The 140,763-nt window shown below is 47.1% G+C and overlaps 1 protein-coding gene and 2 long non-coding RNA genes across 26 annotated transcripts; 2 read left to right on the forward strand and 1 right to left on the reverse strand.

The window, feature by feature from the left end:
- The first annotated feature begins 4,292 nt into the window (after window positions 1-4,292).
- Vrk1 (vaccinia related kinase 1) lies at window positions 4,293-72,472 on the forward strand. Of its 23 annotated transcripts, none has more exons than XM_017315045.2 (15): window positions 4,331-4,512; window positions 30,694-30,858; window positions 36,991-37,046; window positions 45,089-45,158; window positions 45,914-46,001; window positions 49,956-50,064; window positions 50,175-50,267; window positions 51,997-52,129; window positions 52,730-52,850; window positions 53,772-53,830; window positions 56,784-56,962; window positions 64,682-64,769; window positions 65,724-65,795; window positions 67,773-67,832; window positions 69,161-72,472. In XM_017315045.2, exons 2-15 carry the CDS (start codon window positions 30,699-30,701, stop codon window positions 69,190-69,192), a joined length of 1,320 nt encoding a protein of 439 aa, XP_017170534.1. In that variant the 5' UTR covers window positions 4,331-4,512; window positions 30,694-30,698; the 3' UTR covers window positions 69,193-72,472. The 23 variants fall into 23 exon arrangements, with proteins under 23 accessions (XP_030102549.1, XP_017170534.1, XP_030102553.1 ...); XM_006515810.4 differs by having other exon boundaries at window positions 4,335-4,442; window positions 64,679-64,769; NM_011705.4 differs by having other exon boundaries at window positions 4,417-4,512; window positions 64,679-64,769; window positions 69,161-71,580.
- Window positions 72,473-88,659: 16,187 nt separating this feature from the next.
- Gm32723 lies at window positions 88,660-90,795 on the forward strand. Of its 2 annotated transcripts, XR_381895.2 has the most exons (4): window positions 88,660-88,918; window positions 89,011-89,090; window positions 89,632-89,727; window positions 90,135-90,795. It is a non-coding gene; the product is annotated as a predicted gene, 32723 (long non-coding RNA). The 2 variants fall into 2 exon arrangements; XR_872967.2 differs by lacking the exon at window positions 88,660-88,918 and having other exon boundaries at window positions 89,003-89,090.
- On the reverse strand, window positions 88,970-93,174 carry Gm32635 (predicted gene, 32635). The gene is made up of 3 exons (NR_168018.1): window positions 92,916-93,174; window positions 91,365-91,459; window positions 88,970-89,833 (listed from the first exon to the last, which is right to left on the reverse strand). It is a non-coding gene; the product is annotated as a predicted gene, 32635 (long non-coding RNA).
- Window positions 93,175-140,763: the final 47,589 nt, after the last annotated feature.

Consider the following 140,763-nt stretch of genomic DNA (forward strand, 5'->3'; position numbering starts at 1 on the left):
GTGAAGCAAGTTTTATTAAATGCTTGCTAGGATGATAGACACTGGCTAAGTCCTTCCTCTGGGGTCCTGGAGGATGGCACTGAAGTGTGATAGTCAGAGGCTTATAAAGGCTATTACTTCCTGCCTTTGGCTGATGGCTGATGGGGGGCAAGCACACATCTGGCGGTACCTCCAGCCTGCATGTGATCAGCACATCTTGTTCAGCGGGAGCAACTAAGCTTGTTTGCATGTGTTTTGTTTTCATCGTAAATGAACAAAAGAACCCAGCACTCCAGGAAATTATCTGTCCTTGGGCAAGTGGGGAGACAGGGTTAGAGACAGTTTCATTTTATAGATCTCTTAATCAAAGTAAGTTAAACTTAAAACATTAGCCCTCACAGAGGCCTTGTCTTGCAAGTATCTTAATTACTTCTGTTGCCGTGATAAAACACTCTGTCAGGAGAAAAGGTCTTCTAGCTCATGGTTCACAGTAAAGTCCCTCATGGCGGGTGGGGGAGGACACATTGAAGCTCGGAGCAGCTGCTCACATCAGATAAATAATCAGGAAGCAAGGAGCAATGAACACCTGCTGCTGCTCAGCCCCTTTCCACACACAGTCCAGGATCCCAGCCAGGGAATGGTGCCGCCCACAGTGGGTGGGTCTTCCCACACCAGTTAAGATAACCAAGGCAGTCCCTTACAGCCACGCCCCAAGGCCCCTCGCCCAGGCCATTCTAGATCTTATAGAGTAGACAATTGAGACTAATATGTGGTGGCTTTGAAGCTTGGTCTATTTATCTAGACACGGGGGTCCTATATCTGCCTTGCAAGAGTATATGAAATCATTTTCTCTGAAAGTAATAGATTTTTCATAAAATCTATTTATTGGAATTTGTGCATGTACTAGCTTTCCCATCAGATCTTCTTTTTTTTTTTTTTTTTGGTTTTTCGAGACAGGGTTTCTCTGTATAGCCCTGGCTGTCCTGGACCTCACTTTGTAGACCAGGCTGGCCTCGAACTCAGAAATCCACCTGCCTCTGCCTCCCGAGTGCTGGGATTAAAGGTGTGCGCCACCATGCCCGGTCTCCCATCAGGTCTTAAATGTATTGGGGCACTATGCCTGACAAATAGACGTTCAAAAGTCAAGGGGCTGGGTGGGTCCAAACCAGGGCTACATACTCCTACATATTCTGCTCCTTGCTCCCCTCTCATTTCCCTCCTACCAGGGATAGTGTTTTCTTTCGTTACTGTAATTAATAAGGATGCCTAGTGGCTTCGGTCGACATAGATCAAAGCTCTTCTTATGCTTTAGCTCATTTTCTCCCCTTGGTCTGGGAGAGGCAAATTGCTAGCTAGCGTAGGATGACTATTCCCACCCCACAGCTGAGAACAAGGGCAAGGTCTCAAGAACTGACTCGTGGGTGGGTGGAGGGCGCACCTGGTGGCAGCCTGCCAGGGAAGCCTGGCTCCCTAATGACTAGGTTGGTTGCTTGGATTTCCCAGACGGGGTGTCCACCATGAGCGAAGATGGTGCCAACCTTCACTCTTCCCCCTAAAGTGACTCTCACTGTTGACTTCTTCACATCTCTGTGTAGGGTTGCCAGTGTTTTATAAAAAGAAGCCAGGGATATGTTTGGTGGAGGATATAGGATATCCATGAGCACGTGGAGAGAAGGGAGAGGGGAATGAGGAGAGAAGGGGAAGAGGGTAAGGGAGCAAGAGCAAGAGAAGAAAACAGAGTGAGGAAGGGGCAAGCAGCCCCTTTTATAGTGAGTTGGCACACCTGGCTGCTGCCAGGTAACTGTGGGGCAGAGCCTAGATGAAATGCCAACAGGCAGGACTATAGGGGCTCTCAGAACTGAAAAAGGGCAGCCTGGGTCCTGGCTATGTGGCAAGCCAATGCAGATTCTACACACCAAATTGTAGTTAGTCTTCCTTGCTGAAAACTTGTGGTTGACACTTCCTAGCCTTAACGTGAGTCAGCTGCTTGGTCCCCGGTGGCCCCTGAACTAGGAATCTCATGACCTATGACCCTGCTCTGTCCACACCTCTGTCACCGAGCTGAAAGGGCTTGCCTCTATGTTTTGAGGCTGTGCATAAAGTATCCTCTGAGTATCATCTGAAAGCAGACTCAGGGAGCATGAATCCCCTAAGTCAAAATGTATGGAAAAACATAATTCCCGTCTGCCAGTAGAGCTTTCTTAAATATTAATTAAATGGGAATCTTAGGTGAACACTCTAACTCCTGGTTCACAGTAAATATTCAAAAATATTTGTTAGGACTATAGAGGTTAGTTTTTTGTTTTGTTTTAATTTTTTTTGAGACAGGCTCTATGTGGCTCTGGCTGTCCTAGAACTCACTACGTAGACCAGAGATCTATCTGTCTCTGTCTCAACAATGCTGGGATTAAAGGCAAGGGCCACCAAGCCTGGCCAGAGAGGTGTATTATACAGAAAGCCTTTCCACCCAGAGCTCAGTTCCTAATTTCAAAAGTTCAGCAGGACTGATCAACTGACCTGTCTATTCCTGTCCCAGCACAACCTATCAACTCCTAGACGGCGCCGAAGGTCTCCTATGTCCCAGGAGTTGCATCGTAACCGGTGATATTTCAGACATGCTGTCACCATGACGGCAGCTTGGACTGCTCTCCTGCCACTCTCTGCGCTGCTAGGGCTTCTCCGCACGTGTGGGTGGTGTCGGTGGTGTTGGCAACAGCCTTGGAACATAGCCTCAGCAGAGTAGCACTTGACTGAGAGCCATCCAACTGATAATGCCGGAGCCGTGGGTTCTGGAATACATTCTATTCCCACCTTGGAACAGACCAGGCTGTGTTGCTGACTTAACTGTGCTTGAAGGTCAGCCAATTGTCGAGCCAGTGTGGGAGCGGGGACCTTTCTTCCGCACTGGGGGAATGTGGTCACAATGTAACAAGTAATGTGTGTACTTGTTTGTGGGTGCAGAATGGCTTTCACTCAAAGCATTCTGACCACAGAGTCTTGCTGTGTGTGGGACTTCACACTCACGAGATGTGTGAATCTTGAGGCTTCTCTGCTGACAAATAGTCATCGAGAGCTCACCTTGTGCCTGCGTTTCCATCGGCGTGTGTACAGAAAGCAGATGCCGTGAGAGGATTTGTTGAGGAGGGTTTATGTTCCAGGAGGCTGTTTAGAGAGGTGTGGGGTCTGAGCCACACAGGATGAAACAGTAACCTGTGACTCGGGGGCAGCCAGTGTGTTACTAGCTCTAGTCCTAACAACACAATCATCATGGCATGTTCTCATTGCAGACTTGTGGAAAGCCCAGCTGAAGTGACCCTTAGCTAAGGGACTTAGCTGTTCGTGTATGTGTGTGTGATCGTCGTTAGGTGACTTTCCTTTTTTTCTTCCATTCTCAGGCTCCATCATGGATCAAACTCAGCAGAAGTCTGGGAGCAGTGGGCATGCAGTACAGCTGTTTTGTGGATCTGCTCTATGGGGCAGACGGCAAAATAGGAAAGAAATTGGAGCAGGTGTGGGTACCTGGGACGGTGAATTCAAGATATGAAGATCAATGCTGAACTGCACACTGGGCAACAACTCAGATTTCGTAGGGACTAAAGCTCATACAGTGTTTTAAGATCCACCTTAAGAAACAACACAGGCAAGCCGAGTGTGGTGGCGCACGCCTTTAATCCCTGAACTTTGGAGGCAGAGGCAGGCGCATTTCTGAGTTCAAGGCTAGTCTGGTCTACAAAGTGAGTTCCAGAACAGCCAGGGCTACACAGAGAAACCCTGTCTCGAAACTGCCCCCCCTCCAAAAAAAAAAAAAAAAAAGAAAGAAAAGAAACAACACAGGCTAGGAGTGTTGGCTCACATTTTTAACTCAGCTGTTGTTAGTAAACCAAAAATTAAAAAAAAAAAATCAAATTGGTAAAACAATAGCAATAACAAGAACAGCACCGAACCCAAGGCCTTTTCTAGGGCTTCAGAAGCTGCAGATCCAAAGTGCAGCTTGAAGCTCATTCTTCCAACCTCTAGGAAGGAGATGGTGAAACAAAGAAAACTGATGTTTGACAAAAGTAGCTCAAATACTGCGGTGGGTTAAGTAAACACCGAGACGCGCTTCGGATATTTGAAATGAGTCTCTTTGTCTAACCGTTTAATAAATCAAGCAACAGTGAGTACTGGTTATATTTATTTCGGTTCTTAAGGCTTTGAGAGCCACAGTAACATGTAAAACAGCAAGCGGGCTGCAAACCACACTTCCCAGAAGCCCTTGTGCTCAGAGGAACACGCCCCCATCTCGCCTCTTGGAGGTTCAAAGACTACAATTCCCAGCATGGAGCAAGCGTAAGGACCACAATTCCCGGCATGTCCGGAGAGGTGACAGGGAAGCGCGGTCTTCCTCTTTCCCCGCCTCCCCCGCCGTTCGCAGCCAACGGGAAGGCTCTGTACTACGGGGTGTGGAGGGGACGGCGCCGTGGGTAGGTCGCGAGTCTAGGGAAGCGGCGGGAAGTTCGTACTACGCTGTGGACCGCGAGTTGGCCGCTCTGGGTAGGGAGCCGTGGGGTGGTGGCGGGACTATAGGTCCGGTGTTGCTTCAGGGCGGCGCCGCGGCTGGGTCCGGCCTGCCCGGGAATCCTCGCTTCTCTGCCCGATCGCGGAGCTGCCGGAAGCCCGGTTCTAGAAGGCCGCCCGAAGCCTAGCCGGGACCAGGGTGGCGGGGACGGGGACGGGGACGGGGACCTGGACCGGCCGAGCCTGCCACTTCCTTAGCACTGGTGAGGTGAGGCCTCGGGGCACAGCCGCGGCCGGCAGCTTCTCGTTTCCTTCCAAGCTTGCTCCTCAGGTCTCCACCGCCGGTGACCGGGCTCCCGGTGCAGTGTCTTCAGAGGCAGCAAACAGGTCTGCAGCCCAGCGCCAAAGTTTGTTTCCGACCGTTTCCAGGCTAGGTCGCCTTAGATGTAGAACTGCGCCAGAGTCCTTGAGAGATGGGGACACACGCCAGTCCTGGTCGGGTTACCCGTTTATTCTTTTGTCGTTGACGTTAACCATTCTTTACGTCTGCGTGTGTTCTTCCTTTCCGTCCCTCATCGCTTTTGGAGCAATTTGGAAACGCGATTTTGCCTTTGGGAAGGTGGTGGTTAAACTTAGCGGGTCGTTGAAGAGCTTCGTTGCTTTCCTTTTTTAAAAAAAGAAACAAAAAAACAAAACGAAACTAGAATTGACCATCTATTGAGTCTGGAATTCAAAACAGTGAAAAAAGATGTAGATCAGCATTTTATCATCATTATTATTTTGGATTTTCAAGACAGCTTGCTTGCTTGCTTCCTTCCTTCCTTCCTCCTTCCTTCCTTTTCTCTTTCTTTCTTTCTTTTTTTTTTTTTTTTCTGTGTAGCCTTGGCTGTTCTGGAACTTGCTCTGTAGACCAGGCTGGCCTTGAACTCAACAAGAGATCCTCCTGCCTCTGCCTACTGAGTGCTGGGACTAGACTTGCGCCACCCCCACCCCGGCTTAAGAGTTCAGGGGAAAGGCATGTCACTTTTTTTGTGACATGTCGATTATACTGTTTGGGGAAATTTAATTTACAGTTCTGACTGGAATTAAGCATCTGGGCAATTAAGATAATGTTCATCTACCTGGAAAAAGGAATGTAAGTGGACATCACTAAAAATGGCTTTCCCCGTTGTGCTACCACAGATGGCAGACACTGCAGCGCTGCCTTGCTGATGGAGACCGAGCTAACAGGAGCATGGATTGAGGTGGATAACAAGTGTGTTAGGCGTTAGGGATTCCGTACAGCACTAGTATCCAGTACAGATATCACTTTGATAACTGTAATGGCTGCTGCTTATGCCTGGCGTAGCAGAGATGATGAGTGTTTATTTGTTAAACAAATGAGATGGTGGAGTTGATGTGTTTAAGCAGGGAGCCTGGCATCTAATAATAAGTTTGAGTGCCCAGGGAATGGTTATATGGAAAGCTTAGGCTGAGTCTTATTCAAGTATGCATGCATATATTTAAAAATAACAGCAGTGCATTTAAAGTGTTGACAGACCCTAAAATTAAATTTCTTACAGGAAATAGGCCAGCTTTTTCCTCTTAATTTTGAGAACTAACGTAAAATAATAATGAGTGAATGCCCCAGATGTCTAAGACAAAGATATAATTTCCCCCCCCCCAGACAGGGTTTCTCTGTATAGCTCTGGCTGTCCTGGAACTCACTTTGTAGACCAGGCTGACCTCGAACTCAGAAATCCGCCTGCCTCTGCCTCCGAGTGCTGGGATTAAAGGCGTGTGCCACCACGCCCCGCTAAAGATATAAATTTTGACTTTTTTTCCCCCTTAAAGGCCCCTGTAATAGACATGCTATGAATAGGGCTTGATTCGAAAAATAAAATCTTAAGTTATTTTTTATTTAAAAACCAAACATATTTGGAAGTGGGACTTACCTTGCAATCAAATGCAGATGTGTGACTCCAGGGTTTATGCAAATGAGCAAAGGCTCCTGTCTTTAGTCTTCCCGCAGTGGGCCTGCTGGGAATCAAAGTGCTGTGACCTGTCTGAGTGAGATGAGGCTGTGGGGGAAGATGATCTGGATGGGTCCTCAATGGATTGGTTACAGGATGACCTTGGAGTACCTGTGTGTGTGTGTGTGTGTGTGTGTGTGTGTGTTTGCATAGGACATTTTGCATGCTTGTCAAGGGTTTTTGTTGGTTTTGTTTTTTAAGATTTATTTATTTTTGTTTATGAGTACACTGCAGCTGTCCTCAGACACACACCAGAAGAGGGCATTGGGTCCTGTTGCAGATGGTTGTGAGCCACCATGTGGTTGCTGGGATTTAATCTCAGGACCTCTGGAAGAGCAGTCAGTGCTCTTAACCTCTGAGCCATCATCTCTCCAGCCCTGGTTTGGTTTTTTGAGACAGGGTTTCATCATTAGCCCTACCTGTCCTAGTTCTTGCTCTGTAGACCAGGCTGGCCTGGAACTCATAAGAGATCCTCCTGCCTCTGCCTCCCAAGTGCTGGGATTAAGGTGTATACCACCACTGCTCTGTTGTCCAGGTTCTTTTTAAAATGGGAGGGCACAGACTGATAGTGAGAGCCACATGGTAACTGCTAAGTGCAAAATCTATTCTTTCTGTCTTACTGTTTGGGTTGAAGAAGTAAGGATATGAGAGGATTTAGAAGGGTTCAGCAGCCAAGCCATTAGCTCAGTGGCGAAACTTTCTGCCCATATTTCTTTGATTGTATTTGCAGTTGTCACTGTAAAGCCATAAGGTCAGCCAGTGTCATTTACTGTTCCCTCTGAGAAAGGAGTCCAAGCCCTGTGTCCAGAGGTTGCTGCGTTGAAGTAACTTGCTGTATTTCTAAATGTTGCTTGCAACCTTTGTTCTCCCAAGCACGTCAGTCCTTTGGGTGGCATGCATGCGTGATCTTTATTAACTGTAGTGTCTTGAGACAGGATCTTGATGTGTAGTTTGGGGCTGCCCTAGAACTCACTATATCTTCTAGGTTGACTGGAGCTTCCTGCAATCTCCTGGTTTACAAGTGCCAGTGGGGTGTGTGTGTGTGTGTGTGTGTGTGTGTGTGTGTGTGTGTGGTGGAGGTGGTGGCAGTGATATGTGTACCTCACCTGGCTAGGCTTACGATTTAAAAGAAGCTCTTCAGAGCCTGGGGAGGTATGAGGTGTGTCCTGACCTCAGAGGGGGTAATACGTTGATCAGCAAGTACTAACTAATGACAAGGACATTTTACTGCCATTCTTGAATAAGCTTAAGAATTTCTTTAGGTGCAGTATGTTTGTGAGCTTGGGAAAACTGATGTTGTGAGTCATATTTACTCTTTAAGTAAGGTAGTCTTGTGTTACTAAATAGCAGCTGTTTAGACATCTCAGATATCGGATGGACTATGTGGCTATGTGGAATTGTGACAGTATGCTTATAAGTCCTTAATTACAGCACTGGAGAGGCAGAGGTAGGCAGATACCTGTGAGTTCAACTCAACCTGATCTACATAGTTTCAGAAAACCCAGAACTACATAGTGGAGACTGTCTTGAAAACAAAGAAACAAAGAACCAACAATAACCACTACCACACAGAAAGGTATGCTTATACAAGCTGACTGCACACCTCAACAGTCACTAAGGAGGTTGACTACCACGGTGTCACTGGGTGACTCCTCTGTACTCAGTGGCTGGTGGCTGGTGACTGCCTCTTGATGAGTCTGTTGCATCAGCTCCTGTTTCTATGGGTGTCTGGTCCAAGGGATAGGAACCTGTGTTGTAGGATTTATAAACTGAGATGGACATGTGTTTCGAGTAGTACTAAACATGTACATGAAAATCAATATGTCAGTAAGCCACGTGGATTACACAGGTGGTATGCTAAATGGAAGTCATGTAATTAAATGGCAGAGTAATTGGTTTGAAATTCTCGAAAGTTCTGCCAGGTACTTTTAAAGCATCGATCACACTGATTTGGAAGGAACACTTTCCAGAGCTCAGTATCAGGAACAGAATGGTTGCATGGGAGCTAAACAAACGAGGCCTTATAATTGCTGTGTCTGCATCAGATTTCTCTGTGAATTGGCGGGCTGGCTGCTGTTGGTGGCTGAGCAGAGACATCTCTAGATAATAGCTATAGCTTTTTGCTATAAGAACCTCAGAAAGACCACATTATATAACTAGGGATTTTACATAAGATTAAAAAAATATGGAGCTTGAAATCTTATACCCAAGGTAAGCCCACTTGTGCTCTGTGTGTGTGCGCACGTGTGTGTGTGTGCATATATATATATATAAAATGACTGCTTTATTTGAGGTTGCATTTCTCAAGTTATTTTACTACATATGTATTGAACAAGTACCGTCATTTGGTAATCCTCTGTCTCCCTGCATTGTGGGCTTTCTCAAGGTACTGAGTATTTAGAGTCTGCTAATCATTTAGTCCTTGTGGACTGTAGACAACCAGTACCCCTTCCCTTCCTCCCCCTTCTCCCCCCCCCCCCCCCGTTTATTGTTGACATGGTATTGCCCATTCATGTACAGATTTTTTTTGTCAGAAGTTCTCTTTTAGAGGTAATGAGAAAGTCTTTTTAGACATCAAAAAAGTTAAAAAATTTTTTTTTTTTTTTTGGTAAGAACTGTATTTGGGTTTTAATGCTTAAGAGATTTAGCCTTGTTTTTTCAGGCTTAAATAATATATTTAAGCCGGGTAATGGTGGCACACGCCTTTAATCCCAGCACTTGGGAGGCAGAGGCAGGCAGATTTCTGAGTTTGAGGCCAGCCTGGTCTACACAGTGAGCTCCAGGACAGTCAGGGCTACTCAGAGAAACCCTGTCTGGGGGGAAAAATTATGTGTGTATATATATACATATATATATATATATATATATATATATATATATATATATATATATATGTATATACACACATACATACACACATACATATACATACATACATATTTAAAAAGTCATGACTTGGAAATTCATCTTAGAGTCTGCTGGCTGGTCTGTAAAATAGATATAGACACTATGAAATTAATTTGGCAGTTTCTCAAAAATTTAAACATAGCCTTAACATATGATCCCACAGTTATACTCCCAGACATTTATTCTAGATAAATAAAAACTTGCATTTGTACAACAAGTTGTTCATTAATACCCATAGACACTTTATAATGGCACCAAACCAGGAAGAACTCCCCAACCTCAGGGTGACAGAAGAAAACCGCTGCCCGGCTGTAGAGCACCAGGCTCCTCCAGAGAAGGTGTTGGTTCCCAGAGCGGTTTGAATGGAGCCCTCAGACTTGTGCATGAGGAGTGTGCCACAGTTGGCTTACAGAGCCCGATTCTCTCCGAAGAAAGCTAGGGGGCTTTTGTTTGTTTTTACTTTTATTGAGACGGTTTCTGTGTGTATCCCTGGCTGTCCTGGAACATGCATTATAAACCAGGCTGGCTTTGAACTCAGATCTGGCTGCTGGTATTAAAGTGCTGTGGGCCACCACCATCACCTGGCTAGCGAGGGGCATGCGAAGGTAAGCTTATACATCATCCCATAGGGAAACTGCGGTATCATGTATGGAGGCCGTACATTCATGAACATGCTCAGTTTGAGGTCATAATCACGTTTAACAGTGCAGCCATGAGCTGCTCTCAGCAGACATTTTAGGGCGATAATGAAGACAATTTAAATTTACCCTGGTTCATCTAAAAAAGAGAATGTGATTTTGGTTGCTTGGAAGTTTTTCTTAAGAACCTTAGGTGAAACAAAAGGAAAACACCCTTGCGGTTTTATACTGATTTATTTCTGTGTGAGTGTGGGTCTGCAGGTGGAGGTCAGGGGCAGCCAGCGGGAGCCCGTTCTCTCCCTATGCCATGTTGGTCCTGGGGCTTGAGCTCACCTACCAGCCAAGCTGGCTCCTGCCTCCACTCTCACAGTCTTTTCAAAGGCGCAGTGTAGTAGTGCAGAAGCAGTCTGAAAGCTGAAATTTGAATAAGGAGTTAGTTACTAGTGCTGAACTGTCAGTTTGCTTGTTTTGGTAATTGCTTATCCGTTGAATGGCTGTCTGTCATTTTATGTAGCCATCGAAGGGTGTGGTAATTCTCAGTGAGGCTGCGGTGGCTGCGGTGACTGCTCATTTTCAGGTTTCTGTATGAGTGTAAAGCTTCCTTCTATTTCCCCCTAGAATAAATGCCCAGGAGTAACTGTCGGGTTGTGTGGTGTGTGTGCTCAGCTTAGGAACTGCCAAATTTAGCCGGGCAGTGGTACGCACGCCTTTAATCATAGCACTTGGGAGGCAGAGGCAGGTGGATTTCTGAGTTCAAGGCCAGCCTGGTCTACAGAGTGAGTTCCAAGACAGCCAGGACTGCACAGAGAAACTCTATCTTGAAAAGCAAAAACAAACAAACAAAAAGCCCAAAACCCAAAAACAAAAAAACAAAAAAAGAATTGCCAGACTTTGCTCGCACAGCCGCCTCCCTAGGCCCAGCTCAGTCCCGCCTCCCTAGGCCCAGGTTTTTTTTCCTCTTTCACTTCCCCAAGAGCTAATCTCTACTTACTTGCCTCTCACTTCTTTGATGACAGGACCCTTTCACGTCTTTTGCCCACTTTGTAATTGGATTGTTTGTTTTCTCCAGAGCTTTAAAAAAATGCTCTAGATCCCTCTTTGCCAAATGCATGGCTTGTGAGTATATTCTTTCAGTCCCTGGGCTTGTCTTTGCGTTCTCCTGCAGTGTCTTTCCAAGCTCTGTACTTTTGGAGACGTATAGTTCATTATTTAGGGATTGTGTCCACAGTGTTAGAATTCTGTGCTTAGCTCTTAGTCAGGAGAACATTCTTATATTTTCTTTTAGATGTTTCACAGTTTTATATTTTATGTTTCTATCTCTCTGTCATTGCTTTCAGGTTAATGTTTTGGACATGATGTGAGGTTTACATCTTTGTTCTTTTGCTTTCCTCTGTGGATGTCCACTCATTCTTAAAACATCAGTTGAAAAGATTTCTCTTTCTCCATAGAACATAGACTGAGCATCAAAATGAAGATGGCAGGAAATAAATGGGCAGTTACGTGTGAACACAGGTGTAGGAAATATGAACACAGGTGTAGGAAGTGTGAACACAGGTGTAGGAAGTGTGAACACAGGTATAGGAAATACGAACACAGATGTAGGAAGTGTGAACACAGGTGTAGGAAATATGAACACAGGTGTAGGGAGTGTGAACACAGGTGTAGGGAGTGTGAACACAGGTGTAGGGAGTGTGAACACGGTGTAGGAAGTGTGAACACAATGCAGGAAGTATGAACACGGGTGTAAAGAGTGTGAACATAGGTGTAGGGAGTGTGAACATAGGTGTAGAAAGTATGAACACAGGTGTAGGGAGTGTGAACACAGGTGTAGGGAGTGTGAACACAGGTGTAGAAAGTATGAACACAGGTGTAGGAAGTGTGAACACAGGTGTAGGGAGTGTGAACACAGGTGTAGGGAGTGTGAACACAGGTGTAGGGAGTGTGAACACAGGTGTAGGGAGTGTGAACACAATGCAGGAAGTATGAACACAGGTGTAGGCAGTGTGAACACAGGTGTAGGGAGTGTGAACACAATGCAGGAAGTATGAACACAGGTGTAGGGAGTGTGAACACAGGTGTAGGAAGTGTGAACACAGGTGTAGGAAGTGTGAACACAGGTGTAAGAAGGGAAGGAATCCTGAGTCCTAACAAAAATGGAAGTATGTTTAGAACAAAGGTGTCACGGATAGCCCAGGGCTAATTGTATTTGACGTTAATTTTCTCCTGTGAGGGGTTTTGAACTAGGAATGAGTCAGCACTCAGGTGATTTCCTGTAAACCTGCTTCCCACCTTAATGTATAAGATAAAGGCTAGAGCTGGTGATTGGGCAGAGAAAGAGGGGAAGGTGGAGCTGAGGGTTTTGGGAGAGAGAGAGAGAGAGAGAGAGAGAGAGAGAGAGAGAAAGACGAAGAAGGAGGAGGAGGGAGAGGAGGAGGAGGAGAGTGGAGCAGAAGCAGCTGGCCTGAAGAAACCACAAGTTGTAAGGGGTCTCTTCTATGGGGAAGATGGTAGTGTAATGGTAGATCTGCCCAATCTAGGTGCACAGCATGCATTCATATTAACTTGAGTTGTGTTCTCATTGCCTAGACTTATTTGGGTTGGAGATTTACCACAAAGTCATGTCACAGGTAGGAACTGGGTAATTCGGAGCTGCAGTTTAAGGAAGGGCTTTGTGAGTAGAAACAGGTGACTTTGTGGCAGTTTGAGCAGGAAAATGACATTAAAAGAAGATTTTAGGGCCATAGAAGGAGGAACAGGGATAACCATGACTCTTGACCTACCACTTTGTGTGACAAAGGTCCACTCAGAAGCTAAGAGAGTAATATATCATAATGTTGTTAATCTCTAGTACATCTTAGAAGTATGTGCTAGCTTTTCACTGGGACAAATGCTTATGATAATTAACTTTCAAGGAGGAAAGGTTACTTTGGCTTAAAGAGGTTTTAGTTCATCATTGGTTAGCCCTTTCTTTTTGGGGTCAAGGCAGGGAAGACCATTGTGTGGAGACTGTGGTGGAGGAAGGTGCTCACCCCCTGGTGTCCAGGGAGCAGGGACAAAAAGGAAGAGCCTTGTTTGCTGCCAGTCTCTGTTACAAGGGTGCCACTTTCTTTGGATCTCACCACCTTCTAATGGTCCCAGCAGCTCTCAGCACTGCTGGTGCTGGTGCTCAAGCTGGCCCCTCAGGGACGTCTGAGTAGAGCTTATCCAGAGTGTGACAAAGCTGATGGTGTGCTTAGGCTTGCTGCTGTCCTCAGGGATAGATGTGGACAAATCTGTACTTTGAGGGTCCCCGGTGCTGCACTGCTGCTGGTTGGTTCTTCCCAGCAAGTTGCCCATGGGAAGAATCGATTCTATTGGCTTGTTGTTGTAGATGGCTTTTGGACTAAGGCTCAAACGGTTCTAAGAGTTGGGACCGAGGTGATAAAAAAGAGATGATAAATTGATCCATCGAGGAAAAGTTGTGGAACCAGATTTATTTGTGATGACAGAGCAGGGCTCAGGTGTGTTCTCTCAGTGCGTCCTGACCCGTGCAGAGGGGCGCAGCTGCTCTTCCACATCCTGAGGATCACATCAAATGAGGAATACTCCATCCTCATGTTGGAATGTGGTTTAGTTTCAGGAAGGTCTATGAAGCTCCTGCTGTCATCAGAAAGGTCTCTAGCAGTAGGTTGGTAACTGGGTTGGGGCATTTTGCCCTAGTTGGGTGTGATATGGACCTGCTATGTGTCTATGCTCTGTCCAAAGCTTCTAATTCCTGACTTAAACTACTTGGTCTCTGTTTATCACCCACTAAAGTTGTTGCTTTCTTTTCTCATACAGATTATACCTTGTCCCCTCCTGCTCATCAGTGGGAATCTCATTTGTTTCCTACATTTTAAAGGTCATGTTGAATATATACATTAGACTCTGTCACTTTAAAAGTAGCCAGCTAACAAATAGAACTTACATAATGTTAGGCAGACTATTTGAAAGCAGTGCGGGTTTTGCTTTATTTAAAATGGAAAACCTAGCATTCCATTGTTTTAAAAGTGATGACTTGTTAAGTAAAGGCTTTTGCTTCCTAAGAGACTGGATGGTGTGCACGGATGCTGGGTGTGCACGGATGCAGGGTGGGCAGGGCAGAGCTCTGCAGCCGTTCACCTGTGCTCATGGCTCCTTTCTGCTGACTTCTGAGAAGATTCCCTTCTGTGGTCCAGATCTGTCTACTTACATCCCGAGACCGCTCAGTGTTAACTCCTGATTACCATTCTTCAGTAGTACTGTCACAGAATTTTCCCCCTGCTGAAGAGCAGGCTCTCACAGTGCTGTGCAAGCTGCCCATTTAAAACTATCATTGCTTGGCACCTATGCCCTAGTGACAGTTTGACCAACATGTGAGCAGGCATACTGCCATCCTGACAGATGGGTGTGAGTACAGGCAGCCAAGAAACCATGTATCTGCATCTAGTGTATTTGTTAAGGGCAGGATTCCCAGTTGGGATGTTCAAACGTCTGTCCATCCTGAGCTTTCACGCCTGTGGATAAAGGGTTGTCATCATTAATCCCAGCTCTGACTGTGACTGCATGGGTCTGTAAGGGCTCCTTGGCTTTTACAGAATTAGGTGGTTAGGGAAAATCAGGATAGCTGTTGTCTCCTTCACAGGAGTACTTCAAATAATCCTTTCCTCTTTCTTCTAGCCAGAGAGGTTTGTAACAAAGGTAAACCCATTTAGAAATTGCTCTGATATTTCTGGAATGAAAGTGGCTTTGTTTTTCAGACCATGAAAGGTTCCAGAGTAATTTGTTCATGCTCTATGCAGTGATATATGTGTGTGTGTATGTGCACACGAGTATGTACATACCAACATCTATGTAACTGGAGTCAGATCTGAGATCAAGTATACGTCAACTGTGATATTAGGACAACCTAATTCAACGTCATATCAAGGTAAATAGTTCCTAGCTTACAACTGGGTGTGAGAATTATCTGTGAAATCAACAGGCTATCATTTCAGGGCACTAGAAGCCAGTGGTAGTTTTTTATTTATTTTTATTTTTTCAAAGTTATCAAAAAAACAGTATCTTTTTTTTCAACTCAGTTCTTTCCATCCTTGGACTTTACCTAGACATTTTCTGTTGTATATGATGGGGGAACTTCAGTGACAGTGAACTTATTGCATCCAGTGTAGCAGTTCTCAGTTCTGGGTTATGGGCCATTTGTTTTTTGTTTGGGGGCTCTCTGCATTGTAAGATGTGTGGCAGCCAGAGGAGCAAAGTCACCTTCATTTGAGAACCCCCACTCTAGAGACAGCCTACACTACTTTAAAGAAAATTCTTATCTGTGGAGACCTACCCTGTTGGTCCTTTGGAGCCATGTAGAACTAGCAGAACCCCTCTTTACATAGCATCCTTTTAGACAGGGTCAGGCATTCTCAGTCAGTCAGATTGGAAACACCTCTAGACTGTAAGCTCTTTGTTTATGATCTGGCTCCAAGTCTGTTCACCAGTGGCTTTCCTTTTTCTAAATTCTGTGTTTGAGTTGTCGTGTATGAGATAGAGTCATTGCTTCAGACATGGCTTGGTGCAGAGGACTTGGAGTTCATGTCTGGTAATGTAGTCCCTTTCTCGTGTCAGGAGTGGGTGTTGGCTTTCCCTGCATACCACATTGTGTTAATAATATTTGCTGGCTTCTTACCACAGTGTGCACACAGCCTAGAGCGGAGTAAGTCTCCTTTGTACCCAACTGGCTCTTTGCTGTGGCTCTGAATTAGTTTTGGGCTGCTAAGTGTTGAGCGCTTATGTTTTATCCTGCTAAATTTACTTTTATTGAACTATCTAACTTCAACATTTTTAGATATTTTAGAATTCCGATTCTTGGTCAGATTGGACGTTTCATGCTTAAGTATGTGAGAATGCTGTCAGCCGAGTCTGGAAACACAAGGAATGTGCACACACATGCCTGCAATTGGGAGGACTGAATGAGAAGCCTAGGGAGTCCTAAGATTCATTCATAGGTAGCTGGGCAGAAAGGCCGCTCAGGAGACCAGGAGGAAAGCGGCGGGAAGAGGGTCAGGTGTGAATACCTCATAAGCTGCCAGACTGCTCAGTACTGTGCTGGGTCCTGGATGTGGGACAGGGCATGGGTGCTGGGTTCTGCTCCTGTTTCTGTCTGCCTTTTTGCTTTATCTATAAACATTGGGATATAGACTGCATGATTGTAGCAAAGTAGTTTTGTAATAGGTTTTTTTAACCAATACAGACGACCATTGAGGCCTACTGAGCAAGAGAAGTGCAGACAGCTCCAGATTGTATGTTCTGGAGATAGATGAAGGTACCTAGTTAAAAGGGAGAGCCCTGCTGTGTCAGGTAGGTGAGGCATAGTGGAAGTTGCGGTTGTAGGAGAGTGGTACCTGGCTTTTTCAGACTCTGCCATGATTGCCCTTCCGACCTGGCACCAGCTGTTAACAGTCAGGGTTCAATGACAGTCTGCTACAGTATCGGTCTTTTCCTCCTGTGGTGGTGCTGGGGATCTGGCATAGGACCTTGTGCATGGTGGGCAAATCTTCTGCCGCTAGTCTGCAGTCCCAGCCCAGTATGTTAATCTTACATGGACTTTTTGGATCAGAAAGATTTCTTCAGAACCAAAGGAGGAATTTAAGAAAACAACCCATTAGTTCTAAGATTTTCCACACTTGGAAAACAAGTGTGAGCAAGAAGTCTCACTCTGCACAGCTTTACTTTATAGAGTACTTCTTCCATAATGATAACCTTCTTGTCTCACAGAACAAAGCTTAATTAAACCCACAATCCAGACCAGCTGAGCTTCCCAACAAGAGAGGTGAAGCCAGTAGCGCTATCCATAGTTCTTAGCTCACTGATCGACTCTTACACTATAACAACAAGTACATGTGTGGGGACACATGTTTATTTTATATATCTAGAGCAGCTGATTATAATGTGTGATACCTTTAGTAAATTCTAGCAGACTGCCAGTTTTCAATAGTGGTTGTACTAGTTCACATTTCTACTTGCACGTGAGAGTTCCACTCGCCAGCCATTCCTGCCTCCACATATTGCAGTTGGTTAAATACTTTGTTGATTGCTTGAGACAAGGCTTCACCTTGAGGTGGAAGCTGACTTGAAACTTACAGCTACCCTCCTGCCTCAGCCACGGTGCCCAAGCAGCTAAACAATAAACAACTAAGTGAACGATTGGGTCTTTCTCCTACTGTTACTGAAGAGTTGTGTCTCCCACATCTCACTGGAATGCTGGCATTTTGTACGTTCTCTGAGTCTTGCCGCCGTTCTGGGTGAACTGAAGCTGATCTTCCTGTCTTCCAGGCAGTGCTCTGCTGTGTCCTTCCTCGTTGCTTTTATGCTACCTTGTGGTCCTGAAGGTACTCTGCAAGCAGCTGTCCTGTGGCCTACACTGGAGACTTCTGACTCCTCTCACACTTAGACTGGGTGCCTCAGAAGTATTTTTGCTTGTTGAGCAGCAGCTTCTGTGCTGAGCATAGCTCAGTTCGGCAGGGTCAGTCGGAGGCTCACGGTGTCTCTGGCGGGCTGTAGTGAGGGAAACAGGCTGTACCTTTGCTTTCACCCCCTGATAACTGTTACTTACAGTCCTTTTTGTAATTGTTAGGTCACCTGCATGTCTATTCAAATCCTTTGCCCACTTTCAGTTTTTTTTTTATTGAATTCATTAATGTTGCAGTGTTTACATTGATTTATTTTTAATCTAAAACTTTTTTTCTCTTTGTTTTCTTCCATTCTGTTGGGGGAGTATTTATTTTGTAGTATCAGGCGGTTAAGAAAGTTCTTAGGCTGTGCGCACTTACCCCTGGATCCCTCAGGTTAGATCTGCAGTCCTGGGACCATCCCTGGGTATCTCAGATTAGAAATATGCGTCTGCTAGTCTTTCCAGTAGCCACTCAGTGGGTCACACTGCTTCCAGAAAAACTGCTGCTCCTCCCCTTCAGACAGGACGGAGAGCTCCTGGCTTAGCGCTTATCTCAAGTTTGTCATTTTGTAGGAGAGAAGAGCGAATAGGAGAAGTAGGCTGATGACTGAACTTGTGGGGGTGGGGTGGGGTAGAGGACCAGGATGCACTCAGCACATCCTTAGGAAGGATCTCTTGGTTTCTTGACAAGATTCATTAAATTCTGGGGTTTGCAGCGCCGAGTGCTCGTATGCTCCTATATGTTCTTGCTCTTTCTCTCTTTGTCTTTTGAGATGGTCTCACAGTATATTTAGCTCTGGGTGGGCTGGAACTTGCTATGTAGACTGAGGTGGCCTTGAACCCACAGAGACCAACTTTCTTCTGTCTCTGGAGTGCTGAGTGCAAAGTGTATGTCACGCCTGACAGCACGGCTTTCTTCAGTAGGTAAGCTGATGTGACTCAAATAGGTTGGTTTTTTTCCTTTTTAGGGATTTTTAGGTGTTAAAACATAAAAATGTCATTTCTGTGGTGGGTTGCTGAAGATTTCTGTTGCTGATAGCCCTGGGGCTAATTATATTTGATGTTAATTCCATTTTTCTGTGAGGGGCTTCGAACAAGGAATGAGTCAGCACTCAGGTGATTTCCTGTAAACCTGCTTCCCACCTTAATGTATAAAATAAAGGCTAGAGCTGGTGATTGGGCAGAGAAAGAGGGGAAGGTGGAGCTGAAGGTTTGGGGGGAAAGAGAGAGAGAACAATGGAGGAAGAGGAGGAGGAAGAAGAGGAGGAAGAGGAAGAAAGTGGAGCAGAAGCAGCTGGCCTGGAGAAACCGCGAGTTGTAAGGGGTCTCTTCTATGGGGAAGATGGTAGTGTAGCGGTAGGTCTGCCCACTCTACCATCATGTAGATACATGCGCACAGCATGCATTCATATTAGTTGACTTGTGTTTTCATTGCCTGGGGTTATTTGGGTTGGAGATTTGCCACCACACATATATAATATAGTCTGAGGAGTTGGGAAAAAGAAATGCCAGTGTGAATGTGGCATGTGCTTTTCTTTTAAGACCCATTTGTAGCTCCCGCTCAAAAGACCTGGAAGTGACCATCTTCTACAGTGTTATGGCAGTAGCACGGCATTATTGTGATGATGTTATGCCCAACACCCAGGCCTGTGACAGTCTTGGCCCCGGTTCAGGCTCCAAACAGTCATTTTTCAGCTAAAAGGAAACAAAGTGCCCTGTAGGAGTGGGCTGAGGTTTGGAACAACAGTGTGTAAGGGGACCTCGAACATCTTTCTCCAAGGCTTCTAGGGCTTCTCTAAAAGGTGGTCAACTTGAAGGTTGTTCAATAGTTCAATAGTTTTTGAATAGTTTAGCAGCTGTGTCATAGTTTGTATTGAGACATGGTGTCGTTATCCCCAGAGTTCAGCTTGGAGAACTACTCAGTTGAGTTCAAAAGAAGTTTCAAAGAGTCTTGTGTTTTTAGGGAGTCTCTGATTTCATTTTGGGCCACAATCATTGTCACCCTGGGTGCATGTGAGTCGCAGGCCACAGGTTGAAGTTGTCAAGAGGAAAGAGCATCCCTGGACTTGAGCAGCAGTCTGCACTCACAGGGAGGCCACAGGAAGCGAGTGGAAGCAGAAACAAAACCAAGGTTGCTACTGCCTACTGAATTTGCAGCCAAGGGCATGGCTGCTGGTTTGCACAACTGGATACAGAGTGGTGGAGCCGATCCATGTGACAGGAGCACTCCAGACAATCTTCTGTTCCTAGGTTACCAAACCAGTGCCAAGTCCAGAGAGTCCCGTAACTTCTGTCCTGCCCGGTAGTGTGTGCCTGGCCCCTGCAAGGAGCAGTGATTGTACTCTGCCTGCAGTGTTCATGGCAGCCTCTTGCAGTGAGTGGCGCACCAGAGCAAGCACAGTGTAAGCACCAATCCAAAACGAGCAAAGCCCTACAGGATTGTAGGGCCACCTTGAGTGTATTGCAAGTCCTGACTTTATAGGAAGATAGCAGAGGGTGAGGGGAGACACAGGGAGGCGGTACTAAGCTCAGGTCAACTTTTGGGTCCCAGGTAGCAGAGTCACCATGTGAAGAGATGCCTTGGAGACAGTGGAGAGAGTGGACTGCTTACCAGATGGTATTGAGAGGTGATTAATTTTGTCAGGCAGTTTGCATATGAGGAGCTATGATGTCTGGGGTTTGCTATAAGATGAAGATGGTTTTAGGAGGACTGGTGGACGGCCGTTGAGGTGGTGAGTACTGTGGGGCTGTGCACTGTGTCCCTTTCCGCTCGCTCCTCAGTTCTGTAATCCTTGTAGGAAGCTGCTGTGAAAGCCAGGTGTGCTGCTTCTGCAAGCCGCCCGTCCTTGTCACTTTTCTTTTTTAGCTGGCTTTTGTCTAGTTTTCCTCACAATTTAAAGGGCTCTTTCAATAATGTGAAACAAGCCTTTTGTCATGTTTTGCAGATAATTTTCATTTGTCTTTTGAGTTCATGGTGCTTTTCTTTTTGTTTTTTTATAACCTGTGGTTGAATTTCCATTTTTATTTTGTCAATTTACCACTTTTCCTTATGGCTTAAGTGTTTTTGTGTGTTTCTTATAAAAAGCCTTTTTTTCAGAGACTCTGAAAAGTTCTTTCATGTTTTCATGAATTTTTAAAACTATAGTACACGACTGATGCATTTTCATTATATGGTCGTTATCATTTTCCTAGCATATTTGGGACTATCCTCCTTAGAGCTGTGCATCAAGAATATATCGGGGTGAATTCTCCGCGGCTGTCCTGGGGAGATATTGATAGGTTTAACGAGGATTCCCAGAAGAATAACTGTGGACAGTTACTGGAGGGTTCAAGAAGTGTGTAATATGTAACTAACTTCTTTTATTAAAAACTAAATACTGTGTAAAACGTTGGTAATATACTTGAGTGGCTAACTGGCCACGTTTTTGGTATTCACTTTGCCCAGACATTTCTTCTAGCGCTTTTCCTTGAGTTAGGGTCGGGAGCTGGCCCCTCCCTGGAGGCAGCGTTTCAGGCTTGCACCCTCGCAGCTCTGACTCTGTGAAGAACAGCATGCCAGACACCCATGTTTCTGCACTGCCTTTCTCACTGGGTGTGGGGATCTTGGGGTAGATTATCTTCTGTATACATCAGGTTAGAAGGAGGCCTGTGGAGGCCTCTCATGCCACCGAGGGGAAGTAGTAGCAGGGAGGTGGCTTGAATTGGGGTTTGGAATGAACGCACTCAGTTTTCAGTTAAATGTGAGTTCTACTGTTAGTGCTTCCCCTTTAGACACGAGTTAAGGAAATACGAGGTGAAGAAGTGCATGTATTTAAAGTATTTTACCCTATAAAAATTTTATCCTCCTCTTCTCTTCTCTTCTCTTCTCTTCTCTTCTCTTCTCTTCTCTTCTCTTCTTTTCTCTTCGGTTTTTCAAGACAGAATTTCTTTGTGTAGCCCTGGCTATCCTGTAACACACTATGTAGACCAGGCTGGCCTCGAACTCAGAGATCCTGCTCTGCTTCCTGAGCACTGGGATTAAAGGCGTGCGCCACCACTGCCTGGGGTGCTAATTTTCTAATGCAAGTGAAAAATGGGACCAGAAAACATTTTTCTTCTGCAGTGCCCATTTCTCTTTCCCAGAATTTGCAGTGTGAGTCATCACCTAGCTCTTTCCAGCTTAGGTGTGAAGCATCGTAGGTGTGAGAGACGTTGAAGACCCATCACAGTTTGCTCAGCTTAATGCCTTCAGGAACAGTCTGTGACGTTTCCAGAGTTTGCATCTGTATTATCAGTTTGATACTCACTCGGTTTATGTAACAAAAGTACCATGTAGCCATGGATACTGCTGTGCTTTGGTTGATAGGAATAGACTAGAACACTGGCTGCCCCTAAAAGGAGTCCAGGGTTCCTGTATGATAGGTTTTAATGCCGGATTGTGTGTGTGTGTGTGTGTGTGTGTGTGTGTGTGTGTGTGTGTATGTATGTGTGTGTGTATTTACTTACAGTTTCTTTTTTGTGGGGAGGGATGGGGTTTCGAGACAGGGTCTCTCTCTCTCTCTCTCTCTCTCTCTCTCTCTCTCTCTCTCTCTCTCTCTCTCTCTCTGTATTTTTTTCTCCTTACAGATAATTCTTTTTTGTGGCGAAGGTTGAGATTTTGAGACAGGGTTTCTCTATGTACCCTTGCTGTCTTGGAACTTGCTCTGTGGACTAGGCTGGCCTCAAACTCATAGATTCATCTGTCTCTCACATACTGGGGTTAAAGGCGTGCACTTATGCCCAACTTTACTGATACTCTCTCTTTTTTTTTTTTAAGATTTATTTATTGCATGTAAGTACACTGTAGCTGTCTTCAGACACACCATTAGAGGGCATCAGATCTCATTACAGATGGTTGTGAGCCATCGTGTGGTTGCTGGAAATTGAACTCAGGACCTTTGGAAGAGCAGTCAGAAAGAAGGCAGTGTAAAACACAGGACACACACAGATGCAGATACATACATTTACTGTACACACTGAAGTCCTATAGAAATATAACATCAAAAACCGTAATATATAAGCAAAAGACCTGTGAGGGGAATAAATGCCTAGACAAAGCGCTGAGACAGAAACCCTTCCAAGATAACCTGAGTTTGTTTTGTGTTGGCCATCTGCTGCTGGGTGTGAGGCTGTGAGGCCTGCCCTGGAGTGTGGTTTGTACACCCAGTGAGTCTATTGAAGAAAATGGACTTTTCCTTTGAGAGTGGCTGTCAGTTGGACATAGCTTCTGGCTTAGGGATAGGGGCTTGTGTATACTCCCTCTGTCAGCACTGGGATCCTGTTTGATGTACACCTGTGCTGCCCTAGTCTGTGTTCAGCCATGAGCCAGTTGTGTTGTATCTGGAAGTTTTTGTTTCCTTGGTGTCTTCCATCCCTGTTCTTTACAATCTGTTTTTCTTGTTTTCCACAAGGTAGTTTGAACCCTGAGTGAGGGGTTTGATGGAGGCGTTTAGGACGGAGTCTTCCGAGGTCTCTCGCTCTCTGCACATTGTCTAGTTGTGGGTCTCTATTTGTTCCTCTCTGCCGTAGGAGGGAGCGTCTCTGATGGCTGAGCAGGCCTTGATTTCTGAGTACAGAAGAATGGCATTAGTAACTTTATTGCTGTGTTCCTTTAGCACAGCAGTAGTAGTTGGTTTTCTTCTAGGTCCACAACTAATTAGCAAGTGGGTGGTTGCTCCCACAGCTCTGTGCCACTGTCACAGCAGTGTATTATGCCCCATTGTAGACTGCAGGTTTGTAGCTGGGTTGCTAAAAAGCTACACCTTTCTCCTCTAGTATCTTGCACGGTACCTTCCTGTAAGCGTGGAGGCTCTAGGTAGGCACCAGCTTGACTTCTCCATGTTCAGTGAGTTATGGAGGTGTTGTCTTCAACCATAGGGTCTTACTGTCAGTTTGTGGAGAGCACTGATTGCCTTGGCAATAGGTTGGGCTGTTTGGGAGTTTCCATGGGGCCACTTTGGCCAACAACTCAATTAGCTGTAACTGATTCCTGGCGCTGACAGTTTCCCTTGGTGGTGAGGTAGGTCTGGTTGGGGCCTGGTGTCCCTGTTCTTTGGTCCCATTTAGATTTCTTTCATATATGCACATACTTTAAAGCTTTTACTGGGGCAGGTTTTCCCGCGCCCCACCCCTCGCACGGTCCTTAGTTTTAGGTGTTCCGCTTACCTTCCGTCTTGCCGCCCCCTTTTGGTTTAATTCTCCTCTCCCCGTCTCCTCTCCCCCATCCACCCACCCACAACTGCATATTCTATTTCTCCTTGTTTGGGAGACCCTCACAGGCACCTCCACACGTCCTCCATATCTAACTTCTGTGGTTGTCTGCTTATCAAAGACTTAAAGAGCTGACATTTACATATACGCTAATACATACCATATCTGTGGGGCTGGGCCACCTCACAGGATGACTTTTTTACCTGGGTTTTTTTTTTTTAAACAGCTGAGTAAGATTCTATTGTGTAAATGTACCAGCTTTTCTTTATCCATTCATCTGCTGACACATCTAGGCTGTTTCCAGTTTCTGCTTCTATGAATAGAGCAGCAGTGAACATAGATGAGCAAGCCCAGCACTTAATTTTTTAAAATTATGGTGTGCTTCCCAGCACAGTGTGCTGTCAGTGCTGCAGCAAGGACAGTGGTGACCTCAGACCACACAGACACCAGGGCAGACAGCAGCAGCAGCCTCCACGTGAGCTTCAGGTGGTCAGAAGCTCACCATGGTAGGAGTGCTGCCCAGTTACAACCAGAGACGCTGTTAGAGACAGGCTTGGTCCTATCCTCTGCTTTTTATCAGTGGAATTGGATTCTAAGCTCATTCCCATCTTAGTGTAACTTGTGACAGTGACTGCAGAGCGCTTATAACTTTGGGTTGAAGATTGTTAATATTCACTTTATACATGGAAAGTATGTTGAAAGGGAATTTATACATATTAGCAAAAGAACAACAAAACATTGAAACCTGTGGTAAGAACTAGACTGGTGAGAAGGCGCTCTCTGACTCGGGTGTTCAGAGAGCTGTTCCATTCTTGCTAAGTTGTCATTCATGTTCACATCCCAAGATGCAACTGTGCCTTTCCATCATGTCACAGCTCTGCTGCCTGCAGAGCCCTCTGAGCACAGCCAGCCTTCTCCCCGCTGCCCCTCCCTGGCTCTGCTCATCTCACAGGGTGGAAGGTGAGCTGAAGGAACGGAAGGGCTTCGTCCATGTGACAGGAGAGGAGGCAGATCTGGATACTGAGTTGGATGTGAAGTGAGTTTAAGTGGTTTGTACACTTGTGAAACCTGTAAACGAGGTTATTGCATCATTTGCTGAGAATTGCAGATCAGAAAGGGGAACTGGGCATTCTGAGGAAAGCCAGAAGGGTTTGACATTGTCAGTTTAGAAAGCAGTTGCTGAGCCTTTGAAAGGATTCCAGGATCTACTGCTGTCTGCTGTGTACAGTAAGCATAAAGCTGGAATCAGGTAATTGCTTGTGAAGAGCAACTGGAACGCTATGCTGTCTAAAGAAGTTCCTTTAGTTCCTGCAGTATACAGTCTATTATAGAGAACACAATTCCTGCATCCAAGGAGCTCATAAACAGAAGGGACGATGTGCCTGTGAGAGGCTGTTTCTACTTTACAAGTCCCATGTTCCTGAGGTGGCCTTGAGGACTGGGAACAGTCTCTGAGTGTACAGGAAGTGTGTAGGAGAGTGGCTGGTGCAGAGCTGTTGACACCATGCTAACGGAGAGGTTTACGTTCTCCTGGGTCGGATGTGTTTTGTACAGTATGAAACATCAGAGAAGTTTATGGCTTTAGAGAAAATTCCGTGAACATATATAACCCCCTCAAGGAGTTTATGCATATGTATTTTAGGGAACGTTCACGAGTGGCCACCCAGAGCATAGAGAGCATCATACTGCGCTGTGGTGCCCAGTGTGGTTGTGAATTTGTAGAGCTCAGTGAGTGTGTTATTGTTGAGTCCATTCAAGCTTTTTACCCTCTCTCCAGCCTTTTTAAAAAATCCTTCGCCAAATTTGAATCCAGGACTTGAGAAAGTGCCCGTTATCTAAATACAGTATCGTATTGTGATAAATATAGCCATTGAGATTTTCGAGCTATTCACAAAACTTTATTTTAATATTCATAGGGAACTTTTTTGGACGGTTATCTGAAAAACTGAAGACCATTTTATCATCAGAACTGACTATTAATTAGGGTATTGTTTCAGAAATAAAAGTTGATCTGCTGCTAAAACTCTATTTGAATATGTATGGTTCCAAGCTTGCTTTGTGTATTTAATAACTTTAGTACTATAATCACTCTGTTTACAATTAAATTTTGGTGAATATGCTAATGTAGACTGTAACAGCGGGTGGTTTCAGCACCGGGCAGTGTGGATCTGCGTCCTGATGCGCTTTTCAGTTACATCTGCATTCCATCTAGAATCCAAGGGAGAAAACATGGTCAGATTATGTAACCATCATGTGATGAGGAACCATGTTCTTGTCTGTTGCATGGCTGTTACTACAGGCGGCTTGAGCTGAGTGTTCTGAAATGACAGAGACTGCACTGTCCTACGGGTTAGCTTCTCTGTGCATTCCTTACTAGAATTCTGCCTCAGGGCTGGGACTGGTGTCGCTATTAGAAGATCCCTCCAATGCACTGCAGCAGTTGTTTAACTGAAATCCGCGTCTGCGGCTCTTATGAACACTCACTCACCTAATAAGGCAAGCGCTTGTGCTAAGGTTTAAGAAAGTGTCATTCTCAGATATGGCCTGCAAAGCGACAGTAGCTCGAGACAGCCAGCCTTCCTGTTCTCAGACACTAGACTTCCTGTTGCTCTATACTCAAAAATAAAAGGGGTTTCTAGTGCAGTGGGTGGGGAAGGGTCTAGATCTCAGAAAAAGTTGTCAAGGTTAGTTCTACCACCTGAAACACACACCAGGAAAAGCCTGTTTAGGGCCGGGATGAACGGACAGAAAAGGCTTTAGGGATGCTTATGATGGTAGGAAGAGGCTGTGGGCTCATTTGTGAGGTCAGAGGACCATCTCGGGTGTTACTCCTCAGAAGCCATGTACTTTGCGAAGGGTCTCATAGTGCGTTTAGGCTGGCTGCCTAGTGAGACCCAGAGCCCACCTGTCTCTGGCTCCTCAGTCTTGGGATTGCCAGTGCATACCACTGGGCAGCTTCTCACCTGTGCTGGGGGGAAAGGCAGGCCACCGTGTGCTCCTCGCACGTTTGCTACTGGCTGAGTCAGCTTGACACGGCGAGGTTTCTGTTAGTGGAAATAGTGTTTCAGCGGTACAGTTCATATGCCAGGGGATGCGTGCATTAAGTTACTGGCTTGGTTATTGTTTCTACGCGGTTTTGTGAGTGGGGTTGCTAATATGAAGGCTTGTGTATGTATATGTAGGTTTTTCATAAGAGGCAATTTCAAGTATAGTTATGGCTTTTTTAGACAGTCTCTGTGTAGCCTAGGAAGGTTCTGAACTCTGGATCCTTTTGCGTTTGACTTCCTAGTGCTAGGCTTGTTATACACCTGTGTCTACTTCAGGTACAGCATTTTAAGCTGGACCTCTCATTTTTTACTTCACATTTATGATTTTTAAGGAACAAAGGAATAATAGATTGAGGATGTCACCTAATTACAACAGTCCTCTGTTATCCCGGGTGAGACATTCCAAGATCACAATGGAACCCAGAAACCATGGCTGGTAGTGGAGCCTAGATACTGCAACCAATGTGTATAATAGGGATCCTAATTTAGTTTGTAAGGTGAGAGTATGATAGTAACCAAGACCGAAACCATCAGAAGAGGGTCTGATGTATGAAGTGCCTGTGGTTTCCACATCTCAGACATCTGTGTCCCTCTGAGGTAGTGGTGAGCTGATGGCGTGCCACACGAGTGCTGTGATAGAATCACCATTGCTTTGGAAACTAAGATGGCCCCTGTGACTGAAGGGAGGGCAGCATGCGCAGTGTGGATGAATCAGAAGGAGGCGAGCGGCTTCTACGGCTGGATCGATGCATCCATACTCAGAATGGCACACAATGTTGCATTTTATGACTTGTTTATGTCTGGAATCTTGCATTTAGAGTTTTGACCTTGCTTGACTGGATAGCTGGAAGGATCAGTGAGCAGTTGCTGTCCTCCTGTGTGCTGTTCCACTTTTATTTATACAGTGTTCTTGTTAACAACCACCAAACCTACCTGGCGTTTTTATTTTGTTTTGAAATAGCCATAGCTGTCTTTTTTTGGGCGGGGGGGTGGGGTGGGGAATCTTTCTGAAGCGATGTACCTCCCCAGTGGTCATGTGTGGGGCACGGCTTCACAACTGCACATTGTTGCTTGCTGTTCTCCTGTGTTCAAAGCCCAGAAGTCAACTTAGCTGTGACGGACGTCCTTGTGAAGCTCACTCTGGCTGCAGCCCAGCATCTTCTCTTGAGCTGGGGGTGGGAAGGTGGGGAATTTCTGCTTTGAAGTTTTGGGAATGGGCCAGCCTTATCTTCATCTACTTACGTGGTATTGTGGACACAGGAAGCATTTCCCAGTTTTCCTGTGGATGTTTCCTAAGGTTCTGAGCTTCACCCTAGCCTTCTCCTGAGTGGTTTGGGGTCTGTAGGGAAGGGATTCATGGAGGCCTTCTCATACCCAGTGTCTCTTCAGAGTTCACTGGGCACGTTATGCTGTTCTGTTGAAGTAGTTTTAGGAGCGGTATTCCTGATCTTAATTATCCCAGTAAGCTCCAAATAGCTGGCTTCAAGAGTAAAACTAAAAATAAAAGCCAATAGTTTTATTTGGAATGGAGAAAAAAAAAACCCACTTTATTTACAAGAAATCTATATGAAGTAAATGCTGAGGCAGAGTTTTCACTTATAATATGGTATTTTTATTGCATGGGAAAATAATTCTAGAAAAAAAAACTGTTCAGACACTTCAGTTACAGAAAGAAGGTTTTAAAAGTCATTTAAAACTGTTTTGACAACTATAAGGAAATAATCAAATAGGAAATTGCTGTGATCTGATAAAGCTGGATGAAGTTTAGAAGGAATCATGTTAGTGCCAGGACTGCTGTGTGTTCAGCTTCGTTCTTCTAGTTGAGTTGTCACCGAGGTGCGAGGTGCAGAAGTTAATCTTTCTTCCTGTTTTAAGTCTTGGTTGCCATGGCTGTCACCAAAATACTGTTGGGCAAGATTTCAGCACAGATTAAAAAAGTACCTTGAGAGAGCCCATCTGAGGAAGCGCTAGCCCGAGCAAAGCGCCTTTGCTGTGAAGGTGCTCTCACCCCAGACAAGTTTGAAATCGGAAATGCATAAAGCTTTTTTTCTTTTTAGAGAAAAGTTAGATTTAAAGATTTCCCTATCAGTTAATAAAGTGTTTGCATTAGTGTTGGGACTGATGGAATGAACGTATCTACTGAAGGGAGATGTATTAGCATGGCTCTTGGCTGTGGTGTGAGTGGCTCGTCGGTGGCTGTCTCCTGATGGAGAGAGAAGACTGGGTGTCTCAACAGTCCTACACTAGAGCTGGAGTTTCAGGGAAGTCCTGAAGAAGTGGGTTCTAATCCCAGTGAAGGAATGTCTCAGCAACAGGACGGATGAGCTTGACAGGGAGAGTGACGGCAAGCAGGCAGAGAGCAAAAGCTTCCTTCCTTCACGGCTGATTTAGAGTACATCTCCCCGACTCAAATAATCTAACCACGAGAAGCCTTTCATCCTGTGTTGTGCTGCTTGGGTTTCAGTTGATTCCAGATGTAGTCAGGTTGACGACCAAGATTAGCTATCACAGTATATACGATATAAATTGCATATATGGAATTCATGCATTTGTAGTGATAATTGGTGGGTGTTTGCTGAAGTTTCCAATCTAATACTGTGTAGGCAGGCAGAGGTGGTGATAAAATTAGATAGATAATCTAGCAGTTAAGAGTATTTACTATTCTTGCAGAGGACCTGAGTTCAGTTCTCAGCACCCGCAACTAAAACCCTATAACGCCAGCTCCAGGTAATCTCATACCCTTGGCCTCCTCATGCACCCACACAGACAGATACTCATACACATTCTTTAAAAAACAAGAAAATAAATCATGGGTATGTGCACACCACATGCATGACTGGTACTTAAGGAGGCCAGAAGGCTCATGGGATCTCTTGGTGCTGGAGTTACAGATGGTTGTGAGCCACTGGGAATTGGACCTCACCTCTGAAGAGGAGTCAGTACTCTTTGACCGGTGAGCCACCTCTCCAAGTTCCAAGAAAATAAATCTTTTAATATAGTCTGTATATTTAGTATATCTGAGTTCAGATGTCACATCTTAGCAGACTCCCATTTGAAATAGCATTCTAAGTGTTGCAGACCAGTCTGTTTCAATCACTCCCCTCTCTGGTTTGTTCCTCTGCAGTTTTTAGAGAATTGTAGAATCTTAAGGAAATCTTGTTTAAGGAGTCAGTGTGGATAGAAAGAAGAATTTGGACTCAGAGCACACGTTTATGTGCACACACAGCTGTACAGGGTGCAGTGAGTTGTGCAGAGGCACTTGAAGCTTAGATAGATGTGCTTGAATCACGATTTCCCAACCAGCCAGTTACACACTTGGAGCCAAGGCTTTTGATTCCAGCCGTGTCTTCCCAGAATACTGACTTGTGCTGCTGAGAAAATCGAATGAGCTACTTCTCCAGAATGCCCAGGGGGAAGGGACATATCGGATGGCCAGGACTTTGTGGAACTAGCTGGTGGCGTGTGTCACTTCTGCTGAGTCTGTGTCCTCCTTTGTGAGTGGGGCTGCTGCAGCCTTCCTACTCTTGTGCCCCAGAAGCCCTTGTCCTCTGCCTTGTACACACCTGGTTGAGATTGTAGTCTCTGTGCTGGTGCTAGCACATCCGTACTAAGGACCTTGTGGCTGCGTTATTAGATGGGGTGCATTCTAACTGCATGCTTTCCCTCAGTTGCATCAACATTCTTGTTCTGTTGTTACTAAATAGTATTGTAGTCGTAGATGATATGCCACTGGGACGGACTCAACGTGCTTCCCATAATTGCATCACTTTATTTATGGTCTCCTCTCCAAGCTTAGTGACAACCAAATAGGATCCTAGCTGTTACAGAACTAGCCATCCTTCTATAGTCTCCAACAGCCCCTATTGAATGGAAGCCTTCTGTGGGGGATGTTTTGAACAATTCTAAGGTTAGAACTGTGAACAGAGTTGCCTTGTTTTGTGTTACAGTGAAGATGCCCCGTGTAAAAGCAGCTCAGGCTGGAAGACCCGGACCTGCGAAGAGGCGCCTCGCAGAGCAGTTTGCCGCTGGAGAGGTCCTAACCGACATGTCTAGGAAGGAGTGGAAACTAGGATTGCCCATTGGCCAAGGTGGCTTTGGCTGCATCTATCTGGGTGAGTGCTTGCGATTTCAGGTCATCAGTGGGAAGATTCAAATGCTTCTTTTTTTTTTTTTTTTTTTTTTAAAAAGATTTATTTATTTATTTATTTATTTATTTATTTATTATATGTAAGTACACTGTAGCTGTCTTCAGATGCACCAGAAGAGGGCATTAGATCTCATTACAGATGGTTGTGAGCCACCATGTGGTTGCTGGGATTTGAACTTCGGACCTTCGGAAGAGCAGTCGGGTGCTCTTACCCACTGAGCCATCTCACCAGCCCCCTAAATGCTTCTTATGGGATAGATTGTCTTTCAATTGAGCTACTGCAAGGTGCTGTTGATATTCGAGGTGTCTTAGCTAGGGTTTTACTGCTGTGAACAGACACCATGTCTTTATAAGACACGGCAAGTCTTATAAAAAACCCATTTAATTGGGGCTGGCTTACAGGTTCAGAGGTTCAGTCCATTATTATCAAGGTGGGAGCATGGCAGCATCCAGGCTGTCATGGTGCAGGCAGAGCTGAGAGTTCTACGTCTTCATCCAAAGGCTGCTAGTGGAAGACTGACTTCCAGGCAACTGGGGTGAGAGTCTTAAGCCCACACCCACAGTGACACACCTACTCCAACCAGGTCACACCTATTCCAACAAGGCCACACCTCCAAATGGTGCCACTCCCTGGTCCAAGAATACACAAAGCATCACGAGAGGTGATTGAGGAGTGTGTGGTCATACGCAAGTTCACTTTTGACGTATTAGTAGAAGATGGCTCATCTTATTATACAAAAAGAACAAAATGCTGAAATACTGTCACTCGTAAACACAGTTATATCCTTCGACTCTTCAGACTGCTACACAGACTTGTCAAGCTCTCTGGAGACTGAAAGAGAGCTCTATCCATCCTTTTCCCTCTACCTCAGTCAGGTACAGTTGTTTCCAACTCGGTGTGTTTTACACATTTTACAGATCTTTACAGCTATGGGCTTTTAAAAATGTCTGTACTTCCTTTTGGGTTTGACCTATGTTAGTTGTATTCGTTAGCATGCTTAACTTGGGATAGTTGGAAATCAAGTTAAAATCCTGATCTTCTGAGTTTACTGAAGTCTCAACATTAAAAATGGATTACCTGCTGGGTGGTAGTGGTGACACACACCTTTAATCCTAGCATTTGGGAGGCAGTGTTGTAGTAGGTATTTAGTCTCATTTCAGGGGTTTCTACCCCACCTTAGGTCATTCAGTTCCCAGAAAAAAGATACACAGCTTTCATTTTTATAATAAGCCTTTATGTACCAGAACTGGGCCAGACCTCATGGCCATGTTTTCATGACTCACCTCCTCTCTCTTCCCCAGCCTCTCCTAGTGGTCTCTGCCTCAGACCGGAAGCACAGGAACCCATACTCCACCTATTTCTCTTCTGCCGAGCTATAGGCGGGAGGCTTCTTTATTCACCATTCAGGGATAACTTGGTGGGGTGGGGTGGGTAAGGTTACATAGTGTCACTTGTATGTGTGCAGATTTTCTTGTCCCTGGCAGCAACCAGGCCTTGGGAGCCAGTATTCAATATAACACATAGCAAAAGACCAAACATCAACAAATGATCTCTTTAAGTTTGAGGCCAGCCTGGTCTATAGAGCCAGGACTACACAAAGAAACCCTCGTCAAACAGCAAGACCAAGACCAAGACCAAAGGAACAAGAACAGCAGCAGCAGGTTTACTTAGCTGGGGGGTAGGGGTGCAGTCTTTTCATCCCAGCAGTGGGTGAGGCAGGCAGATCTGTGATTTCCAGGCCAATAAGGGCTACATAGTGAGACCCTGTGCCAAAACACAACAGCAAAAACCTTGATTGCAGGCACAACTGTCTCCTTCCCTGCGAATCCTAGTGGGAGTGTGCTTACACAGGTCCTGTTTGCATGGGTTCTTCTTTCCGTCTTTGCATTCTGTTGTTTTACCTCACTCTCAGCTTTGTTATTGATGTAAATTTTGAGTTTTAAGGCATCATATAGCTGAGGTAGGCCTCAAATGCACTTTTATCTCTAATCTTGATTTAGTTAGTTAACAAGTTATTTAATTTCTTTTTAAGGATGGCTGTGAACCACCACGTGGTTTCTGGGATTTGAACTCATGACCTCTGGAAGAGCAGTCAGTGTCCTTAACCACTGAGCCATCTCTCCAGCTTATGTAATTTCTTAATGATTACCTTCCTCTCTTTTGAGAGACATGGTCTCACTGTGAGATTCTGATTAGCTTTGGACTCAGAGATTCTCTTACCTCTGTGTTCCAAGTGTTGAATAAGAGTATATGCCATTCTGCCTGGCACAACTTTTAAAAAATTATATATTTTTGGTACTGGTTAGAAGAAGGAGTTGGATCCCCTGAGACTGGAGTTAGAGATGGTTGTGAGTCACCATGTGGATGGTAGGGATCCAGTCCTGGTCCCGGAAAAGCAGCCAGTGCTTGCAGCCATTTAGCCATAGCTCTAACCCTGAAAGTTTCAAATGTTATATTTAATAGTAGTTTACATAGAATGAAATGTTGTAGATATTTTTTAAAAAACCCCACAGATGTAAACATCTATAATATGAAACTACTTGACTTTTTTCCCTTTCAAGTAGTTACTACAAAATGAAAACTTTCTAGCGACATCTGACTTGGAATGCTACTATTATAGTGAAGGTTCCCATCGTCTGGAAACTGGTCAGAATGGCTGTTCTCGTGTTCCACCCTCCTCCTCACTCAGAGCTGTCTGAACAGGCTCTCCATGTGGTCCAGGGCATCCTGGGATTTGAGAACCATGATAGGAGACAGCTGCTTTCACTCACTCGCTTGCTTCATGCCCCTGAGTGGACTCCTCGCTCTGTACTTGTGTTCATGAAACATGGCTGACAGCGCTTCTCACCATGTCTTGCACACAAGCCTCCTGATGGAGACTGTACTGGCCTTTGGAGCGGTACATGCTGCTTCTCTGGTTTTGTTTGGACATAGAGCCGTCCTAGTGAAGTACGCTGTATTTATGTACGGTGAAAGTCTTCATAAACCATGGAAAGTGGCTGCTCATGAAATGTTCACATTGTTACGAGAAAGCCCAGGGGGATTTGGTGATTGAGCCACACGGTCACTGTGGTTCCTGATTTCAGAGGGGTCAGTCCATGCTGTTTGGCTCCACACCCCATGTGTTTAGGCAGAGGGCATGAGACTGGAGAGTTTCACCTCTGGTGCAGAGGAAGGCTCCAGGGCAAGATGCCTCTGCTGGCTTTCACTGCCCAGTGACCTTCTCCAGCTATGTCCAGCCTTCTCAAGTTTCTAGAACTTACCCCATTGGCTGTGTCTTCTGCCACTGTATGTGGGGGCGCTTTGTCTCCATCCACACTATTATGTTAGTTATATCAGCCAAGTGCATATTCAGGCGTGTAATTTAGAGGGGGCGGTGTAGTTGCTGCAGGAGTTTGTTAACAGGAACTTGTAGTTAAGTAGGTTGTCCCTTTTAGTCTCCTAAAATCTGTACCTCAGCCACCGTGCTCCCGCGTGGGCTTTTTTCAGGGCCACTGTGCTCCCGAGTGCTTTTCTTGCTTTTGTGGCCCTTTGCAGATCTGGAACTTGCTTTGTGTGCATGTTGAGTATTTTATTTCTGTCATTGGCAGGTGCTGTTGACACATTTTTAGTACCCAGTGGGCAGTCTGAGTTAGGCCTCGGCTTTAACTGTGTGTGTGTGGAGAGGAGGATTGGCTTGAGGCCTGTGCCTTCCTTGCTGTGGGCACCGATGCACTGATGCCGCCCTGTGTGAGTGTGACCACGGAAGTGAGGCTCTCACCATTTTGATTTTGCACAATGCTGCTTCCCCAAAGCTGAGGTTAGGGCAGGGCGTGCACATACGTATTCCCTGGCCTTCCCTAACATTGCATGATGTTTTCCACACCTGAATACTTCTCTCAGTTCTAGGACACGCAGGTACTTGTTGTCAAGGCTCAATTCTTGTCTTCTTTGTGCCTGGCGTAGTGCGTGCATGTGTTATGGATAAATCACTTCGTTTCTTTACTCTCTTCTCATTTGAGTGTGCAGTATTAATGGGATGCTATCTTCATTTTCATGTTTTGTTAAAGATTCTGGACCTGCCTTACTTATTAATTCACCATCTAAATACTGCTCCCCGGGGCTGTCCTAGGGAGCTGGTGAGCGTATCTGGAAGCTGGTGCGCGTATCTGGAAGCTGGTGCTTCTCCTGTGTCTGAGGTACTTTGGCTGCAACTCTTGCATGGTTTTCTTCCTTGGTTTCTGTGGCTGTTGTCGCAGTCTGCCTATCCTCTGTTCTAAGGTGACAGTGCCTTTGGCATCAGTCCTAGCACTTTTCTCTCTTTGTTCATTCCCAAGGAGCTTTCTTTCAGTGTGAGGCTCTAAATAAATGGCCTTTCCATTTAAACTGCTGGAGACTGAACCGAGACCTCATCTACACGGCGCATGCATGTGCTATCATCCCTTTGAACTAGAGCCTCTCCCTGATAGCTGGCGTTTCTTTGCTAATCACTTACGAGCTCAAGACTTGTATCTCTAATAGACTAAGATCTGCACCAGCGCCTCGTGTTGCTATGGCAGAAGCACCCTAATGGGGAGGATTTCTTTGGCTCACAGTTAGACATTGAGTCTACAGTTGCACTCATATACGTGGGGGAACATGGTGGTGGCAGGAATGCATGGGTGGCTATCCACAGTGCACAGACCAGGATGCAGAGAGTGTAGGTCAGAACTGGGTATGGGCTGTAACTAGCTGTCAGAGGCCCTCAGCCAATATCTTACTTCCTTGAGTTAGGCTTCAGCTGTTCAAGGTCCACAGCCTCCCAACATAGTAACCAGATGAGAGTAAGTGTTCAGGTCACAAATCGGGGGGACATTTTAGATTAAAATTGTAATAACATCTGAACGTGGATGTTTCTAGCAAGCATCTCAAACAAAAAACCCCAAAGCATCTCTCCTGCATTTCTCCATTTGTAACTTTTATTCAGTTTTCAGCTCAAACCCTAGAAGTGGCTTACAGTCTGCCTCCAGCCCATCAAGTCCCTGTTAGCTGCCCTTTGTTTTGAGTCTGTGACCACAGTGTGCTAGTACCACCTTGGGCCTATGCAGCTGTCAGGCCACACTCTGCCCACTGCTCTACCTGCTTCTGCTCTTGGCTGGTACACAGCCCTCCTAAGCAGCCCAGTCGGAGTTAGACCATGCTAGTCCTTTTGGAAAACCTTGGAGGCTCCGTGTTTCAGTTCCAGCAGCAGCCCCAGCCTTCTTCCTGTCTGTTAAGCCTTTCTTGTTTACTCTCTGTTCCTTTTCTAAGGGGTCTCTGCACTGTCTGTATCCCATTTTCTCTGTGTGCGTCGGTCTCCTGGCTTTGCAGTTCACGTAAAGCTCCCATATTGGGGGCTGTGGTGCTGGTCTATGTGGAATGTTGTTCCTGTGAACACCCGTGACCGAAACTGCTCCATAGTTTCAGTGACACCCAGGCTCCTTTAGCACACTACAACACCACCTACCTCCCTCACTGTTTAAATATTCCCTCCATTTCTTCTATCATATCATAGTGATGCTTCTGTCATTGTATACGTCTGCATTTTATTGCTCAAATGATAGATAGCCAGAAGTGAAAGGATTTTTTTTTCCTCTGTCCACTTGCAAATTCTCATTTCTTAGAAAAATGACACGAAGATACTTGATGATGAGCTTGGAGAGACTTCCTGTAGTGCATGGCAATGGCACACGTGTTGCTGTGTACTAACCAGTGATGGGGTCAGCTCCTCGGCCTTCAGATGTTCTTCCTCATGAGTTTTACAGCTGACTAGACCTAGGGATTCCACCAGTCCCATTCTTAGGAATTCCCAGTGCGTCCGCATACTAAACACCAGAGGACTTGTGAATGAAAGCAATAGTAGCAACTTTGTGTAACAACTTCCTGAAACATCTGATTAAATTGAAGAAACCTAAAATTGCTAGATACATCCTACATATGAAAACAGTCGTAGACTAGGTACAGTGTTATAATGATGATCTGAAATGCCATTTGGAATCTGGGATTCACACCTTAGAGGGTTCAAGGGCCTAAGTGTGTGTCATATTCTGTCTATGGCAACACTCCTTGTTCTGATGTAAATGTCTTCTCTTTAAACAGCGGACACAAATTCTTCCAAACCGGTTGGCAGTGACGCGCCCTGTGTTGTGAAAGTGGTAAGAAAATATTGCTCATTTTTTTCTTTCTCAATGTAATTGGTATTTATCTTGTAGAGCATCTTTTTTGATGACTAGACTTACTACATTGTTATTAATCTTTCTAAATATTTAATGAGACACATAGTAGCTGTATAGTTTTAAGTAACTTGAATTCAGAGTCTTCAGCTCCCCCATGCTAGAGTGGCACTTGAGGGTGTCTGAGAGGCCACAGAGCTCTGCGGGGTGGGACTGTTTGTTTCAGCTGCTCACCTTAGGCAGGTGTGGTTTATATTCATACCCTGTAACATCACGCTTAGCCGACGTGTGTGTGTGTGTGCGTGTGTGTGTGTGTGTGTGTGCGTGTGTGTGCACGCTTACTTTGCCTGCTGTCAGTTTTACTCCCTTCCCTGTTCATTTTAAGAAGTGTGACTTCCCTGCATTGCTCACGCTGCAGTTATGGATGCACAGGATTGGCAGCAAGCAGCTGTGTCGGATACTGAGTCGCTGGTCCAGTTACAGATCAGAGAAGGCATGTTTCCGTATCACTCACTCATTGTTTTGACCAACGTTGTTTATAGCTCTGCCCGCCCTATTTTTGATCCCTGAGGACCCTTGTTAAACAGAAGAGCCAGCAGAGCAGTCATTGGAGAGCTTAGTGCCCTGTGCCTTTTCTTCTGCTTAAAGGTTATACAAGACTCCGCATTCGTTCGTTCGTTCACTTTATTATATTCAAATAGAAGTATATTCTATTCTTTAGGAACCAAGTATCTTAGACCAGCTTTTTTTCTTTCTAAGTTGTTTATTTTGTGGGTTTTGCCTGCATCCTTGTCTGTGCATCATGTGCATGCAAAGTGCAATTGAGGAGGCAGAAGAGGACATTGGGTCCCCTGAAGCTGGAGTTACAGATGGTTGTGAGCTGCCATGTGGGTGCTGGGAAGCCATCCAGGTCCTCCGCAAGAGCAGCCAGTGCTCGAACCACTGAGCCACCACTAGCCTTCGTTTTAGTGAACATTTTAAAGGTATTGACTTAGTGTAATTTTTCAGTAAACTTTATAGCTAATAAACCAGCATTTGAACACTGTGACAGGCATGTGTAAGTGTGAACACTGTGACAGACAGGCATGTGTAAGTGCTTTACTCATGCCCTCTGTGGGACATTCTGCAGGCTCTAGAGAGCTCTGTGGCCTGTGTTTGAGCCCTGCCCTCACCCTTCTCAGGATTTCCCCTGTTAGAGTGTTATCCATGGGTACTATCAGATATATGCTGTGTTTTTAGTATGGTATTTTAAAAGAGTCACCTGTATTTTTAGGATATCAGTCATTTACTGTCCCCCCCTTGTCTTAGGACTGCAATTCGAGTAGGTCAGGAAGCAGGAGATGATGCAGAGGCCATGGAGGGATGTTTCTTACTGGCTTGCTTCTCCTGGCTTGTTCAGCTTGCTTTCTTACAAAACCCAAGACTATAGACCCAGGGATGGCACCACCTACAAGGGTCCCTCCCACCTTGATCACCAACTGAGAAAATGCCCCACAGCTGGATCTCATGGATGCATTTCCCCAACTGAAGTTCCTTTCTCTGTGATAACTCCAGCCTGTGTCAAGTTGACACACAAAACCAGCCAGCACCTCCCCTACTCCCCTTTGAGGCAGGAATAGCCCTGTATAGCCCTGGCTGTCCTGGAATTCATTATGTAGACCAGGCTGGCCTTAAACTCATAGGGATCCTCCTGCCTCTGCCTCCTGAGTGCTGGTATTGAAGGCGTGTGCCATCACTGCCTTTTGATGTGTGGATAGGAATTTGGGCTGTTTCCAGTTTGGGCGACTTGGAGCAAACCTTCCACATAGACTTTTGGAGTGACGTTCTGATGGGATGGCTTTCTGTGTCTCTTGGAAGCTAAATTACTTGTCAATAGGGAGAATACACATTCAAAATTTTAGAGCCGGGCGTGGTGGCGCATGGTTATTTCCTAGAACACAGGATTTTGCTCCATTTCACTTCCTGGTATGCCTTTAATACTCGAACCATATATTTTATATTTTGCCTTTCTAAGCTTGCCATGCTTGTTCAATCTTCTCTTTGTGAGACTTAACCAGAGAACAAAAACTCTCTGCTGGGCTTTTTTGAAACTTCCTTTGTCAATGCAATTAATGCAATTAATCCAAGTCTCTTCACCTTAGCCTCAGGCAGACTTTTCAGACAAGGGTAAAAAGTAGCCACGTTCTTCACCAAAATACCACAAAAACAGTCTTTATGCCACATTCTGAAATTCTTCTCCTTTGAAATCTCTTGGGCCAGGTCAACACAGTTCAAATTATTTCCAGCACGCCTTTAATCACAGCACTTGGGAGGCAGAGGCAGGCAAATTTCTGAGTTCAAGGCCAGCCTGGTCTACAGAGTGAGTTCCAGGACAGCCAGGGCTACACAGAGAAACCCTGTCTCAAAAACCCAAAAAAAAAAAAACCCAAAAACCAAACAAACAAAAAAAACCAACAAAATTTTTTTAAAGGTTCTAGACATATTTCCAAAGTGGATATGCTGGGTTTTGCATTGCCAGTGGTTGACTGACTGCTCTGCCAGACCCAGTGCTTGTTCCAAGTGGGTATGCCAGCTTTGTGAGCATGCTCACTTCCCAGGCCTTCCAGGAGGTAGCTGTGGTGTCTGGCTGCTGTTAGGTTTGCAGTTACTGCATGAGAACGCTGAGCCCTTTGTCGTTGTGTGTGTCTGCCATTTGTGTGGTTTTGTGTGATAAGTGCTTCTTCAGTCTCTTGATTCTTTTCTACTTAAGAAGGCTAGTTTTAATAACTGGATTGTGTAGCTTTTTATAATTGACTAGGAAGAGTTCTAGATAGATCTTATTTTCAAATATGTGTTGTAAATATTTCCTTCTAGATTATAGTTTACCTGTTCATTTTTAAATGGTTTACAATGTCTTATAGGCTGACTCATAAGCCTTTTCTCCTTTAATCAGTTAATATGGCTCCCGATACTGAACTGAGTGAGCCTGTAGTCCTACTTAGGCAAGCTGACGTAGGCTTCTTGCACCGTTCTGGAACTGCTTTGCTCATAGTTTGCAGGGACGTTTGTGTCTTTATTCATAAAGCATCTTGGTCTTTCATTTTTCTAGAAGTATTTCTGTATTAGCCTCTTGCAGTCTGACTTGCTTTGGTGTCAGCTGCACTAGCCGTTTGGTCCCTGTAGGGTTACTGGACCCAAGGACTTCTGGGTGAGCCCTTCCCCTCTCAGCTCCCAGAGCACAGCAGGCAGGGTTTGAGCCCTTGTAGCATTTGTGAGGCTTGAGCTTCTTCAGCCTGTGTCTGCAGTGGGAAACCTTAGTCAGCCTCTGCTCTTTCTTGTCAATAATAGTGCCCGTGGCTGTCTCCTGTCAGGGCTCTGCCAGGGCCCTGTTTCCTGTCCTCTGGTCTGCAGCTTTCTTTCTCTTTGTGTTCTGACATTCCTTCTGAACCACGGGATGGGCTGCTGCCGGGTCAGAGGAAGTAGAGTTCCCTGTGATGTTAGTCGTGTGCCTGGGGTTGGGGGAGATTGCTGTGCCTTCTTCTGTGCACATGAGCACATGGTACCTGGGGGTGGGGGTGGGAGATCAGTTCCTCAGAATCTTCAAAGGACTCCATTGAGAAGAAGGCAAGGCTCCCCTCACTCATGACCGTGTCCAGGCTTTCAGGCCCCTCTGCCCTGCCCTGCCCTGCCCTGCCCTGCCCTGCCCTGCATAATTGCCATACTCGTTGCCCTGCTTTAGAGGGAAAGTGCTAAGTGACCGTGTGTGCTCTGTTCTGTGTCACTGATGCTTTATCTTAGGATTGTGAGCCTCGCTTCCTGCCCTTTTCACTTACCTAGCTGAGGGAAAAGCCTCGGATAGGTATTTCCAGTTACATTATCAGAACACTGAATTTCTAGGTTTTAAGGATGTCTGTTTTCAGACTTAGTCCAGTATTCTGTGTCTTATGTTGTCCTTTGTCCTTCTCTTTGTGAAGGGCGGTGATGCTCGCTCCCCCCCACCCGCTTTTCAACCGCTCTTCTGTGTTTGTGGTCCTGGAAGAAGAGCTGCCCAGCCCTCAGAGGGACCCCAGCTAGAGCTGGCTGCTGCTCCCTGGGTGACCGAAGTCTTTGGGCCCTTTAAATTCCTGTGTCAATCACTGGGTTGTCATTTATCATAGAGTTTTACTTCTAATACCCTTCTCATAATGTCAGTTAAAGTGTTTGTGTTTATTTTTCTCTAAGTAGATTTTAAGTTACTCAATGGTGACTTTGTTTTAAATGTCCTTTACATACACCGTTCTTACACGCTTGTTTTGCTTGTTGTTTAAAATACTTTTTAGGTATACTTTTTCCTCCCTCTTCCTGCGTTTCTGTCCATTCGCCTTTATCCTTTGGACGCCGTTGACTCTCCTCTGCTGGGAACAGGCCAGGCTGTCATTCCCCTCTGACAGCTTCGTGGTCTTTAAAGGTGGAAGTATCAGATACAAACACGTAGAATGGGTATCACACCTTTTCTGATTTAAAATCAGAACAGTTGCCATTCAGACAAACACATGAAATTGTTAAATGCGTGCGTGCGTGCGTGCGTGCGTGCGTGCGTGCGTGCGTGCGGTGCTGGAGATGGGTGCAGAGCCGCCTGGCTGCTGGTCAGGTTTCTGTGACTGCTGCAACTCCAGCCAAGGTTCGTGTTTTCAGAGACCATGAGCTACTGACCGGGAATGAGCAACACAGAGTCACATGTGAAGCTTAGTGTGTGAAAGTTCTGTATAAGTTGGCTCTGTGAACAAGTGTACCATGACACTCACGCACTGTAAACACGAGCATGCCTTTTATTTTAGAGCAAAAATGGGCAAGGTATTTAAGAAACACAGCTAAGTGTTTGCTGTTGTAAAGTTCCATAATGACATGCCAAGCCATGCTTCCCAGCCCTTGTATGTTGTCATGGGACTGCACAAGGCCTGGCCATTGGTGTCTTTGGTAAGTCTGCCAGGTACTCCTTTGCAGCCACGTTGAGAACCAGAGTAGAGCCTGGAGCATTGTGCACCTTAGCTGTGACAGGTGAGGTCACGGCTCTGCAGACCTGTAGCTTCATTCTGAGGTCCTTTCCAGTAGTTGTACTCTGAGAGTCTACCCCAGAAGCTCAGTTACTTCTTACATGCCAGCTTTATGAATGAGCTCTACATGGTTACACACCACTCCTGCATTTGGCATTGGCATGAACATACCATACACATACAAATGAAATGTCTCAGCAGTTCCTGCACACTTCTTCCCACCCAGGAGTGGTCTCTGTTTCTGTCTGGGGCCTTCATCCCTGACTGATGCAAGCAGCTGTGGGACAGCACTGCTGTGTCTTGGGACGTTAGTTTGTGCTTGCTTTCAGAGACTGTGTGTGAGAGCACACGCACACAGACAAGCTCAAGAGAGACATGCAGGCACACGCACAGACACATACAGGTGCACACACCGATACACTCATACACAGAGAGACACAAGGGCACACACAGAGACATAGACAGACACACATGCATGCGTGCGTGAGCATACACACACGCACATACTCACACACACACACACACACACACACACACACACACACACACACACACACAGAGGCCAAGAAGAAAGAGTAAATAAATAAGTAACTTGGACAATACGTACGGGTAGAAAATTTTCTGACTCCCCCTCCCCCACCAAATCTAAACGTCAGTAAGAAATTAGTTCTCTGAGTCCTTCTCACCTTCACGGGAGCAGAGTTGGACGCCTGAAGATGGACTTCCAGTTGATGGCACTTAAGAGCTGGTGTGTGGTGGTCCTTTTCTTGGGAACAACTGATGGGGTCTGTGTTTCACAGCCTCCCTCCCGGGAAGAACTCTGCCTGATGTTGTGATGAGTGTTTCTCATTTTCAATGCAGATATCTTAATTTTTTTTTGGTAAGAAGGAGAAACTTTGTACAGCTTCGTTTTTAAATGGCAGCCAGTTGCTTTTGGATGGTGCCATTGAAATATATCACATTTTAATTTTTTTCCTGTTGTCATCGTCATTTTGACACTTAGAAGTCTTAAGGAAACGTTTAGTGATATTCTAGTTAAAATGTCAGTCCCAATTTCTTTTCTAAATCTTGGCTATTATAGAGTTGGCAAAGTATTTCAAATTTGAAATATGTTAATACAATTTTAGTTCTGAGTTAAGGTATTTTCTCCATAGATGGCTCGCTTCAGCTGGAGCGCAGCGCCAAGAAGTAACTCCGTCACCTTGTCATAATGGACGCCTACTGGACAGGAAAATGTCTGAAGGTGCTCAGGAGCCTTCATTAGAGTGTCCTGATTTATATGGTTGATTCGCATTATAAGTTTAATAAATTATTCCTTGAAGGGAACTTGAAAATTAAAGTTGATATGATGTAGGCTGAAACTGAATAAATCAAAAATCTTATACTGTTGGTAATAAGCCAGGAGTGGTCTTGGGAGAGCGTCTTTTAAGTTAGAGTTTTATTAATGAGTCATTCTGAAAGCTAACCAAGATTCCTTTTCTTTAATTTCACTTTCTTCATTTTTCACACTGATTCTGTGACTTACTTGGTCATAGACTGGAAACATTTGCTTCCATGTCTGGCTTCTGTTGCTGCTAGGAAGGGAGCCACAGGTGTGGGAGAGTTTCCTGCATAGCACATAGCTCGGCATTCACATCTGTGTACAGATATGATCCTGTGGGGCTTGGTGACATGCTGAGCCCTTGAACACCACTCTCTGAGGCTGAGCTGTACACATATGGCGAACTGCCCACGTTCTTTCTGATCCGAGTGTTGGCCATTTTTGGCTTAAGTGTTCCCTGTGGCTAAGTACTGTGTGATTGCAGATGAGCAGAGTCCTGTAAAAGCATGTTACCTGGAGATACCCGTCATTTGAATTCCTGTACATCTGAGCTGATAGAATTATGTGTGACAAAGGGTTTAATTGACACTTCAAGGACCAAAATTAACTTCTGTAGTTGTTGAGGTTTCCTCAATGAAGAAGAAGTGGGTGGATGTTATTTTCATCATTTGGAGCAGATACCTCTGAAGTGGAGAACACACACTGTCATGCCATAGCTCAGGTCTGCTGGTTCCGATGAGCTCTGAGTCCTTAACTCCAGCCGTGTGGGTCTTCTGTCCCAAGTATTTTGCTCAGATTAGTTTAGAAATCTTTGCTTTCATGTTTGAGGTTATTACTGTTTTTAAACCAGTATAAAATATCAAACATTAAGTAAATACTATTTTATATCAATCAGTCACACAAAATTAACTATTTAAAGAGACAACAAAATTATAAGTGACTTCTTCCCAATATTTGTTAAACAATATGAAAGTCCTGAAGAGCTCTTATCTCTTGTTGTGTGAAATACCTCTTTTGTAAATGTCTCTCTCTTTCTCTTTTTTCTTTTTTTTTGGTAGATGTCTTTACAAATAATTCAAATGGTCCCTTGAAATGGGAAATAGGGGTTGTCTGGTCAAGTTGGGGAAAACAGTTATTTAGCACCAGTTTCTTTTTGATTTAAAAAAAAAAAGACATAAAATTGTTGGTCTGAGAAAGAGGATTCAGTACTAGAAAGAAGGCGCACTGCGGTCTCGCTCTGCAATGCAGATGATCCTCCACTTGCATGAAGTAGCGAGAGTCACTGTAGGGCAAGGCAAGGGAAGGGATGGGATTCTACCATTAATTGGCTAAGTCAGGTGTTGGAATTCTATTAAATCTTTGAACTGCCTTGTAGCCTCTTAGTGGTGATACACTTAGCATGATTGGTGGCCTTTGCTTAATAAAGATGAAAATTAGCTTAAACATTTGTCTTAAACTTCTGCAAAGACTGAACTGTGTTTCTGATTTTGTATAATGTATCAATTATGAAAGTTGAGCTTACGAGAAAGAAAAATTATTGTGAGAACATATAAAGCATTTGTAAGGAGTTTTAATAGTTTGTAAATTTAAGTATCAAAGTTATATTGTGTTTGTAGGAAAATTAGATTTACTCTATTTTGAAAGCTCAATGTAAATAGTTCAATAATTTTAATTGACTCTTGTATTCTAAGGAACCCAGTGACAATGGACCTCTTTTCACGGAATTAAAGTTCTACCAGAGGGCTGCTAAACCAGAGCAAAGTAAGAAGCAATAAGCACGCTTGAAATTGTTTTGTTAAAGGTTTAAACGTTTTAAAATAAGTAGTTTACCTGGCTTTATTTCACAGTGCTGAGGTAAAGTGCCATGTCCTATGTCTCTGTTTTCATTTGCTTTATACATGAACACCAATCAGATGATATTTGAGTGAGTCCTTCTGATGTACGGATGTATTTGCCCTAGGGTCTGTGGGCATGTGAAATAATCAAGGCTTTGCAGCTCAAAATACATGAACGAACCTAGTCCCCAGGTGTGTGTAAGGCCTCTGACTTTTGAGCATCGATAGCTCCTGAGGCGGGAGCTGGCCTGGCCCTGGGCTGCTGCTCTCAACTGTGTTCATCTGAGGCCCCAGTGAGGGAGCAGGAGCCACTCCCGAGTCTTGCAAGGGGAGAAGAGATGTAGACACTGAAGGAGACAACCCTACACTTCTAGAGTTTGGGGTGACAGTCATTCTTCTTGTGGAAGCAAGCACACTCCGTGACTAGGAGGTGACCCGAGGGACAGTGCTATTGTGTACTTTAAAAATGGTCTCATAGATGGGCAGTTTCAAGATAGGTAACAGCAGGGTGCTGTTTCTGTAGATTGGTAAATTTTCTAGTTGGACTTTGTGTGGGTTATCCTGTTTTATGACTCGAGGTGGTTTTGTTGCCCATATAAGTATGCTCTGTTCTTAGATATTTGTTCTGAAATGACCATTTACATAGCAGTTGAAATCATAGGCCTCTCTTTTAACTTCTAGTTCAGAAATGGATTCGTACACATAAATTGAAGTACCTTGGTGTTCCTAAGTATTGGGGATCTGGTCTACATGATAAAAATGGAAAAAGGTAAAAATCTCCATTTTGAGCATTTCCTGTTGAGTTGGGTTAGTGAGGAGTTACTTGCGGAGCACCCAGAATGTCTGTGCTTCTGGACTGCAGGGCAGTGGAGCGGAGGAGTAAGATCTTCTCTCTGTTGTTCTCAGTACACCACAGTGTCAGGGGCCTGTTAAATGGGGTGCTAGTCTAACCTGTGGACTCTGTGGACAGGAACAGAGTACACCCTCCCTCTCCCGCTCTTTATGCCAAAGAGCCCTCAGGATCCCGTTTATATCTCATGTTGAATGCCTAATCTTTCAAGGAAAGTAGGGTCTTGTTCTTTCTGAGGGCTTTAGTCTAGTAGTTAGAGGTGAGAATCATGGAGAGAGAGCATTTCTGAACCATGCTTGCTCACTAACCGTTCTCTTAGATGTCTTAGGAGTCAGAGTTAAGAAGTCCTTAACACTTTTGTGCAGCCTGCTCTTGTGAAGTATCTGAGTCGATGAGTTAAGCTTCATGGAGCAAAGCGTGTAGGAGACTGAAGGCCAGGCTGAGTTAGAAACTGGAGGCTGGCCTGCAGTTAGAAAGGCGTTCCCAGTGAGTAAAGGAAGGCTGTGATTCAGCTGGCTTAAGCAGTCATCAAAGGCCGGATTCCATGCCTTGCAGTTTTGAGCTAGAGTCTTGATTTCCAAACTTAGCTTCAAGTTACTGTAGAGCCTTGGCTGGCACAGACTTCAGTCCTCTGGCCTCGTGAGTATGTGTGGGTGCATCTCTGCCTGTCTGCACAGTTTACCGTCATGGTGCCGTTACTCTCAGTTTCTTTTTGATGTTATTGGAAGACTGCTCTGTTTCTGGACAGACACAATGCCTAGTGTCAAAAATGGGTGCCATTGTCTTGTGAGTTTCCCTTTCCTATGAAGGAAACTTTTGTGGCGTCCTATGCAACTTTCTCATACATTTTCATGGTCACAGTTTTATAATTCTTATGCTTAAACCTGCCGCTGGCAAGATCCAAGTAGTCACACAAGTGTCTTGGTGAAAGACAGTATTGAATGGAAGAAGTTGGAATGCCCACGCCAGATTAGTGCTGTGTTAGCAAAGACTTGAGAATAGCAGGGTTTTCATAGCTGTGAAGAGACATCATGACCAAGGCAACTCTTACAAGGACAACATTTAATTAGGGCTGGCTTACAGGTTCCGAGGTTCAGTCCATTATCATGGGGGGAAGCATGGCAGCATCCAGGCAGGCATGGTGCTGGAGGAGCTGAGAGTTCTACATCTTGTTCTGAAGACAAACAGGAGAAGATTGAAGACTCAGGCAGCTAGAAGGAGGGTTTCAAAGCCTGTCCCCACAGTGATACACTTCCTCCAACAAGGCCACACTGTCTATTAGTGCCATTTCCTGGGCCAAGCATATTCAAACCATGACAGGTAGCCATTGTAGGCCTGCCAGGTTTATTTACTAGAGAACCATTCATGTTTCAGGGAGTCTGGGCTCCCTGAAATCTTACATTTTTTGTTACAGGTGGTTTTACTGGAACAGTGTACTGTGGGGTGATAAGAGCCAGAGAGAGGCGATGGGCAGAAGGACAGCTGTATTCAGAGGGTGCTGCTGGCAGGAGCTTTAGTGTAGTAAGAACGGGTGACTGCAGCTGAGCAGGTGTGCAGCAGGGTCTCGGTGATTGTCAGTGATGGTCAGTCCTTCTCAGTCGAAGTGGACATTTGCTAGACCTTCCTCAGTGGAGCTTGAGACTCAGACTAGTCATGGGTGAAGTGTTGACTGTTAGGTTGAAGCACTAAAACCAATCACGCACGCATGTACGTCTTTCCGAAGGAAAGCAATAGAAAGAGTCCTTCTCCTGGCCTAGCCTCCTCCCCTGCCAGCGGCCTTAGTTTTCCTTAATTTGTATTTGAGTGACGGGAGGGATAGGTAGCTTAGAGCAGTGTGAGGATCGTAGAAAGACTCACTGTTTTCATTTGGAACTGATTGATATTTTCCTATTAACTGAAGCATTTAACTAAGTCCCTCAAAAAAGAAAGCATCAGAGACCTTACCTGATAGACATTCTCAGAAGTAGCTTCACTCTGTCCCAGAGCTCTCTGAGGGAATGTGCTAACAGTGTGTGTGTGATGATGAGGGAATTTTAGGGGCCATTTAGAGTTAGTGGCAGGGTGATCTGTGCATAAAAAACAAAGACCAGATGCCGGGCGTGGTGGTGCACACCTTTAATCCCAGCACTTGGGAGGCAGAGGCAGGCGAATTTCTGAGTTCGAGGCCAGCTTGGTCTACGAAGTGAGTTCCAGGACAGCCAGGGCTACACAGAGAAACCCTGTCTCGAAAAAACTAAAAAACAAACAAAGAAACAAACAACAAAAACAAAGACCAGTGAAATCTACATTAGTGGTTCCTGTGTTGAAGCAAACAATATGTTTATCCTCTTCCAGACTGTGCTCGCTAGTTTTTTGTCAATGTGACACATGCCAGAGTTACCTGAAATGAGGGAACCTTAATTGAGAAAATATGTCTAAAAGACCTGGCCGTAGGGCATTTTCTTAATTCGTGATTAATGAGGGAATGCCCAGCCCTTTGTGGGTGGTGCCACCTCTGGGCTGCTGGTCCTGAGTTCTATAAGCAGCAGTCTGAGCAAGAAGCCATGAGAGCAGGCCAGTAAGCAGCAGCCCTCCATGGCCTCAGCATCAGCTGCTGCCCCAAGTTCCTGCCCTGTGTGAGTTGCTGTCCTGACTTTTCTTTGATGATGAAGAGTGGAAGTGTAGGTTTTTGGTCATGGTGTTTGGTTGCAGCAGTAGTAATAACCCTAAGACACAGACTGTTGGCAAAGGTTATTTGTTATTCAGAGTATTGTACTGATTACACAGGTTAACAAAAGTGTGCACCCTACTCTTCTCTCAGCTTTGCCCAACTTGCCATACTCAGGATATTGGGAGGACACATGGCTGCACAGGTCAGGGTAGCAGGAATCTTAACACACATGAATATATTTTGCTTCTACTTGATAGTGTGACTGTGACATAGACTTTATGTGCTAAGACATTAAAAGATACATAGACAGACTCTCTAATGAACAGGGCCCTAGGCTTTCCATTACCACACTGTCTTTTCATTTAGCTGGCTGCTCCTTCCTTGGAAGCTCCTGTAGTTTACCATCATGAGCCTGACTGCTGTGTCATGAGCATTCCATGGCAGGGTTTGTCCTGTGTCTATGTCAGCGATTTACATAGACGGATTAGGATTTGGACAGCTGTTGAAGGTGACGGTGATGCTCAGAGGAGCTGGGCAGTGTCCTCGCAGGACTCCAGCGCATCTCTGCCCTCCTAGAGTTTGAGACCCTGGGAAGGATGAGACCTGCCTCCTCTATCCATTTCTCCAAAAATTACGGCCCCAGGAAGTAATGTCACCTGGTCCAGCTGACATGGGAGGGGGCTGGCAAAACAAACAAACAAAAATCTTCATTTTTGTAGGGTATTCCTTTTGCAGATCTGACCATTGAATGTTTTACACGTAATTGCTTAATACCATTTGGTCAGTTTTACTGAATGTAGTTTGTAAGCCATCTCTTGACAGCCTAGATTTAACAGAATATTGTTGAAATGTACCTTAAAAATGGAGGTGCAGTCAGGAGAAAGAAGCAATTGTCTAAAAACAGCAGTTAGCTGTGAGAAGCCAGGTGGCTGTGTTCCATTGTAGATGAGTGTTGGATTCTGGCTGGGCACTGTCGTAATTCGAATGCTGTCTCCTATAAACGAGCTCAGTCCAGGGCAGGATGACGAAACGTTCTGAATTCTCGAGATTTCTATGTAGTTGAGAGAGATTCTTCATGGTATGGGTTTGCGCCCCTTTCCTCCTCGTTTATAATCTATAGTACTGCCTTAGTTAGCATTAACTTGACCTAACTGAAGGGGAATAGTCATTGCAAGGACATGTTCCCAGTTATTCCCTCACTGACATTCCTTGTTTGTCTTCAGTTACAGGTTTATGATAATGGACCGCTTTGGGAGTGACCTTCAGAAAATATATGAAGCAAATGCCAAAAGGTTTTCTCGGAAAACTGTATTGCAGCTAAGCTTAAGAATTGTATGTGAGCTATGCTCCTTGTGAATACAGTAAGGGCTGGTTTCCGCTGAAGCTCAGCCCTCTGCTGGCCATGTTAGGTACTGCACTAACTCACTGTGTGTTCTCTGTAGCTGGATATCCTGGAGTACATCCATGAGCATGAGTACGTGCACGGGGACATCAAGGCCTCCAACCTGCTCCTGAGTCACAAGAACCCTGACCAGGTCCTTAGAACTGCAGCTTTTACTGTTGTAACTTGTGCTGCTTGGGAGCAAGTGGGGCACTCTGGGCTGAACCCCACAAGCTCCGAAGTAGATAAGCTAACAATGCCCTTTCTCCAGACACTTGTATCCAGTTGCCATTCTGTATTTTTGTTGCAGTTTGCTGGCACTTTATCAAGTTGGCTGTTTTGCTCTACATAATATTTGGAAGTGCTTGCTACAACATGCATTTCAAATAGCTGTTTGGGGTGAAGCTTAAACTATAAAGTACACCAGCGAGTTAGATCTGCTGGTCCACTTTGTCACCTTCATTACTTCTTGTGTTCAAAAACTCCATCTGACATAAGTGTCTGTTATTTGGAGAACTTGGTCTTTAATGTGGGGTCAGTTCAGTTGTCAGTGACAATAAAGGCTGCTTAGTGTCGCCTCTTGATCTTGTGTAAGAAGGAGGTTTTGAGTGCTTGGCTCAGGGAAGTGATCTGTCAACATTCTCTGCTTTTTGGCTTTGCATACGGTTTCCTTCTTTTGATTCCTTCCTTTTCTGCACAGGGTGTTTGCTTTTGCTCTATAGGCTCTGGTGAGCCTCAGGAATCAGTGTAGGGCACCGGGAGCAAGCTGCTGTGCTAGGACGCTCTGTGAGGTGGGCATCCTCAACCATCTCATTCAAGCTGTTTCCCTGAGCACAGCCAAGAGCCTGAGCGAGCGGTAAAGCTCCCTTTACTTTAGCTGGAGTAGGAAGGGCTTGCAGAGCACTATTAGAAACCAACTGCTGTTGGTTTACACGTGACTGATGGGAGCAGCTTCTGTCCACACGGCAGCCGTGTGCGGCTCTCCTGCCTTTCTGACCTGCTCTGTGGATGGGGTTACTCTCTCAGGCTGTGTCCATCTTTGTGTTCACATGCACATGCGTTCATGCGTTGTGACAGAACCAGGTGCATGCGTGGCCGTCAGACGGAAGCCACTTGTCCCAGTGTTGTATGCTAGTCACAACAACCAGCTATGCCCATAGCATTACTCTGTTTTTTTGTTTGTTTGTTTATTTGTTTTTTAAGTTAGCTTTAATCTGGAAGACCAGAATGTAATATGTAGTATTTAAGATGCAGGTAGAGGCCTGATCTAAGAGTTTTGAAAGTTATTATAGCCCTTGAATCATTTTATGAAGTACATAGGCATTTGACTATTTTACGAGAATCAAGAGTAGAAGAGAGCTGTTGTATTGTGTGCTAACAGTATTCATATCCCTTTTCTTTGTGGAAAGGGTCTTGAACATTTCTATTTTGTTGTAGTTTGGTTCTAGACTCTGTAAGAGAAACTGACCATCTGTAAGCCTTGCCCATGGAGACAGGATTAACTACTTTAGCACACACTTTCCTAAGAAAGCATGCAGAGGGAGCTAACACTGGAGCACTGTGGCCTTCTGGGCATTTAACACTTATTAAAAGTCAAACCTTCCTGGGTGGGAGGCTGGGAATAGCTTAGTGGTAGCTCAGCAGCAGCAGAGCTCCTGCCTAGCTTGTGTGAAGCTTTAGGTGCGACCCCCAGCATTGCAGAGTAGGTGGGGGGAGACTCAGGACTTGCTGGAGTGCTCAGTTTAGATTTGACTTGCTTCGAGAGCTGCTGTTTGCCCTTGTAGGTGAATCGACCTCCAAGGGATTGTATTTTATTTCAGTACTTTTCTGGTAATTCATGTGCATTGATTTTTGTCTCTAATTTGGTTCTTGAAAATTTATAGGTATATTTGGTAGACTATGGCCTTGCTTATCGGTACTGCCCAGATGGAGTTCATAAAGAGTACAAGGAAGATCCCAAAAGGTGCCATGACGGCACCCTGGAGTTCACCAGCATCGACGCTCACAAAGGCGTGGGTATGTCCACAGTGGCCTGTGGTGTGCCTCCACAGTACTCATGTTTCTGTCTGAATGCTAAGTAAACACAGACTGATAGAGAGTACGGGAAGAGTGATGTGGAGAAGGAGGCCTGAGGTTTGGCTCCTGTACTTGAGTGAGGGCCCTTGGGAGTGAGGGCCTCTGGTCTTCAGGGGTACCAGACTGTACTTAGGACTCACACAGCTTAGCTCTGCACTGCTTTGTTTTCTAGTGTCTGGGTTCTCTGTGGCTTATGTTTTGTATAAGCTAGCTTAGCCCCTTCTCTGCCCTTTGCTGTGGAGGACATATGGAGAGTGTCCAGTATGTGAGTGTCTCCCAAAGACAGCTGGGTGTGAGGTGGCTTCAGACTTTACTTTCTAGACCAGGGGTAGCAGTTTCAAACCCTAAGGCTCATCAGTTTGGGTTCTAAGTAAGTCATTACTTGGAGAATAAAGGTTTGTTTTACACAGCCCACTGTTCAGTGATTTTATTATACGCAGGCAAATGTTTCTGCTGCAGGTTAGACCTGAGTGGACTGCTCCGTCTTGCTGTTTTTCTGGAATGCTGTCTCACCATGTTAATCTCCTGTTCTGTTTGTAGCCCCATCAAGACGTGGTGATTTGGAAATACTTGGTTATTGCATGATCCAGTGGCTCAGCGGCTGTCTTCCTTGGGAAGATAACTTGAAAGATCCTAACTACGTTAGGGATTCCAAAATTAGGTAAGGGCCAACTTACATTGTTTTGGGTTGCATGGTGATGTGGCAAAAGAAATACCCCTTTTAAAAACATTTTTGGGGCTGGTGAGATGACTCAGTGGGTAAGAGCACCCGACTGCTCTTCCGAAGGTCCAGAGTTCAAATCCCAGCAACCACATGGTGGCTCACAACCATCTGTAACAAGATCTGACTCCCTCTTCTGGAGTGTCTGAAGACAGCTACAGTGTACTTACATAATAATAAATAAATCTTAAAAAAAAAATTTGGTTTTTTGTGAATTTTATATGATGCACCCCAATCCTACTTATCTCCCCCTCTCCTTGTACCCACTGTCCACCCTTGCAAACCACCCCCCCTACCCCCACTTCTTAATTCTGGTTTCTTGCTGGAGTCCTTTTGATATCCTGTCGCTGCCCTGTGTCATGGAGATCCCATAGTTTTGGATTTGTAGGACCCGCCCCTTCTGGACTCCAGCAGGTCATTGATGGGGTAGATTTGGGGTGGGGCAATTCAAAGCCCTGCATTTGGGCTCTTACCAGGGCCACCTCCACTCTGCTGCCCAGAGGATGTGCAGGGCCCGATCTCCTGAGTGTTGCAGCTGGTGTGGGACAGGGCCAGCTCTCCTGCCTGCCACAGATGGTGAGGGAGGCACAGATTCTGTCAGAGTTTCTTGACAGTTTCTTTGGAGTTTTAAATTCTCTAGATTATATTTTATTTTATTTATTTTATAGGCAGTGCGTTGTTGAGCAGCCCTCCTGCCCGAGTCAGCACACCTGGCAGTGATTTAAGTAGAAGGTGCAGGTTAGATAGCAGGACTATTGACTTTGCTGTTCCCCTCAGACACACTGCCTGCTGAGATGTGTCCTGTTATTGAAGGCTCTTGGGGACACACTTGTAACTAAGGACTCCTTCCTTCCTCCACAGATACAGAGACAACGTCGCAGCTTTGATGGAGAAATGCTTTCCTGAGAAAAATAAGCCAGGTAGGGGAGGCTCCCATAGACCTTCGTACAGCTTTTGTTTTCTGGGAGGAAAAGCCCTCGGCCTGTGTGTGAATTGGGCATTTCAGTTGCTGCTGTTGGAGGTGCATGGCGAGCTGGGCAGTGAGGCTGGAGCCTCATACAGCTGCCCTTAGCTTTCAGGAATGGAAGTGTGTTGTGTTCACTGCGGCAGTGGCTATGGAGTTGTTTTGTGTACTGGAGTGCTGTCAGTGCAGGCTGTACCAGACCCGTCCCTGAGCATGGCTAAGGATGTAACAGGGATTTCTGTTAGCGCATTATACTGTTAGTGCTGTGGAGAATAGGAAAACAGGGAATGGAACTGGGAATGTGGAGAAGGCACAGAGAGTAGGGAGGGGGATGTAAGTGTTGGTCAGAGAGGCCAGGGACAGCCTTGCAGCAGCTGAAGGAGGTGCTGTGTGGAGGCTGGGAAGACGGTGTGAGGCCTGCGTTCTTGGTCATCATGGGGTCATTGGCTTTTACTTTGATTGAGAGTCTACAGCTTGAAATAGGAGAAGGTGCCAGTGGCCTCGCCTTCTAGAGACATGAAATGTGTCTGGTTCCTGGCTGAGGGAAAACTGCTGAGGCCCGGGAAGCTCTTCTTCACCATCCATCCTGTTCCCAGTCACCCAGTGCCCCCACACTCTGCTGTGTGTCTGTTTACCTGCCCTGCCTTCCTGCGTTCCAGTCCTCACATACTCTGCGCTTGTCTGGATCTTGTCTTCCGCACAGCAGCAGCTTCCATGGACTGTGTGAGAAGGGCTGAGTCAGCTGGCCTAGCATCACCTCCTCTAGACTTCTCCTTTGTCCTCTCATGTTGCCTTTGTTAAGACGCACGCGTGGACTCTGTTCTTTTTCTCTGTTCCTGGTTGTACTGCCTCAGACACTCAAGTCTGCCTTCTTTCTTGATGACTGACAGCGTCTGGAGCCTTGAGTGTTGCTGGTTTTAAACCTGACTTCATTCTTTTTCCTTTTTTTAACTAAAGAATTTACTAAAGTTTTTAAAACTTAAAACTTAGGTGTAGGGGTGTTTCCTGCATGTGTGTCTATACACATGCGTGCCTAGTTCCTGCAGAAGCCAGTAAAGGTGTCCAGTCTCCTGGAACAGGACTTTGAGATGGTTGTGAGTTACCATGTGGGTGTTGTGGATGGAACCCACATCCTTGGGGGAGCAGCCAGTGCTCCCCCCGCCCCCGGTTCTTAACTGCGTTCTGTCGAAGCCTTAGTGTCATCACGTCAGCTTCACACTAACACTCCTCTGTTTGCTGGGCTTTGAGCTTGCAGTGGTTTGTGCTTGAGTTTTGAGAGCCACTGCCTTTGTAATACTGAATCTTCCAGCGCACTGTGGCAATTCTTCCATTTTATCCCTCCTTAAATTCTGCTTATATTTCGGTCTCTGCAGAAATCTTGCAGTCACATTAGGTAACTGGTACTTTTTTATGGTAAGTGTTCTGGTTTAACCATTTCTAGTTTTTAACAGTATGTAAAGATGGGGCAGATTTGTATGTATTTTGCCTTGCATCCTGTTGCTCTGTAGCTATTATCTATTAGTTTTAGCAGCTTTGTAGATTCTGTAGGAAGTTTGCTTTGTTGTTTCCTTTCCCTTCCCCTCTCTTCCTCCCTCCCTTACTCCCACCCTCCCCCACCCTCTCCCTGCCAGTACTTGCTTTCTCTGTGTATCCCTAGCTGGCCTTGAACCTGTACTCCTCTGACCTCAGTTTACTGAAAGCTAGGATTCCATGTCTGTCTACCAAGACCATTTTGTCATAGACCTTGAGGCAAGTAAAAACAGTTGAGCTGTTTGCTCCTGAAGACGCTTTGGCGCCCTTGACTTGCTTGCCATCCTGTAGCTTTTGTCAGACACACAGGTATTTGTTCTAGATGTTTTTTTTTTTCCTTTCTTTTTTTTTTTGTTTTTTTTTTTTGTTTTTTTGAGACAGGGTTTCTCTGTGTAGCCCTGGGTGTCCTGGAACTCACTCTGTAGACCAGGTTGGCCTTGAACTCAGAAATCTGCCTGCCTCTGCCTCCCAAGTGCTGGGATTAAAGGTGTGTGCCACCACTCCCGGCTAGATGTTTTTAAAAATATAAAATTCTCACTCATTCCTGGATGCTTCATACCTTTATGTAGTGTGTTTTGATCATATTATGTTGGGTGTTTTAGATTCCATTTATCTGGTTAAGATAGTGGGTGCTTGCTAACCCTCCCCCTTGACCCCTCAGCTGTTGAGAATAGTGCCTGGCCACACTGTGGCACTTGAGTAGTTAAGCTACTGGTTGTGTATGTGTGTGGATGGGTCCTGCTCTGGCGAGAGAGTGAACATCCATCCTGTGTTGCATGTGGAATAGAAGGAAGGCTTGGGCTAGAGGAGGGCAGCCTTCTCAGTAACAGACCAGGGAGACCGAGGGGCAGGAGCTGGGGTCTGAGGCGATGACCGCATGTCAGCGAATTAACTGATGGTGAAGGAGCAGTGGGCGCTGTGTCAAGGGAGATGCCAGTGAGTGGGGCTGGTCCTGTCAGTGAAGTTTCTTCTCATGCCTGAGGCGCCTTGCCTCTGGATTTGCCTCACTGTGCTTGAATCTGTTCTTGGAGTTCTGTTTCTCACTTCATAGCACGCTCTCATAGAAGACTGCTAACTTCTAGGGTCACTGAAGCGTGGGCATACTATGTTCTGAATTCCTTTTATATCTCCATTTGCTGTGTGTTAGAAGTATAACTTATGTCCTCTCATTGTCTCTAGGGTTGCAGAAATATAACTCAGTCTGTCGTTTTATTTTACCTACCCGAGCCTTCCTAGACTTAGCTCTGACTGAGCACGGTTCTGTTGTAACGTGTTGCACACTTGTAGTTTTGCACTGGCGGTGACTATTTTCTTAGAAATGAGCTGGACATACTGGGTTTGTTACTAAACGTGGTAAAATGATTGTGTTGTTATTTTAGGTGAGATCGCTAAGTACATGGAGTCTGTGAAACTACTGGAATACACCGAAAAACCTCTCTATCAAAACCTACGTGATATCCTTTTACAAGGACTAAAAGCTATAGGAAGTAAAGACGACGGCAAACTGGATTTTAGTGCTGTGGAGAACGGAAGTGTGAAGACAAGACCAGCCTCAAAGGTGGGTCTGGTTATTGAATGGTGCTTCGGGTTTCCTTTGATCCACCATCAGGCAGTTCACGGAGCGAGGCCTTAGCTCAGCAAGGAAGCTAGGTGGGTTGATGGGTAAGGGGGTATTTATATAAAGGAGGGCAGACTGATGGCAGAGAGTGTATAGGGGACTAGGGACAGCGAGTATTTCCAGGAGCAGGTTGTTCAGTATTTGAAATGACCTTACCTGTGACCTGAGGTTAGGTGTCAATGGGGCAGTGACTCTTCTGCCATCAGCCTTGTCCTAGGTAGGTAGAGGGGGTCTTTTTTTCAAAGGCATCTTAAATGTATAGTCCCCTTGCTACCTGGCCAATACTTCCTTTTTATTTATTTTCTTTCTGGTTTGTGGAGACAAGGTTTCTCTGTGTAGCCATGGCTGTCCTGGAACTCACTCTGTAGACCATGCTGGCCTCAAACTCAGAGTTGCACTTGCCTCTGCCTCCCGAGTGCTGGGAGTAAAGGCGTGCGCCACCACAGCCTGCTAGCACTTTCTGGCTGGGGTTACTGGTGAAGGTTTACAGAAAGGGACTCCTAGTGTAGTGTGTGTGGCTCAGGTGAAGAGATCACATCACTTCCCAAGCTTGCCTCCGTTTTTCCTGGACCTGCTTCAGCAGCTGGGTCTAGGGGGCCACAGGGCCACTTTTGCTTGTTGCAGACATGTTTCTAAACGCTTATTTTGGGCTCACTTCTTCAGGTTTTAGGTAGAAGGAAGCTATGAGTTTTCGTCTCTCTAATATTCCTGCCCTGATTTTCTAACACATTTTATCTTTTGTGTGTGAACACTTAGAGTTAATTAGACTCCATATGCATTCTCTCACAAGAGGGATGTCTTTGTCCATAGCCCATCTCTCAAGTTGTTAAGAGGGCAGGTGTCCTGGTGTTTCTCTGTGCTCTGTGTTCTTAGTGGTTAGAGTTCCTGAGTCTTACATTTCTCTTCTTATTTTTTATTATTGCTGTGTCCTTTCTCTTGAATTCATCTTTTAGAGTATGTGTTCAAGTTCCTTTTTTTGAGGTGAGCTATAAGTGGTAAACTTTATGCATCCATGGTTTCCATCAATGGTGCTATTTGCTTCATTGAGAGTAATTTGGTCAGAGTCCCTGCTGAGCTGTTTGTCCCTCGGCTTCCAGTTTGGTTAATTTTGTTTGTTGCTCGATTTCTGGTTTTTCCCCCTATGTTTGAGACCTCTTGCTTTCCATTTTATCCCCACATTCTGCTTTCCACCATAGAATGTGTGAGAGAGTGTGTGCGTTGTTTTCTTAGTTTAAACCTCGTATATGCGTGGTGCTTGGTGTACTGTGTCTGAAGACATGACACTCCTCCTGGAACTTGAGAAGATCATCTTTGTAAGCATGCAGGTGCCTCCTCTTCATCTCCCTGAGTGTCTTCCCTGAGACATGGGAGAGCTGGAATCCAGCTTCTCTTTTCTTCTCTTTTACATTGTGTAGCTTTTCTTTTTGCTCGTCTAACTCTATTGATGATAACACCGATCTGTGGACTTCTAGCTCATCTCCCTCATTTGTGACTTCTCTGTGACATTTTAGGGGAATTAGTGATTTTCTTTGTGTTTTAGTTTTCAATAACATATGCAACCCCCCCCCCCCCTTCATTCCTCCAGAGGACTCTCTCACCCTCATGCCGCTTGTCTGTATGCACTGGGTTTAGTCAGGGCGGTCTGTGTGGCCTTAGGTCTGGGGCTGTGGTGGAACCTGGTGTGGTCAGCAGGTGCACAGCTGAAGACAGTGCTTCCCCTTCTCCCAGAATTCCTTGGTAGCCAGTAGATGAGCAGGAATGGGCAAGGCCCGAGAGCCTTTCTTGCATCTGTGACTTAGTGAAGACGGAGCTTATCCTTGTTTTCCTGGTGTAATAGCCTTTTACGTCTCTTTGTGGGTAGGAATTGCTGTTTTATAACAGCTCTGAGCATGGGGATTCTGTGTGTTGTTTGACTTTAGTCTCTCTCTCTTGTTCTGTAATTGTCCTTGGGTTTTGCTCCTCACCCCATTTGGAATGGTATTACCTGTTTACTGTTTCTGTCCAGTGCCTGTCACCAGAGGTGAGAGAGTGAGAATCTTGGGGCGGGCCACATGGGGACTTCTGGTATCAGGACTCCTGACTTCTCCACTTCTTCTGTCGAGTCTGGAGTTCCTTCAATAAGAATACCTCAGGTTGCCGGGCGTGGTGGCTCACGCCTTTAATCCCAGCACTCGGGAGGCAGAGGCAGGTGGATTTCTGAGTTCGAGGCCAGCCTGGTCTACAGAGTGAGTTCCAGGACAGCCAGGGCTACACAGAGAAACCCTGTCTCGAAAAACCAAAAAAAAAAAAAAAAAAGAAAAAAGAATGCCTCAGCTCATATCTGCAGACTTTCAAGACTGTCCTCGAAGCCCTGACTCTCTCCTGTCTGGTAGTGTACTACCCACACCAGTTAAACCAGTGTTAAAGGATGGGGTGGGACTCAGGCCTCAGGGCGTATAAAGGCTTCTTAGATGATTCCCTCATGCAGATGCAGTTGAGAATCATTGTGCATCAAAAGTTGAGGGTCTGAGTTGTGAGATCTATGTAGATATTAGCCTTTTTGTAAGTAAGCCTATCCAGTATCGGGTTGTAAGTAGACTTTTCAGCTCCATGGCCAGTTTTTGTATGTGTCAGTGAGGCCTACACACTCTGCTTTGATCTTCGTGTACTTGTGCATCTGGCTGTAGAGCCAGGAGACCATTTGATACTGTGTCAGTGCCTTGAGCTCTTAAGAATTGATCTGTGGATGCAACATAAGGGCATCTTGTCAGCTGTCCTCAACATCAGGTGGTTGAGTTGTCTTTAATCATGGCCACGTTTTAGGATGCTAAGCATGCACGCCTTTGCATTTTTAATAAGGGGTGAATTTAAAAACAAATTTTCTGTGGAAATAATAATGCATTCTTTCTTTCTTACAAGCTGGTCACAAGGGATAAAAAATGAAGCCTGGATGCTGAGCGCTGTTGCTAACACATGCAAGCATCAGGGAGGGCGGGCTACGTCAGGGCTGCCTGCCTACTGCTTAACTCTCCTGCTTTCTTCCTTTAGAAAATAACAGCTTCATTTTATTGTCTTGCTGCCATCTGAAGAACTGAGTGAGCTACAGCCTTGAAGTTGAGTTCAGTTTTAGGGTATTGGATAGATAAGGCCTGGTTTAGATTGTACTCATGAGTGATGTGTGATAGGTCTTAAGTGATCCTGGCTTGCTAAACGTTGATTTGCAGCAAAAGACAAGGTGATACTTGGTATTAAATACATATATACAACATGTGGCCCCATGATGTATATTAAACCATACACATTGCAACAGTGACCTTGTAGTATATTTTCCTTTGAAGCTGTTGATTGGTAAAGTGGACTCCTGACTTCATGTCTTCTCTTTGTGTTTAGTGAGTTGGGGTTTTGTGGGCCAAGGGAACTGTTTTTAGTAGTAATTCTAAAGTGGCTTATGTGTTTTGTAAGGAACTGTCCTCACAAGGCCTGAGGTGGTTCCCACCATCATGTGGAAGGGAAAGGGTTGCTTTTTACTGATCTTTAGGGAGATAGACGTCTTATAACATCTGCAGTGGGCGCCTCAGGGTTCCCTTCTTCCTTGGTGCAGAGGACTTGATGATGCTGGTAAGTAAACCTTTCAGGCTTCTGGCTGTCACCTGCTGCTTCAGAAGCATCTTACAGAGCCACCTTCTGTTGATGGACCTTGTGGCATCCATGTGACACTTTGTTACCAGTTAAAGAGAGGGGCCTGACAGCTCTGAAGTGAGGGTCCCTTCCCCTGGCCTTGCAAGTCCACAGACCTGAGCTTGATCTCCAGTATCCATGGAACCTGGAAGTTGGGTACCAGCTCCACAGTTATTCTGTGGCCTCCTCATGTTTTCTGGCTGTATATACCTGTACCCACATATCCATCCACCCAACCCTGCAAACACTGAATAGTGTGTGTGTAGGGGTGTGTGTGTGTGTGTGTGTGTGTGTTTGTGTGTAGGGGTATGTGTAGGTAGGGAGTCTCAAAAAAGACAAACTGAGCTGCCTTGGGTCTTGCAGCTACCGTTCTTTAACTATAATGTCGTTTCCTCCGAGAAGCTCATGGCACTTAAAGAAAATCTAGTGATTTTAGTCATAAAATACAGATAATTAAGGTGTAACTCGCTGCCTGTTTTTGCCTTTTCCCTTGAATTGTCCATAAAACATGTTAAGTTTTTGATATTAGTGGTGTCCTCAGAGGAAAGCATCATGTTCATTCCAGCGTGGGTAGAGAGTAAAGACATTAGTTTCTAGAGCTGAGTTCACTGACTCTCTAGAAACATCTTTAGTTTAACTAACATCAAGTTTGCTCGTGCTAAAGCTAGAGTCCTGGAGAGCCCTCGGACATGCAACCGGAGCCTTCCAGGGCTAAGTTGCTACCTTGCTAGGAACCTTCTGCTCCTAGTGTGCCAATAGGCTCTGGCTAGGGGTTTCTGCTCGCCTGTTGATTAACTGTTCTTTTCATAAATATCAGGAGGGCTTTTAATAGCGCCTTCTCTGGGTCCTCAAGAGGCTGAGCCAAAGGGACACAACTGTACTCCAGAATAAGCAGTGCACAAATGCATCAGGTCTCTGCACACTTAGTGGGCTGGGGTGCTTTCTGGTGCACACGCATTGTGGTGAAGCTCAGCCAGAGTTAGGAAAGGGCAAGGTGCACATCTGTGCACGCCTGCACACGCTTCTGCCAGATGCTGCAGTGGGGTTAATCTCCTTGTCATCGCAGCAACACACACGGAGCACGTTCTCCTTGGCTTGCTTGTGTCTCTTTCCATCTTTTTCATGTAGTGCATTTTAACCTAGTCTGCTGGTCTGCAGGTTCCGTGTCACACCATGTGTGCTGTCTCTTGTGCCCCCACCCCCCGGCCCCCTTCACCTTTAGTCATCTGTGAGCCATGCAGGTTTGCTTGGTGACTTTACTGGGCTCTTGACAACTATGACAAATTGGCAAGTGTGTTTGTGCCTGGAGATCTTTAACTTGTTTAACACCAAGCCTCCTGGACATTTTAGGCTTTTTATTTTTATAATAACACGTATGATGGCTACAGTGAGGGGCAGGGCACCCCACAGTGTCTTGGGCTTTGTTGGTGATGCCCATGGTCTGGCTGCTGTTTCTTAGACATGGGCTCCTGCAGTGACCTCAGGCTTGACTTGAGCAAGGACTTGGTCTCTGGTTTTGCCGCTGAAGTTTTTTGTTGTGTTTTCTGTTGAAGCAGCTTTATTGGTCTCCAGTCAGTGTTTAGACTATTAGTAAATTATCAGTCCAAATGTATCCAGCTGATTTCTCTTCCTGTTTCTAAATTGGAAGTGAGAAGCAGCTAATTAACTAAGTTTTAACCTAGCATATCTGAACACTTTAAAAACATAATGTGTAGTATATTACTCTGTCCTTTGAAATAAGGCCATTCATTTTTCAAGGCTTTTTCTGTGTTGAATTAAAAGCAAACTCTGTCCCACATGTATTTTGTAAGTTATTCCTGTGTGTCATACAGTATCTTGGTTTCATTTATAAATGCAAATAAAGATACCTGTGAAACATGGCATAGACTGTCACGGATTCAGACAGTGGCACAACCACTTGGGAAGGGAACCCACTCTTACACACCCAAAGTCTAAGGATTCTGATAGCTGCTTCTTGCTGTTTGGGATTTGTGTATTGCTGTATAACGCAAGTGTCATCTGTATGCACTGTTAAACTAGACAGGCTTAGTTTTATCTTGCTCACTAGTGATCTTTAGACCACCGACCCTTTCTGCCCAAGCTGCATGTGCCGTCAGAAGAGTTGGGAAGGAGCTGGTGGCTGGATGAATGTGACCCACCACTCTCCCATACACAGTTGTTTCTTTCCTTGGCTGAATGCTGTCTGATTTTCATTCCTTGTAATTCACCTGTATGGAGATTAAGAAAGCTTATTTCTATTAAGTACACTTCAAAACAGAATGAATGTGCTAGGCTCTTTGGTAGGAAATACCGGCTAGCTCTCTTTATAAAGAGCATTTGAAAACTGTCCTGTAAAATCTGGAAACTGCTTTCTGTTCTATTCGGAGCATAGAGCAGAGTGCTGAAATATTCCTTCTTAATTTTGGTCTGAAGGAACAAAAGTATCTGTGTTTATCCCTGCCTAATGCATCACAAGTCTGCTGACACGCTAACCTTGGAGTCTTGGCTGCCGTTAATCAGGCCTGTGAACCGGCAGGAAAGACGTACCTAACGCGCTCCGTCAGTGCACTTGCATATGGAAGCTCTCACAGGGGAGCTGCCCGTGCCAGCTGAGGGTTACCTGCCCACTGCAGTTATTGTATGTAATTATCGAGCCAATCTGTTCAGCCCAGCAGGGTTTAGATGGTAATCATGAAGCAACACTTTGGAAAGAAAGATGTAAGGCACTTTCCCCTTCCCTCGTCAGCAGTGTGCAGTTAGAGCCGTTCTTGAGGCTGTGTCTGGGAAGCAGCACCTTCTTAGACACACATCTCCTTCCCAAGTGAAGGCCACTGACGGCTCCTAGGGTTTAACCGGGTTATTTCTGTGTGGGAGCCGTTCTACAAGGTGTGTGCAGGTTTCTCTGAATCCCGCCTTCCTGCTGCCACCTTCCCATGCTTCAGACAGTGGGATTGAGTGGCGCGCACTGACACTGCTGCTCGGCACTGGCTATGAAACATGGTAGCTTGCACAGGAACCCATGGCTGCCGTTAGGGAGAGAGTGCTGTGCTGTCAGTAAATATTATCTTCTGCAGCTGTACACAGAATGGCCTGAAGCAAGGAACACTTTCAGATGAAGCTGAATGAACTTAATATTAATTGCTAGACAGAGTAAGTGAGGATGTGTTGATCATGTGAGGACCCATTGCATCATGCTGTGGAGTCAGACACCCTCCTCAATGGTCCATAGGTCCATCAGGAAGCATAGGCTTTGCATTAGAATTCAGAGTGCTACACACTTAGATTCATACTTACATAGGATAAGGCTACATGAAGAACATAAGTTTTATATTCATTGCCAACATCCCTCTGTGAATTCACCTATAGAGAGCTCAGCACAGAATTGGATTAGTGTAGACTCGTGTGTTTGTGAGGAGTGGCAGGCGATGGAGTCAAAGCACATCCTGCAGATGCTTCAGCCGAGACCGTGGAGATGGAAGGGCAGTGTGGAGACCGTGGAGACGGAAGGGCAGTGTGGAGAGCGGGGCGTCTTGGAGAGAGCAGGACCTTGTACTTGTGAGGTCGCTCACAGATGGAGGTTATGGAACATTCTAGAGAAACACTGGCTCATGAGCAGAGTTTGCCACCAAATCTAGATTCCACGTGTGACGTGAGGTGTATGCCTTCCTGTCTCTCAGGCTCACAGCCTCTGCCTTTCCCTCCACCCATGTTAAGCAGAAGAGTAAGTGTCACTGGCCTTTGGAGGTGACAGCAAGCTGGTAAACATTTCACGTCCTGTTGGTCAGTGTGGCTCAGGTGGCAGGAGAAAGACCCCACGCAGGCTGGGGGCTGCTTCTGCTCTCCTTCCCCGCTCTTCTTCTTCTGGATGTTTTGAGACTCCCACACTTAGATAGTTTCATATAGATGTTATTTGTACAATTATGTATATTTGCTTATGCGGGCACCAGACTACATTTCTCTCTTTTTCTCTTGTTTTTTGAACTTTGTTTCCTATGTAAGAAGCGGAAGAAAGAAGCAGAAGAAAGCGCGGTGTGCGCTGTGGAGGACATGGAGTGCTCAGACACACAGGTGCAAGAGGCCGCACAGACCCGTAAGTGGCCACCCTTGCTTATCCCTTCCATATACAGCCCCAGGCTGCACTTCCTCCCACTAGCTGATGGACTGGCCACGTGAGTCATATAATATTTCAGTTTGATGATAAAATACTTTGGAGATAGGGTTTGTATTGCGTAGTACGTATAGGGGTGTCTTCCGTACACGCTTTCTGTCACTTGCTCTCCACAGCAGTCAGGACAGGGGTTTGGGAGGTAGAAACCAGAGCTGCCTCTCAGGCCGGAAGGATGCTTCCCACCTCTCCCGGTGGTGGGGGCTGCACACTCAGCTGCAGTGGATTTCTTTGTAGCTCGTCCCAGCCAGTTAGGAAGGGGAGGAGTCACTGTTGAAAGCGAGTAGTGATGCGGAAGTAAAGATCTGAAGTCCCTTCTACTTAGGGGCTGGAGCTGAAGGTCCCGTCTGTAAAGTCACAGTTAGAAACGGTGTCAGCACAGGCACCTGCGTGTGCTGCTGAGACTGGACATGCCCTGCTGTGTCGGCTTCCCAGACACTGCTCTCTTGGACCCAGCGGTTTTTAAAAGACTTTTTTTCTCTTTCTCAGTTTTATTATTTTGCTTGTCCTTGGGCACTTCTTAATTTCTGATGAATAGCCTCGTTTTGGGCAAGAAGGCCACAGTAGCATAAATGCTTTAGTGACAGAGGCCAGCACGGTAGTTTGCCTTTCTGTTGACACTGGTCCTGGTGCATGTTAGAAAGCAAATTTTGGAAGACAGCCACCTTTTTCTGGATTTTATTAGCGTTTTGCCCTTACATATTGTGGATCTAACCTGGTTAGGTTCATCTGCATTTACCCTGGGATGTCAGGAGCGTGTCATTCACTGCAGAGGCCAACGCTCCACGTTCGCTTGTTTCCTTCAAACGCTGCCGGGCCCCGTCTGCTATTGTCTGCTTTTTACTGCTTCCCTCCCTGTCTTGTTCATTTTGTTATTAGGAAGTGTGGAGTCCCAAGGAGCAATACATGGAAGCATGTCTCAGCCAGCGGCGGGCTGCAGCAGCTCTGACAGTGAGTGGGGATGGACTAAGTAGTGCTGATGAAGACAGCTCTGTTCTTTCTTGAACACACCCTTAAGCGTTAAAGCATCCCTTGTCTTAGGAGCTTATGGGAGTCCAGAGCTGTGGTAGGCTGAGCCAGGAGTGGGTCCAGGCAGGCCCCAGATGTGCTGTAGTCCAACGGGCTTTCTTAGCTGCCTGCGGGGTGTCGGCAGCCTGTATGTTGCTTGATGAACACAGACGTCTTTGTTTTGAGAGTGTGTGACTTAAAACTGTATTTCTAACTGTGAAACCTGATCTTAGTCCTGCAGTTTGGGGTAGGATTGACGTCACAGTCAGCCAGCAGGCTGCTAAGAACGTGTCACTGCACTATGACTCCTGCCATAAGGACCACTTGGACTGCTTTGCTGCAGAACTTTTTTTTTTTTTTTTTTTTTTTTTGGTTTTTGCAGATATGGCTTTAGTTGTCCTGGAACTTGCTCTGTAGACTGGGCTTGTCCCAAACTCGTAGAGATCCACCTGCCTCTGCCTCTCAAGTGATGAAGTTAAAGGTGTATGCCACCACGCTGGGCTACTAGAACTGTTTAAGATAATGAAGAATAATTAGAGTCTACATTCATGCAAACTCAGAATTATTTTATTTTATTTTTTGAGACAGTCTTACTATGTATCCCTGGCAGGCCTAAAACTTTATGTGGACCAGGCTGGCCTCGAACTCGTAGTGATTCATTTGCCTCTGCCTCCCAAGAGCTGGGATTAAACGGGCCCAGCAGTATGCCTAGCATTTGCTTAGATGGTTTTTGTAGTTTCTTGTTGTAGGCCATTTTCCCCCTAAAGTACTAGAGTAGTTATCTTACTGTCAGAATATTCATGGGAGAAGGATTGCCAGAGGTGGTTGGAAAACGTTACTGCTTCTAGAAAACCAAAGCAAAGCAAAGCAAACAGCTCAGGAGGCCAAGGGTCGTGCAAATGTGTGCATTTACACTCAGAGTTCAGGTGCCGGACGGTGAGTGCACAGTGCCTGGCTCGCTCAATATTTTGAGAAATGGGATAAATTCCACGAATTTTTTTGGTTTGGGGCTTTAGGATTTTGTGTCTTAAATGTGTTTCAAGAACGGGTGCCTTAACGGCAGCTTTACAAATGTCACTTTCTTCATTAACAATTTTATTTTCAAACACAATTTACGGTTTACAGTGTGGTAAGAGACTGTTCTCACTGAGTGATCTTTTAGAATGCTGTGCCTTGCAAAATGGGAGCAACGTTCCTTTAATATCTATTTAGACCATTTTAAAGCTGTGTGTGATTTTCTTGATACACCTAAACTCATTTTGAATAGTTGGGGGTCTATTGTGTGGGAGTGCACTCTGAAAGCTTTCTGTATGTTACTGTGCATGCTGTGGGGTTGGGGGGGGGGGTTGTGATGGGCGGTGCCCGGAAGAACGGGCCTTTAAGCCTTTTATTTCTATGCAAGGCGTAATTTTTACCAATTGAGGAAATTTGGTTATTTGCTGCAAGTAATTTTTCCCCCTCACAAAATGATAAGCTTTAAAAACCATGAATATTCTGGCATTTTAAAACTGTTCCAATATTCCAAAATTGTACTGGAAATTAATTGATGTGGCCATGATACTCATGGCTTTGTACATGTCCTCTGTTGGACAGTGGAGATGGCTCTTCTGGAGGCTAGGTAACCAGAAGCATGGAGAGCTGGGCCTGTCCTGAGGATTTCCTTTGGTAGAAACCAACTAGTTAGGGACCAGATGTTTCTAAGGGAACCCTGCTGAGCTACTTCCCACTTTCACCTTTGTTTATGAAAGCATGGACAAGCGTCCCCAAACTCATGTATGCTATTTTTCAATTTTACATGTTAGCTTTACAGCCAGCTCTGTCACTAACTGCATTGTGTTATGAACATGGTTGTATTATAGAGACATGACTGTAACAGACTCCATCAGCCTTGCGGTGACGGTCAGTTCTGATTTTCTTTAGGTTCCAGGAGGCAGCAGCATTTGGGATTGGAACAAGACATGCTAAGGCTAGACCGTAGGGGTAAGCAGCAGTGTTTAGCCTAAGAGTGAAGTGTCAGGTTAGGGCATGTAAGAGGGGCAGCGTTGCCTGAATCCGAGTGCCTGTCACCTGTCTGAGGTGGTGTTGATCATGAGCCGGCTGTTGGGGCAGTCTCAGAATGGCAGCATTTCTGAGTTTCTTTGTAGATGTAACTTTAACATTTTATATGTGAAACCCTCAAAATACACCATGGAGTGTTGTTCATTTCCCAGCACAGAAACTTTTCTGTCATGGTGGCTCTGGGGCTCTGAGCTTATTTATTTATCTGTGTGGGTTGTTTGTGCGTGACAGTGGTTTTGTGGTGGTCATCCTGGCCCCTCACCCTCTGTCCCCCAACACTCCCCTGGGCTCCCTCCCTCACCCTTTCCTGTTTTCCTCTCTTCATCTGTCTCTTTACCCAGTCAGCCCGATCCTGCCCAGGGAGTTTCGTTAGGTTCTCATGGAGTCCCAGGCCAGGGCTCCTTCCCACTACCCTAGCAACTGCTGCCTGCCTGCCTGAGATGCTCAGAGGGGTGGGGCTCCATGAGCCCTCTAGCTCTCACTGCTACTGTTGAAGGTTGTTACTCAGCTGCAGTGTACAGGCTGTGTGAGCGGTGGGAAGATGCTCACAGAAGTCTAAGGTTTGCTGTGACTGAACTGAACAACAGTTGAACAGAAACCAGCTGTAAAATTTTTAATTTTAAAACTGATTTTCCAGCTAAGTATTAAAAATGCCTATAATCAGAATACCTTTAGAAACTATAATTACTTGTGTGGGATTAGAAATTTTGTCTCAGATTCAAAGAAAATTCTGTTCTTTTCCGAAAAGTTGGTTAACTATTGACTACCCGGATGCCCTCATTCCGACGTTTCTGGCCCAGAGAGTTTGAGGCTGAGAACAGGAGTCCAGTCTGGGCGGTATGGCCAGCTGTGGGAAGAAGCCCTTGTGAGGTGGCTAGGAGCAGTCCCTGGGACCTTAAGTCAGGAGGAGCATGCGCGCCAGCAGGGAGGACTTGGAGAAGTTCTCCATGCCATGAGTAACCCAGGCTCTCCCAGGAAGGGTAAACTCGGAAGGTGTAATGCAAGTCAGGGTTTCAAATTTTGTAATCCAGACTTTAGGGAGAAATACTGGGGTGTGTTTTTGCTGGTGGGTTAAGACTAGAAAGTAACCTGACGGTTGCTAGGCTGTGCAGCTACAGGTTGGCCCTTGTGTGGAGTTCATCTCTACGGCTGTCAGTCAGTCAGTCAGACATGGAGAGGTTTGCATTTCTGATCCTGTGCTTTTGTAAGTTAATGATCACTTATGTGACTTTCTCTGATTCCTTTTCAAGGTTCACGAACCAGAAAGAAAGCCCAGAAGTAAACGAGATTCCAGGAACCATCTTCTCTGCCTATTCATTTGATTTTTTTTCTCCTTTTCTGATTTCTGTTTTATTTTCATGTGAGTCTTCTGGGGTGTTAGTAATAATTGAGTGGCTATTTTTTAAAAAAACACTTTATTAAAATGAATTTTTTGTGTACTTTACTGAAGGGTAATTTATAAAATTCTGAATCTTTAGTCGTCATAACCCATGTGGTCTGGGGCTCAGGCTGCTGTGCGATTCCCAGACTGGACAGAGTGCTCAGCAGGCTCCTTGCTTTTAAGGAATGAAGAACCTTTAGGTCTCTTTTGCTCGATGTAGTATACAAGTCGTTGTGACAATAAAGTCTGGTCTACATGGATTCCGGTCTTTTACACAAGCGTTTATTGAATGCGTGCTGTGTGCACTAAGGAAGAAAGAGCACAGTAAGGTATGGCCTGTCTGAGAGCAGCCCCACAGTCTAAAGTCAGAAGCAAGGATGAGAAGCGGCAGGGTGCCCTTCAGGGGAGTCCTGTCAGTAGGGGGCAGAGCCTCCCCCACTTAGATTTTTTGTTTTTATAAGTTTATTTAAGAGAAATGATAATTTGTAAAACTCAAGTTCTCTAGAGATGTTTGTTTTTGTTTTTTGTTTTGTTTTGGCTTTTGGGGATTTGTTTTTTTGGTTTTCTCAGTCTGACTTGTATAGACCAAGTGTTCTCAAACTCCTGGCCTGCCTGTGTCTGCCTCCCAAAGGCAGTAGCTGAGGGATTGCGGCTATGCTCTGCACGAGAGCAGAAGTGATTACAGTCTGTATGACATCCTAGCTGCAGAGGTTACATGCACCCCACACTAGCTGCAGATATGATAGCTGTGCACCCCATATTAGCTACAGGGGTTACAGCTGTGCACCTTGCACTACCTGGAGATATTGCAGGCTCACACCTCACACTAGAAGCAGGGATTATCATGTGTACCCCTTACACATGGTTGGAAAACAAGATACACAGAGTATTTTCCAACTCTTTTGGAAATAAAGCTCAGAAAATTTAGCATGTTTATGAACAATTTCAAGAGACCTTCCTCAAAAATTACTCTTAGAGCAATCAGGGTTGGGCAAATGGGTAAGCAAGTTGGCTGCTGGCACCGTGTGTATTGTGTTTTTGGGCAGCCGTGGTGTGTTCAGAATATACCTCACACGGCCTAGGACAGGCCTGAAGTCGTCACCTCAGTACTTAAGAGACTGGTTGCTTTGAAGACAGTTCTGTGTAAACCATTGTGTGATGGACAGGAGCAGCAACTGTGACTGGCTCCGCCCGTGGACTGTTGAGTCATCACGTGACGTGGAATAAGGCGCAGTCAGAAGCGGATCGAGCTGCGCTGTGGCCCCAGAGGCTACTTTTCTCAGCGTCCCAGACTTCCCGTGGGCCCTAGGAGAAGGGGCCTAGAGACTTCTGTTTCCTTTAGAATATAGGGGGGTTGTAGTACAGAGTAGTGTGTCGGTTGGTCCCAAGTGTATTTGTGACACCTAAAATCAACTCCCAAGTTCTGTTTTAAACATATTCCTGCTTAAAATAGGATAAAATGTGTGTGATACGGTTTTGTCTGTATACTGTAGCCTTTTTTTAAAATTTTTTTAAAACACAAAACAGCACAACCTGTTGGTTAAATATTAAGAAAACAAATATTTCCTCACATATTGTTTTAAACAAGTGCTGACATTTTCTCAAATGTTACTATATTGGCAGGGCTACATAAATTAGTTAAAAGCTACTAGCCAGCAGTAGCCTGGTTGGTCGTCAGCTGGGCTCCTTGTTCTGCTGCGTTTTCAGTCCCTACGGAGGGAGCGTGGTTCTTCCTGGGCCAGCCGCGGCAGCGCCCACAGTTGTTGCTGATTTCTGCCCTTTGCAGTTCCATGAGTTTATCTTCTTGCCAGTTCCTGAGCGAGTGTGCTTGCATCCGCTCTTCTCCCTCGTCATGGTGGTGCCCTTCCTGACCTGATGTGCTCTGACTCTTCTGTCAGGCACAGGGTCCAGCAATGGTAACCAGCAGCCCAGCTCTCCATGTTCTCCGATGGCGGTGGTTTCTTAAGACAACACCATTAAACCAGAGCCATAAACACACTCATTTTCTTGAACTGCTGAGTTAGCTGTGCCCATATAGACTGAAGTTGCATAGCATGGCCTCAGTGTGCCCTTTGTCTCCGTGTGCCCGGGTACATAAGCTGTAGAGTATTGTATTTTTGTTTTTAATATGTATTATGACTGGGGGTTTTTAATAATACACTGCCCTTGTTGAAGATTTAAAAGATACAGAAAGATGTTGTAACTACCACTCTCAGCACATAGTTCATAGTCACACTTTGTATTTTATACTTTATTTTAAAGCTTCATAAACCACTCCACGATCTCTTCTGTTTTTGTTTATTTGTTTGTTTGTTTTCGATACAGGGTTTCTCTGTGTAGCCCTGGCTGTCCTGGAACTCACTCAGTAGACCAGGCTGGCCTGGAACCCGTCTGTCTCTGCCTCCCACGTGCTGGGATTAAAGGTGTACACCACCACACAATGTTTTTAATGTCCTAGTTCTTCATGAACATAGCAGTGTTATCTGTGTGAAGTCAGTGTAGAAGTAGTGCATCTTCTAGATTTGTTATCTTTTTATAACCTTGCCTAACGTTGGACTCTAAATGCTTACCAGTGTTTCACATTAGAAACAATGTCCTTTAACAAAATTGGGCAGACATTTTTGTCAACATTTATGACAGACATTCCTTAGATTTTAAAAAAAGTGGACACCAGGCCAAAGACTGAATGTTGCTGAATGCTCTGCACGCTCCTGTCCCATTAACATCTGTCCATTAGCACTTGGCCAGCTTTGCCTGGTGGCATCTAATGCCGTGGACAGTTTGCGTCACACCTGCCTTTTCCCTGAGCCACCTTGTCCCCCACTAGTGAAGTCGAATCCCAGATAAGATTATTGGAAGAAGGGTTTTGGAAAATAATGGGGTCACCAGGCCGGGTCCTGCTGTGTGAGATCAGTGCCTTTGTACGAGGAAGCAGAAGACGTGACCCTCCCCGTGTGTCACTCCAGTGGGAATAGCATCTTGTGCACGTGGCCTGGGACCGGATCCCTGTTGTTTAAGCCTCTGGGTTTGTTCTAGCCTCAGTCAGGACAAGATTGTTTTTCTGGTCAGGTGAGTTTGTTGTTACTGCTAGCTAAACAATTCTGTATTTGTAAATTAGCTGTCCTGTCTTCTATCCTGTGTGCTTGTATATGTTGCTTGTAGATTAAAGACCAGAGACATTTGTCATGTTTTTTTTTTTTGTCTCTAATTTTTAAAAATTTTTAAAGGATTTATTTTTATGGCTTTAGTCTATTGCTTTCTATTATAATTTCTGCCAGTGTTTTAAATTATTTTCTAACTAGAAATCAGAAATATTTAATGTGACTTTTTGTTGTAAAGTTTTTGGATTTACAATTGAAGTGAAATTTGCTGTGGTGTTTGTGTGTGTGTGTGTGTATGTGTGTGTGTGTGTCTGTCTGTCTGTCATTAGGTAAGGCTGACTGGTACTCCAGGACACCCAATCAGTAGCTTCTCCCTCTGCTTTGTTTATGTCGCATTCTCATGCCAGGTCTATTACTGGACAGTGCTTGCTTTCGCTGATAGATCCTCATGTCAGCGTCCCAGCCTCGTAAGTGCCACCACGTGCTGGTTCTTACTCATGGTCCACCTTATATTAACAGGAATAAAAGTGGGAGAAAATAACTTACTCTGTCACCACAACAGAAGTCAAGCTCTTGGCCAGTGAGATGGCTCAGTGGGGAAGCCCAGTGACCTGACTCTGATCCCCAGAACCCGTGGAGAGAACTTTCTGCACAAAGTTGTCTTCTGACCTCTACACACACTTACCTGGCACACCCCTCCCCCAGATAATAGAGTTTTACACAGCCAGCTCTTACCTCAGAGTATGCTGTTCCTAGTCTACTCCCTGTGTGTGTGCTACTTAATTGCAGTGGTTGTGTGGATAAATGGTTTTGAAAGGTTGACAGGCCATTCTATAACACTATGAACACACACATCGCACACACAAACATACCACGCCGTACACACAGCGTGTGTGAGGGAAGAATTTTTTGATGGTTATTTCCAGTGATAGCAGAGCTGAATTTGCTCGGTATAGCTAGTCAGTTGTTTCCCAAACCACACCGTAAGTTTAGGAATGCTCAATGCTGTAAACTGCTGCAGGCACAGAGGAGCTGTGCTTGTGTTCACGGAAGTACAGCCTTAGTACAGTGGGAAGGCCAGCACTTCACCTGTGGAAACCCCACAACTGGTCATGGGTGGACCTTCCATACAACTACCGATAGGCTGTACCAGATGTTTACAGGAAAACCCTTTGACAACATTAACTTTGTAGTGTCTTGTGCTTCAACTCCAGGGGATCCAGTGCCCTTCTAATCTTCTTGGGTACCCGACACTCAAGATATACTGTAAGACATACATGCCAGTAAGACATTCATACACATAACAACAAGAACTTATGAAATGAGAGGATTTCTCAGTTTAACTTTCTCACCTTGATGAGAATTAGCTTAGAATCTAGAGTGGCCCATCCCACAGTTGTCAAGTCTGAGAGGTCCTGCAAGTGTCCCTATGGCTTCCCTATCAGGGCCCAGTGTACTTATAGGTCCCTAAAGGTCAGAGCATCTGGACACTGCCGAGCTGAGGGCTGGGAAGGGAGAGTTCATTTGGGAGATCATAGTGCTTCTCTTAGTCTGCCCGGGAGGCCTAGGAGGGGTGATGCTTCCGCTCTGGTGCTCAGCAGCTCCAGAGAGCTGTGTCTGCTGCCTCCATTGCACCCTGAGGTGTCAGCAGAGCTACGGAGGGAGAGGCACTGAGTTAATGCAAAAAGAGATGGACCTTTAGTATCCCCAAGGCTGGGCAAGAAAGATGCTTTGTCAGGTTAAAGGCACTTGGCCATGGATGCCTGACAATTCGTGGTAGCAGGAGAGAGCTGAACTTTAATGTTGCCCTTTGACTTAGATACATGTACATGCACACCCACTTACACACACATACACATCCCCCATTGTATGTGTGAGCATGTACACACATGCATAGCAGCAATAAGCTTTAAAAAGAGAACGATGTTTTCTGAGCATTCTACAGCTTCCTTCCCTACGAAGAATGTAACATAAAACATCCTGATGTTCTGTCTTCGTTCCGTGACTGACAGAATATGGATTCCGCTCAACTGGAGAGGGGCATGTCCTACTGTGGTTGGTATTGTGGTTCTACGGTGTATGGTCTGGCTCCTGTGTGCCTGCTGACACACACACACACACACACGCACATGCGCATATACACTTTGAACACAGAAATTCCTAGCAGATAGTTAAAAGCTTGTGAAATACAATCTGTATACAACATCATTGGAAGAGCCATTTAGACATTTAAGATGTGAATGGTTTTGGTTCCTGCTCCTGCTTCTCTAAAGTCCCCACATCATGCTCTTGTAATCCAGGCACTGCAGTCCCCAATTGTACCCTCAATATGCCGTGCAGAGTGGTTTGGGTTTTGTTCTTAAATTAGATGGCTGAAATTGTATCAAAATGGCATCCAGGGCCTTGTCCCTGTAGAGGTCAGAGAAGCTACAGTCTGCAGAAACACCATTTGAGGTCAGGAATCCTAACACCTGCTGTTCCCAGTGGACCGTGTGATGTACTCAGAGTGTTGGAGGGGTCAGGCTAAGTGAGCAGCCGCCCGTGATACCCGGTTGTCTATTAGTGTAGCAAAATTGAGGAGAAATAGGAAACTTTAAGATGGGTGTCTTTTATTTTATTTTATTATTATTTTTTTGGTGTTATTGTTGATAGCCCTATTTGAATGTAAAGTTCTGAGCACAGAAGAAGCGAGCTGTCTTTGGGCTGCATTTACTGCGCTTGATGATTCCAGTTGTGTGTAAATATTAGAAAACAGCAGGGTCCCGCATCCCAAGAATCACTTGAGCTGTGCCACAAGACAAGTGTCCTTCCTGGCACTGCAGCCATGCTACCCGGCTCTCCTGCTGTTTCTAATCTGCGCGCACAGCCGTGAAAAGACTGGACTGACATTTACAGGCACAGCAGGGAGACACTTGACTAGGGAATGTTAAAGACTCCAGTACCTCCATTCAAAGTGGCCACCACACACGATAAATCTTCACAGGAGAACTGGGCGGCGCTCAGTTGATGCTGTAACGAGGGGATCTGTGATGAAGCAGAGGAACACAGCATCCCCTCCGATCAGCTGGTGAGCAGTCGGGTGTTTATTGTGGCTTTCCTTTAGACCTAACTACCCGAGGGACGCGGCTTCTGCCGAGGTGAAGGGATCCTCCCTTTTGCAGCATGCTTTTTGGAGGGTGTTTCATCCTCTCCTTGTCACGTCATCCAACTTGAGCTTTGCGGGATTGTGCCCCAGTCAAGGGACCTCTTTTGAAATGGGCCGTATGGAAAGAGGTCAGCTGTTCTCAGACTAGAGCTCCACGACCACCTTCCCTGTCTAGTTGCAGCAGGCTACCAGATTTGTATGCCAGAGCACCAGGAATGCAATTAGGTTTGCTGTGCGGTGTCGGGCTGGCTTCTCAGTTAAGAGTGTCTTTCCCTATGGGAATAAGACGAGACAGACTGTCATTTGCTCTTCCTAATTCTGCTTAGCATCATTGCTAGGGCTTTTTTTCTTTCTTTTCTTTCTTTCTTTCTTTTTTTTTTTTTTTTTTTGGTAATTAGCTATCTTAGTTGGCTCTTAAATTTTAATAGCCAATTGAAGCTGTGTTTTAGCCAAGTCCCGTATCTAAATTGCATTCAGCCCATTAACAAAGTTGGTTAAAAGGCTATTAAAACCGAAGCCAATGTATGGCGGCTTGTGTTTGTATCTTCACAGTATCCGTTGGTGGCTTGTGTTTGTGTCTTCACAGTATCCGTTGCAGCCTAAAGGAATGTGTTGCTTTTCAACAAAGTTCTGCCCAGGCTGGTCCCAGCCTCCCTGGGGGAGAAGATGGTCAACGAGAGAGAGTGTTAGCATGTGGGAATACGTTGGCCCTGCCTTGCCATTTTTGTGTCTTGTAGGAGGCTCCTCTTCAGGTTCAGATTTAGTTTGGTTGGTGGTGAAGGAGGGAGAAAGAAAGACACGCTGAATCCTTCAAATTAAAATTGACAGTTTTTGAAAAGTGAGTAATTGAAATGATGGTTCCCCCCCCCCTCCTTTCGGCTGATCAGAATTATTAGCAAAACCATCTGAGGCACCTTCTGGTAGGATTGTAGTCTTGCTGGGTTCGCTTTGTGAAACATTCTGGCAGGCACTGAAAAAAAAAATCTGTAGTGGAGCCAGCACATAGGCGCAGAGCACTCACTGCCTAATTGACAGGCCCATTGTTGCCCTGGCTAGATCAGAAGGCTGGCCCGGGCAGCCCCACCCCGGTGCTAGCTTTACCAGATTGGAGCTTCTTTCTGCGTGGAGTCCTTCCTTCAAATTGTAACTTTGTTTCTGTTCTCAAAGGTGCTCCGTTTCACAGCCCTTTATAATCTGTGCTACTGTCAAAAGAAAATAAATGTATGGGATTGGGGGTGGGGTGCTGGTTCGTATTTTTCAGTCACTGTGACCCTGGGAATACAGATTCCTGGAGAAGCTGGAGGCAGAGGCATCCTGCTCCTTGACTAGGCTGACTGTCCACAGCTGTCACCCCCCTCCAACCCCCCTTGAGCGACACCAGACACCATGTTGCCACCGTCATGTTTTCTGCCTCAAAAACAGATAAACTAAAAACCCAACTGTAAGCGACAGTGTTCCTTCACGGATTGTATCTCGCGCCCTGGAAACAGGCAAGTTCACTCAGAGCACTCGCAGCTCCACATTTGCTCCTGATGTTTAGCCCAGTTGTCCAGGTGCCCAGCCCCGCTTCTGTGGTGTTGAGCCTCTTGGCGGACAGCAGTGCAGGTGGTTGTAGAGAAGCCCAAGAGCATTTTCACACACTCTCGAGCACACGTGTGCACACACACACATATACACACACACCATGTGGTGCTGAGGTTCTTGTATTTCCACCCGACTCACTTTCACAGCCTTTGCCTGAGGGCTGAGTGGAGTGGGTAGGAGATGTCTCCCTGTCAGGACCGCCTGCGCTGCAGGGCTCTCTGCTGACCTTTCCCCTGTACCAGATGCAGATAGAAAAGGCAAAAGAAGCTGTTTTATTCCCACAGCTCAACGCAGTGACCCCGGCACAATGAGAATGTGTGTGAAACACGAACCGGCCTTGACTAAAGTAAGCCTGGCTTTGAAAGTCAGGCCACTGGAGGTTGCATGTGTAACGTCACCAGCCTGCTTTTACACACAGAAGGTCCTGGGTTCAAGCCCCTGTGGAGCCATGGCCACAAAACAAACTCTTCATTTCAAAAGTATCCTGGATAAAAACATTATGAGATTTTTTTTTTTCCAAGCTGGGCCTGGTGATGCACACATTTAGCCCCCGTACTTAGGAGGGAGAGGCAGTTGGGTCTTTGTGAGTTCCAGGCTAGCCCGGTTTACATAGTGAGTTCCAGGACAGCTAGAGATAACCTAGTGAGATCCTGTCTGGAAAAAACCAAACAAACGATGAGGCCACACTCTCCTGAAAGTCAGGTGGGATGGCTCCTATGCAAGACAAGATGGGGTTCCCGGAGCCCTCCCCCAGTCCCCTCGTGGGCTCTGCGCGACACAGCCCTCATCTATCTAGCATTGGGAGCGTCTCTCCCGTGGGTGACATGTGCATTTGTGGTGTATGACAGAAAGATTGGGGATTAAGGTGAGCAGCGGGATCTCCGAGTTTAAGAATCTGAAGAGGGGAAACTGCTGCTTCTTGCCCTAAGAAAGGAGAGACTCCCGGAGCAAAATAAAGCGGAACTGCTGGCGCCGCGGCAGGAGCCCGATGGAGCAGTCCAGTGCGCACCGTCCGAGTAGCCCAGTGGGGATCACTGCCTAGTCGCCTACTTTCACCCGTGAGTCCTCTCGCCAGAGGAGCTTTGGGACAGTGGCTTCCTGGAGTCCACTCGGGCCTGAGCACAGATCCTCAAGCTCCCAGTAACCTGCTCCCGTTGTCACAGTGTCCCCGCTGCTGGTCCCCCCCCCTGGGCTGTGCCCCACGCCTCCGGTGTTGGATCACGTTTCGTGAGCTGATGTTCTTCCTCGGTTTACCTGTCAGGCATGTGGCTCATCACCAGTTGCTGAGGAGTGGGTGTGTAGGAGGTAAACTATTTTGAAGCCTTCCTGATGTAAGGTGCCTTTGTTCCCTCTTTGTCTTGACTGATAGTTTGACTCATGTTGGATTATAGATAGGAATTAATTTTTCTTAAGAACTTTGCTGGCTCCATTACTGTTGTTTAGCAAACTCGAGCGCGCTCTGATCTCTGTTCCACGCATGACATTTCCCTCCCTCCTTTCTTCTCCTAATCATCCTCATTTTCATAAAACGCGGTGGTGTGGGCCTATTTCCTGGGTGTGTCCTGGAAGTTTTTATTGAAATATCTTTTGACAGTTTTCCCCTTTCCATTTCCTCTGTTCTCTCAAGAAGTTCCAGAACATTCATTGTCTCCTTTCAGTTGCTGTATTTCCAGGGAGATTTTCTTATGTTCTCTTCCAAATCTTCAGAATGAAAAAAAAAAATCTATTGTATCCCCGATTTCCTGAAGTTCTTTGTTTTATTTATTTATTTATCTTTTATTAGATATTTTCTTTATGTACATTTCAAATGCTATCCCGAAAGTTCCCTAAACCCTCCCTCTGCCCTGCTCCCCTACCCACCCACTCCTGCTTCTTGGCCCTGGCATTCCCCTGTACTGGGGCATATAAAGTTTGCAATACCAAGGGGCCTCTCTTCCCAGTGATGGCCGACTAGGCCCTCTTCTGCTACATATGCAGCTAGAGATACGAGCTCTGGGGGCACTGATTAGTTCATATTGTTGTTCCACCTATAGGATTGCAGACCCCTTCAGCTCCTTGGGTGCTTTCTTTAGCTTCTCCATTGGGGGCCCTGTGTTCCATCTTATAGCTGACTGTGAGCATCCACTTCTGTATTTGCCAGGCACTGGCATAGCCTCATACGAGACAGCTATAACAGGGTCCCTTCAGCAAAATCTTGCTGGCATATGCAATAGTGTCTGGGTTTGGTGGCTGACTATGGGATGGATCCCCGGGTGGGGTAGTCTCTGGATAGTCCATCCTTTCGTCTTAGCTCCAAACTTTGTCTCTGTAACTCCTTTCATGGGTATTTTGTTCCCTATTCTAAGGAGGAATGAAGTATCATCCACCCATTGGTCTTCCCTAGTTCTTTGTTTTCTTATTTAATTTTAAGAGTGTGACCCTGGTCTTAATTTGTAGCTGCAGGATTTTATGCCTCCAAAGATTTTAATTATAGTACATCAGTGCTTTCTTTCTCCATATAGTTATTTTATTTGTTTTAAATGGTGCGTGTGAGTGTGTGTGTGTGTGTGTCTGTGTGTCTGTGTGTGTCTGTGTGTGCGCGCGCGCGTGCGTGCTCACATGTGCTCTAAGATGTCAATTCTTTACCCCCACCCCCGGCATGAAGAGTAGGGATGGAACTTGAGTCCTCAGGCCTTGATGACAAGTGCCTTTACCCACTGAACCATCCCAGCAGTCCTGAATATGCGTCATCACGGGATGCAATGACTTTTTCAGGGGATGGTGCTCTGTGGCTTTGCGGGAATGAGCCCTCAGCCAGGTGACTGGCATTTGGAGTTTCTGTGAGGGGTCGGTGTTTAGAACTGTCATTTTCTATAGTCTGGCTGGTGGTTTTTAGAAGAATTCCATCCAGCCTGAGGTCTCCAGGAAGCTGAGCTTGACATGAAGGGTTCGACGCGGTGCAGATGGCTTCTGCATGTGGTCTCCGCGAGAAGAGACGGGCTACTGTGAGAATCAGGGGAGAGGCCAGTCATTCCAAAGACCTCAGCTGAGAGCACCTGGCACTCAACATTTCTCAAAAGTGCATCTCACGAGCTGGCCTTGGGGGCCAGCATCCCTCCACTTCTGAGCTGTATCGAGGGAGGTGCGCAGTTCCTGGCAGGTGTGTGAGCCACCCCTAGACAAGGAGAGGAGAGGGCTGCCAGCCAAAATCAGAATGTCAGAAACTTCGGGCTTGGTCCTTGTGTGGGGGTAGGATCAGGAAGCTTTGGAGTGGGACCTCTTCTGCCTTTCTCCACTGGGACAGTCAGGCCAGGCATTTCCTTAGAGAAGACTTCCCGGCTTCCTAGCAGAGGTTCAGCTCTCTGCCTAAAGGTCATTGCAAGGGCAGTGTTTTCAAGAAACTTCTGCCACTGACCCCGCACCTTTATCAAAAATCAGTTAGACATCTGTGAGCCTATCAGTGGGATCTCTCTCTAATTCCTTGAATGCTGCCTTTCTCTTTGCCACTATTGATTAAAATCACTCTATGTAGGGCTGGGGTGTAGCCAGTGAGGACCTGCATTTGGTCCCCAAGAACTTTATAAGGCCAGGCTGGTGGTGTACAGTTGTGATCCCAGCACTGGGGACGTGGACAGGTGGCTGTGTGGACAGGTAGATCTGTGGACAGGTGGGTCTGTGGACAGGTGGACAGCCAGTCCAGCCTGATGGGTGAGCTCCAGGTCTGGTGAGATGCCCCATCTCAATCAATCAATCAATCAATCAATCAATCAATCAATCAATCAAGAGTGGATGACTCCGGAAGACTAGCCCTTGAGGCTGACATGTGCACATGTACCCATACATGTGTGCTACATATATTTCCTAAGCACTATGCCTCACCATTCCTCAAATTCTGCCCTTTCAGAGCTAGTGATAGCTGCTCGAGGACCTCTGTTTTCCATGCTTTAAAATAAGCATGATTATGTCGATGAAGCCCTGGAGATTGTGGTAGGAGTGGCATAAAAATTACAGACTCATTGAGGAGAGGCTGGCTCTTCTCATAATGTGTCTATCCATTTATTTACAATTTCTTTGGTTTCTTTCCTTTGTATTTTCTAAATGTAAGTAGCCAACCTTGTATGCACTTTGTTAAGTATAAACCCAATGATTTCATTTTCTTAATTGCTGTAGATAGTATTTTAAAAACTTCTACTTCCACAGGTCACTGTTAGTATGAAGTATAAATAGCTAGTGTATATGTATAATTGCATGTGAGTGGATAGCTCATGGCCACAGTCCTAGAATTCTAGAGGCTGAGGCAGGAACATTATGAGTTCAAGGCCAGCCTGGTGAGGTAGCATCTCAGTATGAAACAATAGTAACTGAGGGGTGTGTCTGTCTATATGTATTCCTATGTGTATGTGTATGCATGTATGTGTCCCTGTGATGAGCTTGCATCCTATGATTCTGGTGTTTTATATACTTGGGTGCTGAGGTATTTCTTGTGGGAGCTGAGCCCTTACCTCTCCCCCTGTCTTCTTCTCATTGCAGCTGTGTGCAGCTGTGTGTCTTCAGGTGAGTGGATTCCTTGTGGCCACCTTGTTTCTGCTGGGAACTTCCACTGCCTGGTAGACTGTGACATTGTTTCCATTTTAAAAATAAATTCTCCCCCCCTCCCTTTTTTTTTCTCCTGGAACTAAAAAGGTGCCGTATTAATTTGTATTAGAATAAACCCTCTGCATGTCTGTCTGTCAGTTGTCTTCCACCCTGTGTCATAACACCAGCATCTTTCAGCACGCCTCCCCCCTCGAACTGGAGACCTCCGACTAGAACCGTTGGTTCTTTAACGCTGAGGAGTCCCTGGGCTCCTTCTCCAGCTCTCTACCTGCTGCTCCTTCTTGGAGTGATCCTGGACTTGTCTGCCACTCTGCATGTCAAGTCTCCTATTCCTATCTTCGTCAATCAATCAATCAATCTCTCAATTGTATCTCCAGCTTTTTGCTAGCATGTACTTAAATGCTTCTTTTAAAAGGTTCATAGCAATATGTTTATATGTTGTTTGAAAATATATCTTTGATCTGTCTTTATACATGGAAGCTCTAACTGAGTATAGACTCTAGGATGCAAATTATTTCCCTTCAGTTTTTTAAGTGACCACCCTTCCATCTTCTGTCTAGCATTCCATGTAGCAAGATCTCATTTAATCTTTATAGCACCCTGAACAAGAGTGCTTTGACTTCCCAGGACTCTGAAGAGCCATTCACAGTGAGTGAACTGTCCAGTAGTGTCTGAGCCTCCACAAGATGCTACATGGAAGGGCTGGAGTTGGCACGGGGAGATGGCTTATAAGGCTGTACATCCCAGAAGAAGCTCAATGCCGAGCAGATACGCTGTAGTGGCGTCTCAGATTATATTCTCAGACTCATAACTGGGGCATCTGCAAGGCACACGGCAGAATGCAAACATGCTTCAGCTTCCATCGGTTTTCAGGAAAGATATGGTTCTCGGCCTCAAGTCCGCTCTCCTGCCTTCTATTGAGCAGCACATACTCCAGATAGCCATTATCCCAGCTGCGGCTATCAAAGAGAGACAGGGCCAGGATGACTCTGTGGAGCAAGAATGATGCCCAAACCCAACGCTCACCCTGATAGCCTAGTAGTGGCCAGCAACCCCTGCTATAAATGTTTCCAGAACTCTTCTGTTCATGGTGTCAATAAAGAAGATAAACGATTTGGGGTTGTTGTTGTTGTTGTTGTTTTCTTTAATCTGTGTGAAGGGGTGGCAAAGGTCAGAAGATAACTTTTGCTCATCTTCCATCTTGTTTGAGATGAGGGATTTTTTTTTTTTTAAGTGGTCCTGGCCATTATTTGACATGGGTCTGAGACACCAGGCAAGCAGTGACTCCCACCTTTCCAGAAGCCTGCTGTTGCCTGGCCTGCATAGATCTGCAGAGGTTTTTCGTAAACTGAGCACTAACATATTGTGTATTGGGGTTAAAATCTTATCACCCAAGAGGCCCTCCCTATCTTATAAATAAAGCCTCTAGTTCCTAGATCTTAGGGTCCTTGGAATTTGACTTCATGATATTAAGGGCACCCCAGGCCCTCTGTCACCCCACCCCATGTGACTTCCTGTCCCTACAAGGTCTGGATCAGGTCTCTCCCTCTGACATGAGGAAATGGGATGAGTAGCTGATAAAATGGCCAGGGTCACAGTGGATGTTGCTGGCTGGCTTGCAGCTGTACCCCACATAACATCATTGAGTAGGCCCCTCGGATTCTCTCTGACTCTGACTTGGGAAGGTATCTTCAGTCAGAGCATTGCTGAGGAGGACCTTTGGCTCAACGGCAGCAGATGGGTGTGCTGGCCAGTGCTTAGCTGGCCATTCCTCAGGATTGGTACGGGACCTTAGTTTGTAGAGTTTGTCTCTTGCTCTGACACAGTGTTCCACCATGACCTCCACACCAGTCAGCACAGGCACACAATTGCTTCCACTAGTCGGTGCCAGTCAGCTCAGACACACAGGTGTCTGGGAGCAAGGGAAGTCCTCACAAGGGAGACCTCAGCCAATCCCAGAGTCACTGGGGCTGAGCTGAGTCTTCAACTTAGTCCTCAACTGAAGCACAAGTGGAACTCTTGTGGATCTATCCCAGGGTGAATCAACTCTCTTCTCACGAGGGCAGATCTCAGAAAGAAGATCTACAATGGGTGGATGGATACTCCAATGCATCTCCTCTCCACTTCAAGCACCGGGCTGTTCTCACCACAGGCAACAAATGTAGGCACTCAGGTCTGCCTGGTCTGTCAGTCTGACTGGGGCCAGAAGAGAGTCCTGGATTTGTCCTCGAGAGTCAGGGGTCTATGCAGTTCCTGTGTTCTTCCTGGTCTGGACGGAAGGATCTACCCCTGGAAGCCTACCTGGAGGTAGTCTTTTTCACAGTCCCCATCTTCTGTGTTGCTCTCAGAAGCTCTGGACCTTCACAGTCACACCCTAGTGCCTGTTCTACATCAACACCAAACACCTCGCTTTCATCTCTCCCTGGCCATCTTATATTCCAGGCACCTATAAGATGCTTGGTGGTCACTGGGTCACCACAGAGGGCAAGAAGCCTAAAGAAAGGACAAACACTTAGGTCTCCGGCCAGTGTGCACGGCTTGCATCTTGGTCACTTGCTGGTCTTTGTCGCATTCTTTTCCTGTGCATTCTCCATTCCCTATGGGACTGTGCTAAGGCCAAGCCTCTCATGTCTGAGACCCGGGAGATAAAGCTCTACGGTGACACGCTGAAGATGATGCTTGCATTAGAAACCAGCACAACCTGTGCGTGTGTGCGTATGGTGTGTGTGTGCGCACATGTGTGTGTGTGTGTGTGTGTGTGTGATGGTTAAAGTTCCCTGTGACCCTCTTCTCTGTCCAAGAGCTTCTCCACTACCTCAGGAGCTTAAGTTTCTCCAGCTCTTTAGAGATTTGTTACCTTGGTTGCGTTTCCCCCACGATTGCCTGTTTTCTAGAGCACATGGGGACACTCATGACCTCATTCACAATCATACCCTGAAGGTTCTGGAAAAGAAGGATGATTGAAAGAGCTCTTTCGTCTTGTGCATACACACCCAGCAAGAAGCAGAGGGCTTGTTCCCAGACACCCCGATAAACTACTCTTTCCTAGAGATGCTTGCCCTGTACTGCTCCCGACCCCCATCTTTGCAGGGCCCCTCCCCATGACCCCAAAGCCTTATTTAAGAATCCATCATCATTTCTTCTGGGAAGCCTTCGATCCCAATAGTCTAGCATTGTTTTCTCTGGGAAGTCTTACCTGATCCCATGAATTTGACTTCTGGCACGTACCTCCTTTGGCCAACTATGTATCCGAGTTTTTGGTAAGTCCATGGAAACAGGGGGAAGCATTATTTTCCAAATTCTGTCTGTCTCAATGCCTAGATCACAGTAAATCTAGATAAAGGAATTCTGAAGCAATTTTTAAAGAGAATTGTATGGTTTCAAAATGGGTTTGATCTTTGAACTATGGGTGGAGGACACAGTACTATTCCATCATATTTCAAAATCTGGCTGCAGGGTCTGGAGAGATGGCTCAGAGGTTAGGAGCACTGACTGCTCTTCCAGAGGTCATGAGTTCAATTCCCAGCAACCACATGGTGGCTCACAATCATCTGCAATGAGATCCGTTGCCCTCTTCTGGTGGGTCTGAAGGCAGCTACAGCTATTTATATACATAAAATAAATAAATAAATCTTTTTAAAAAATCTGGCTGAATAGCGAGAAGTCAACAATTTTGATTTATTCAAAGAGAACGTGATCTGTGCCTCCGAACCTAATGGGTAGAATTTATACCTTTTGAGCCGTCATCAAGAAAATTAAAGGGAAAGGGGGAAAAAAAACCCACGATTAGTCACATCAGGTAAGTATGAAATGACCGCAAAGAGTTAGATATTTATGACCTGTTCCTGCTGGTTCTTAAGCCTGCTTTATATGTAAGCTTGGGCAAGGCTGGGGGCAGCTTGCGCTCTGATGAGTTTCGCCTGCTCCGAGCCGTCTCCAGCCTTGAGGGCGAGCCACTCGGAGGAATAGTCTCCGAGTTTCAGGATCTTCCCAGTAATTAGGCAATTCTTATGTACGAGGTGGCTGACGGCGTGCACACCTACACTACTCTGACCTTTTCCCCATTTACCTGCAGCGTGTGGTATTTGGGGGAAGTGACTTTTCCTGGTGAGTGACGGTGTCAGACTGTTCGCCAGCTCCCGCTGCCCCAGTCGCCCTCGGGAGCAGGGGCCCAGGACCTCACCAAGGCAACCCAATCTGTGATTCCCAGCCCAGAAATGCCAGGGCTCCTCTCGGATGCCCTGGGTGGCTCTGCGGTTTTCCTCTCAATAGTTCACAGCATGTAATTCCGAGAACTAGTTACCTCCTTGGGTGATGCCTGTGGGCGGGTGGGGGTGGCAGTGTGCAGGGTTTCCTTATGCACGGAGGCAGTTGCCCCATGCATGGGAGGGGGGGGTGTCTGGGAAGCTTGCTACTAGCTGCCTCAGAAACAAGCTCTTCCTCCCTGTCACCTGTCTAGTTTTCAAATTTCACTTCTCCGTTGAAAACGAGTCCAGGAGGATTTTTAATGCAAAGTGCCATGCCATTCTCTCCAGAGTTGACTGGACAAAGTAAGGCTTGACCCGAGGATCAGACTTTCTTCCTGTTGGTTTGCTTTTGTTGTTGTTGTGGTTGTGTGGTGTGTGTGTGTGTGTGTGTGTGTGTGTGTGTGTGCTGGCAGAGCTGGGACTACACTCATCACAACTCATGCTTATAATGATGCTGATGCGGCAGCTGCTGTGTAGGTCAAGACAGCATTCCGAGACGGCCTAAGGACTTGGGAGGATACAGAACTAAAAACAAAAACAAAGATGGAGGCACTCCTGCTCAAATGTCCTTGCATCAGAATGTGCTGGCATCATGAGTGAGCTCCGGGGTGTAACCAAGAAAGCCCCTGGGTGTCAGCTGCCCACCCACGAGGAGCAGAGACCGAATCAGTGATAAACCTTGGAAGGTCATAAAATCCCAGGCTCCAGGCAGCTCAGCAGACACTGGTCTCCGACATACCCCGACACACAGGAGCCATGTATGCTAGCAACAAGGGACCCTTCCGGTGATTGCATCCCAACCAGGACCTCCTGTCTCTGCCTGTCTCTGACTCTGGTGGTCTGGCTGGTACTGCTGTAGAATCAGCATTTTTCCCTTCACTGTCCTTCACCTACAGCGGATGTGGACACAGATATGGTGGCTTGCTCTGCATCCGGCAGTCAGACCTGCTTGTGCCAGCCCTGCGCATGGTCTGCGAGTGAAGTTTGCCTCCAGATATTGGTGGCATCAATTAGAGCTGTACTGTTAGTCTTAGACTTGTTTGCTGTTTGTGTTCCCCTGAAGTGTTTTGTGTGAACAATAACCCGTGCATTCCAAAGGAACACCAGACTATCTGTAACTCTCAGTGTCCAAGGCACGACTCTGAGGAGGTGGCTCGGCCATGACAGAGTGGAGCCTAGTGTCTGCCTTTATATCTGTTCAAGAGTAGAAATAAAGATTAAACCAAGATGAGAGAGAGAGTCCTTTCGATGGAGATGGAAACTCAGTGGTGTGAAGCTTTTGGCCCTTAATTGGAAGCATCTTTTCCTTTCTTAGCAAATTATAAGATCCAGGTGGAATGAGGTAGATAGAATATAAGGCTGCTGCGTTGGCCCTTCTGGGCCAGTGTGAGAACTCCTTTGTTTATGAAACCACCTGTGAGCTTGGTTCATGGCAGAAGGTGTCTACAGTGACAGAGTGGTCACCAACACAGCATGGTTTGATGGTTTAGTTTTATTAATATTCCCAGTGATCAGACACTGACAAAAAAGCAGTGTAGGAGAGAAAGGAGTTATTTGGCTTACAATCCCAGGTTGCATTCCATCATTGTGGGAGAAGTTGAGGCGGGAATGTCAAAGGATGAAGGAAGACACACGTTCACAGTCAAGAGCAGAGAGAAGTGGATGTGGCAAGCTTAACTTACTTGTGTTCAGCTCGGTTTCGCCACTCCTACAGCTCAGGACCCCTTTCTAGAGGATGGTGCCACCCACTGTGGACCGTGTCTTCCCACATCGATTAATTAAGACGAACCCCTACGGACATGCCTGCAGTCGAAACCAATGTAGACAGTCCCCCAACGAGACTCTTCTCAGGTGCCTCTGGGTTGCATCACATCGACAAAGGTGACGGTGACACTCTGGTTTCTTGTTATCACTTGTCATTGCTTCTGATGCTCCTCTTCCCCCCACCCCCCATTAACATCATATATGAGCATCTTTGTGTGGCTCTTGGTTCTTCTGTCTTCATTGCTGTAAGTGACCTGTATGTTTCTTCTGCCTTTCTTTTTCTATTAGGTCTGGCCTCCTTTTCTTTTCCATTTGTGGGAGTTTCTTGAACCTTCTAGATTGCCAGTGTGTTGCTGGCTTAAACACACACACACACACACACACACACACACTTACCCAGTGCATGTCACGTCTTTGTGTCCCACTGCTGGGGTTACACTCCTGCACTGTCATACCTGGCTTCCCTTTCATTGGCATTGAATTCAGCTCCTCATGATTTCATGCCAAGCACTGACTGGCTAACCCGTTACCGGCCCTAGATGTTTCAAATCTGCATTTCCTGCCCTCTACAGTCCTGTCCCCTAGAGCTCATTGTTTGCCACCTGCCTTTCAGCTTGTTAATTTAGGTCTCAGGGTGATAGAGATATGACAGAGTTCAGCATTGCCAGGTGGTCTGATCTCTGGCCTCTCCGCATTCTTCACTCATCTAACCGGCTCATCACAGAGAATGCTCACACTGCGTGGGGATCAGCTTCCAACTCACACTGGCTGACCTGGAGGCCAGGGGCTGCTTCACTTACAGTTGCGGTTTGGCCCCTGCTGATCCTGGCTTCTCTATCATGCTAGCTAGTAAGCTCTAAGCTTGGAAAAGGTATGAAGCTCTGACTGAGTACATGGGGAAGCCCAGCATGGCAGACGTGCACAGACACCCTCCCCGCCCCCCCCCCCCCCCCGCCCCGTGACTAACACATGCTCACTGTGGGCAAGCAGGAGGGAGACCTCCAGGGACGACATGGAGGATGGCGAAGGCTTACTGGAGCAGAACCTTGTGAGTAAGAGGAAAGTCATGAGGCTTGCTGGGCCTCCCCAGGTTTCGTTGGGGCTCCTGAGGTCAACACTCAGGATACAATCCTTCCATCACTGACTCTGCACCTGGAGTGCCTCCCCCTTTCCATCTGGCAGCCGCTCTTCTTGGCAAAGTGGGCTGTGAGGTGAGTGGTTATCCATTTTCTATCACTAAAATGAAGTACACGAGGCAGATATCTTACTACCAAGAGATTTATTTAACTAATTGTTTTGGAAGTTGACAGAGTAAATGGACGTCCCACCGAAGGACTTCTGTATGATGTTACAGTGGAGGCACCAGAAGTTAGGGATCACATGGTGAGACAGGAAGTTGATCTGGGTGGGGTGGTGAGCAGGGTGTGGGCATTGCTGGAGCGGTAGGCGTGGCTGGAGCGGTGGGCAGGCTGGGGTGGTAGGCGTGGCTTGGGCAGTAGGCGTGGCTGGGGCCATGGGCGTGGCTGGGACTGAGGTCCTGACAAAACATCTTCTCTTACTCTGAGAACCAACTCAGGTCCTAAGTAAGAGACCTGTCTTAGCCCCTTCTTGGTACAGCAGCCCCCGGGGCCCAGTCATCCCCTTCTGGGCTCTGTCCTTAAAGGTCCCTCCACCTTTTGGTGTCTCTACACTAAGTACCAAGCTACCAGCACAGTAGACCTTGGCTGATACAACCCAACTGTCTCAAGCCAGAGCTTGGGATTGCTGAGATATGCAGAAGCTGGGAGCCATCCACAGACCTTCCCTTGCCTTCAGGCCTTTGTAGTCTCCTCACCAGATGGGAGGGGGACAGACACCCCCCCCCCCAAGTTCTATGGCCAGGCCAAGGAAAGAGAGTCAATTCAACTTCATTTTGTTTCCTAAGTCAAGAGGTCAGTATGTGTACGGTATGCTCAAGTCACACCAAGGAGTCACAAAAGACACGTGTTGATGGAAGACACGGAACTGGGAACAAGAGCAGGTAAGGAATAACCTCCACATCCCTCAGAACAGCAACTCCACGCAGAATGGTCCTCAGCTGAGTGCAAACTGGAGCCCCGTGTAATACTGATACCATAGCTTGCTTTCTGGAGAAAAATCAAATGGCAAAGTGTGTGGGTGGGTGGGTGGGTGGGGGGTGAGGGCATGGGGAGGGGAGGTGAAGAACAACATCAGGTGGACAAGGTGAGGCAGCCTCTCAGCTTTCTGCCATGGTCCCAGTGTGGTTGACTCCAGGGCACCAGAGTCCCTGCAGGAGGGCAGTTTTATCAACATGGGTGGCTGCCCACTGCCAAGTGTCTGAACCTGTATCCTTTCTTCATGCAAAGTGCCAAAGCTGCGAGTGGGCTGGGATCTAACAGTCCGTCAGTCCTGGTGTCCCTTCCCTAGGAGACAGGACACCTGAGAGGCACAGGAGTGGAGAAAGAGCAGATGACAATGTGTCGGGGAGACAGCGCTGCAAGCTGAGGACCCGACCTTGGGAGAAACAGCCCTGCAGGCCTCCGTCTCAGACTTCAGCCTCCAGGACCAGAAATACAATTGGCTCATTATTCAAGCCTCTTAGTCTATGCTTGCATGTGATGACAGGCCTAGCAAATAATGCACATGAAATGACCCTGTCGAGCACATGGCGTAGGTGGGTGTATGGAGAAGTCAGAAGTTAGCCTCCGGATTCATTTCTCGGGATCTACCCACCTTGCTTTTGACACTGGATGGCCAGACGGCCCCAAGGATCTGCTGGGGTTTGCTTCCCTAGCACTGGGGGTTGTGAGCATGTGCTAACATGCCTGCCCTTTCACTGTGGGTTCTCGGTATTGAACTCAGTTCTCATGCTTGCAAGGCAAGCACTTTACCAACTATGCTGCCTCCCCAGGCCCCAAGCCATTGTGTTTCAGAGCTATTTGCTATGTAATGATAGTAACTGATAAGTGTTGAACATCAGGACACTCAGGAGTAAAGCCTGGGGATTTGGGGTTCTGTCCCCCCCGCACCCCATCGCCGCCTTGTCAGTGCCTCCCTGAATTGTCTTGGCCTACTCTTTGATTTATAAGACCTCTCAGCCTCTGTGTGGAACCTTCTGGAGCCTTCTAGATGCATTCCTGGAAGCTGGTTCAATAAAGAGAAATATGTAGCCAGGATCTCTGACCACAGTCTGGGGTCCCCTCCTCTCTCTGTGCCCCTGCAGGTGGTCACTAAGGACAAAGACAGCTAGGTGTCAGCTGTCCCACACCCTGGGAAGTATTCTGCCTGTGAAGGCCTGACAGCTTCATCTTGACTGTCAGGGCAACACCCAGTCCCTGCCTTCTTTAGGCAGAGTGGCAGCGAGGGTCAGGTGACTGTCAGGCTGTCCGAGAGGGCAGCAGGACACAGGTAGTTATCATCTCTCAAGTTAAAACAGGCTAATAAGACACGCGCAGAAGCCAAGCCAGGGAGACCGGATCTCTGATGCCCTTGGAGGGCTGGGCTTAGGGCAGATGGCTGTCTGTTGTGACTTGATATGGAATTGGGAACAAGGACAAGTTCAGACTGGAGGAGTTAGTTGGAGTTTGCATCCAGGTGTCAGGAAAATGAGCTCCCGACAGCAGCCTCCCTCAGCCACTTGATCCTTTTTGCGCTCACCGCTCGTGTCTGATGGCTTCATGGTGACAGCAGACCTGATCAGTTGTGTGACATCGATGACAGATGCAGGAACATGATCATGCTTCGAGAGTTACCTGTGGTAGGGTACAAATGATGGTTTGCAGGGTGAGAGGGCTGAGGCCTGGGTGAAGCACTTACAGGTTTTGAACCTGTGTGATCTTGGGCGGCATACAGTTCTGAGCCTCAGTTTCCTCATCTGTGTATTGGGGATGAAGCGCCACACCTGGAGAGTGTACTCGAGGATCACACAAAATTGTGTGACTTGGATAGATACAGCGAGCACTCACTTTTTGCTGAATTTTTTGTCACCCCCCCCCCCAACTTCCTTTCAGGGAACGACTTGAATGTCTATAGACTTGCTTATTTTTTAAAGCTTATTTAATTATTCGTTTATTTGAGCAGGTGTACGTATGTGCGTGCCTGTGGGATACAGTGTACCTATCTATGTACAGCAGGCATTGTGAGGTCAGAGGGTAACTCTCCACGTGTTTTCTGTCTCCTTTCTTTTTGAGGCAGGGTCTCCCTTGTTGCTTCTTATGCTGTTCTTCGTTTGAGCTTCTGGCTGGCTCTCTGGTGTCCACCTCTCATCTCCCAGTAGGAGCACAGACACAAGCCACCATATCTGGCTTTTTAAACGTGGGTTTGGGGGATTGAACTCAGATCATTGAGCTCAGCAAACGCTTCAACCCACCGAGCCCTCTTACTGGCCCATCCTGTCTTATTAAGTGGGCATTCACTGAGCGCCTCCTGTGTGCTCGGCACTGTACTGTATGCTGTGGGTGTGAGACCAGGTCTATGAAATGAGCTAAGAGTTTCTTCTTTGAGTCAGGGAAGCAGAACAATAAAAATGTGTGGAGTGGAAGGCACTAAGGATGGCGTGGGGGCTGGGATAACGCGATGGAGAAGACTCAGTCAGCAGGTAAAGGCGCATGCCTCCAGGGATGGAGATCCAAGTTCCGTGCCTGGGACTCACTTGGTGGAAGGAGAAAATCCACTTCCTTAAGTTGTCTTCCGACCTCCACATATGCTGTGACACACACATGTTCTCCCTCCCTCCCTCACACACACACATACACCTCTCTCTCTCTCTCTCTCTCTCTCTCTCTCTCTCTCTCTCTCTCACACACACACACACACACACACACACACACTTATTAAATTGGTAAGTATTGTCACTATAGGGTTGGGCTGTGGTGTGTCTCCTGTGGAGTTCCTGGTTTATCTGTACGGTGTTCATCATTGAAGAATTTTCTTTTGGACTACCTTTCCTGTTTTCAAAAGAACACTCATTGCAATTCCCTTAACCTCAGCCAGGAAGGCTCTCTCTCCCTTCTCACACCTGCTCCAAATTTCAATTACATAAAATATCTTTAACCCCGAGTTCAGCCACATTCCTTAGGAGGAGGGGAAAATGGCGCTGTAAGTATTCGTAATGTGTTTGCATTATGGAATAATTACGCATAATTGCGCTGCCTTGTAAATAAGTATAAAACGTTTGCCAGTCGGCAGTGGGAGCAGCCGTGAACCCACCTTTCCCCTGTGGAGGATTTGCTCCTGGGAACCAGCTACAGCATCGGCAATCCTTCCGAATCCGCAGGGGCGACAGTTTCTCTGTGAGCAAGGGCAGACAGACGGTGCAGTAGCCGCTCATGGCTGTGACCAGATGCCTGACAAGAAGTCTGTTAAGGGAAGAAGGCTTTATTCTGGGCCACAGCCCCACAGGACAGTCCACATCACTGTGGGGAAAGCGAGATGGGGAAGGTGTGGCCAGGAAGGCATAGCCAGGAAGGAGTGGTAGGGAAGGCGTGGTCAGGAGGGCATGGCCATGAAGGCGTGGCCGTGAAGGTGTGGCCAGGAAGGCTCGGAGTTGAAGGCGTGGTGGTAGGAGTATGAGGTAGCTGGTCACACTGCATCTGCAGTGAGGAAGCAGTGTGGGGCGGGGCCATTAAATAAACCTTAAATCCTCCCCGCACCACCCCTTCCTTGCCTCCCCCCCTCCCCGTTACCAAATTTCTTCCACTAAATCTCTACCTCCTAAACCTTCCATGACTTTCTAGAACAGCAGCCCCAACCAGAAACGAAGTGTTCCGACAAGTGAGCTTGGTGGGGGTGGGGTGGAGTGGAGTTGGGGTTGGGTGTGTGTGTGGGGCATTTGATAGTCAAACCACACACGTAGTCTTTCGAAGCCTGTAAAGGGTATGTTATGTTAGTTCATGTCTGCCTCCCCGACCTCTCACCTTCTCACCTTGTGTGAGTTAAGCACACAGAACGCCAGACCCTGGAGGTGGAAGCCCGTCGGTCTGCTGGCACTGGTCTGAGCATCCCAAACGAGCTCACATGGACTGCTCATGACACTCTGGGGCGGTACAGCGTTTTACCCTCTGTCTGTAGAAACGAGGACTGAGGTTTGCCTATTTGAATGTTTGGAAACAAACCAAACCCAGAAAACTTAAGGCCCAGGGAAATACAAAGCTGTGGTTGGAACCACACAGCAGTGCCTGTCACTGTGCTGTCTCCACCATGTCTGCACCCCTGTGTCCTTTTATTTAAATCCCAAGGGACCTGGAGGTCGATTGACTTCTAGAAAGTTTCAGGCGCTCTACAGGGTAAGACATAACAAAGAGCGTTTTTGTTGTGTGTTTGGAGTTCCAGGTTTGTGCATTACAGTCCCGGACAAAGATGTAGCCAAATCCTCCAGTTCCTGGAGCCTGCTTTTGTCTAGAGATGATCTTCACAGATGCACCGAGATGAAATGAGGACTTGGAAGGGGTCCCTAGAAGTCGCTGCTTAGAGGGCCTGTGATGTGGTGACATAGAAGACACACCATTTGCAAGTCCAGGAATGCCACTAGCCCACAGCCTCCAAGAGAGTGGCGGGGGGGGGGGTGAGGGTGGGGGGGTGGGGGGATGGGGTAGGGAATGGAAGGGGGATGGGGTGGGGGTGGGCATAGGGTGTGCAGGTCCTGCCCCAACTCCCAGAAGAAACCAGTCCACCTGACATCTTGTTTCATGTTACCATCTCCAGAGCTATGTGAGCATGGATTCTGTTGTTTTTTTTTTCTGCCCCATTGGTTACAGCAGCCAATCTTCCCATTGCATCTTGGGAGCCACCGTGTCCCAGGCCCTCCCCAAGGAGGAAATGACACCACCATGGTAACTGGCTCTGAGCCATCTCAGGCTAGCAGACACACTCTAGGGTCCTGCACTGAAGGCTCCTAAGGACCAACTGCTAACACCTTTCTCAACAAGGCCACTGGAACATGGGCTCTGACTGCCCAGAGAAGAAATAGACCTAAAGCCACACAGCTCAGTGCAGGGGAACCTGAGCCAGACACCAGTGCAGGTCTCTCTCCTGTCTCTCTTTACTCTCCCTTACTAAAGGTCACGTGTGAGTACGTTCCTCAAATAAACCTCTGGTCTAGGAGAAGATCCGACTCCTTGCCAGGAGGCTCCTAGTTCAGGCCCAACCAAGCTGGCGGCAGAACTCATTTTGTTGAGTTCTTTCAGCCCAGCTGGGGTATCTGCACCCTAAATTCTGACAGGCCTTGTTTATAGTAGCAGCTGTTTCTAGCTCTGTCTTCCCCTCACGGACACCTCCCTGATTCTATGTCTCAAATTCTCCACTGCCCATCTTCCCATAGACTCGTGGTCGGTCATGGGTTAGGACCTACTACTCTCAATCCAGGAGAACTTTATGGGCAATTCTCTCTAGAGCAGCGCCCACAGATCCCTCACTTTCCAGAAGTTTCTATAGCAAGTTGTCAGGGGTCTGCCTTGGACATACCTCTTCCTGGACTCCATTCAAACCACTGCACAATGTCTAAGCCACTTCCTCTGAACCTTACCAGGTCCATGTTGAGTGTTTCCGGACTGAACCCAGTGTGGGAGACAGACAGCCTTTAGAACCCCAGCATCCATTCTGTCCATTCTGTCAGCATCCCTCACAGAGTGCTGACCCTGGCTTACCTTGTCCAGAGCTCCCTAGAGCTCTGTGGCTGTAGTCAGCAGCCTCATGGCTTCACCCCAGGACAGCCCTACCACTGTAACTCGTAGGTCCCTAAATGCCTGGCTCCTTAATGTACCCAAGTCTGTTCATACACTTGCGACCAAATGAAGCAGCCAACAGCTGTGCTTAGTAAATATCAGGACCCCAAATATAGTCTGTAGTTATATTCCGGTGACTTAGTAGCTATTTGAAAAATAACTAATGACCTATTTCCCCCCTCATATATTGCAATATATTTTCACCCTCCTGCTCAGTAGCCACAGGTGGTTCCTGGTGTATCGAGAGCCCCCACAGAGCCCTCTACAGCATCTCAAAGCCACAGACACAAATTTGCATCTGCCAGGTTTTTTATTCATGGGTGTGTTGGGGATTGAACCCCAGGTCTTGCCTGTGCTGAGCACGTATTTCACCAGTGAGTTGTACCTCCAGCTTCCCAATATTTCACATGATGCCTGTTTGTATTTTGTGGGCTTATTGGTATTCCTCCTGCAAAAAAAGCCCGATCGTTTTTTTTGTTTTGTTTTGTTTTGTTTTGTTTTGTTTTTTTCCTGTCTGTCCTGCTGTCTAGTTCCTGTCTCCGCCTTGTTGATCATAGATGTTTCTGAGTGTACTGGGCTTCCCTCTCATCTGCTATAGAAGAGGCTAAGATGGGGGCTGGAGAGATGGGTCAGAGGTTAAGAGTGTATACCGCCCCTACAGAGGACCCGAGTTTAGTTCCCAGCACCCATATGATAAGGCCCACAACTGCCTTGAACGTCATCTTTGGAGGGATTCGATGCCTCTGCCCACACGGTACCTACATCACATACACCCATACACCACATACATAACAAAATAAATATTTCTAAGAAGAGCTATGGGTTGGAGTGATTGCTTGTGGGTAAGAGCGCGTGCTGCTCTTTCAGAAGACCCAGGTTCTATTCCCAACATCCACATAATGGCTCCCCAACTCCAGTTCCAGGGAATACAATGCCCTCTTCTGGCCTCCACAGGAACTGCATGCACACAGTAACACATACACTCACCCAGGCAAATTAAGTAAATAACTATTTTTTTTTTAAAGAGGCATACAGCCACAGCACACTGTCCAGTGAGGACTAGTCCCAGGACGTCAGTGAGTTTGAGTCCCCAGACGTTGAGTCTCTTTGTAAAAGGGTGGGTGTGTGGTGTTTGCATGTCACCTAGTCTGCATCTTAAGTCACCTCTAGAATTACCTCTAGAACTGCAAGGTAAACGCTGATTAAATATCTCTTCTATCGTCTAAGGGATAACGATAAAGGAAAACCAGGTTTTGAGCAGTATTGTCCTCCTCAGTAAGGTGAACCCACCCGTGGAACCAGCCGATGGTAGAGGCCCCGCTGAGCCTGGCAGTTTGTCCTTTCCTGACTTGGGGATGAGCACCGCAGATCTAAAGGACTGTGTGCCCCTTCTCTCTACCCTCGGAAACCCCTCCAGCGTCGAAGACAATCACACCTTGCTGGGCCCTTGGGCTGCGGGTCAGCCCCTTCCTTTATTGATTCTTCTCCTTGTTGGCAGTCTGACTTTTTCCAGTTTCTGGAATACAGCTAGCTCATTTTCCTGTGTGGCTCATGGAACACCCCCCCCCCCCCGCGGCTGTCTTGGCCCGGATGCTAACCCCACCCCTAACCCCTCCGGGGAGTTTTTCTACTGTCTTCACTCAGCTCTGGCAGCCTCTCTCTCTGGTGTTTTGTGTGGTGTTAAGAGTCTGCCTGCTTCATGAGGTGTGTCTCCTCCTCTAGTTCCAAGATGTGACGGCCATTCAGAGCCACGATCAGAGTGTAGTGAGGGCTTGCCTGTGGTCCTGGAATGGGCATCCCTAGGTGGGAAACCTCTATAGCCAAAGATAAATCTGTAAGCAGGAAGATCTTACTTGTTGCCTGGGCGAGGACTGGCAGCCTAGGTTGCCAGGACTGTAAAATCTGAGGGCCCCCCACGGGGGAGGTGCAGCCCCTGCCTCCGTGGAAGTCTGGTGGCAGGGAGGGGACTTGACAGGAGGAGAGGGGTTGGCTGGGGACACATTTGCATGGGAACTAGACTTGAGGGGAGAATGAGCAAGGGGAGCCATGGTCCAATTGGAGGCCTGGGATTTGTCTTCAGCAAATTTTCTCTGATTTCCCCAAACACTTGAAATTAATTAGGTGGACCGGAGCCTTCCTGCGCCTTCCTCTCTGCAGGAGACTCACCCCTGCCAGCACTGAGCTTGGCACGGGATCTCTCTCCCACCCTGGCCTTTTCAGGGAGTTTGCTGGCACACTGTATAGAGATTTTTATGTCCTTGAACACCCATCAAGTGCCAACACTGGACCAGCCATCCTGGAGATTCCGACTTCCTGGGACCAGAGGGCGAAACCGTGGGGTCTGGGGGTGGGCAGCTGCCTCTGCCAAGCCATCCTACTGGGAGACAGACGTGCCAGCCAGCAGGGAAGTGGCTTCTTCCCATTAACAGTCACTGCTCTCTGGGTTCCCAGGACAGTGGGCTCGAACACGGATGTGCTTTCCCAGCTGGGCTGTGTGGTCCCAGGCTGGGAGGTACAGGGTAGCGTTCCGTGGGATAGCTTTCTGAGGATGGTAGCGGTTGGTCAAGCCCCGTGTCTCACTGGAAGCTCCCCTGAGGAGTTGTGCAACTTCCTAAAGCCACTCTTTGCTTTTATCGCTGGAACCCAAGGCTGTGGCCAACAGTGTAGGTAGGGACATCTTCAGGAGGGCTCCTTGCAGGAGTGCCACCTTCTCGGGCGCCTGGTGGCATAGGGGTGACAGTGTTTTAACATAACATCTGGCAGACATGCTGGAGTGTGCTCCAGTGTGTGTGTGTGTGAGTATGTGTGTTTATGGTGTGTGTGTATATATATGTGTATGTGAGTGTGTGTATGGTGTGTGTGTATGATGTGTGTATGTATGGTGTGTGTGTGTGTGTGTGGTGTGTGTGTGTGTATGTGAGTGTGTGAGTGTGAGTGTGTGTATATGTGTGTATGGTGTATGTGTACGTGAGTGTGCATGTGTGTGTGAGTGTGTATGTTTGTGTATCGTGTGTGTATGTGTATGGTGTGTATGTGAGTGTGTGTGTATGTGAGTGTGTATGAGTATGTGTGTGCTGTGTATATGTGTGTGCTGTGTATGTATGTGTGTATGTGTGTATGTATGTATGTGTGGTGTGTGTGTCTTCCTCCATCTCTAGGATTAGGTTTGGTACCAGGTACCTTTACCCACTGTGCAATCTCATCAGCCCAAAGCTTTAGGCTAAGATAAGCATGTCAGGGGACCCCAGGACCTGAGACCTATTGTACTGGCTGGTGGTGTGTGTCAACTTGACATAAGCTGAATTATCACAGAGAAAGGAGCTTCAGCTGAGGAAATGCTTCCATGAGATCCAGCTGTGGGGCATTTTTTCAATTAGTGATCAAGGCAGGAGGGACCCTTGGTGGTGGTGCCATCCCTTTGCTTGTTGTGGTTCTATAACAACAACAACAGTTGTGAACTTATAGTTCTTATAGAGCCAGTTGTGGTTCTATAAGAGAGCAAGCTGAGCAAGCCAGGGGAAGCAAGCCAGTAAAGAACATCCCTCCATGGGCTCTGCATCAGCTCCTGCTTTCTGACCTGCTTGAGTTCCAGTCCTGACTTCCTTTGGTGATGAACAGCAGTGTGGAAGTGTGAGCTGAATAAACCCTTTCCTCCCCACCCTGCTTCTTGGTCATGATGTTTGTGCAGGAATAGAAGCCCTAAGACACCTATTAACATGCGCATCGTTTTTTGTTTTGTTCTTTTGTTTTTTTTTGAGTGAACTGTGCTCTATGGTGGCACAGTGTTACTAAGCAGCTCCCATCAGCGAGCGGGACCTAAGGATGTCTCCAGGCTTTAGAAATCCACTAAAATGATATCATGGAGAAAGGGATAAGAAGGAAATGCCCACGATATTTTTATTTAGAGGGAAAATGCAGCGATATAGTACCTGATGTTCAAACCACGAGTCCACTTCACACTGGAGAAAGAAGGGAGGCAGGAAGCGTAAGCTGTGTGGTGCACAAGCATGGTCCTTGGCTCCTCCAGCTTTGCTCTGACCGGAGTCCACTTCCACCCTTCTGGTTTTAATTCTGCCCAAATGCTCCCAAATCCAGGTTCCTCCTAGGACTCTAACATTATCACGTGGTCAGCACGGTGCCCCCTTTACTCTATCCTCTCTGCTGCCTCAGCCTGTGGATCAAGAAACAGGCTAAGAACAAAGTGTCTGTCTCCCCCACGATGACTCAGCGATGACTGCGGTGCTCGCTCTGCGGCCTGTACGTCTGCATGCCTCTCTCTACCTCCCTCAGTACTTTATTCCACGCCAGGTCACATTATGTGTAAACACTGGTCACAGACTTCCCTCTGGTCACCCAGCTTCTGTCGCATCTGTCCACTCATGCCCCAAGCTGAAGCCAGCTCATCTTTCTGCACATAGGCCTGACTGTGCCACTTCTGACCCAACCCCCAGACCTTGACATAGTCTAGGCTCCTGACATGGTAGTTGATTCCTCCAAGGATCTGTCCCAGACATACCTGTGAGTCCATTCCTGATGTATCCTTGGGTTTGCCCATTCATCCAAACACAAATCTGTCTACCATCCATCCTTCTTCCCACCACCACCCATTCCCCACCCTCCCACCCACCATCCATGTTCTTTCTGTCTGACTCGCCATCCTTCATCTTCCCTTGTCTATTTCTTACACATCCACCCACCATCCATGCCCACATCCATGTGCTTACCTGCCTCTCACCCACACACCTATCCATTCCTAGTGTAGATACCCTCTATCCATCCCCCATCCATCCCCCATCCATCCCTCACCCATCCCCTATCCATCCCCCATCCATCCCCCATCCATCCCTCACCCATCCCCCATCCATCCCCCATCCATCCCCCATCCATCCCCCATCCATCCCTCATCCATCCCCCATCCATCCCTCACCCATCCCCCATCCATCCCTCACCCATCCCCCATCCATCCCTCACCCATCCCCTTGCCCGACACTCATTCATTCATCTGTCTATCCTGTATCCATCCTTTGTTCATCTACCTATCCACTGTCCACCAATCCAGCTATCCATTCTGTATTCATCTACTCTTCTTTCTCCCACTCAACTACTCATCTGATTTCTACCTCCTCCCCTCTAACTACCAACCACCTATCCATCCCTCTACCCACCTACCCACCCACCCACTCATCCATCCATCCGTCATCCACCCACCCACTCATCCATCCACCCACCCACCCATCCATCCATCCACCCACCACCCACCCACCCACCCATCCATCCATCCACCCACCACCCACCCACCCACCCACTCATCCATCCATCCATCCATCCACCCACCCACTCACCCACCCACCCACCTACCCACTCATCCATCCATCTATCCATCCATCCACCCACCCATTCATCCATCCACTCATCCATCCAATAAAATCCAGCAGAACTTTATACATCTGCATGACTGAGATATAAAAAGCTTTTTATGGGAAGGACCCACATGTCAGCGAGCTCCTGTGGGTAAGGAAAGACAACAGAATGAGATGAGACGGGCCCAGCAGCCATTCCTAACTTTTCCATTTTCGTGGTCTCTTGAGTTAACTTTTTGTGATGGACCTATCTCATTGCTGCCTTTGCTGCCTGCCAACCCCATCTTCATTTCTATTTTGCTTGGGGTGAAAGCAAAGTTCTTCAGACCAGAGGAGAGTTGGAACCCTCCTTCCTTGCCTCTGTGAAGCACATGCTCGTGGGAAGATAGACATTTCTCAAAGTGCTCTCAGGGATACTGTGAATGCGCAAGGGGTCGATTCTTCCCACCACTGTTCCCTTGATCTTGGTGGTGTGGAAGGGGACCATGAAGAAACCCATTGTGTGGCTGGAGGGAAGGTCTCCAAGAAGGGGTTCACCTAATTCATAAGCTGGCCCCTCCAAAACAAAGTTCACGGAGGTGTGGATTTCTGTCTTGAAACAACAGCGCAGAGCCAGGCTTTGTCTGCGTGTTGTCCGTTTAGACACACATTATTTTTTATTTATTTATTTATTTTAATGACGGGAGCCCCCACCCAGGGAGGTGCAGAGCCCTAATGAGAACCTGCGGCACCCAGAGTGCTTCCAGCATCCCCCCTCAGCCTCGCTCATCCTGAGGCTGGCTGGCATGCATGTGCCTCATTACGGACACACGCCCTGTCATGTGTTATTCCCCACTTAGTGACAATTTGTCACTGTCACCCTTGACATGTCACTGCTCGGCAGACGGATTTGACTCTCGTGCCAAGTCTGACATTCGGATGAGAGGCGACGGTAATCGGAATTGAAATAGCGGGTTCAGAGTGGCTAATTTCACTCTGACATAATTCTAATACCCCGTAAGGAGAGAGAAGTGCTGTATTTAAAGGGGAGGTATTTTTTTTTTCTCTTAAAAAAAAAAAAAAAAAAGCCCTTTCCCTACTCTTCCCCCTTGGTCTGAGCCTGAGTATTCAATTATTCTTTAGGATAACGCTTTTTATTTTTGACGGATTAAGCCTTGCATTTTAATAGCATCTATTTTCAATTAAGTGCACTGAGATCCACGGATATAACTATTACTTAAGCTGTAAGTAATGGTTGCGTGTAAAAATTAGGGAATGTCGTGCTTTAGATAAATTACATTCAAATTAGTTCTTATTATAAATGGGATGGAAAATGGATTTTTTTTTAAAGCTCTGGCTGGCCGAAGAGCCAACATTTGTATCTATTCATTTGTTTAAATATATTTCCAGCCAGATTGAAACCCATAAGGCCTGGCATTAATTGAATGCTACCACACCAGCATGCTCAAGTTCTGAGTTTTTACTGGCTTCAGTGAGGACTTATTTCCAGGCCTCCCACATCGAAATGATATTGTTTATGTAGCCGTTCTTTGAGCCACCATTAAGTGGTATAAATCTTAATAAAATGCATTTAAACAGACCATATGCAGGCAATGGTTGTGTTTTTAAGGAACTGCATTTTTTCCCTCACTAAAGACATGATTACATTTTTCCGCCTGTGGGAAGAGATCCTTTTGTACAATATTTCCCAGCAAACACAGCTTCTTTTTTAAAGATGAGCCTGAGATACAAGACACAAAGCTCCCACAGATCTACTCATCTGTCCTCCCCGCCTCTCTTGGGGACGGAGGGGACAAGGCGGGTAGCTGAGTCTGCATTTGTTTTTGGAGAAAGGATGGTTTGAGACAGACACTTGTAGACCTCTCTGCTAGGAACCTGGTATGATTGTGGGGCCCGAATCATTTGTTGGTTTGAAAGATTGGATTGCAGTTGGGTGAGTTGCTCAGAGCTCCCAGGTGGGTATGTGTGTGTGTTCTCTCCCTGGCTATCCACAGAACCACACGAGGGGACTTTGATGGGATTTCCGTAGATACTCTTTGAGAAGATGTGGGGAGAGGGACCCGAGATGCAGACTGAGGCCTCATATTCCACCCCAGGAGCTTGTATTTGACTCTAGGGGCAACAGGGGAGGGGGGGCATTGAAGGGTGATGAGCAGGGACAGAGTGTGAGAAACTCAGGAACCAAATCTCAACTTCTGCTGGAACATCGCAGCATAACACTGCAAAGGACATTCTTTCCTCTTTCCTCCTCCTGCACTTACTGAATGCCTGACATCTGTCTATCTGCCATCCATCTGTCCATCCATCCATCCATCCATCCATCCATCATACATCCATACATCTGTCCATTCATCATCCATCTGTCTGTCCGTCCATCATCCATCCCACCATAGAGTGAATGTTAGTGCTAATCCAGGCACTGGAAAAAGAGGTGACCTTTCTCTTCCTCCTCTCAGTCCTCCTAGAGTTTCCAGCTCACTGGGTTTGTGGGATGGAGCCATGGTGGGAAACAGAGGTGCCAAGGAACTGGCATGAGCTGGGAACTGAGGATAGGTAGCAGTGGGGAGGACACCACTGACCTAGAGGCAGAGGGTAACTCTAATGGTGTTCTATAAAGGCAAAGACTCAGATCTTGGGTGAGCCCTGGGCCCAAAATTGACAGTAGTCAAGGTGGGGTCAAGGCAGCAGGAGAAACAGAGGGATGTGTGTTGCTTACCTGCCAACAGTGTACTTAATCTCTGTAGCCAGCAAGCCATGCCTCATTGTCCTCTCCTCACAGACAAGGAGCCCGAGACCCAGAAAGAAAGCACAGTCCTCTCCTTGCTCTGACTCTTTGTATCCCTAATGCTGTTGTGTCCCATTGCTCAATGAGGGGGGCTCTTCTCACCCTGCAGGATGCCCGTTGATACCTGGAGACCCTCTTCTTTGTCACAATAATCCACAGGCCCCCAGATGTCACTATAACTGAGTTGGGAAGTGCTGGTCTAGTCAGAGACACTAGAGACGTTGTTTGGGGTGAGCAGTGAACGTGGTCAGTTGAGCGAGAGAGAGAGAGAGAGAGAGAGAGAGAGAGTCCTGAGCAGCGGTGAGTTAGGGGAAAGGCCTTAGTTGGCTTGTCCCTCAAGGGGTGAACCTGCAGTGAGATGTGGAAGAGAGACAGGACCGATGAGGACATCGGGGAACAGACTCAGTGGGAGCCAAGGCTGGGATATGAAAAGGCAAAGGTATCTGGACACCACAAGTGATGGGATTTCCGTAGATACTCTTTGAGAAGATGTGGGGAGAGGGACCCAAGATGCAAACTGAGGCCTCATATTCCACCCCAGGAGCTTGTATTTGACTCCAGGGGCAACAGGGGGGCCATTGAAGGGTGATGAGCAGGGACAGACTGTGATTTTTAGTGTGCCTTTAATTAGAGTGCCACATGTTTTGAATTTTGGTGACTGTAATCCAGGTGGGAGAGACACCTTTCCCTTTGGGCAATCCTCAGGGGCTGATCTCTCTGGACTGGACTTTTATGATAAACCCCATTCTTCAGGCAGCCAAGGGGAAGAGTGCGTCCCAAGGGCCTAACCCACTGAGGTCAGGGTCAGACTCCTAATGACTTCAGATGGAGCTTCAGCATCCTGAGGGTGGAAATTGATTCCTGGTCACCAAGGAGCCTGGTGTCCACTGCTCAGATGGTAGCCAGGTTGTCCTTTTCCTGGGATGGAGAGAAATGACATCAGCCCTCTCCCCAGGGCTGGTCTGGGGGTTGCTGTGCCGCCCTGGTTTTAAGCCCTAGGTTAATTGGGGACCGTTGAATGTCCAATAGGGACAAAAGCCACGAGGTTCTCCATTACTCAATAGTCCATTAGGCACGGACTTAGAGGCAAAATGGTCATAGGGATCTCTGGGGAGAACGCTCGTTAATGGAACTGCAAGTCCCAATTAGTGGCATGGCCCAAAAGGACCAAGGTGCAGAAAAACAAGGGGCCCCGTTATCCAGCTGCCTGCTTCCCACTGCATAGTCCCGTATGCAGGCACACAAACACTTTCTTGCAAATTAAACTTTGTCCTCTACATTGTTAACCAGAGGGCAAAAGAAAAAAAAAGCCCTTCTAGCTATTGAAGAGAAAAACAGAAGGCAGGTTTCTCAGTAGGCGAGGAGAGAAAAAGAGGTTAGATATAGCGGAGTTGATGTTGGAGCTAGGGCTGAGTATGGAGCTAGTTTTGAAATGGAGGATTCCTCATGCCCTTGTCCTTCATTTCCCCAGAACCTCAGGAGTTCCCTGTCCCTGGTACTCTGTCACCTCGAGTTCCTGCCCTCTAGGACTGGCTAGAGCAGACCCAGCAGAGGGCTTGGGGTACCTGGTGACGTGAGAAGCACCTCTTCCTGAGCTGCAAGCTGTACCCTCAACCTCAGGCTGAATTCTGACTTTGACTCTCATGTACATGGATGGCCCAGTCCGCTGGCTGTTCTGAAAAGCTCTGTGCTCATCTGCAGAGGTAGACATTAACACTGGTAAGCACTTGCATGTTACAGGTGCTTCGCGCTTGCATGTGTGTGCATATGTGTGTGTGTGTGAGTGTGTCTACATGTGTATGTGTGTCTGTTTGTGTGTGAGTGTGTATGACTGTGTGTGAGAGTATGTGAATGTATATGTGAGAGAGAGTGTGAGTGTGTGAGAGTGTGTATATGTGAGAGTGTGTGAGTGTGTATATGTGTGCATGTGTGTGTCTGTGTGTGAGTGTGTGAATGTGAGAGAGAGAGTGTGTGAGTGTGTGAGTGTGTGTGTGAGAGTACGTGAATGTGTGTGAGAGTATGTGAATGTGTGTGTGAGAGTGTGAGTGTGTGAGTGTGTATATGTGAGAGTGTGTGAGCGCGTATATGTGTATGTGTGAGTGTGTATGACTGTGTGTGAGAGTGTGTGAATGTGTGTGTGAGAGAGTGTGAGTGTGTGAGAGTATGTATATGTGAGAGTGTGTGAGTGTGTATATGTGTGCATATGTGTGTCTGTTTGTATGTGAGTGTTTACGACTGTGTGTGAGAGTGTGTGAATGTGAGAGAGAGTGTGTGTGAGTGTGTGAGAGTGTGTGAGAGTATGTTGTGTGTGAGAGAGAGTGTGAGTGTGTGAGAGCGTGTATATGTGAGAGTGTGTGAGTGCGTATATGTGTATGTGTGAGTGTGTATGACTATGTGTGAGAGTGTGTGAATGTGTGTGTGAGAGAGTGTGAGTGTGTGAGAGTATGTATATGTGAGAGTGTGTGAGTGTGTATATGTGTGCATATGTGTGTCTGTTTGTATGTGAGTGTTTACGACTGTGTGTGAGAGTGTGTGAATGTGAGAGAGAGTGTGTGAGTGTGTGAGTGTGTGAGAGTATGTTGTGTGTGAGAGAGAGTGTGAGTGTGTGAGAGCGTGTATATGTGAGAGTGTGTGAGTGCGTATATGTGTATGTGTGAGTGTGTATGACTGTGTGTGAGAGTGTGTGAATGTGTGTGTGAGAGAGTGTGAGTGTGTGAGTGTGTATACGTGAGAGTGTGTGAGTGTGAGTGTGTATATGTGAGAATGTATGAGTGTATGTGTGTGTATGTATGACTATGTGTGAGAGTGTGTGAATATGTGTGAGAAAGAGTGTGTGAGTGTGTATATGTGAGAGTGTATGAGTATATATGAATGTATGTGTGTGTGTTTGTGTGTGAGTGTGTATGACTGTGTGTGAGAGTATCAGAATGTGTACATGTGTACTCACACCAACATGCCGAGAGTGTACTGTTTCTTCCCACTGTCCAATGGCTACCTCCCTCTCTCATCTCATCCCCAGCAGGACACACTGATCCTGGCTGGATTTGCCTCAGAAAGCCTCAGGTTCCAATCTGGCCCCCACTATGTGGCATCTTCCCTCAGTCTCTTTCTGGTTTTCAAACAAGGAGGCAACACTCTCTGATCCCTAAGGTCTCGCTGTGGGCCAGACCATCTGTTCTATTAGATAGAACTCAGGTCTAGGTTAAAACTGGGAGATGTGTTAAAATCTTTTTCCTCACGTTCAAAGGACAAAGGTCTCTCGGCTGCAACTGTGACAAACTCAGAGACGAGATCCTGGGGGCCGTGTGGCCACTGGAACAAATGGCCATTCAGGAGAGTGTTCTCCATATCTCAACTCTCTCTCTCTCTCTCTCTCTCTCTCTCTCTCTCTCTCTCTCTCTCTCTTTCTCCCCCCCACCCCCCTCCTGTCACATGGCCATGATAATGGCCAGCGAACATTACCATGGCATCCTGAAATGTTGTTTAGTGATGCAGGAGAAAGGGGAAAATTAAATTCAGTCAATGACAAGCTTGCCAATTTACTCATATTGACTTTTCCATGCCCGCACCACTGAAGGCCAAGCTCAGATGCTGTAAAGAACATCAGTATTAACGTCGTCTTGAGTCAGTGTGAGTCTTTAGGCACTGAGAGGTAGGAACCTGGTTCTTCAAATCAGATAAGTCCTAAGGAATAGAATAGTGTATGTCTATATTTATCCTTTATATTAACAACCGTCGAAGGCGTCTTGAGTAAGGTGTCTCTGGCTGCCCTAGTTACCCGCCTCCATCCAATCACTGCTGAGTTCTGCCAGCTCTGTTCCATAGAGTCTGTCCCTCGCTTCCACTCTCCTCTTCCTGCTTGCTTTGCTTTGCTTTGCTTTGCTTTGGGAGTCCTGTGATTCACAGAGCACCCTCGATTGCTATGTTATACCAGGACTGTTGCATTAGCTACCAGCTGCTGACCCCCAACTTCTCCCCTCCCCAAATTCATAGTCCCCCTCCATCCACAGCAGTGCCTCTCAAATGTCCTTTTCCCTCTGAGAAAAGCTTACCTTGCAAAGGCCATCATGAGCTTTCTTTGTCCACTCGCCCACACACACCCTTGTATGGATACGTGGGTCCATTTGAGGTCTGCTTCTGCATTCAAATTGATGCCCCTGAGATCCTTCAACGACATCAATCCTGGGTGAGCCTGAGAGACTGGGCTGAAGTGAGACCTGGTGTGGTGGTCTGGAAAAACCCAAACACTCTTTCCTGTGCATTCTTTCATTCCTAGGTGACAACCTTCTGCCTGTCTCACCATCTCCAGGCTGTGAAGTGTCCCCTCTTCTGTGAATCCCCAACCCCAGCTTGCAAACACCCTTTCTCCTCCAAGCCCTCCGCCCTCAGCCCTCTACAGTTTGGGAGGGCGAGATTCTGTTTTCCCTCGCTGAAGCCAGAGCAAAGCCTCCATCTTAAGCTTGCCTCTCCTGGCTTCTGCACCTTGGAGAGGCAGCATGGGAGCTAAGTGGTGCTGAGTTTGCTAACAGCAGTCTATGTCTGCGCAGTAACTTTCTAGTTCTGAAACAGTTTCAGTCCTCAAATTCATTTTCCCAGTGAAGCTCCTGGCCTGTTACATGTTAGCCATCTGGCTGTGCCAGAGAGTCAGAACAGGGAGAGCCACTGACTCTGGGTGGGGTGGAAAGGTCTCCAGTTACACAGGCCAGCTGACCTTGTATGGTTTCTGTGCCTAGCACATAACTGTGCTCTGACTAATGTGGTAGTGGTAAAGATACCCTAAGCAGCTGTATACCTTAAGTTAAAACAAACATACATTAAGGACATCGTGGGCTGCACCTGAGGAATGCCACTGAGCTAGCTGACTTGCCCAGGGAGACATGGGATGTGGAGGAATGGGCAGTGTTAATAAGTTTGCCTGTGTGTCTAACTACCCTGTGATCCAGGCACCTTGAGCATCATCAAGGTGTCTGAGAGGGTGGCAGACAGTCACGGGAGAGCAGTACCCACACTGTAGGAACTGACTCCATGAGGCTATAGCCAGGAGACTGGCTGAGTCTTTCTTTTCAGTCCCTCTCCCATGCGCTCCCTGCTAACGATAGACTTTGTGGGGACTCCTGGATGGCTTCTAGTTTGATGCCTTGAACAAAGCTATATTCACAGTAGGAGCTCAGGAGACCCACACAACCTTTGCTGCAGTGGAGGAGAACATCTGAGCCGCATGTGGATCGGTCATTTCCTGGGTCCCCTCAACCCCCACTGCTTTAGATCAACCGTAGGTTATTAAGCTTCTGTTCTTCCGTGGAGTTGCCTGAGGCACAGTCCTTGCTCAGGAGTTCCTCTGAAGCTGCCCCAGCTTTCCTGTGGGGGATACAGCTCCCCAAGGCCAGAAGAGAACCAGAACCGGAGCCCACCAGTGCAAGCTCCCATGGGCTTTTATCTTATAATGGGGGGATTATAGACAGCGCCAGCCTGGGACTCAGTAGGCCCCAGGAGAGCCATTGGATCCTTGTCATCAATTAAACGTCTGCCCTGCTTCTCCCCTTGGCCCCACACTCACAATCCTGGTGGGCTCTGTCTCCCAACCCCACACTCACAGAGGGTGCTGGGCTATCCCTCCATCTAATTAGAGACTCTGCAATTAGGATCAAAATAGTACCTAGAAGGGTTTTCCCAGTGTGGTCTGTAAATGTGGATGGATCTCAGCAAAACACGTTTGCTAACCCGAGAGGAAAATGAATCAGAACCTGGGCCTGGAAGAGAGAGCACAAAAGACCAGCAGCGGGGCACTCTGGTTTCTGTCCATGGTGCTGACCACCCACTGCCTGCCACCTTTGCTTCAGCTCAGGCAGCAAGAGAATGCTGGGGTTGGGGGTGGGGGATTTCTGTCACACTGAACTGTGACCCTGATTTCTGATGCTGTGACCCTTTAACTTAATTCCTAAGGCTGTGGTGACCCCCTAAACCATAGAGTTACTTTTGTTGCTACTTCTTAACTGCCATGTTGCTACTTTATGAGCCATAAAGTAAATGTCCGTGTTTCCTGATGGTTTTAGGTGACCGCTGTGAAAGGGTCATTAGACACCCCTCCCCAAGGGGTCACAGCCCACAGGCTGAGAACCACTGCACTGGCTCTTTCTGGCTGTCTTCTTCCTTGATGACATTAAGAGGTCCCTATCACTAGCTCTTGGCTAAGTTAAAACATGAGAAGCCACTGTGGGTTCATCCCTCATCACGGCCTCTTCTTTAGGTGCTGGTGAGTTCAGGCCCACATTTCCTAGGGTTTTTTTAGCCTATTGGTGGCAATGCAATGAGGAAGTGTGTGAAACTAAGAGACAACTGGGGAGGAGCTGTCAGAGCCATGATGGATTGGGAGCCAGAAAACCAGCTTAGTCTTGTAGCATGGTTGCCAGGAGTTACTTCCTCTCCTCCTATCCCTCCCCCTCCTCTTCTCTTTCCCTCCCCCCCCAACCACACAGATTCATTCTTCAAGGGCCAGCCCCGATTCACCCCAAGTTGATCGCTCTGCCCCCTGTCTGTTTCGGATGTCATGTACAATGCCTGTCACTACTGTGACAGCTCATGGCAGAGGCTGGGTGCCAATTCTTACATTTTGGCCTCAAGCCCTGGGCTCTGAGAGAGCAATGACTCAGAAGACAAGTGTGTGATAGATAAACTCCTCCCCGGTGCTGTCCCTTGTGCAGACCCTGAGCTTGTCATTTGCCAACCTGCTCTGGCACCTGTTTTGAGGACTCCCAGCAGCTACCGCACCCCCTGCCCCCTGCCCCCTGCCCCCTGTCCTTTCTTCTGCTTTCTGGATCCTGTCACCAAGTCTGACCTCACACATCTTGTTTCCTAAAGGCTGTCAGGTGAGAGGAACGAGAAGTGTTTTGCCAGATACCACAGGAAAAAGGAGGCTCATGGAAGAGACGCCATTTAAAAACCAAAACCAAAACCAAAACAAAACAGATTATGGCCCTGTAGTGGCAACTTTCTGAACAGTCACCATTGTTGGGCCTTGAATTTCTCCTTTGTTGATTGAAAAGGACTTTCTATCTTGGTTTTGAGAAAAGGTCTCACAGTGTAGCCTTGGCTGACCTGAAACTCACTATGGAGATGAGGCTGGCCTTGAACTCACAGAGACCCTGCCCCTGCCTTTCAGTGCCGGGATTAAAGGCATGTGCAACTGTGTCTGCTGTACCCCTCCTCTCTCTCTCTCTCTCTCTCTCTCTCTCTCTCTCTCTCTCTCTCTCACACACACACACACACACACACACACACATATTTATATTTGTGTGTGTGTATGTGTGTGTACTGGTTGTCCATACTGCCTCCTTAGCCCCTATCATATCTTTGCTTTACGTGTCTTAGGTGCTGGGAAATCCCAGCAGCCCGATGAAGCAAAACGGTCATCCCCATTTTACAGCTAGACATCTGTGGTCCAGTGAGGCCAGCGCCACACTCCAGCCTGTAGTCCATAAAACACACAGAGACGATACAAGCTCAGAGTGAGCCGGCTCCTCTGGCGTCTGAGATTCTTCATTATTGATGTCTAGGGAACATCTGGCCGGGTATCCAGAGCAACAGACTGTGGGAAGGAGCCCACCCTGTGATTTATTTTCTTTGCAGTTCCCAGGATATTTTTTCCCCCTCTTTTCATAAGGCAGTGTTGTCATATTCCCTCCTGAGGTCATTAGCCCCAGCAGAGGTTAAAAACAGTGTTTGTGTCCATCCGTCTAATTGCACAGAAGCCAGCAGACTCTCATTACCAGCAGCCTAATTATTTTGAAATCCAGCACATTATCCCTTTCAACAATTAGGCAGTGGATAAGCGTTTGCTTCACCTGCCCAGGGAAGGGAGTAACCCTACTGTGAGGTGGAGGGGAGGAGCTGGCCTTCTGGGAAGAAGTGAGCTACAGAGGCTTACGGGCACCCTCCCCTCATTGTTCTCTGCTAGGACTTGCAAAGCCAAGGGGTTCACCCTAACAAGCAGGGAGTGTGGGACACAGCCAGTTGGAGAGGGCATCATTAGAGAGCTGGATCCTAATCGTCACCCTCAGCTTTCTGGGCAAAATAACCAAATATGTACCTGAATGTGGTAAAAACAGACGACCCAAAACCTTCTAGGAAGAGCAGCACATCTGGTACAAATCACTCTGCTTGTCCACCTCAAGGGGTGTCCTTGTCTTACCACAGCCACCCTGGCTCCTGCATGCTTATTCTTATTAGGCCCTGGAAATGGGTTCTGTGACTTTCCCCACTGAGACACGATCAAAGTCTACCCGAACCAGATAGGACACTTGTGATAGACCACAGATATCATCTACATCTAGCTTAGCTTTGTGACGTTACAGGTGCATAGGTGACTCCAGGCTGCTGCATGGCTGAAAAACCCACCCCAGAGTGGGCCATACTCATGGAATGTGCATCTGGGAACTGGCCTTGCAGACAGCTCAGCAGATCAGAGTCTCCTTGCCCCAGCAATTGTTATAGATTACTTAACCTTTAGGGTGGGACCGCAGACTTTATGAATCTTGTAACTTTCAGGGTCTTGTGAGTTTCATTTACTTCCTGAGCCTTGTATGTTTCCTTCCTACTCTTAAGTGCCTCCCTCCTCCCTCTAGGTGGAAATGTTTCAGTCAAGAGAAAATAATCATGGGGACAAAGTGACTTTGGACAAGGCTGTGCTGAGGAAGGATTTAGAGTGGCACTCTGAAATGAACTGTGGGGTTGGGAGATGTAGAGTGGGGGGTTGTTTTACTTAAGCCCCTTATTCTATACTAGCTCATTTGCAAAGTAAAATCACATGCTGTCCACATGAAGGGGCCAGCTTCACTGCCTGTCCCTGTTTGTGTGAGTTTCAATCGTGTAATGTTCGCAGAAGTCATTTTTATGGGTGAAGAAACTGAGGCAGAGAGTTTAAGCACCATGTTCAAGATTCTAGGTAGTCATTAAATAGCAGAGCTAAGAGGATTCCCTCAGTCTCATCTCAGGACCAGAAACTGAGTGAGTGAGTTCAGGGCACTGTGAAGGCAGTCTTCTGCCCACCTGCTGGGCTATCTCATGGCTCATTGCTAACAGAGGAGCACACAGTTCTTGACATCCTTCTCTCAGCAGCTCAGAGTCTGTGCAGCAAACAGCACTAACTTGATCCAGGCTTGTGTGAGCAGACAGTGCCTCAGCAGGCTGTGCATGGTTGCAAGGGTGTCTGAGGGCTTTGGAAGAACAACAGCACCAGGATAAATCATAAAGAAGGATTAGTTGCTAGTCAGGAGAAGAGGGTGGGGTGGGACAAGGCTCATAGACCCAACTCAGATACTCCCACACTTGACCCAGGGCTCGGAGAGGCCTGCCGTGAGCTGAAAATGGCTTAAGTTGGAAACACTTGCAACACAGCTACTCTATGTGAAAATTAATCTTGACTATCCCCTTGGTGGGATCTAGAATCACCCAGGAAACAAGCCTTGGGAAGGAGTGTCTTGATTCGGTTAACTGCCCTGGGAAGACCCACTCTACCTGTGAGCAGCACCATGTGACTGACTGGGGTCCCAGGAAGAGCACCAGCATTTATGTCTACTTCTTGACTGTGAATGTACCGTGACCAGCCAGCTCCTCTATCTCCTTCCTCCATGACTTTCCTGCCAAGATGAAGTCTTTCTTTCTTCCTTGAGTTGACCTCTAAGGGTCAACTGATACACTACACACTGTAGAGCGCACACAGTAGGGCCAGGTGTTTTTCTCCTGACTGTGCTCAGCACTCACAGAGAGTTGTCATTAGTCCATGAGGTCCACTTTTTACTGATTATATTATTTTATCGGTTTTGCACAGCACGACAGTTGGGTTGAGATTCTTGATGGATGGTGGCTTGGGAAGAGGGTGTGGCTAGCCTCTGTCTCCCTTCCTTGTTTTGTCCCACCAAGGAGCATCCTCCTTTCAAGGAGGCCAAGGCTCTTATCTCCTAACTCGTGACTTGACATAGCTGGGAGCTGCAGTGTGGAAAGAGGCATTTGACATATGGGTGTATGGCAATGCTGGTGTATGAGGGATGGGGCCACTGGGGCAATTGACTATCGTCTCTCACGGGTAAGGTGCATGCTGACATGGATGGCCACACAGAGCCACACAGAGACTGGTGGCCAAAGAGGACTGTGGCACGTGGGGCAGGCTTCCCTCTCTCTCTGTCTCTTGGATTGAGGTCCAAGATGCAGCAAGGCCTAAGCTGTACACCACAGGGTGAAAGATTTCCATTGGCCTTCAGGATACCCTTGGGCCTTGCTTTTGCACCTTACCTCCTGGGTCTTGTGTGACTGCAGGACCTGGCTTGTAGAGGACCTGGGAAACTGTTCTGCAAAGGCGAGAAGTTCCCCAGCCCAGGTTGTGCTTTCAATACGAAATGAGATCGTCAGGAGGAAGTTGAAGGCAGACCACTGAGCACAGTGTTGGAAAGAGCATAACCATAGGGTGAGCGAATTACCCGTGCAGAGACCATCCGCTCCTCAGGCTGGCTCTCCCCTCAGGACTCAGCCTCAGGAAATATCTGACACATGCTTTGGAGGCCCTTGAAGTCCAGAAACACACACACACACACACACACACACACACACACACACACACTGTCCCTACCACCTAGGTTCCTTGGGCTTTGGGTCAGCCAGAGGAGAATTCAAGCTCACACCATGTCTTCTTGGCCTCCGATGAGACCCCAAGGAAACACTTTTCTTTCTGTCTCTGTTTACCGATCTGTAAAATGCAGACAAATAGTATCTCCTGTGTGTAAGTGCTACAGAGTACTACAGAGGGACTGGGACGGACATATGTGGCTTTGAGGGTCCCCCGGTCTCATGTCTGAGAGCCAGGTGTGCCAGGCCATGCTTGCTCTGGGGACTCTAAGGAGGGTCTGTGACCTTAGTCTGCTTCTCTGATTTTGCTTGTTTGTGGCACTGGCTAGGTCTCCAGGAGGGCCACACAAGCTGTGGATTTCCTCCGTTTTACTGTCCCTTAGCCTTGGGAGCTCTGAGGCAGGGGGAGAGACCCAAGGGGAACTTTCCCCTGGTGAACTTGTCATGGGTCTGACTCATACATCTGCTCCCATAGCGTGTTCCCTACTGTTCCCCGTCCGCAGCATGGGGGGCTGGGGTCCACCTGCCTGCTCATAACATGTTTCACGGGTATGTGGGGGCTTAAAAAAATGTCCTTAGAAAAGAAGAGATATTTGTTTCTTTCTAAGTAACTTCCCTTAGTCGGGTGTGGTTGGCATGACTGTAACTCTAGCATGCAGGAGGCAGAGGCAAAAGTTCTAACACAAACTTGTCTATGTTAGTGGGTTTCTGGCCAGCCTGGGCTACATAGTGGGTTTCTGGCTGGCCTGGGCTACATTGCAAAACTCTATTAAAAATAGGGCAAACAAACAAACAAACTTACGTCTCCTCTGCTAAGCTTGAGTGGTATTCCCATGGTGCCTTGCTCTGGCTGTGACTGAGTTCTAAGTGTGTCATCCCCTGGCTGCAAGCTTTAGAGGAAGCTGGCTACTCCCTTTTCTGTTATGTCCACACGTCACTTCCCCTCTTCCCCTGTTCAGGAAGCAGTAGCTGGCGTCTGGGTGCTAAAGACTTTGGAGCTGGGATTCCAACAGCTTCACTCAGCACACTTGAATGTGGCCCTGGGGACCAGCATTTGTCTGAGGGCCTGGGCTATGGCACAATGGTTCCATTGAAGGATCAAGCCGTCATAGTGGGCTGGTCAGATGGCACAGTTGGTAAAACACTTGCTGGGCACGAGTGGGGCTCTGAGACCGTCCCTAGCACTCATCTGCAAAGGTTGGATGCTACAGTTCTCTCATGCCTGTTTTCTCAGTGCCAGGGAGACAGGGCCAAGAGGACATAGGCTTGCTGGCTAGCCAGTCCAACTGAACCGGTAAGGACAAGGAACAGCGAGAGACCCTGTCTCAAAACAAAATCAAGTTGGAGAACATCGAGCGAGACACCTTCAGTTGACCTCTGACTTCTCTGTGCATGCATGGACACACACACACACACACACACACACACACACACACACACACACGATTGACCACATTGTAGGAAAAGTGAATCTGAGTGTGTCCAGTACCCTTTGAAGAGGGTGACACCAATTAAAACACTCTTTGTGGGACATTAGCTAGTCCAAGGTTTGCACCTAAATTCCCCTCACCAACACTGCTGTCCAGACTGCGGACTGCCAGAACGTCCCTGTGTCTGTGACCTGACGCTACTGGGGTTGAACTTGGGGTTGTGGATTGGCCTTGGCTGTCACAGCTTCCTCGGAAAATGAGACTTAAACTGGCACATGCTCATCAGAGGTGTGAGGAGAACTCTGAGCTAATGTGCATACTGCTCAGAACAGACCCAGAGCTGTTTGGAGCGTGGCATTAACCAAAGTCCACAAACAGGGCTTCTCAGAGATGACATAATTTGGTTCTCACTGGTCCAGAGGCCAGGAGGCCCAAGAGCAAGGCAGTGGCAGATTCTGTAATCTGGTCATAGATGGCACCTTCTTTATGTATCTCCCTGATCGAAGGACCAGGACTCCATGGGGCTCCTGAGTAAGGGCTCTTTCCTTACGATGTCATCTCATTCCCAAAGCCCCACCCCATGCAACAGTCCCCCTGCATTTGGCCCGTGACCTTGGATACACAAACATTCAGACTCAGCAGTGTATCTGGAAGCAGTGCCCACTGCTCTCCTCAGCCGAGAGCTTCCAGGTGGGACCTTCCATGTTCAGGGCCCTCAGTCAGAGCTACAGGCGCAGACCGTGGTCCTGGTGGCACTTAGCCGCCAGAGTTCTTTTCCTATCCTTCCTTGGAGGAGGTGTCTTCTAGGCACTGTGCCAGGGCCCAAGAGGACAGAGAAGGATGATATACTGGTCTCTAATGGGACCTGGAGGTTATCAATTGAGGAGGGAGGGAGGGAGGGAGGGAGGGAGGGAGGGAGGGAGGGAGGGAGGGAGGGAGGGAGGGAGGGGGAGAGAGAGACAGACCAGGTAGATTACCATTCCATTTTGCAGATGGCAAGATGGAGTCCCTCTCCTGTAAGCATCCTCTTTGTACACAGCCTGTTACCTTTCCTGTCCTGACTGACACATATCTTTCCAAGCCAACACTGTAGTTTTCTGCCTTGGACCTGCCTGTCTTCCTACATTCCCCCGAGCGTGTCCTTGAGTGGGGAGGACCACAGGCTCCCCACTGCCCTCTTGCCCTTGCTCTTCCTGCTGCCTCTGGCCAGCTCTAGCGTGGACACTGGTTAGTGCAGAAAGGTCAGGAGAAGCCAAACCCTGGGGCACACAAGCCAGACACTTAGGGTTTCAGTCTATATCTACCAAGCGTGGGAAGCAGAGCCTGTATATAGCCTTACCGGTGCTGATGCCCGTCTGTGCAAAGTTAATTTTGATTCTTCCATGGCAGGGGGTGGGGATCTGTCTCTTAAGCCAAGTGACGCCTCTTACAGTCAAAGCTTGCCGGGTGGTGGGGTAGAGATTTGCTATTCTCTATCCTCAGCTGCCCCGTGGGACCCTAGACATTCCAGAAAAGAAGGGAAGGGAGAGGGTTCCCCAAGAATGTCCAGCTGATAGGGGGCCCTGGCAACCCCTGACTTCCGTTCCTTTCTCCCTCCCCCTCTTCACCGGAAGTGTCTGGATCCTTTGAGACCCGGGTACTTATCGTCGCAGGAGGCAAACACAGGGTTGGCTCTGCTGCAGCCAAGGTGATGAAGACACAGGGCCCACGCAGAAAAGCGGGCGGTGCCGAAGGAGGAGGACACTTGAGGGATAAACAGGTGTGGTTCTGGGGCAGAGTGAGGGAATGGCACTGTAAATGGGGGCAACACAGGAATGCCTAGGGAGAGTTCAGCATGATCCAAAATTCCTCAACTTGGAGAATAGAGACAAACGGCCCAGGGAAACAGCAGGGGCCAGAGCTTAGTGACCTCCAAGGTCACAGCCGAGGTCTGATATGGACAGTGCAGACGGGCCTGGGACTGGAGAAGCACATCTGGTAATTGAATCGATGAGAAAAGTGACAATAACAGGCTCATTTGCAGGCAGCCGCCACGAGGGTAATGGCCGGTGGCCAGGGAGGCCATATGCACTGGGCTAACAGAATTAATCACGGGCGGCGTGGCACGAAACAGGAGCGACAGGCACAATAAAGCGTTGAGAAACCGGGAGTGGGTTTTAATTTTAGGAGTAGTCTAAAACAATATGATTATGATGATAGCCAAGTTGGCCCCGAGAATGGAAAACCCAAATAGGACACAAATTAAAGTCATAAATAATATTTAATTTGCTATAGCCGTGCAATCTCAAAAGTCATATTGATGAAAAAAGTTATTAGAATGAATCAGACGAAGACTCTCGTATGTCTGGAATATTTAGTGGACTGGAGAAACGCTAGCGGAGGGGGGGGGGGAAATCCATAATGCGATGTATGAGTTGAAAATTGAATGAGGACATCGTAATTTTCTGCTTGGATTTATCGAGCAAACCGAGAGTTGTATTTCCAGGCCCATTTAGCTAGATTAGAGAAAATAAGAGAAGACTGATTTTTAAGAACTCATGATTAATGGCACAGCATTCTTTTAAAGGAGTTTTGTAAATACAGCACTGCGAAGACAGTGCGCTCATCCGTTGCTGAACCCCGAGCTGCCAGTCTTGAGGGACCTCGTTCCCCGTCATGGACGCTTCTCTGTGCCTGGCGCTTTTATGAACGTGGGTCATGAGCTCGCTGAGTGCACCACGTCCAACGGGGTGCACAGACCTGGGAGAGACTGGGGAGAGAGACTCAGGGGTGTGTGCTGAACAAGGGCAGGGCACGAAGAATGGCTCTGGAAGATGTGGGTCATTCTGTCCCGTACAGAAAGGGATGGGAGGACACAGAGGCAGACAGGAAAGCTGACAGGAAGAGTGATGCCTGGCACCGGTGGAGCACACACCTGTACCTGTGTGAGAGTCCTGTTTCCGTGTATGTGTGTGTGTGCGCGCGCGTGCGTGCCTGCACGTGTGCGTATGCGTGTGTGCATTTGTGCAGGGGTAAGTGTGGGTATGGGAGTGCAAATGTGGAGGTTAGTCAGAGGTCATTCGGGATGCCATTCCTTAGGCACCTATGATGCTTGTGTTTTTTGTTTTGTTTTACATTTTTAAGATCTTTAAACTTTTTTTGAAATAAATATATGTATTTTAGAATTTTTTATCACGTTTGTTCTTTTGATGGTTTCATATGTGTTCAGAGTGCAATTTGACTACTACAGTCTCTCCCTTCAACCACTCCTCCTGCAACCTCCTCCTATCCCCAGCTCCTCCCACTTATCTAACCCCTCCCCCTTTAGTCCCCTCCTATCCCTCTAGCCCTTTCCCCTCCTAGCCCTCCCCCACTTCTCAAACACCCCTCCCTCTGCTCTGACCCCACCTTCCTCCCTACAAACCTCTTTCCCACATCTGTACCTTTTGTGTTTCATTTCTGTTTTTGAGACCCAAAGAGTTTAGCTAGGGGTTGGCACGGCCTGGTGGGCTCCGCAGTGGGTATACAACTACAGTGATTTCCCTTCTTCCCAAATTCATTAGTAGTTAATGGTTCAGCAGGGAGGGGTAAGGCTCCGTGAACTCCTCCTTGGTTCACATTTGGGCATCAATAGACCCAGTCTCCTGTAGGCCCTTTACAGGTAGCCACAGATTCTCTGTGATCATGGCTGCACTGTCTGACATTCCCGGATGGACGTCAGCGCGTCACAGCCCTTCTGGACGTCAGCCCCTCTCTCTGTCTTCCGGCTCTTGCATTCCTTCTGTCCCCTCATCCTGGTGATCTCTGAGCCTAAGAAAGGTATAAATGTCTTGTTTAGGGCTGAGCATGCAGAGCTCGTTTGTTCTCAGGATCTTAGCATTCATGTGTCTCTGCATTCATTGATGTTCATTGCCGAAAGATGCGCTTCTGATAAAGGGTGAGCAAAGCGTTTGTCGGTGGGTTTACACATAAATAGAAATAAGCTGCCTTCTTGTGATTGTTCAGCCCAACAAGGGTCCTAAGTCCATTTGGAGGACTCAAGACCTTTTTAGCTGTGTTTTCTGACTGCGTTCAGGAGGTTTATAGGAGAGTCCCACTCTGGGCTGGGTTGTCACTTATATCCAGTTTGTGCCCCAGCTGTACCCCTGGTTCCTGCCTAGTGTAGAGATGGATGGTGTGGGGTATATGAGAGCAGCGTGCCCCGGGGACAGGGAGCCATGGGTGCCACCATCCATCCAGCAGTGACATTAAAGAAAACAGAAACTGAGGTAAATTTTAGTCACATGTGCCATGTATCTAAAGCATGGTTCTTTTGACATGTAATTCATGATAAAAAGATACTTTGTATTCTTTTGCTCATACCACTTATTCTTTAATTAAAAAATGACTATTTATTTTAAAGATTTATTTCATTTGTAATTGTGTGTGTCTGTGTGTGGGTATATGCATATGATTGCAGTGGTCTGTATTTTCCAGTAGAGGGCGTTAGGTCCCCTGGAGCAGGAGCTGTAGGCATTATTTATATAGCTGTGAGCCCATACTTGGATGGATGCCTATCAGAGTGCTTGGGTCCTCTGGAAGAGCAAGCAATAAGTGCTCTTAATTGCTGAGCTGTCTCTCCAGGCCCCAAACCTGGTGAATATTTAAAGACATTCATTTACCCTGAAACCCATGTAAAGAGCTTAATGTGTTGGCATGCACCTATAATCCCAGCATCCCCTCAGAGAGATGGGAAGCAGAAACAGGAGAGTCACCCGAAGCCAGGTAGGCTGGAGTAGGTGGCAGGGCTTCATAAATAGCGGGGAACCATGGCTTGAAAAGGGGCAAGAACTCACACTTGAAAAGTTGGCTTCTCTCTCTCTCTCTCTCCACACACACACACACATACACACATAAATCTACTAATTCAGGCAGATCTTAATTGTCTGTGGTTGTTGTGTCATTTAGTCAGGTATTAATCCGTGAGTGGCATTGGTGGGGTGTCAGGGGTTCTGGTGGCCTGGGATCTTCTGTCAGTTCCTTCTTGTCTTTGCTACTTCCTGCAGCAGAGATATGCCAGTTAAAAATGATTTTTCTGAGTTACTCCGTCTTGCTGTCATGGCTCACCTTCAGGCTCCTTCTTCAGTGGGCACCAAGTACCTTCCACAATCCTTGTGAATGTTGGTCCCCGTGTCTAGTGTCTAGCATTAGGCTTGAGCCACCGGTCACTTTTGCTTTGATGGGTAAGCTGGGGCTGGGTTGCCCCAGCAGATGAGAGCAGGAGTCTGGACTTGGGTAGGGCTGGCTCCAGTGCTAACCCATTGCATATTCCTGACTCCTCCAGGGCCTCTTCCCGGGGAGGGCATCTAGGAGATTCTGACTTCCATGGCCCCGGCTAGAGGAAGGTAGTCGGCATACCTTACATCTCTGCTTTGCCACATACATTTGAGAGTCCTGGAGAGTTGCCTAATCACTGTGCCTCGGTTCCCTCAGATTTCAAGTGGGTACAGCACAGAACCTGCAGCCGTGGCTTTGGAGAGATGGAGGCACACTATGTGGAGGGGAGCTTGGCTAGGTGATGGTTGGCTTCAGCTCTAGGGAGGAGCTGGGCTTGTGAGCCATCATGGGGACCTCTGAGCATTGCAGCTCCAAGAGCTGGTCCTAGGTTGCTGCTCCAGGTACCCCCCTTCCTCTTGTTCACTCCATGATGCTATTTGTGGTCCTTACCACAGTCACAGCAAGATCTGGGGGGGGGGCACATTCCTAAATAAATCATAAACATGCACAGAGAAGAAGCCAGGAAACGCTTGCCTGGCTCAGGACTTCACAAACTGGTTTGCTAGGCTTTGGGCTCTCTGTCTCCCAATTACCACCCCTGCTTCCATGTGTGGCCATTGGAGCATGACGTCAGTTTCCCACAGTCATCAGTGCTGGAAATTTTGTACTTTTTGGCTCCTCTCAACTCTTTTGATTGTTCTTGGTTACTCTGGAGACCCCTCACCCCCAAGCGCCGAGATAAACAGCTTCAGGAAACCCCTACCCAGGGGTGAGCACGCATGGGGAAGGCTTGAGTGGCTGAGCCTGATTCCCGTGGGGAAGGCTTGAGCGGCATGCGAGTCTGGTTCCCAGCCTGCTCCCAACTGTATCATGGGGCAGATCATCTAAAGCAGCCCTCATCAGGCCTCAGTCCCCTCTGCCTCAGTGTTTTGAGCAGTGGGGTCACCAGTGTTTGCTACTATGCCTGGCTCATGCAATGAACTTCTATATGACTCTACCGCCAATCTCTCCAGACCCAGAGACGCTAAGCAGTTGCTCAGAGCCACACAGCTCTGGAACGGGCCAGATATGAATGGGAGTAGGGCTATCTCTCTGGTGGCCTTTCTCCCTGGTGTCCCTCCTGTGCCAGGCACTGCTAGGTTTCAGTTTGTTGGGGAAATGCCCTGTGAAGGAAGCATGAATGTGAATGTGGAACAGGCATGTCTCCTGGGGTCTTTTTGTTGAGTCTGAACAGGAGGGTAGCTGCTCTGTGACCCTCTGAGAGGCAGAAGCAGAGGCCTTTAGGCCATGTCCTTATTTCCTCTTTTTCCTACCCTTGCAGAAGGTGAGAGAGTGACAGCTGAGCTTGGAGTTCTGCATAAAAAATAAAGTCCATGGATGAGTGAGGTCTGTCCCTCTTCAGACAGGTTTCCTTTTGTGTAATTATGATAAGGGTGATGTAGAAGCCTGGCCCTGGATAGGATTAGGATTCTAGGCTCCTCGGAGGTGTGTGCTAAGGGAGGGAAGGATGAGAGAGAGAAGAGGGGGCAAGCAGGAGAGAGAGAGAGAGAGAGAGAGAGAGAGAGAGAGAGACAGCCCTGAGTATTAAAATGACAAGCGCCCCAGTGTAAAAAGGTGACAATTTGCCTACACAGTGCAATGGTTCTGTCAAGGTGTCAGGGTACTCGGGGACTTAAATTCAGAAGGCAGGAGCCAGCAGCCTGGAGCGCCTTCGTTCGCTAGGGCTCCAGAAGTGATGGTTTGTAATTTTGCCTTATGATCTGTGCGGGTTTATCATGGCGCTAATCGGCCTAATGACGATGGGCGCTCTGTCACTCCCGCTCAGACGCCAGGTTTTAAGTAATAACTCACACTCAGCAGGACCTGGTGGGCCTGCCCCTCGATGGAGCTGCTAAATGAGCCCCGCTCCCACCAGGCTGCAGCTCCCCTGCTGTACAAACAGCCTCTTCCGGTGGCCTGAGGACGCTGCCTAGCTCCCCTCTGTCTACCGGTCCCAACCTGAAGTCATGACCACTTTCCTGTCCACCGATGAGGGTGGACACATTATCAGAGCCCATGAAGGCTGCCCGGCTTCAGTGCCTGGTTGTTTGGGGCCCATCTTGCGCCTCTGAGTTGTCAGTCTTACTGGGAAAATTTCAAGGCGGTATTTGTGCTAATGTCGTCGTCGTTCCCATGGACACGAGTGAACCACACAACCAAGATTAATGGAGAACCATGGAGACTGGTCCTAAAAGATGGTCCCTCTTGCGGATTATGGTCTGTCACGCGGCATCCATTAGCGCGGGAGTGCAGGGTCCTCGTTGCGTTGGTATCTTCGGGACCAACACGACACTGCAAGATGGCATTTTCCACTGCACATCCACACATCATCCCACCACTGCTCAAGGCCTCGTAAATTGGGCTTATAGCTCAGCTGCTGGCATAAATAAGTCCCTTTGATAGTTAGTGGAAGACGTTATGACACCCCAGGGTACAGGAGGGGACATTGGCACTGTCATTTTTTTCTCCAGCCCTGGCACCCTGGTGCCTGTGATCTTTCTGAAGATTCAGGGCACGTGCTCTTCATTACGGCTTGGGCACCAGGGACTTGTTTTTTTTGCAAGATTAATGAGCGCCACGGAAATTCTCCAGCGCATCTCGATAATTAAGTCTTTGTTTATCAAAAAACAAGTTATATTAGGAGCAGAAAATTCGCAGTAATTATTCATAATTCTAACAATTCAAGTATAGCTACCTCATTTGCCTGGGTAATTCTGCTTTTTAATTTCTTGCATACATTTGCATATTAATTTTGCCCGTCGGCTGCAGCAGGCTTGACAGTTTGCTACCATGTGAGGGTTTTCACAGGGGTGCGACGCAGTTGGGTGGCATTTCGACTGGGTGCAATGATAAATTATGAATTTTCTAATTTGCTGCATAATGAAGTAACCCCTTCCAACCCAATTAAAAAGCACTACCAGTATGGTTGGATTGGGTGGGTGGGTGGGGGTGGATGTAAATATATACATTTCCAGGTATTTCATATTCTTTTTTCTTTGTTGTTTATAAACAAGGTGTGTGTGTGTGTGTGTGTGTGTGTGTGTGTGTGTGTATTTTGTCTTTAAAAAAAAAAACTGCTTCTATTTGTATTTGCAGGACGATGGTACCTCTCCATACATCAAAGGTGGCCAGGGATTTCAGGCCTTGGCTGCCCCTACTCAGTCTGCCCGGGCATCTAGAGCATTCAGACTGCTGCACAAGGCCCTGGAAGTTTGGGTGACAGTGATGTGTGGTGTTGATGGTGCAGAAGGGAGAAGCAGGCTCACATATCTGAGGGAAGACGGTTTGAATCTATTTCTCTTACTGGTCAACCGACTATCCAATCTCTTCCTGTTTCTAATTTCAAAACGCATTCACAAGCATCATAAAAGCCCTATCTGTCTGAAGTGCACCCAGGCCGTCTGTCTCCTCCAGACAAGGATACTGTAAGCCTAAGAGGAGAGTGAGCTGCCTGGCTGGCTGCCCAGGTCAAGGCGGAATCCAGCCCCAGAGGGTAGTGAGGAGGGTCCAATGTGGCTGGGGAGGACTGATGGTCCCCTCGCCAAGCCAGGCCTGCTGAGCCGTGAGGAGCCAGGCAGCAGGCTGTGTGCCTTCTTGCCTTTCCAGATGGTTCTGCCGTCACCCAGATAGCGTCTTATAATGGTGCAGAAAAATAAAAATTGAAGGAAATATGAAAGCAGTGGGCAGACTCGTTCTGACTCTGGCATAAAGCGATCTCTGCCAGGGTGGGTTTGGGGCAGCTTTTTTGGTGTGTGTGTGTGTGTGTGTGCTCAGGCAGCCCCAAGTGGAGAGGAGAGAAACTGTTCTCTACATATCTTAAAGAAGTTGTCTTTCCTCTGTTGTGTTTTTTGGGTCCCTGGTTGATTGCATGTGCCTGAGTTTGTATTGCGGTGTATTCCACTAGGCGAGCAAATGTGTCTGTTTTTATGCCTGTACTGTGTGTATTTCACAGGACTGAGGATGGAGCCCAGGGCCACTCCTGCCAGGTATGACCTCTGCTGCTGAACTGTGCACCTGGCCTTGCAAAACAAGGAACAGGAAAAGGATGCTCTCTCTAGCCTGCTCTCGTTTTCAGAATAGCTGTGGTTGGTGGAGCCCTTGTGGTCCTAGTATCTCAGAATATCTTTTCTATTTCTGTGAAGGGTACTTTGCAACTTGGAATTTTCTGGGGGCAGAGTGGGCATTGGAGCAACGCTAATCCTTCCAATCTACAGCGCAGGGGAGCTCGCGATTTGTTTATGTCACCTTCGGATGCTTTTGTGAGGGCGTTGTAGTTTTAAAAGTACATATCTTTCATCTCTTTTTAGTTAAATTCACTATATATTTTTATTTTTAGTATTAAAATTTTAACTTAAAGTCTGTATTTTAATGTAGGATGTAGCATAGAATTAAATAGAATTAAAGATAAAATTAAGCCGGGCGTGGTGGCGCACGCCTTTAATCCCAGCACTCGGGAGGCAGAGGCAGGCGGATTTCTGAGTTCGAGGCCAGACTGGTCTACAAAGTGAGTTCCAGGACAGCCAGGGCTACACAGAGAAACCCTGTCTTGAAAAACCAAAAAAACAAACAAACAAACAAACAAACAAACAAAACCAAAAACCAAAAAACAAAAACAAAAAACAAAAAAATAAAATTAATATTTTAATGATTTCAAATTCTATAGATGATGGCTTTGATGGTGGTGATGATGATAATGGTGGTGGTGGTGATGGTGTGTATGTGTGTGCAGGCATTTGTGATGTGTGTGTGTATTTGCCTGCCATGGTGTGCCTGTGGAGGTCAGAGGGCAATAGACAACTTGCAGGAATACGTTTTCTTAGTCTACCTTATGAGTTGTGGGGATTGAACTTACATAGTTAGGCTTGGCAGCAAGCCCCTTTGTCTGCTGAGCGCTTTCTTTGGCCCACACTTTATATTTTTTGATACTTTTGTAAATGAGATTGTTTTATAGATTTCTTGTCTGGGTAGCCACCCTTTGTAAACACAACACAGCTGATTTAAGTATGGTCATCTGTGTTCCACAGCTTCCTGCCTTCACATGATGGTCCTAACAGCGGCGTGTTCTCCTGTGTATAAAGTCTTTTGGGTTTAACACATACCAGTCTTCCACATCTCATTCGCTTATTGCCACACACAGAAATCAAGTAACAAACAGACAAAAGGTCTCAGAATTAGACCCTAAGCTATAACATTTCTGGAAGGAAACGTGCTAGTGAGAGGACCTTTGTCGTTAGTGTGGACTGGAATTTTTCTTTTATTTAAATATTAAACTAAAAATTCAGCCAAAAGCCCAAAGGGAAGGAGGAGTAGGGACGCCGGACAGTAAAGAGGCCCAGAGGGTGGGAAGGCTGCCACCACCGCCAAGGGGAGTATTTGAGAGCAGTGTGCTTGATAAAACCCAGCAATATCAAAACAAAGGATGCACACAGCTTGAGAGCAAGAAAAGAAAACAAAGAAACTCTAGACGGTAAAACGGGCAAATGGCCTCAAAGGAGATTTCTCTCTCTCTCTCTCTCTCTCTCTCTCTTTTTTGAGGCAGGGTTTCTCTGTGTAGCCCTGGCTGTCCTGGAACTCACTCTGTAGACCAGGCTGGCTTCGAACTCAGAAATCTGCTTGCCTCTGCCTCCCAAGTGCTGGGATTAAAGGCGTTCGCCACCATGCCCGGCGGAGATTTCTCTAAGGACTCAGGAACACCACCAGGTCCGTGGAAAAGTGTGCCCACCACCAGTCACTGGGAAACAGAGTGGACTGCCACCACCCTCCTGATAGGAGAGACAGCAGTATGGGTTCAATGTGCTGTGTACCCATTGACCAAACAAACTCTGATCAGGGCCTAATCCGACGACCCCTGAGCACCACAGATGCCCTGGCCTTCCTTATTGTGATTCCCTTCCCTTCTTGTAACTGTTCTGTAGACTTTTATATCTGTCACACCATGGCCAGTTTTCACCACGCTTAAACTTTGACCTGTGCTTTTATTCAATATTTTCCCTTAATTTAAAACTTAAATATCATTTCTTTAAAAAAAAAGAAATAACGTTTTCACTATTATAAATGTCAAACCCCATGCCACAAATAGAAGCTCAAAAGATTTAAATTGTATTTTACGTGTGTGAGTGTTTGCCTGCATATATGTTAAGGGTGCCATGCGTATGCAGTGTCCCTAGCGGCCAGAAGAGGGCATCAGATCTCCTGGAACTGGAGTTACAGGCTGCTATGTGAGTTCTGGGAACTGAACCTGGGTCCTCTGCAAGAGCATCCAGGACTCTAAACTGCTCAGCCATCTCGTCAGCCCCCAAACGGAAGCGCCCCACAGAAATACACTGCAATCCTCTGCTCGTAGAGAGATTTGTGAATGTGTGGGAGATGTGTGTGGGGGGGGGGGGTCACACTAGCAAGCAGCAGATAGTACCAGAACAGAGGAGAAGATGTGAGTGAATCGGTTTTAATGCTGTGTTTCTAGGACACATAAAACCATCTCTTGGTCCCTCTGGAGGGAAATGCCCTCACATGAAGGAAAACACTGAAGTCTGGTGCTTTCTGCCGGATAAACCCAGAGCAATGGGCTTCTTGGAATGGCAGTGATCTGTGGCTGCCACTCTCCGGGTTGGCTATAATACAGTCCACAAGCAGTACCAGGGCGCTGTGAGCCAAGGCCACTCGTGAGCAACTGTGACCCATCTTTCGGCAGCTGTGGCTCCTGTTAGTCTGACCTCGTGCAATGCTCCCCGTCTGTGCATGGCCAGGCTTGGCTCCAAAGGACCCACAAATACTAAGAGGGGAGCCAAGCCTGGAGGTCAAGGTGTTTTCAAGTGTGCAGTTTGGTGGGATATGACTTAATTTCCTTTCCCCCGAGGCTGCGCTAACACTCTCCGAGAACACATGACTCTCCCATCTGGAGCAGAATTCTTTCACCTTTCCACGGCTTCCTTATCACTCTCTGAGGGAGAAGGTCTGTCAGCTAAAGGGCTTGGAAGATCTATGGAGCTTTTGGGTACAAAACCAAGGAGACATGGAACCAGGAGCTTCCAGGGAGGACCCTGCCTCGTGTGTCTCAGTCGCCCAACAGCCTGTGGGTTCCCCCGAATCCCACTTTCAGACATGTGTCCCAGGGATGTCACGGAAGCAGTCAGGACCACGTGGCCAGACTGGAGTGAGCAGTGAGGGACTGTGTTTATCCCTGTTCTTCCTGGGTGTAGCTGAGGGGGTAACAGACAAGATGAGGAAGGGCGAGTTCCTCACCTGAATATAAGCCACAACCATCGTGAGAGCTGCGCAGGTGTACCAGGATACTGGCGAATCCATTTTGGTGGAGATATGCCTCCGTTGCCCTGATTAGCTGAAGCTGCGTACCTGGTGAGGTAACGTGGCCTGCTGTGAGTGGATGGGAACTGAGAGTATATAAGAGTGAGAGGCCCAGGGTTCGGGGGAGATATAAACAAAGAGAAAGAAGAGAGAGGAAGACTGAATTTTGCTGAATAAACTGCTGTTAGAAGGACTGGTGGTCGTGTCGTTCTTGCTGGTTGAGAGCGGACGCGACAGTGGCCCAAGTTAGGATGTTCATAGTCTGGTGTGTTTGAGGCAGGATATCAGGATGGCCTTGAACTTGGAATCTGCCTGTCCTGCCTTCTGCGTGCTGGCACTGTAGACTGTCCACAGGCTCAGCTTGCATTGTCCACTCCGCTATGCGTCGAGTGTTTTGAGGATGTGTGGAGACCTCAGAGCTCATTCACACTACACATGTGGGAGTCAAACTTCCCATGTTTAAACACTAAACCTCTTCCCTGGCGTGTGACTAGAGTGAAGCGAGTCCCAGGCTGAGAAGAATTGTGTCTGTGCAGGAGCCGGGTAGAGACTCCTCCATCTCTGCTTTGTGGATATCCTGGATCAGGTTCCTTAGCAAACCCACCATTCTCCACCGAGAGGCAAACCAGGAAAGAAAGACTCTTGAGGCTAGTTTCAGGCAACAGAGGCCAGACCACTGTGATTTAAACAAGTAAGGATTTTTGTTTTCATTATAAGACACTGTAGAAGGAGGTAGTTGCTAGCATTGGCTCAATGGCTAAAGGATGCAGGGATAAATGTGTTTTGTAATTCCTCTTCGTGGTGCCAAGGTGGCTGCTGTGTCTCCAGCACTGAGACCTCTGTTATTAAAGGCAAGGTTTAAAGTGCACATGAAAGGTCTCCAGCTAAGCCAGTTTCCTTTAAAGAACCTTCCAGAAAACTCTACTCAGCATGCATTGCTGGCATTGTTGTAGATGGCTCCAACCAACCAATGGGAAATTAGAACACTTTTAAATTGACAAACTGCCAGGTGCCCACAAAATGCAGAGATCCTTTGACGGAGGAGGAGATAAAGCAGCCACTGAAGCCCGCTTCTGTCTGTTGCCGGCTGTCCTCATCGAATGCCTCTTTCACTTGGAGCCCAGGGAAGCTCATTCTGGAACATTCTCAGGGAAAGAAAGAAAACGTCTTGGGAAATCCCTGTCATAGAATACGTCACACCACAACGAACAAATGAATAATAAGGATGAATAAATAAATAGTCAGGATGCCCTGTCCCCCCACTTCCTAGGCCCTGTTATTAAGAGCTGCCTTCCAGCCTTGTTGCAGGCTGTTCTCCTCAGTTCTTTGTTTTGTCCTTAAAAAATTATATATATATATATATATATATATATATACATACACATATACTTATACATATACATATACATATATATTACATATACATATATCATACTGTGTGGGCTGGAGAGATGGCTCAGTGGTTAAGAGCACTGATTGCTCTTCCAGAGGTCCTGAATTCAATTCCCAGCAACCACATGGTGGCTCACAACCATCTGTAATGGGATCTGACGTCCTCTTCTGGTGTGTCAGAAGACAGCGACAGTGTACTCATATGTATGTATAAAATAAATAAATAAATCTTAAAAAAAAAGAACCTACTGTGTGTGAGCTTTGCTTTTCCTGTGTGTGCACTTATTCGTGCTGGGGTTTCCCTGTGGCCACAGTCATTGTGTCAGAACACCATGTATCAATTCCCTCAAGTGCTGTGACTCAACTTTCCATGTAACTGTTTATTATTTTTTTCTACTAAGCCAGACTCACTAAATTTTTGGCAGATTTTAGACAGAGGACACAATAATGCCTTCCGCCTCGGCGTGTGGTAGAAAACAGAAAGGGAAGTTCTTTTCTTTCTTTCTTTTTTTTTTAAAGATTTATTTATTTATTTATTTATTTATTATATGTAAGTTCACTGTAGCTGTCTTCAGACACTCCAGAAGAGGGCATCAGATTTCGTTACGGATGGTTATGAGCCACCATGTGGTTGCTGGGATTTGAACTCGGGACCTTCGGAAGAGCAGTCGGTGCTCTTAACCACTGAGCCATCTCACCAGCCCCCTTTTCTTTCTTTCTTTCTTTCCTCTCCATAAGAAGTCATAGTTTTGAGCAGAGCATGCATGTTCCCAGCCCTGCACTGGGAGGTGGGGGTTGAGGCAGGAGAATCAGGAATTCAAGGTCATCTACCTCTACATAGGGAGTTCAAGACCAGCCTGGGGTACATGAAATCCTGCCCTTTTTTTTTTTTTTTTTTTTTTTTGGTTTTTTCGAGACAGGGTTTCTTTGTGTAGCCCTGACTGTCCTAGAACTCACTGTGTAGAGCAGGCTGGCCTCGAATTCAGAAATCCACCTGCCTCTGCCTCCTGGGTGCTGGGATTAAAGGTCTGTGCCACCACTGCCCAGCTATGAAGTCCTATCTTAAAAAACAAAGAAAATGATATTTTTGAATCCAATGCACTGTGGAAGGGGACAGTAGAAGCCGTGTCTGTTGGTTAAAGTGACTGTTGCTTTGTTTGCTTTTCTGACGTTCAAAGCCAGCACACACCTTGGCTTTTGGGGACCTCTTCCAGCTCTAGTGACTAGGACTGAATCTGTCCCACCCTTCCTGCGTGTATCTCACTCTGGCTGGGGAAGATGTATCAAGGCCCCACGCTACCCTCCATGTCCCCTTCTACATGAGATGCCGTGTTCACAGGCCTTTAGGGGCTCCGATGGGCACCCTCTCCTCTGGGGAGTTTGACTGTGTGTCCTTAGCCTAGCACCCCTGAGAATTTTGCAGGTCCTGATAACCTGTACCCATGTCCCAGGACTTCTTATCTGATAAAAAATGGCTATCTCTAAGTCAAGAAGAAGGGAGCCCTTGGACAGAGAGCCTGAGGTCTTCTTTGCTGTTAACTCTTCTGATGCAGATGCTAAGCCTTGAGCGTCGACCTACGGTCACCTCTCATCCCCGCAGGGGCTATTCAACACCCTGTACTATATCCCACTTGCCCCAACAGCCCTATGAAGTACAGACATCAGACACGTTTTAGAGGTGACAAACTGAGGACCAGACAGACAAAGGCAGAGTATTATGATGAACACCCCAGCCTGTGCTCCGCAGGCTGCCTATGTGTGAGTGAAGGATACAAGTGAACTGTCACGAGGCTCTGCACAAAACCATGGGTTCTGGAAGCAGCATGCACTGCAGCTTCCGAGTGGCCCAGAGTGCTCAGACTTGCTTGCCTGGGTTGTGAATATATTCACTGCATCTCAGCATTAGTCGACTGCTGTGGAGGTAACAGGGGTCAAGGACTCAGACCGCTGGGGAAAGATTTCAGAGAAAGTCATGAACACTGGTCAGTGAACTCGGAGGGAAAGCCATGAGCCTCCCATTGTCACACTCGTGTGCAGGTGTCCTGTTACTCCAGTTTCATTCTGACCTCAGCTCTTCCACAACAGCAGGAACCCAGAGACGAAGGCCCTGGGAGCAAGCGGAATGGTGGCCTTTCACACACTTAGCTTGGGAAGAACTGAGTGGCTCTTTGTAAATGATGATCCTTTTATGCGTAGCAAGTGGCCTCAGGTGGCTCTCAAAACGCTGAAGTCATTGAAGGACGCTACAGTGTAGCCGAGTGGCCCATGGCATCCTGAAATAGGGGTAAATAAAATCCAGTGGCAAACACGCCGAGTCAAAGCAAAGCTAACCCTGGCTTTGAATTGCGAATGTTTGGACTCCATCAGGTATGGCAAACCTCAAATGCAGAGTTTTCTTCAGATGCCATGAGTCATACAAGAAAATGTCCTTAAAAATCACTACTTTGGGGACTCCAAGTTAAAAAGAAAATTGTAGACACGCGTTTTGAGACTCAAAGCCCATTTCACTGGTGGTTTTCTTGGACTGACTATAAAGATGCCCACTTTCTTCCCATTAAGAGACTTCTTTGCTCGTCTTTCGTCCAAAGAAGATGAACTAAATTGGTTTTTGCTTTTGTTGGTGGAGTTTGGAAATGGCGTCACGTGGTAGTCAGCGAATTGCAATAGTCTCCGTTTCTCAGGTAGAACCCGCTGACAGGGTTCCATGGGTCACTGTGGAAATGACTTCTGTCTGCATCCAAGATCCGGTCAAGGAAGGAAAACCTGGAAGATGAGGCCACTTTGTCCTGCACTGTAACTTTACAAACAGGAAAAGAGGCCTGGGGAAATCCTGTGTCACACCTGAGCCACAGAGACTGCTAGGGAGGAGAGACCAGGGCTGAGCCTTTCTGTAACCGAATTTAAAATTGAGGCTGGGGAGGCAGGAGGGTTTCTGTGAGTTTGAGGTCAGCCTGTGCTACATAGTGAGCTCTAGGCCAGCCAGTGCTGCAGAGTAAAATCCTGTCTCAAAAATAATCAACCACCAATGTGCCCATCAAGGCCCAAATGCTTAAGGTGATAGGCAAGACTGGAGTTTTAGCACGGTAGATCTGCAGCTAACACACATGCGCGCGCGCGCACACACGCGCACACACACACACACACACACACACTGCTTCACGGCTCTGTTCTCCAGTGTCAACCTTGCTTTGAAGCCTGGCTGTTACACTCCCTGTCAGCCTCCTCAGGCCTTCGGGGCATGGCCTTTGTGTTGGTTCATTCTGAATGTCACCTTGACAGCACACCAAGTCACAAGACAAAGCTCTGGGCACGCCTGTGGAGTGGTTTCTTTCTAAACGGTTTTCAATTTTTTTGTGTGTATGTGTGTGCGATGTACGTGTGGTAAGGGCATCCGTGTGTGAGCATAGGCACATAGAGCACATGCAGAAGTCAGAGGACAGCTTCTATGCTGGTCCTCACCGGTCACTTGTCACTGCTTGTCACTGCTCACAAGCTAGCTGGGCAGAGAGCATCCTGGGATTCTACTGCCTGCACCTCCCGTCTTCCCAGAGGGCACTAGGACTACCAAAGCATGAGGTCCTGTATCTATTATACATGAGACCTGGGGACTTGAACCCAGGCCCACATACCTGCGTGTCATAAGCATTTCACCAATCAAATCTCCTTAGGCTTCAGGTATGGGTCACCATCGAAGTAGTCCTCTTCAGATGGCGTCATGTGTGCTGGGGACACTTAACTAGATTCCTGGACTCTCACTGGGCAAGACCAGCTGTCTAAAATTGGAGGCCCTCACCTAAAGGAGGTCTGTGGAGACACAGACCCAGCTCCTAGGACCCTTACCCATGAGCCTGAGTAGGCAGGACAATATTTCTCTGCACAGGACTCCACGATACCACCTCCCTCTGCCTTGTCCCGCAGAGACACATGCTGGAAGTCTCTTACTTCCCAGGCACCAATAACAGGGACCCTTGATAGCAGAGTCTCTCTCTTCATCTCCCCACGGTGACTCGGTTCACACTAAAGGAGCAAACCAGCGCCGCACATCTGTCAGCCCCACATTCACAGAGCTATTTGGACTCGAAATCAAGAAAAAAAAAAAAAAACAAAACTGATTAGGGAAAGATCTGCTTTCAGAAAACCTATTTCTGTCACAGGGGGCTGGGGAAATAAAATAATGTTTCAATAATTTATGCAGCTTGCACTGCCGAAAAAACCCCCACTGGAAACGTGAAGTGACGGGTTACGTGAAGTGAGGAGGCGCACGGAGAACCGCCACTGCCTTAATCAGCACCGAGGATAATTCTAAATAAATTGGAAAAACCAGTCTTGCTTTCAGATTTTGACTGATGATGGGTTGGGGATGCTTTCTCATGGAAAATGTTTGTTCTGGCTGGCTCCCTCCGAGGACACTGTTAGCTGTGGCTTCCCACGGATCCCAATCCTGGTCAGTTGTCTTCCTCACTCAGGCGCTGTTGGCCTGCTCAGGGTCCAACCTGCCCGGCATGGTTTTCCCAGGATAACTCAACCCCGTGCATGGAGCCTGGGGTGGGGGTGGGGGCGCTCTTTCTTCTTCTGCTCACTCTTATCTCCCAGGGCTGTACTGTGAGGTGGACCTGCAGCCTCAGTGGAGACAAGGAGGGTTCACAATTTGCATTTGCAGACTCTTTCCCCACCCACTCCCTCCTGCTGTCATGGAAATAGAGAAGCTGAGTCTTGCCCTTGGAGAGGGTGATGGATGTCACAGAAGGTCCCTTTTATAAGGTGGTGTCTCCAAGGTGACTTTCTCAGTGAACTGCCTCTCCAGGCATCCTGGGTGATCCTTGTCTGAGGGACTACGGGATCCCAGAGAGCCTACAGCATTCCCTCCAAGGCCCAGGGAACATGGCGGAAGAGACTGGCTCAAGAAATTTTAAAAGCAGGCAGGCAGGAAGGAACATCGTTGATGAGAAGCTGTCCTCCGGATAGGACATGGCTGTCGCAGTCACGAGCATACTGCAGTCTGGACTACCTGCCCAAGACCTGCACACACCAGGAAGAAACCAAAGCAGGAGGAGACGACTCGGGGAAGGCAGGCCATTGGAAGTGGGAGCAGGATTGGAGATAGAAATGTGGTGACGGAATATGATCATAATGCATCGAATGCATTTATGAAACTGACAATATCAACATGGAGAGGGGGGAGGGGCAGAAGGAGGGAGGGAGGGAGGGAAGGAGAGTGTGCCACTTTCAGATTTCTCATCCTCTTACCTCCTACCTCAATGGCGAGAAACAGAGAGAAACAGCCCAATATGGCAACCGGAAGCTCAGAGCCCAAGCTTGCCAAGTCTAATGTTCCAGGGATAGCTATACACTTTCCAGCCTGCCTCCCAAGAACGCATGCAGGCAAGGCCTTCCCTAAGGTGAAGACTGACTGGCCCGTTGCCAGCTACTTCATTCTGCCACCCCATCACCATAACAACCAGCATCCACAGCTGGAGAACCCGAGTGAAGACTCTGCCTTGGCCTTGCCTTGGTGGAACTTCTTTTCAGAGGTCAGATGCTCCGAGCATTCTGTATCAGCTGGGATGACTTCCGGGTGTCATCCCAGGGGGAGGAGAGTCCTGTGTCATGATCTCCTGAGACACGAAGAGTCTTCTCCGGGTGTCTGGCCTTCACAGAGGAGATCCGTCAGAGAGATTTCTCGTGTCTTACACAGCTGTGCAGCTTCAGAGCATAGAGAAGTGTCTCACACATACAGCCCAGTACTGGAGAGGAAGGGAACAGACGCCCAAGGTGACGAGGGAAACGGCAGGAACAGTTCAGGACTAGGGGCTCTGAGGGTTTCTCTCTGTGGCCCTGTTTAGTCGAAATAGGATGGCTCAAAGGTAAAAAGCACAATAGAAGAGATATTGAAGGTGGTTCTTGCATGTATGTATGGTTGCATGTATATGTGCAGGTGCATGCATGTCTGTGCAGGTGTGTATGTATGTGTTTATGTATAATGTGTGCATGTGGAGGCCAGAGGTCAATCTTCATACAGTCCACTTTTTTTCTTTCTTTGGGACAGAGTCTCTCACAGTCTGGCAACTCTCAGAGGAGGTGAGGCAGTCTGGCTAACAAGCCTCGGGCTTCTCCTGTGCCACCTTGCCTCGCTTTTACCTGGATTCTTGGCCTCTGCACTCAGGCCCTCATGATTCTGTGACTAGCACATGCTGATGGGACCATCTCTCCAGCCCAGAGATGGATATGGAGCTGTGTGGCCCTCTGCCTCCGCTTTCCTCAAAGCTGCTACTTACCTGGACTCTAACAGATGCTCTTAGCCATTACAGGAATGAATGCATCTTACAGTGGCCTGCCGGTGACCGTCCAGACTCTGCTGTGTCTGCTGCAGCAGTGTCTCATTAACTTCCAGAGCAGCTGGGACTGGCATTAGCTACACATCCGCAGGAGGCCCAGGAGTCTGTCCCAGCCATTTCTATCACCTGGGTCCCAGGGTGACCTGCAAACCCCTCATGAAGTTCCGCATTCCTTAGCTGACCCTCATCCTCCAGGGGCCTTTTAAGTTTCTGATGACAGTTTTCATGTCTTAAAACCGTCCAGTCTGTTTCCTAGTCTCTCTCTCTCTCTCTCTCTCTGCCTCTTTGTCTCTCTCCCCATCTCTCTGTGTGTAATATATGTGTGCACATATGTGTGGGTGCATGAGTACATGTGTGAGTGTAGACATGAGGGCCAGAGGTCAGTTCTGAGGATCTACCTATCTGTCATGAGCCCACATCCCATTCTTCCTCTTCTTCTTCCTCAACTTTCCTTCTTCTTCTTCTTCTTCTTCTTCTTCTTCTTCTTCTTCTTCTTCTTCTTCTTCTTCTTCTTCTTCTTCTTCTTCTTCTTCTTCTTCCTCCTCCTCCTCCTCCTCCTCCTCCTCCTCTTCTTCTTCTTCTTCCTTTTTCCTCTTCCTCTTCCTCTTCCTCTTCCTCTTCCTCTTCCTCTTCCTCTTCCTCTTCCTCTTCTTCTTCTTCTTCTTCTTCTTCTTCTTCTTCTTCTTCTTCTTCCTCCTCCTCCTCCTCCTCCTTCTTCTTCTTCCTTCTTCTTCCTCCTTCTCCTTCTTGTTCTCCTTCTTTCTTCTTCTTCTTCCTCTTCCACCTCCTCCCTCTCCTCCTCCTTTTCCTTCTCCTCTTTCTCCTCTTTCTCTTAGTCACTGTTCTATTGCTGTAAAGACACATCATGACCAAAGCGGCTGTTATAAAGAAAGCATTTAACTGCGGTCTTGCTTAGTTTCAGCGTATTAGCCAATATCATGAATCTTGGTATCCTACCATAGGAACCCTTGGAGTGGAATGGCATAGCTCGCTGACACGGGTGAAGGTGGGAGGGGTTTCTACTCTGGGGAAGGACAGACTGTCTGCATAACTCGTCTAGGGCCTTTTGGCCACACACATCCTTTTGGGGGATGCAAGGAAACTGGTCAGAGCAGTGAGGAGCCTTCCTGTTTCACCCCTGTTGCTGGGCATTGACAGGCCCATGTGGAGCCTTTGCTAATGCCTGGAAAATGAACAGTTAGCTGCAAAGCCTTCTGGGAAGGTCCTGAACATACGTTACACATCCATCCCAGGGCCCTAGAACTCCTCCCGAAGCTCACTTCCTGTCTCTCGCCCGCCCCCTTTCCTCTTCCGGTCTGTCTGTCTCTCTTCTCTCCCTTTTGGCGTTCAGCTCGCTGCTCCTCTCCCAGCCCCCTCCATCCCCGGCCCCTTTGTCGACACTTGATCACTTACATCAAGTTGACATTCGCAGAGTTTACTCAGGGGTCTGTAATTGTATTCTTTCCCCGGTTCTGCATTACCAACCATGAAAATGGAATCTTATCATCCCTGACCAATTTTTAATGTACAAAATGATTTGGCTGAGGTTCAAAGGGAGGCACAATTGAAATCAGGTGAATGATACATGGTTTTTTTGCACTTCCTCCGTGCTTAGATTTGATGTCTCCCCCCCCCCCACCCCCACCCCGCTATAGCATAGAAGAAGTAGATTATTTTTGCAAGCTATATAAGTGCATTGTGTGCTGTGTAGGTGTGAATCTATATGTGTCTGAGGGCACAGACAGGCGCAGGCGCTCCTGGTGGCTTATTGTCGCATGCTCACATTGCACATGTGTGCACCTATTTAGACACAAGCAAACAAATATAATTATATTGTTTGCAATTTTATTGATGGCAATCAAATTTGCAATGATCCTTAAAATGTATTCAAAATACCCAAAGAGCTTAAGCAGCCCTGCAGCCAGAGGCTGGGATTAATGACTGGAATATTCAAATGAGGCCCCATCACCCTTGTGGTAATTCATAAGGGAACCCCCAGGGAGAGAGTGGGACTCTGGCTCTGGCCAGAATTGTCTCGGCTTTCAGATTATACTCTTGTGTCCTGTCCTGGTGTTCATTGACAAACGCCATTTTTTGGAACAGTCAAGATAATAGAACATTCTGGAAAGACGTATTTGTGGTTTGGTAACTGATGCATTCAGCCTTCCCCAGGCCTTTTATCTCTTTCTTGTTTGCTGAAATGTGCTGTTGCATAGGCCCTGCCTCTGGCTCGGGAGGGCCTTATGTTCCTTTCTAAGGTCCTGGTTAGGGGATGTCCTGCGTGGGTAGAGTGGTCACTGCTTAGCGAGAGCCAGGCCTGGGATAGCTCAAGAACATCTCACCAGCACACTGGCAAGTTTGTACTCTTCAGTCCAGGAAACTGGGGCCTCTGGGATGTCTGTGATTTTGGTGGAATCAAAGTTTGAGTCTCTCTGGAGCTGCTTGCTGGCCTGGCTTGCGATGGCCATTTGTAATTGGGTCTCAGTGAGACCAACTGTATTTATCTTGTAGTAAGCGGGTCCGTTGTTGGAGTCTTTGATAACGACAGCCACGTGACTCAGGAAACCTTATCAGATGAGGTGAGTATACTCACCTACTGTTACTGGAGTAAACTGATCATGATGATGAACTTACAGAGTAAAGAATCCAAAGGGTTCTGGTCCACAGTCAGCCTTTGTCACTTTAGAGCTATGATGAGGCAAAGCATCATGGGGACACTCACGACAGAGAAAAATGGCTCACCTAATAGCCAGCAAGAAGAGGAAGAGACCGGGATTCCATACTCCTCCTTCAAGAATGTGCCCAGTGATTTAAAGATGTCCACTAAACCTCGCCTCCACAAAGCTCTACCACTTTCTTATAACACCACTCTGGGGACCAGGTCCTTGACACAGGTGCCCTTGGGGCACAGGTGAGATCCACACCATAGCCATGAGTATGGGAGGAGGTACTGGGGTTGTGTCCAGAAGCAGCCAATAACCACACCTCCTCACACAGGGAAGAATTGGGTTATGTCTGGCCTCTGAGCAAACTCAGTATATCCAATAACTTCCCCTAATAGTTCAAAGAAAGATGTGGAAGGCTTGTCCTGGTGACCTGAGGAGGGACTGCCCATGCCACTTCAAGCCTTGGAAGGGTCATGATGCTTGGTATTTTAGCTCTAAATTATTCAGACAGTTTATATACTCCCCAGGAGTTCCCCGGCTTCCTGCGATCCATGCCCCAAATCCCAAGGATGTCAGCATTATTGTTGAAGTTGAGTTTACACTAAGGAAAGGGACTGTGGAAGCTGGCAGTTGGTACTTACCAAGTGCCTTCAGCGTGCCAGATTCTTAATAGATGACTTGAATTCAACCAACCTTGTCTCCATTAGGAGAGGAGGAGTCACCCAATCCAGTCCAGGGAATGTCAGAGCCAGGCTGGAATCCAGACGCCTCAGCTGAAAGCTCACCCTCCTTTCGCTGGGCTGTGCAGCCTTCAGGATTCAAGCTCCAACCTCTTCTCTGTTTGAGCAGGGTTCTAAGAGGGAGAAGGCCTGAGAGAGAGAATTGTGGCCACCCTGAAGTGGCTATGTATGTGCTGGGTCTGGTGACCTTGGGTGTTGACTGTGCAGCTGTGTCTCAGCTATGGCCACTCTACTGTAACCATCTACAGGCAAGGCCAGCCCATCCTCCAACAGGAAGCCCCTCCAGTTGGCTCTATCCATAAAGAGCCAGCCAGCCAGCATGTGCTCTACCGAAACTCAGAGGGCCTTGGCTCTTCCCACCCTCCCACCTCGAGGCCTGTGTATGCCATGCACAGTCACGGGTGGGCTCATGGGTCTTTCACTGATCGAAAGGAAATCTATCCTGTGTCTGAGGAGATGAAGGAACTACAAATGCAGGGAGTTAACTGCTCTTGTGTGAAATGTGAGCACATCATTTAAGGAGCATGGCCATCGCCATCTCTGTCAGCATCTGTCCTGTGTGCATAGCTGGCGGGTGCTGGTCTGGATAGAGCATCCTTTACCCATAGGCTGTCTCCTTCCTTTGAATGTGCGTGTACATGTGTGTGGAAGCACACATGCATGGGGGTTATATGTAGACATGTGTGCTTGTGCAAGCAGAGGCTAGAGGGCATTTCTCAGACACTATCTACTTTTTAGACGGGTTCTTTCACTGGCCTGTAACTTACCAAGCAGGCTAGGCTGGCTGATAGACTATGCCAAGAATGCTCCTGTCTCTATGTCCACAGCACTGAGAGCATGCCATCAAGCCTGACTTTTTAACATGGGATCCAGGGATGAAACTCAAGCACCTGATCAACTAAATTATGCCCCAGGCTTTCTGGACTCATTTCTCTCCATTTCTCTCTCTCTCTCTCTTTCTTACACACACACACACACACACACACACACACACACACACACACACACGTCCATGCGCATACGTGTGTGCTTCAGTTGTGACTCAGCATGCTGCAGATCATAGGTTCATGTGTGTGAGAGCTTATGAAACCTAATCCTTCTGTGTTTTATTACTGAACAGAAATTGCCTCTGGTACATCCCCCCTAACGGTGGGGAGGAGAGGACAAGCTATTCCACTGATCTGAGCGGTAGGTGAGAGCGTTCATGCTTGCATTATGCTCACGTAGGCTTCCATGCACACCTAGGACCTTGGAACTGCTCCACACACAAACCTTACTGCCCGGAGGGCTAATTCCTCCATTTGTTTCTTCTGGGTTAAGATTGTCCCTGATTTAACTCACACTCCAGCCCCTCTTGTCTCCTACTGTGTACAATGAGCTCAGCAGGCTCTCCTCTCTCTTCCTTCAAGGACCTGTCTCCGAGCTAGGCCA

Source organism: Mus musculus, chromosome 12 (genome assembly GCF_000001635.26).
Source record: "Mus musculus strain C57BL/6J chromosome 12, GRCm38.p6 C57BL/6J".
In the NCBI taxonomy this organism is placed as follows: Eukaryota; Metazoa; Chordata; class Mammalia; order Rodentia; family Muridae; genus Mus; species Mus musculus.

Excerpts from the sequence above, each read along its gene's own strand:
- Vrk1 (XM_006515810.4), top strand. The coding sequence starts at position 30,699 with ATGCCCCGTGTAAAAGCAGCTCAGGCTGGAAGACCCGGACCTGCGAAG. Across the intron at positions 50,268-51,996 it reads GTCACAAGAACCCTGACCAG|GTATATTTGGTAGACTATGG; the intron begins GTCCTTAGAACT and ends GAAAATTTATAG. Across the intron at positions 53,831-56,783 it reads TCCTGAGAAAAATAAGCCAG|GTGAGATCGCTAAGTACATG; the intron begins GTAGGGGAGGCT and ends TTGTTATTTTAG.